Source organism: Oncorhynchus mykiss, chromosome 13 (assembly GCF_013265735.2).
Source record: "Oncorhynchus mykiss isolate Arlee chromosome 13, USDA_OmykA_1.1, whole genome shotgun sequence".
NCBI lineage: Eukaryota > Metazoa > Chordata > Actinopteri > Salmoniformes > Salmonidae > Oncorhynchus > Oncorhynchus mykiss.
This window is the reverse complement of record NC_048577.1, coordinates 44,695,337-44,838,056: the sequence shown is the minus strand read 5'-3', so window position 1 is coordinate 44,838,056 and position 142,720 is coordinate 44,695,337. Positions and strand designations below refer to the sequence as shown.

Below are 142,720 nucleotides of genomic sequence, written 5' to 3'. Positions count from 1 at the left end.
ACAGAAAACATGGTTAATGAATGCACACTTCCAGTTGTATATTCAATGTGCTGTACCACCCTCCCATGTAATAAAACCATTATAACAGAACAATGTGCTTCATCAGCCCCACCTCTGTTTACAATAGAGATTGGATTCAACAACCCTTTTTATAATGTGTCTTTCTGAAGATCTCTATTCTATTTTATCAGTGTTTGTACTTGCCTTGTGCCAATGTGTAATTGTGTTTTTCTGTAAACTCTCTGAGATAGGAGGGGCAGGCGTCTTGGGAAGAGACATGGTTGTGATCACATGGATGAAGGCCAACTCAATGTTACCTGCTGTTTCTCCTGGGTGAGTTTGGGAAAGGCAAGCCTTAAGGGGTGGGGTGTAAGTCATTTACGGTAAGAGTTCAAACTGTGTGTGTACAACAGTATGTGTTACAACAGATGCCCATGCAGCTGTGTGAACATCTGCAGGGAAAGAGGAGGATAACGTGATCATTATTTCCTTTCTGCATATATTGTTTTTCAGTATCGAAAATGACTCCTGCACATGATAACATCTGCTTGTTTTATTGTGTTGACATTTTCAAGAGCTTTATTACAAGGAGTGTAATTATCTATGATGAACTAAGCAACGAGGCTTTTGCTCACTGCACCATATGGAGAGACTGTGTGATGTTGTCCATGTTAGCATTCACCTCAAAAGTTATCTATACTTCAAACTATTACAATATGTGTTTTCTTCTTTACAATGGTTCTGAGAAAAACATGAACTAGGATCAGCCTAATAGTCGTTGACCCATATACCGTGATAATATCACGGTTGGCTATAACCTCTAGCCTACTAACCAGTAGGTAGACATGCATAACTCTATTCCTCAGTTTTTCCATTTGCCATGTCATGCAATATTACCTCCAGGGGAAGAAATTTGGGACTTTGGGACTTTTCCAAAGGCACCCCAGACAATGCAGGCTCTCACAATAAGACACTGAGCTGAGTCTTCAGCCCTCCACACCACCTCTTCACAACCATCCCATTGTCCCTCTCCACCTCCTCACAACCCTGCTATTGTCAGTCCCGGCTCACAACAGCCTCAGCCACTGTCCTGGGCTCTGATTGGCTGGAAGCTCCCGCTCTCTGACTCACCCTGGCTGGAGGAGTCTGTGCCAATCAGAGAGAGGGACGAGAGAGGGAAAGAAAGACATGCTTGGTTGGATGAGGGTTGTGAATGCCCTCTCGGCTGACTCTTGACTGAGTGGGTGATTCTCCCATTGGGACACAATGGGGCCTCTCATGCTGTTGTTGTCTTCTGTGGTCAGTGTTGTGAGGCTATAAATAGAACCATCCATCATCATTATCATCATCATCATCAACATCACATGATGGTTACAATGGTGTTTTTCTCAAGTCCAAGCTGTTGACCCAAACAGCTTGAACTCATGTCGATTGATTGGCATCTATTGATGTCATGGTAGGCCAATGGACGGCACAAAGAGAATCCTGGTTTCATCTGCTCACCTGCAGTTTACCGTGCTTACTAACTGATGGCTGGTTCCATGATTCTGTAATTCTCATGTTCAGCTACTGCAAAGTCAAGTCTTGTTTAAGTCAGGAAAGGACAAGACAGGCTTTACCCCTGGAGACTAGCAGCCTCTGCAGCCCATTCTAGGCCTGTCACAACCTTTTGCTCACATCTTTTTGATAAAAGGGGAAAAGCCTGTTGGGCAGAAAAGCAACCCCATGCTTTAGCACTGGCTAAAGCAGCTAATGGGGCAAAGCTAAATCTAGCAGCCTTCCTCCTTTGCATAGTACCACACTCGCCAAGCTCACTCAACCTAAAGGAGCCTGTAGGAGAAGTGAGTCAGGTAGTTGGCCAGGGTATCGGGGGCATGCCCCAGGGTAACCGTCCCTCTGTTCGGCCAACCAGGACGGAGAGGTCCTGTTAGTCAGCTATAGGTGGGGTCAGTGATGTCAGCGCCAGAGGTCAACACATTCTCTTTACCTCATGGCTCTGTCAACCCCCTCCTCCTCTGCTCTATCATGTAGCGCTCTCCCCGTTCATTATTCTGTTAGTGCAGTGGTGTATAATCATTATAATGAAGGCTGAATGTGCTCTTAATGAGCTTGGCCTATACAGAACTACAAGTTAAAAGGCAAAGAGCCTGTAGCGCAAGGGAACATTTACTGTAACACGGGAATGAGGGGGTGAGCGAGCATGGCATGATAAAACAATTGTCTCCTGATTTTTCTGTGTGTGTGCATGCATGTGAGCGAGATAGAGGAGTTTGTGAGTGAGAGAGTGAGTGAGCGAGGGAGAGAGAGAGAGCCAAGATTTTGTTCCCATGACTTAGAATAGACAAATCAAAGATAAGAGGATTTTTCTCTTCCCTCCAAATCCAATCGCATGTTTGATCTCTGTCTTCGTCTTCTGCTGACTCTTTCTGGGTTCTTTATGATTTCCTTTGAGTTTGTCCAGTTAGTTACGGTTTGGCCCGGCACGAATGTCATCTGTTTGTTTTAGCTAGTTCTCTATCTTCCACATGGCTGAAATGAGCCTTTGTTTTTTTATTAAAAGTGAATGCCACAAGGTTATTGCCATGTCAGGTCATACGGTGCTCATAAAGTGGGGTTTTATAATAACATAATTTATACAGCACTCTGGGAGTTATTTCTCCCTTAGGAGGTTCTGCCCGACCCAGGCACTTTTCAAAGCAGCAGTCTACTGATTTACGGCTTTCATTACAAACCAGATCTCATAAATTAAAAAAACTCAAAGAGCCCCTTAGACAAATCAAAAATGTATGTGTGACCTGACGATCAATCTGTGGCACGCTGTGGAGAGGCTTCGTTCTCAGTCAGCAGTTGATGTTTAGTGGAGTCACATCCACTCCCAGAGTCTGGTCTGTTTCCTGATATCTCACCTTGGCCGTCTGAACTGGCTGAGCTGCTGGGGAAAGTTGGCAGTGTTAACTCATCATCATAGCATTGACCTGCTGGCCAGGGAATCCCTTCATGGGTGATATAGATTTTGAGGTCATGACCTTCAAAGGGAAAACGTCATTGGCTGGGGAGAGGGAGCGATAAAGAGTGAGAGGGGATGACAGTGCAGTGAGTAAGTTACAAGTCACACACCCATTGTAACCGGAAACTCAAAACAAATGTAAACACATCATACATCTAAAGACAGGCATATTACTCAGTTTATTATTCCACAAACATAATGTGCAATGAAATGTCTCACAAAATGTCATAGTTTAGAAACAGTAGGTCTATAAAAGGAACCACAGTGCCAGCAGTTTCTGGGGGCTAAAGCACTCATGTTTTTTTTGCCAACACACAAAACCAAAAAGATCTGACTTTGGCCACGTCTGCAACTCCTGTAAAGCCCAAGGGAGCCGTGTGTGATTTTGTAACCGAGTGTCATTCCCAAGGCCTTGAATTGAGCATGTCTTAAACAAGCTCAGACATGGTTGTCCTCAAGTAAAGTAGTGCATGTAAAAATGATCAATTCCCCTCCCACACCCACACACGCATATACCCATACGTTGCTTTGCAAGAACAAACACACATCAAAACTAAAGCTCAGAATTATTGCTCTCATCTCCACTCTGTGCCATCACAATGGTCCAGTTTTTTCTTCTTCACGTCAGACGATAGTTCCGGGCCTTTGGTTCAGTGAGGTGATGTTGTGAAGGTTACCCTCCAAGGTTGGTGTTTACAGCGGTGGAGGTTCTGTAGGGTGGAGACGGACTGGGACTACCACATGCAGCTCAATTAGCAGTCTGCGGTCTGTGTGTGGCACGGTAATTACCTCACATTTGACTTTAAGTAGTGCATTTAGGAAGCTCCGCTCCAAATATAGACTCTCTCTGGCAATTTCATGGTCTCGTTTTGGCACAAATCACAATTGAATTGTTTGTGCGTTGTTTACGCAGTAATGCATAACATATATAATGTACAATCACATTTGTCAGGTAACTGCCAAAATAAAGGAAAATACGATTAAATGAGGGATACAAATATTAGTATATTGAAAGCAGGTGCTTCCACACAGGTGTGGTTCCTGAGTTAATTAAGCAATTAACGTCTCATGCTTAGGGTCATGTATAAAAATGCCCACTTACCCATCATTTTGGTTACCATGGCTAGAAGAAGAGATCTCAGTGACTTTAAAAGAGGGGTTTCAAAGGAGCATGGGGGTTTAAAATGTGTCTGTGTGTGTGTGTGTGTGTGTGTGTGTGTGCTTGTATTACTATCATTGTGGGGACCTGAAATCAAGTTCCCACAAGGATAATAAAACAAGGAAAATTCTCGCTCGTGGAGGCATTTCCCAGGTCCCCACAAGGACAAAGGCTATTTTAGGCATAGGGTTAAGTTTAGGGTTACAATTAGGGTTAGGAGGTAGGGTTAGGGTTTAAGGTTTAGGGATAGGATTTTAAATGGAAATACATTCTAGGTCTCCACAAGGATAGTAAACCCAAACGTGTGTGTGTCTTATTCACCAGATCTCAACCCAATTGAACACTTATAGGAGATTCTGAGAAGGTTTTTTCCAGCAAATTATGGAATTTCTCGTTGAAGAATGGCATTGCATTCCTCCAGACACTTCTAGAATCTATGTCAAGGCACATTGAAGCTTTTCTGGTGGCTTGTGGTGGCCCAACGTCCTATTAAGACACTTGTTGGTGTTTCCTTTATTTTGGCAGTTACCTGTAGCCTTCCTCTCCCAACTGTCCTCATAAATGTGATAAACTAACTCCTAAAAGTTGAAGGAGACCAGAGCAGACAGCAACATACAAACAACTATCACCACAGGAAAAACTCCCACCACAGGAAAAACTCCCACCACAGGAAAAACTCCCACCACAGGAAAAACTACCAGCATAGAAAAACTACCACACAGGAAAAGCTTGTTTAGGTCTCTGCGACATCAAAAGCCTCCTCAACTTGTTTTCCCTGAAGGAGAGACAGAACTTCCACTCATCCCTCAGTCTGAAAGTTAAGTTAGTCATCTTCTCAGTGCCTGTCAAACAGCTCGTCGCTTCGTCACTCCACATCAGAGTGATGGACTAGGCCAAGTTGGGTGTCTTCATGTGTTATCATGTGTATACTTAATGAAGGCACTTAATCATTAATGTGTTGCGAGTTTACAAGAATTAGGTTGTTTATGTGTCATCATGGGTAGTGAGCTGTCATTGGCAATTAATCATTCATTTATTTGTTGTGTGTCCCTCTACTGTATTCTGCATAAAGAGGTTTCCAAACATCTGAGGAACATGTAGAAAATAACATGCTAATTCATCCAAGCATTATTATTATTTCTTACCTCTGGACGTATTTGATGTATCTAAGGTTGTCATTATATTCAACCCAAATAAGATGTAAATCTGATTTGAATGATCCAAAATAGTTGACACTAAAAGCAAACCAGTTTTCTTTCAGTAATGTACAACACTGCCAGCTCACATTTTCCCTACAAGATGTACTGGTACAGTAATGCCATCTCTCTAGCTGTTCATTTTTATCCTCAGTTTTAATGGGGCTCTGGTGGATCTTTCAGTGTAAGGCGAGCGGACAGAAATAGCTAAACAATGCCTGGCGGCTAGAGGCTCACATCTATAATGACCCTTATGTTGTTTGAAGAGGCCCCTCTAAAAGGCTGAGCAGGTGGGAGTGTAGGTGGTCTCCAAACTCCCTCAGCATCCTCCTGCATACGTACACACAGCTGCCCCACGACACACACACACACCTGATACATGTTCTTGGTTTTCTCTCTCTAAAAGACACATAATACTGATTAGTTCTCTCTCACTCTCAGTCTCTCTCTCACACACACACACACACGTACAAAAATACAACTCTAAACCATCTCAGATTCCTTCTCTAAGATGTCTTCCTCCTCTCACTCTCTCTCTGCTGAAAGTGAATGTTTACCGCATATTTAAAGGTGACTGAAATTGTATTCCTGCTGTTCTCATATGGAAATAAATCAACCACTATCGTTCTCCCCTCCTTTTACCCAATAGCATTTGATGAGCTCTACTTTTGGGTCTCTCTATGGAACCGTGTGTATATTCATGTCTGTACTGTGTTTGTACTCTTCTGATTCCGGTTGGAGAAAACAGCCTACTTCAGGGACTGATGATAATAATTACAACTGTTACTTGCGTCACACATCCAGAGTTCTGCTTTCTGTAGAGCCGGATGCATGGACTCTACATTTAATCCCTTTGAAGATCGATAACTTTTCTTTATATACTGAACAAAAATATAAACGCAACATGTAAAGTGTTGGTCCTATGTTTCATGAGCTGAGAGAAAAGATCCCAGAAATGTTCCATACACACAAAAAGCATATTTTTCATAATTATTTTGCAGAAATTGGTTTACATCCCTGTTGGTGAGCATTTCTCCTTTGCCAAGATAATCCATCCAACTGGCAGGTGTGGCATATCAAGAAGCTGATTAAACTGCATTATCATTAAACAGGTGCACCTTGTGCTGAGGACAATAAAGGCCACTCTAAAATGTGCAGCTTTGTCACACAACACAATGCCACAGATGTCTCAAGTTGTGAGGGAGCGTGCAATTGTCATGCGATCTGCATGAAAATCCACCAAAACTGTTGCCAGAGAATTTAATGTTAAATAATCTGCCTCCAATGTCTTTTTAAAGAATTTGGCAGTACGTTCAACCGGCCTCATAACTGCAGCCCAGGTGTAACCACACCAGCCCAGGTGTAACCACGCCAGCCCAGGTGTAACCACGCCAGCCCAGGTGTAACCACGCCAGCCCAGGTGTAACCACGCCAGCCCAGGTGTAACCACGCCAGACCAGGTGTAACCACGCCAGCCCAGGTGTAACCATTCCAGACCAGGTGTAACCACGCCAGACCAGGTGTAACCACGCCAGACCAAGTGTAACCACGCCCGCCCAGGTGTAACCACGCCCGCCCAGGTGTAACCACGCCAGACCAGGTGTAACCACGCCAGACCAGGTGTAACCACACCACCTCCACATCTGGCTTCTTCACCTGTAGGAATAATCTGAGACCAGCCACCCGTACAGCTGATGAAACTGAGGAGTATTTTCGTCTGTAATAAAGCCCCTTTGTGTCGAAAAACTCATTCTGATTGGCTGTGCCTGGCTTCCCAATGGGTGGGATTTCAATTCATTGATTTCCCTATATGAACTGTGACTCAGTCAAATCGTTGAAATTGTTGCATGTTGCATTTATATTTCTTTCAGTATAGCAATACTTAAAAAAATATATATATGTGTGTAACTCTGTGTTGTTGTTTTTGTCGCACTGCTTTGCTTTATCTTGTCCAGGTTGCAGTTGTAAATGAGAACTTGTTCTCAACTGGCCTATCTGGTTAAATAAAGATGAAATAAAATAAATAAATAAAAATACCAGAAGTAGCACTGAATTATTTGCTAATAAATATTGTACTGTAGGCCTATTAATAAAAACACAATTAAAGTATTTTCAAAGCAGCACTAGTTTAATTGAGTCCTTGTACTTTCCCACTGTAATAATGACTAATAGTGAGAGTTGTACTCTCATCACATCGTCTTTGTGATGCACCAGTCCATTGACTGTCTATTAAATGGTGGTGTGTTTATGATAGGATTGTCAGTGAGAACCTCAATAACACCAACTGACATACAGCTACGCCCCGAAACAGTGACGGGAGGATAGAGAAAGTTTCAGACAAGGAGACCACATTCTGCTTAATTCCAACCAGCATTTAAACGGTTAAATAAATTTTCTTCCACCACCCAAAAATCTGACTGCTCACAATTGCAGTTACTCATGTAACAGACTGCCTTACAGATGCCCCGTGTGATGACAGTCCAAGTCTTAGTTTATTTGATGTTATCTGGTTACGGCTTCTGCCAAAACCATGGTATTCAGAACCTGTGACTCATTCCCATGTATGATACCTAATACTAAATCTATCGCTGTGATGTGAATATGCCTGGTATATCGGTATGGGGAAAGCTGTTTTCTCATTCAATTCTTTTCAGTAGATAATTAGATTAGTCTTTTTATGCTGACTCAGTTCCAAGCACAGATGTTGTAGATGATTGCATGCAGGTGGCTCCACACCAGTGAAGGCTGCTGAGGGGACAATGGCTAATAATAATGGCTGGAATGGAGTCAATGGAATGGACTCAGGCACGGTTTTTTTTGGGGGGGGGGGGTTCATGTGTTTGATACCGTTCCATTTATTCCATTCCAGCCATTATACTCAGCAGCCTCCATTGAGCCACACAGGTGTTCTTCAGATGACTCTCACGCTGCTGTTCACCCACTGCTGCACTTTATGCACTTATTTGAGAAAAGAACAAGCTTATGAGGCTATAAACTATACATTTATTTACATCTAAGTATTGGTCATAGCATAAGAGACAGACATTTCGGGAGAGATTTCAGACCTCAAACTAAATATCAAGAAGTGATCTTTACGAATTTATACATGCCATTTTAGAAATCTTCAAGTATTCAGGTGAGAGTGTTATTAAGCCACATGAGAGTATGAAGTGTTGATATGAGGGCATTTATTTCATTTAACTAGGCAAGTCAGTTAAGATCAAATTCTTATTTACAATGACGGCCTAGGAACAATGGGTTAACTGCCTTGTTCAGGGGCAGAACAACAGATTTTTACATTGCCAGCTCGGGGATTCAATCCACCAACTTTTTGGTTACTAGTCCAACGCTCTAACCACGAGGCTACCTGCCGCCCCCAATCAGCTCATCAAGCTCATAGGGGAGTTTTGTCCCTGTAGGACAGTGTGCTGTCGTGCCTGTCTTTCTGTGTTCCAGACGTGAGGCTCAGATTGCGTAGAGCATCTGTCCTGTCAGGCCACATCAGACGGCTCCCTCTTAACGAGCCCTAACGAGCACCTGAGTGTAATCGGCCCACTCAGAGTTCACTCTAATGACAGGACTCACTCTCTCCTCCCTCCCTCCCTTTCTTTCATTCTCTATCCCTCTCTGCCCCTTTCTTTCTTCTACTCTCTCTCCTTCTCCCTCCCTCTCGCCCTCTCTCTTTTACAACCTGCACCTGCACTTGGCCTCCTTATGAAGCTCCTTGAAACACTGATCTGGGTCCAGTTCGCCCTGCCATCCCAGCAACAGGTAAATGTGGCCAACAGCGACACACGGAAATGTATATTGTGTATCTGTGAATGTGTGGGTAATCTAGGAAACGTAATCAACAAAGTGCAAAGCAGATTTTCCTGGAAGGTATTTAACCAGGTTTTTACCCAGGGTCAATGGGAGGGCTTTAGCCTGCTTCTTTCTGGTTGTGATTCACGTGAGGTGATGCTGTGATAGCTTAGAAAGGAAGAGAGGCATCACAATACCCAGAAACCAGGAAGTCTGAAAAGCCCCAGGGGCAGACATATAGTCAGAGAGAGAGGGGTTCGGGGGGGGGGGGGGGGGCAATGGGCAGTCTGCCAGAGGGCAAGGAGACACCGAACCAGAAGGAAGGACAGCAGACACAGGGTCAGACAGGCTGACTGTGGGTTGGAATGGTATTCTATTCAGACCTGTTTCATTTGAATGGCCTTTTTTCATTGCCATTGTCACAGAACCAGACTGAGAACCCCATGCCTGAATCTCCCTGGTAGCCTTGGTGAATATAGGTCAGAAGTCAGGTTCTGTTCAACAATGGGTCTTTGTATTGCAGCTGATTCTATGGTATTGGCCATGGATGATATTAGTGGGTTTCCATGAAATGTCAAGATTGGCTGCGGTGGGTGAAAATCCAGCACTTGGAGAAAGAGGAAATTAGGAATATACTGTACTTATAATTATCTAACTACATGTGGGCTAAATAGCTGTAAGTAGCAGTAGAAAAAAGTGGGGGGAGGAGGAAAAAAAGTGTTGTTTTTACATAGTGTGTGTTTGATGTCAAGTGTGGTGTGAGGGGTGGTGTGTGTGTGTGGCGTGAGGGGTGGTGTGTGTGTCTGGTGTGAGGGGTGGTGTGTGTGTGTGTCTGGTGTGAGGAGTGGTGTGTGTGTGTCTGGTGTGAGGAGTGGTGTGAGGAGTGGTGTGTGTGTCTGGTGTGAGGAGTGGTGTGAGGAGTGGTGTGTGTGTGTGTCTGGTGTGAGGGGTGGTGTGTGTGTGTCTGGTGTGAGGAGTGGTGTGTGTGTGTGTGTGTCTGGTGTGAGGAGTGGTGTGTGAGGAGTGGTGTGTGTGTGTCTGGTGTGAGAGGTGGTGTGTTGGTGTGAGTGGTGGTGTGTTGGTGTGAGGGTTGGTGTGTGTGTGTTTGACGTGAGGGGTGGTGTGTGTGTGTGTGTGTGTGTGTTTGAGAGGGGTGGTGTGTGTTTGGTGTTAGGGTTGGTGTGTGTTTGTGGTGGTGTGTGTGTGTGTGTGTGTGTGTGTTTGATGTGAGGGGTGGTGTGTGTGTTTGGTGTGAGGGGTAGTGTGTTTGGTTTAAGGGGGGGGGGGGGGTTGTGTATGTGTTTGGTTTGAGGGGGGGTGTGTATGTGTGTACTTCAGTGGGACAGAGTGTGTGGGCGTGTACTGAACCCTTGGAATAGAATGTGTTGTAAATATCTGTGTGCAACGATCAATACCATCACTGTTGTAAACAAGATAAGAGAGCATTGGTTTGAAGTGTGTGTGTGCTGCTTGTGTGTGTGAGTGTGTGTACAATGGAGCCCTAATGGGGTAGGTGAGTGTGCGTGAGCGTGTGTGTGGGCTGCAAGGCCACCCTCTGATCGTCTCCTTGGCAGCCGCTGTGGTGAAGTGCACTCTGGGTGTTTGAGAGGCCTCCCAGAACAAGAAAGAAAAGACACACACTAAACGCTTTATCAGAATTGTCAAGCTCTTATTCGTCTGCTTGCCCGGCAGGGACTAGTGTAGCCTAGATGCAGCTCTGCAAGGTTGTGCAATGTTATGATGCCAGCCCCCTCACACACACTTTCCCTCCCCCCATTCGGTTTCCCTTGTTTGATGTGGTCTTTGGGGAACTCTGTTAAAAGGAAATCTTCTCCCACTTTGATGTCTCCCTCTTTTTAGCTCACTTTTTCTACTCTTTTTATCTTCTGGTAGTTTGAGGGAGAAAAAACAAACAGGGATGAAATTGGATACTTGTCCTACATACGCTGTTCCCCTCGTGTTATGAATGAGACATTTCTCAAGAAACTATTGTTTGGTCAAGGAATGGTTACACACCTCCTGTCACCAAACACTGGGATTTTAACTGACTGGCTTCTTTTGATACAAAAGCCTTGGGAGAAGTGTTTTGATGTCATTCCAAGCATTTATCAAACACTGTTAAGAGGGTTGAAGTCTTGAACTGCGCCTGGTATGCTTAATCAAATACAGCGGGTGTCATTTTAGGATTTTTCACTGCAGAGACAATTACTTCAAAGCTCTTTCATCTGCAGCTAAAGTACATTTATCTTTTTGACTTGACATCCTCCAATCACAAAGCATGGAATTTACTCTCAAGTGGTGACAAGACAGGTTTGACATTGTAGTGTGGAGAAAATCCTGCACGGAGCCTTCGCCATGTGCTGCCACTTTAAGAGCTCACCAGCTGTCAGGAAGATGCAAACCCATAGAAACTTGTCTTGTTCTAAAGCACAGTCTTGTCAGCAACACTGCTTTGATGGTAGTGCAACAATTTGCTGTAGTTAGTTCCTGTTGAAGTCTGTTTTAAATTGCAGAGACAAGAGGAGTTCAAGTACATTTCACTTCAGCTCCAGTCAATTCCTGAGTGAAAAAATCCCCATAATGCACCATAAGGATTTATTAGATGCATTCCCTTATCTTTTGATGATGGGAATTAATTCATATTAATTGGTTCGGATTTATATGGAATGGACTACGACCCTGACTGAAATACTGTCTCTTCAGTACAGCATAGTATAAGTACATCAAGCTTCATAAAGTATGGCTTTAGAATCAATCTTGTAGTGTTTTTAAACAACGTAAAGGGAACCAGTGGAGGCAATTAGATAAATTGCCTTTGCTCGTAGCTCTGAGGCCTCATTATGCATGGCTGGCTTGATTGACCTTCTTCACAGTAATCAGGCAAAGAGAGCAGCCGTGTTCACAGGTCAGTAGAACTCATATTAACCGTGTTTAGAGGTCAGGGATCACAGCCTTCATTAACTGGCTTGATCAGATGGCCCCAATAAAAAAAACAGCAGCTAATGCCCACTATGGTAATGAAATATGTGAGCCAGGGTAGTTTAAGGAATAACAGACTAAGTTTAAAACCCTAAAGGGAGATAGTGGACTTGTAACATTACAGGTTGGAGGAGTTAATGCTATACCCCATGGCCTATCTATGGTCATTAATTATCAATGTCCCCTCCCTCCCCTGTGGAAAGCCAGACAGACAAACAGGAAGCAGCTGTTGCCAGGGCAACAGCCCGAGGGTCTGTAGAGTGGCGTGGGAGAGATGTTAGGTAAGGAAGGAGGGGGAAAAAGACTGGTAAAAATGGAGGGAGGAAAAAAGACCACAGTGGTGGTGGAATCTAATTAGATTTTGACAGGGATATTTCCCCCATGCGCAGGTCTGTTTGTGTGTGTGTGTGTGTTCATGCTCATGTACCTGCGTGCATCTGTGCCTGAGAATAGCTTGACTGACGCAAGCCATTACAGACCGGCTTTAGAGCCCTGGCAACCCTGCTCTCTCTCCTCCTGCCTCCTCCTCTTACACCCCCAGTCCTCCTCTCACTCTCTCCCACCATCCCTTTCACTTCTCTCGCTCTCTTGGCATGAAATGATTGCATATGGAACGTCATATAATCAGATTCTGTCACTGTTTTAAATACTGGATTTTATCAGAAGTGTTATCTATGTGCATTGACAGATTGGACTGCATAAAGGCACAGTATATGTATATATACTGAACAAATTCATAAACACAACATGTAAAGTGTTGGTCCTATGTTTCATGGGCTGAAATAAAAGATCCCATAAATGTTCCATACACAAAAAGCTTATTTCTCTCAAATGCACAACTGAAGAATTTCTGCACAAACCGTTAGAAACCGTCTCAGGGATGCTCATCTGCGTACTCATCGTCCTCATAAGAGTCTTGACCTGACTGCAGTTTGGTGTTGTAACCAACCTCAGTGGGCAAAGGCTCACTGTCACAACTTCCGCCGAAGTTGGTGCCTCTCCTTGTTCACGCAATTTATTTTCCCATTTCTTTTGTCTGCATTGTACACACCGGGTTCCCATTAAGTTTGAATTATTTCCCTATTTAACCCTCTGGAGCCATCATGGTTGTGTGCGTATTTACAGTGCCTTGCGAAAGTATTCGGCCCCCTTGAACTTTGCGACCTTTTGCCACATTTCAGGCTTCAAACATAAAGATATAAAACTGTATTTTTTTGTGAAGAATCAACAACAAGTGGGACACAATCATGAAGTGGAATGACATTTATTGACATTTATTGGATATTTCAAACTTTTTTAACAAATCAAAAACTGAAATTGGGCGTGCAAAATTATTCAGCCCCCTTAAGTTAATACTTTGTAGCGCCACCTTTTGCTGCGATTACAGCTGTAAGTCGCTTGGGGCATGTCTCTATCAGTTTTGCACATCGAGAGACTGACATTTTTTCCCATTCCTCCTTGCAAAACAGCTCGAGCTCAGTGAGGTTGGATGGAGAGCATTTGTGAACAGCAGTTTTCAGTTCTTTCCACAGATTCTCGATTGGATTCTCGATTGGATTCAGGTCTGGACTTTGACTTGGCCATTCTAACACCTGGATATGTTTATTTTTGAACCATTCCATTGTAGATTTTGCTTTATGTTTTGGATCATTGACTTGTTGGAAGACAAATCTCCGTCCCAGTCTCAGGTCTTTTGCAGACTCCATCAGGTTCTTCCAGAATGGTCCTGTATTTGGCTCCATCCATCTTCCCATCAATTTTAACCATCTTCCCTGTCCCTGCTGAAGAAAAGCAGGCCCAAACCATGATGCTGCCACCACCATGTTTGACAGTGGAGATGGTGTGTTCAGGGTGATGAGCTGTGTTGCTTTTACGCCAAACATAACGTTTTGCATTGTTGCCAAAATGTTCAATTTTGGTTTCATCTGACCAGAGCACCTTCTTCCACATGTTTGGTGTGTCTCCCAGGTAGCTTGTGGCAAACTTTAAATGACACTTTTTATGGATATCTTTAAGAAATGGCTTTCTTCTTGCCACTCTTCCATAAAGGCCAGATTTGTGCAATATACGACTGATTGTTGTCCTATGGACAGAGTCTCCCACCTCAGCTGTAGATCTCTGCAGTTCATCCAGAGTGATCATGGGCCTCTTGGCTGCATCTCTGATCAGTCTTCTCCTTGTATGAGCTGAAAGTTTAGAGGGACGGCTAGGTCTTGGTAGATTTGCAGTGGTCTGATACTCCTTCCATTTCAATATTATCGCTTGCACAGTGCTCCTTGGGATGTTTAAAGCTTGGGAAATATTTTTGTATCCAAATCCGGCTTTAAACTTCTTCACAACAGTATCTCGGACCTGCCTGGTGTGTTCCTTGTTCTTCATGATGCTCTCTGAGCTTTTAACGGACCTCTGTGACTATCACAGTGCAGGTGCAGTTATACGGAGACTTGATTACACACAGGTGGATTGTATTTATCATCATTAGTCATTTAGGTCAACATTGGATCATTCAGAGATCCTCACTGAACTTCTGGAGAGAGTTTGCTGCACTGAAAGTAAAGGGGCTGAATAATTTTGCACGCCCAATTTTTCAGTTTTTGATTTGTTAAAAAAGTTTGAAATATCCAATAAATGTTGTTCCACTTCATGATTGTGTCCCACTTGTTGTTGATTCTTCACAAAAAAAGTTTTATATCTTTATGTTTGAAGCCTGAAATGTGGCAAAAGGTCGCAAAGTTCAAGGGGGCCGAATACTTTCGCAAGGCACTGTATTGTTGTCAGTTGTCTCGTTTGTGATTCTGGATTTTTGTTCTCCTTGTTGGAAGATTATTTTTGAGTAAAGTTACTATTATTACTCATCTCTGTGTCCTGCGCCTGACTCCGCCTTAACCACATCACAGAGACTCTGACACTCACCTTCGATGACCACTGGCATGCTGGAGAAGTGTGCTCTTTAGGGATGAATCCCAGTTTCAACTGTACCGGGCAGATGGCGTTGTGTGGGTGAGTGGTTTGCTGATGTCAAGGCATAAGCTACAAACACAATTGCTTTTTATCCATGGCAATTTTAATGCACAGAGATATCGTGATGAGATCCTGAGGTCCATCGTCGTGCAAAAACCTAATGTTTCAGCTTGATAATGCACAGCCCCATGTCGCAAGGATCTGTACACAATCCCTGGAAGCTGAAAATGTCCCAGTTCTTCCATGGCCTGCATACTCACCAGACATGTCAACCATTGAACATGTTTGGGATGCTCTGGGTGGACGTATATGACAGCGTGTTCCAGTTTCTGTCAATGTCCAGAAACTTCACACAGCCATTGAAGAGGAGTGGGAGAACATTCCACAGGCCACAATCAACAGCCTGATCAACTCTACGCAAGGGAGATGTGTTGCACTGCATGAGGCAAATGGTGGTCACGCATAACTGTATTCCCAGTCATGTGAAATCCATAGATTAGGGCCTAATGAATATATTTAAATTAAGTTATTTCCTGTAACTCAGTAAAATCTTTGAAATGCCTGCATCTTGCTTTTATATTTTTGTTGTGTGTGTACTGTATATAATTTGTAGTGTCCAGAAAAAGCCTGAGACTCTAGTTGACATGACTCGTTGCTAAAATGTTATTCATGAGTGTCCAGTCTGGCAACTGTTTTGTGGACCAACATGAAAGGGACCTGTGAGTTCCCCTGGTTCTTCTTTCCATGCTCTATTGGCTTAAAAAATGACATATAAACCCCCGAGCTAGCTAGAGTCAGGCCACCTGACTGACTTTGATCCTGTGCCTGGAAAAACATGTGTGAATCTATCCAACCCCACCCACACACTTAGTTTGAACACACAGAGAGAGCGAAAGAGAGAACAAGGAATGCTTGGAATCAGATAATACAATTAATTGATACATATAACAGTTAATCTAACGATCACACAACCATATCAGATATCACCTTCCGATCATTGCATTGAAATATAATAACTATGTATTAAAAAGTGTCAGATAAATTGCTAACACATGGGTGCATCTGTGTCTGATGAAATCAGAATGCAAAGCCTCCAATGAGAAATGTGGCCATTGGCCTACAGTGTGTGGACTTTCCCACACAATGTCATTGTATTTTCCTCTTCCTGTCATTGTATTTCTCCACCTGTCAAAGGGCATCCATCCAGACTCATTTTCTCTCAGCCTATCCTGGTCAGAGCCTCTTCCAGTCATAGTGAATTTACCAGACAGATTCTGGAAGCAGCAGCTGTGGCAGGATGCCCAGGAGGTTACATGCTTGCAGTGCTTTCAGCCCAAACCTGTTGCTGCGTCTTCTAAACTGTGTGAATTCATTTAAATCACAAATATATGCATCCTGTGATACTAGCAATTTGAATGTGCTTCTACAAGAGACTTACAGCCAGACACGTACACACAGGAGGCCAGGAGTTTTGAGCAAATCGAGTCATTAAGTACAAGTTGTACGTCAGTGAGAAACGTTGCACAATCGCCTCCCAAACCACAAGGCAAGGAAGCTGTGACCTCACCATTCAGATGTGTCTGAATTAGCAAGGGGAAATGGCTTAACGATACATAGGAGGCTAAAAACATTCCACTCAGACACAATATTTCCATAAAGGAGTTGAGAGGAAGGAAGAGTCAGATGGTGTTAGTCATGTGAAGTGGTCAGTATCTTTGCCAACCATGTCATTCCATTCATTCAATAATGAGCGTTATGGCTTCAAACCATATGTGTTTGTATTTAGATGTACTTGAGTGAATCCAGTAAGCTTATATTGTACTTTGTTTATGGTACAGTATGTGATATCTACAGGAAATACCAACGTTGCTTAACTTTAACATGGAAGCAAAGGTGTTATAACTTCCTGTTAACTTGGGTTATTTCCCTTTGTTCCTTGTTTCACTCAAAAAACAAACAGTCCTCACCTGCTAAGGTCTGTGACCAGACAACAATAAATCTCCTTTGAGAAAAAAAGCAAGTCTGTTGCAAATGACCAGGATCCGTTTAAAGTGTATGACATCTCTCTGACCTCAGGGTGACACCATATGAAGTTCATCTGTGATAAAAATTTAAAAAAAACAGTGGCGTGTGTATTATAGTGTTGAGCATCAGTATCTTGAACTCAAAAAGCCACCTCCAATCATCCCATCTTACACCTCAAAGCGTATCCTACACGGGTGGAACACTACACATTTCTGCTTACGTTCTATGACCAAGGGGCTAATGATAATACTTTGAAAGGAAGTGTTGTGTAAAACCTTTTCTTTTTTTATATTCCATGGTCACTCTCTAAGCCAGGCCATCATACATGCTTGATATCTCCCCCCCACCCACCCACCTCGTCCTTTTTGTCTTAACAAACAGCCAAGCTGGTGATTAATAACCACTAATGCCATTGTGACAGTTAGGAGGGCCTCACACAGAGGCAGACGGAAATGGGATCTTTCCACTAAGGCAGAAGAGTTACTCATCTCAAGGTGAAATCCCTCTGTGATGCCCATGTTCTCCTTATTGACCTCAGGTGTGTCAGACCACAGGGGACGAGGGAGAGAAGAGGCTGGGTCACATTAGAGCTCTTATCACTAACTGCTGTAGTCCAACACATATCTCTTTCACATGAGGAACCAGACCAACCAATCGGAAAATAAGCCCAGTATCCTGTGGGTGGTTGGAATCAGACCAGTATCATGTTATTGATTTACACTGCATCTAGACTGAGAGGCCACCACAGTGGCACAATGGAAATATTAGCAATCAGGTCGTAACAGTTTACAAGGTGTGCTGCATTAGTGTGGATGATAAACATTTATACAGATTCCGTATCTTAATTTGATCAACCTGTTGTTGCAGGACTTTTTCCTAACATCTAGTGTATTCCAGGTTTAAAAATACCAATACTTTAACATTTCAGACTTGATTTGCCCTAATGAAAAATGTGTCAAACCTTACAAAAAAAATATGAATTATAATACACATTTCCTGTTGCAGCAGGATTATTTTCCAAACTGGCTCAAATTAAAATCCGTAATCACCTCAAACTGTTATACAGAAAGTGTTGGTAGAACATTATTGATAAAGTAACTGATTCTCACTCACTTGTAGAGAGTATGGTTCTTCTCCTGAGAGTAAACCACCTGATAGAAAAAAAATAACCTGATTGGATGGGGTTGTCCCTATTTCTGTGTCTAGATCTCACATTCTCACCCAAAACTAGACTGCTCCTACAGTGCCTCTCTCTCTCTCTCTCTCTCTGTAGGTGTGTGGGCGGGAATAGGAGCAGAACATAACATTTCCCCATGGAGTCTGACACAGAGCAGCAGCGCGAGGGGAAGGAATACTGTCCTCCTTGCACGGCTGTCAATCACACCACAACTGGCATGGTTTCAAATGCTGCTGTCAATCACATCACACGGGGTGCATGTGTGTGTGTACATGTTTGTGTGTGTGTGTGTGTGTGTGTGTGTGTCAATATCTACAGTGGGGAGAACAAGTATTTGATACACTGCCGATTTTGCAAGTTTTCCTACTTACAAAGCATGTAGAGGTCTGTAATTTTTTTTATCATAGGTACACTTAAACTGTGAGAGACAGAATCTAAAACAAAAATCCAGAAAATCACATTGTATGATTTTTAAGTAATTAATTTGCATTTTATTGCATGACATAAGTATTTGATCACCTACCAACCAGTAAGAATTCTGGCTCTCACAGACCTGTTAGTTTTTCTTTAAGAAGCCCTCCTGTTCTCCACTCATTACCTGTATTAAATGCACCTGTTTGAACTCATTACCTGTAAAAGACACCTGTCCACACACTCAATCAAACAGACTCCAACCTCTCCACAATGGCCAAGATCAGAGAGTTGTGTAAGGACATCGGGGATAAAATTGCAGACCTGCACAAGGCTGGGATGGGCTACAGGACAATAGGCAAGCAGCTTGGTGAGAAGGCAACAACTGTTGGCGCAATTATTAGAAAATGGAAGAAGTTCAAGATGACGGTCAATCACCCTCGGTCTGGGGCTCCATGCAAGATCTCACCTCGTGGGGCATCAATGATCATGAGGAGGGTGAGGGATCAGCCCAGAACTACACGGCAGGACCTGGTCAATGACCTGAAGAGAGCTGGGGCCACAGTCTCAAAGAAAACCATTAGTAACACACTACGCCGTCATGGATTAAAATGCTGCCGTGCACGCAAGGCCCCCCTGCTCAAGCCAGCGCATGTCCAGGCCCGTCTGAAGTTTGCCAATGACCATCTGGATGATCCAGAGGAGGAATGGGAGAAGGTCAGGTGGTCTGATGAGACAAAAATAAAGCTTTTTGGTCTAAAATCCACTTGCGTGTTTGGAGGAAGAAGAAAGATGAGTACAACTCCAAGAACACCATGCCAACAGTGAAGCATGGAGGTAGAAACATCATTCTTTGGGGATGCTTTTCTGCAAAGGGGACAGGACAACTGCACCATATTGAGGGGAGGATGGATGGGGCCATGTATCGCGAGATCTTGGCATACAACCTCCTTCCCTCAGTAAGAGCATTGAAGATGGGTCGTGGCTGGGTCTTCCAGCATGACAACAACCCGAAACACACAGCCAGGGCAACTAAGGACTGGCTCCGTAAGAAGCATCTCAAGGTCCTGGAGTGGCCTAGCCAGTCTCCAGACCTGAACCCAAAATAACATCTTTGGAGGGAGCTGAAAGTCCGTATTGCCCAGCGACAGCCCCGAAACCTGAAGGATCTGGAGAAGGTCTGTATGGAGGATTGGGCCAAAATCCCCACTGCAGTGTGTGCAAACCTGGTCAAGAACTACAGGAAATGTATGATCTCTGTAATTGCAAACAAAGGTTTCTGTACCAAATATTAAGTTCTGTTTTTCTGATGTATGAAATACTTATGTCATGCAATAAAATGCTAATTAATTACTTAAAAATCATACAAATGTGATTTTCTGGATTTTTGTTTTAGATTCCATCTCTCACAGTTGAAGTGTACCTATGATAAAAATTACAGACCTCTACATGCTTTGTAAGTAGGAAAACCTGCAAAATAGGCAGGTTATCAAATAATTGTTCTCCCCACTGTATGTACGTGTGTGGATGTTTGTCTGTGGCTTCTGGTTCTTGGTGAGTCGGACACTGAGCATCCCTTGTGATTCGTGTGGCTGAGTCACGAGTAAAATCCCATCCCAATCTAGCCACCACCTCGTGTTGGGGGCCTCTTCATGGACATGACGGCTAGACCAGATCCACGATAGCAGAACTTTCTCCTGGGGAATCTGTCTGCGGCTGCCCAGTGTTAGATCCATTCACTCAGTCTAAACTTACTACAGAGCAAGCCCTAACAAAAAACTACAATTCAGTGTTGGACCTGTGCCCAAATGTGTCTCAAAGCAATTATGTTTCTCTTGAAGATTATTCTATCAGTGCCATCAGGGTATACTGGTGGCAGAGAGGGGGGCGGTAGTAACTGCACGCTTAGAGAGGAAGGAAGCATGAAAGAGAGAGATAACGGAACCGAGACAACAGATATGCAGACAGATAAAGGCTTTATTACTCGACAGTGGAAATGTGGGCAAGGCAGCGAGAGTTGAAAAAGAAAGGTGATTAGTCCCAGACAGTTAGATTATTCACCTCCCGTCCTTCCCCCCCTTGCTGCAAAATAACCAGTCTGCAAATAACGATCTAATGATCCACACACACACACACAAAGATATTAAAATCATAATGGCAATCATGTGCAGATCCCTCCCTCCATCTCTCGTTCTTTCTCTCTGTGATTCAGCTGCTAATGGCTTCCAGATCCAGCCAATCTCTTCCTCCCTCTGTTATGCTCCCTGTTTTTCTGCACTATTTCAGTGGAACAAAATGGATGTGGAAATGCTCTGCACTTCAGTCAGTGAGTCAGCCCGCTAGGCCGCATTTGAAGGAAAACCACACCAGGGGTTTGGAGAAGTAAAGCAGTTTGTTTTTCATAAATCACTGCAGAGGTTGTTTATTTTTTTCCTGTTTCAAACGGAAGGTCTGTGTATTTTTGTGCTTGACTGAAATACTGTATGTGTCCGCGTGTTTACACCGGGGACCACATTAACAGAAACGCTATTAAAAGGGATTTAGTCTCCCTGGAAACTGAAAGGGAGTTGTGTGTGTGTGTGTGTGTGTGTGTGTGTAATGCGGTTTAACAAAAATATATTGATGATGGTGTCTGTGTGTGTGTTTAATCTTAATCAGAAAAGGGTGAGTGTTATAACAAATAGCGCTGCAAGAGCAGCTCATGCATTAGTATGTGGAAGTGACTTTACGCCTGTCTTCCTAAGTGAAAGCAACAGAGTGGGAGGGAGGATTTGCATGGACATGACAGCTATTGTTTTGAACACAATGTGTGTTTGTGACTGATGACGAACAAATGGCCTGCGACAGCAACTGGCAACCCTCCGAATGGAGCCTGACAGGCAGGCGACACAGGGAGAGCATGGGCCCGCATCACAACAACACAACTGACAAACACAGGCCTTTACTCCCACCACTAATAAACAGCGCAGCCAGCCGAATGAAGACCATGCACTTAACATAGCCTAGAAGTATCTCTGTTTTATATCAACTACCTGATGACACTTTCATGGTAGCCTAACAACCGTGGCTGTGAAGTGGGGCTTTTTCTTTACAGTTATTATTGCTCAGTGTTGCTCATCAGTGGCAGCAGCAGTGTGGCCTCATGGGCCACATACCACAGCGGTTACAGTGGCACAAAGAGTCCAGTGAGACTGAAGCCGATCCATCATGTGAGGTCACTGTGGTGAAGCAGAAGGGAGAGTGGGACGGGGCCCTTTTGTTGTATGTTGGTGTGTTGCGGACGGTGACGTCATCCCTTGCGGACTCTGTCATTAAAGAGTGATAAATGTCCCATATATTGAAGAGGGGGGAGAGGTGCTTGGTTTGCAGGCTAAACGTTTTCTAATTGGGGGGTGAGGGTGTTGTGTGGTTGCAGGGGGCCAGGGGTCCTGGTGGGGGGAAAGAACTTAGAACCTAACCGCAGAATGATGTCAGACCATTTGTGAAATGAACCGCTTTGAGGGTGGATGAATGGTCAAACAGAAAGGCTGTCCAGAAATAGAGGAAATAATGGCAATAAAATGTGGTTCTCTCCATGAGATATACAGTGGGGAGAACAAGTATTTGATACACTGCTGATTTTGCAGGTTTTCCTACTTACAAAGCATGTAAAGGTCTGTAATTTTTATCATGGGTACACTTCAACTGTGAGAGACGGAATCTAAAACAAAAATCCAGAAAATCACATTGTATGATTTAAGTAATTAATTTGCATTTTATTGCATGACATAAGTATTTGATCACCTACCAACCAGTAAGAATTCCGGCTCTCACAGACCTGTTAGTTTTTCTTTAAGAAGCCCTCCTGTTCTCCACTCATTACCTGTATTAACTTCACCTGTTTGAACTCGTTACCTGTATAAAAGACACCTGCCCACACAGACTCCAACCTCTCCACAATGACCAAGACCAGAGGGCTGTGTAAGGACATCAGGGATAAAATTGTAGACCTGCACAAGGCTGGGATGGGCTACAGGACAATAGTCAAGCAGCTTGGTGAGAAGGCAACAACTGTTGGCGCAATTATTAGAAAATGGAAGAAGTTCAAGATGACGGTCAATCACCCTCGGTCTGGGGCTCCATGCAAGATCTTACCTCTTGGGGCATCAATGATCATGAGGAAGGTGAGGGATCAGCCCAGAACTACACGGCAGGACCTGGTCAATGACCTGAAGAGAGCTGGGACCACAGTCTCAAAGAAAACCATTAGTAACACACTACGCCGTCATGGATTAAAATCCTGCAGCTCACTTAAGGTCCCCCTGCTCAAGCCAGCGCATGTCCAGGCCGGTCTGAAGTTTGCCAATGACCATCTGGATGATCCAGAGGAGGAATGGGAGAAGGTCATGTGGTCTGATGTGACAAAAATATAGATTTTTGGTCTAAACTCCACTCACTGTGTTTGGAGGAAGAAGGATGAGTCCAACCCCAAGAACACCATCCTAACCGTGAATCATGGAGGTGGAAACATCATTCTTTGGGGATGCTTTTCTGCAAAGGGGACAGGACGACTGCACCGTATTGAGGGGAGGATGGATGGGGCCATGTATCGCGAGATCTTGGCCAACAACCTCCTTCCCTCAGTAAGAGCATTGAAGATGGGTCGTGGCTGGGTCTTTCAGCATGACAACGACCCAAAACACACAGCCAGGGCAACTGAGTGGCTCCGTAAGAAGCATCACAAGGTCCTGGAGTGGCCTAGCCAGTCTCCAGACCTGAACCCAATAGAACATCTTTGGAGGGAGCTGAAAGTCCGTATTGCCCAGCGACAGCCCCGAAACCTGAAGGATCTGTAGAAGGTCTGTATGGAGGAGTGGGCCAAAATCCCAGCTGCAGTGTGTGCAAACCTGGTCAAGAACTACAGGAAATGTATGATCTCTGTAATTGCAAACAAAGGTTTCTGTACCAAATATTAAGTTCTGCTTTTCTGATGTATCAAATACTTATGTCATGCAATAAAATGCTAATTAATTACTTAAAAATCATACAATGTGATTTTCTGGATGTTTGTTTTAGATTCCGTCTCTCACAGTTGAAGTGTACCTATGATAAAAATGACAGACCTCTACATGCTTTGTAAGTAGGAAAAGCTGTAAATTCGGCAGTGTATCAAATACTTGTTCTCCCCACTGTATAAATACTTACCATTCTGTGATTCTCCAATGTTTTACCTCTACCATGTTTTAGCTCTAACATGTTTTAAATATCCTCTTGACCACGTCTGGACAAGTACTTGGCACGCGCTTACCACATTCAATGACAGGTTGGAGTGACAAATTATAGTTCATTAGCAGTTAGGGGCTTTTTTAGGACCCTCTAGCTGTTGGAGGTCTTTCTTGTTATCGAACCAAGTTTCAGTGTTGACTGCTAGGCTACTTGCTCTGTTCTACACTTCAAAGAGCTCCTGCCAGCAGTCCCAGCCGGCCAGGCAGCTGCGAACGCAGGACGAGCACTGTGCGAGCCGCTTGTCAAAATTCGATACGGCCCGCTGCAAAGCATGACAGGGAAAACTGTAGTGGAGGTATTCAGAGTCTGTGGACCAACGCCGGGGGGAGCGCCGATAGAAAAGAAAGTGATGACTCACCGAACTTCCCAAAATCCCCCTCCCCCTTCACAATTTACGGGAACAGGAATGTTGTTTCCTTTTTTTCTCCCAGTCCCAGGCATTTATCTTTTTTTGACAGGCTGTGGGGTCAGGCTCTGGGTTAATGTTTGTCTGTGTGGCTGTTTAATCTTTCCTTCAGGCGAATGGGTAATTGTGGACGTGGCCATTTGAAAGTTTGTTAGCTGTGCGGGGGAAGGAAGGCTTGTTAGACCGATATCTTTGTTTTGGACCCAAAACCAGAGCATTGGCTGTTCTTTAGCTGGGCTCACCAACTGCCAAAACTTAATTTACCACCTTTTTAAAAAGGGGTTATGTTATTATACTGGTTCATATAATCACTTAATAAGAAGCTTTTGGTTAGTTGGATCCTGTCCAGTTGCCCTACATTATTTTTGGCTTAAAACAGGCATAATTTAACAGACATTTCCAGAGCTACTGGCAGTTTGGGGGACTTTTCCTCTCCATTGTTTAAGTATGTGATTTGTGTGAGTGGTGAGAGTCTGGATGGCATATGTCAATGGACGACAATGGGCATTTATAACACATTGTCACGCCCTGACCTTAGATTCTCTGTTTTTCTATATATTTTGGTTAGGTCAGGGTGTGACTAGGGTGGGTACTCTAGTTGTTGTATGTCTAGGGTTTTTGTATGTCTATGTTGGCCTGATATGGTTCCCAATCAGAGACAGCTGTTTATCGTTGTCTCTGATTGGGGATCATATTTAGGTAGCCATTTTACCCATTGTTAGTTGTGGGATCTTGTCTATGTTTAGTTGCCTGTCAGCACTAGTTTGTATAGCTTCACGTTTCGTTTGGTTGTTTGTTGTTCATTAATTAAAAAGAGAATGTACGCATACCACGCTGCGCCTTGGTCTGATCCTTATGACGAACGTGACACACTTATCACAAATGTATATGGATGTCTATGAGACACTAATACAGTACATAGGCTTGCTGACTCTAAGTCAATAGGCTGCAGTTTACACACCAATGTAATATTTATCAGTGAACACTGAAGGCCAGGGCCCACCCCACAGATAACAAAAGCAATGCATTGTGATAGGGAGTGGTGGAGTAGTGAGGTTGAGCTGCCTGAGATTAGGTCTGCTTTTCTCTGCCCTGCAGGATGTGAGTGGGTGGAACTGTAGCTGACCCTTCATTAAAGGTTGAAAGTTCACAGGGGTCATGCTTTCAACAAAGCTCTAATCCTAACACCTACCTTTCCAGACACCTCCAGAGTGTATCTGCTCACTCAGCTGTACTGTACTCTCCTATCCTTATCTTCATTGTCTACCACTTTGTAGTCTTTTCTGACTATATAGTCTTCTTTGACTACCCCTATGCCGTCTTCTTCTTCAGTGTTTATTTGAGGGCAGTAACCATGGCTTGAACATCTTCAAAGGATACGAGAACTGATGTGTTTAGAACATGACAGGAGTTTGTGCTGGAAGGAGAGACTCATCAGTCACTCAGTCTGTATGGTCACCAGTCAGTTAGTCTGTCACTTGGTTGGCATGTCAATCAATGGAGCAGTCCATCCGTCACTGTGTGGGTGAGCGGAGTGGACAGCAATTCACCTGGTTTTGGATCAGTCACTAGATGCTGTCTTAGTGGATCAGTGTCTGGAGGTACAGGACACCCTGCACCCCCAGACCTAGACAATGACTGGTCTGTTAACAGTGCTAAAGGCAGATAGATGGGAGAGCAACAGGTGGGCAGGCAGCCCCGGCCTCCCACTCTGCATCTGGGGAACAGCTGGAATGAAGGATGCCAAACAAGTCAGGCAAACAGAGAAGAGAGACTGGGATAGAGGAGGACAGAACATCAATGTTTTTATTTTAATTTCCTACAGCAAAGATGTTTTGTTAAGATGTGTTAATTATAAATACAGTATATACATATAAAGTGGATAAAACAGTATGTAAACATTAAGTGACTATGTACAGTACCAGTTAAAAGTTGGACACACCTAGTTTTTCTTTGTGTTAAACATCATGTATTAACATGTATTTTAGATTTTAGATTCTTCAAAGTAGACACTGTCTTGATGACAGCTTTGCACACTTTTGGCATTCTATCAACCAGCTTTACCTGGAATGCTTTTCCAACAGTCTTGAAGGAGTTCCCACATATGCTGAACACTTGTTGGCTGCTTTGCCTTCCCTCTGTGGTCCAAGCCATCACAATCCATCTCAATTGGGTTGATATTGGGTGATTGTGGAGGCCAGTTCATCTGATACAGCACTCCATCACTCCCATTCTTGGTCAAATAGCCCTTACAGAGTCTGGAGGTATGTTGGGTCTTTGTCTTGTTGAACAACAAATTATCGTCCCACTAAGTGCAAACCAGATGGGATGGCATATTACTGCAGAATGCTGTGGTAGCCATTCTGGTTAAGTGTGCCTTCAATTCTAAATAAATGACTGAAAGTGTCACCAGCAAAGTACCCTCAAACCATCACACCTCCTCCTCCTACATGCTTCACGGTGGGAACCACACATGCAGAGATCAGCTGTTCACCTACTCTGGATCTCACAAAGACATGGTGGTTGAGCTATGTCGCAGCCGGTCGCGACTGGGAGGCCCATGGGGCGGCGCACAATTGGCCCAGCGTCGTACGGGTTAGGGAGCGTTTGGCCGGCAGGGATATTCTTGCCTCATCGCGCACTAGCGACTCCTGTGGCAGGCTGGGCACAGTGCACGCTGACCAGGTCGCTAGGTGCGGCTGGCTTCCGGGTTGGATGTACGCTGTGTTAAGAAGCAGTGCGGCTTGGTTGGGTTGTTTCGGAGGACGCATGGCTCTCGACCTTCGCCTCTCCCGAGTCCGTATGGGAGTTGCAGTGATGAGACAAAGTAACTACTAACAATTGGACACCACGAAATTGGGGAGAAAAAGGGGGTAAAAAAAAGATTTAAAAAAAGACATGGCGGTTAGAACCAAAAATCCCAAATTTGGACTCATCAGACCAAAAGACAGATTACTCGTGTTTCTTGGATCAAGCAAGTCTATTCTTCTTATTGGTGTCCTTTTAGTAGTGGTTTCTTTGTAGCAATTCAACCATGAAAGCCTGATTCATGCAGTCTCCTCTGAACAGTTGATGTTGAGATGTGTCTGTTACTTGAACTCTGAAGCATTTAGTTAGGCTACAATTTCTGAGACTGGTAACTCTAATGAACTTATCCTCTGCAACAGAGGTAACTCTGGGTCTGTTTCCTGTGGCGGTCCTCATGAGAGACAGTTTCATCATAGCGCTCAAAGCTCGAATTAGCCATCCTGTGTGGTCCAAGAGTGTCCATCAGACCTGCCTGTGTGTGTGTGTGTCCATCCTTTGTGTGACAGCTCTGTGTGGACTCTGATGAGGATGAGGGGGGACAGAGGAGAGGGCACTTACAGGGTTAAAAGTGCTGTACTGCCCATGCCCCAGTGGAATTAAAGACAGGCTAGATGCAGGCATGTTGATTGCGGTGGACAGGGCCAGTAAACAGGGCCAGATTGCTGAGTCAGGTGGCTTGTCACTCTGGGTGAAGGGCTGTGGCTTCACTCTGAACCCACACTTGTTGACAAGTAGAGCTCAAGTCCTGCTGTATAATTAAGGTTGTTAGGGAAGGGCATCAATTGGCAGAGCTGCAGCCATCTGCAGCAGGGTAAACGGCTGAATATGGGTGTGTGTGTCTGTGGAGAATGTGGACAATAAAACAAATTGGGAAGTTGTGCAAGCTTGGAGGTGTGGCAGGCTCTTTTTGAAAAGATTCTTCAGAATTTGGTCTCACACCCTATAGAGATTGCATAAGTAACCACACACACATAGCTCTGTATTACTATACTTATGAGGACTTTTTATTCAAACCCCCCCCCCCCCCCCACACACACTCTCTCTCCACACTATTGATGCGTTTCATTTTACTGGTACAGTACTTCATTATGCCGGCAAGCACAGTCACGTAGCAACACAAACACACACATCCCCAGGTTCAACACGGCCCCAACCATGCCACCAGGCAATCTCAATGGTCTCAACAATTTGGTTAAAGGGCGTATGGAATGTGTCTGAAAGGGCAAGGGCCAGGGTGGTGCAGGGTGGTGCAGAGTGGTGCAGAGTGGTGCAGGGTGGGGCAGGGTGGTACAGGGTGTTTCATTCTTTAGGCTGTGTGGGCGACGTGTGTGTTTGTAGTACTTCACCACGTGCTGGGAGAAACAGGTTCAGGTGGAGTCTAGCCTATTATTAGTCTTACTCTGTAATTACTGAATGTATTACAATTGAAAAACAGTGTCCCCAAGCTCCTTTTAGCAAGATTCAAGCATTTGTTATTTGTAGCTGATGACATACTGTATAGACACTGTGTACAAAACATTAAGAATACCTTCTTAATATTGAGTTGCCCTCCCCCTTGTCCCTTGTAGGTGGTGGACCATTCTGGATACACACAGGAAACCGTTGAGTATGAAAAACCCAGCAGCGTTGCAGTTCTTGACACAAACCGGTGCACTTGGTACCTACTACCATACCCTGTTCAAAGGCCCTTAAATCTTTTGTCTTGCCCATTCACCCTCAATGGCACACATACACAATCCATGTCTCAATTGTCTCGCAGCTTAAAAATCCTTCTTTAAAAACTTATCCTCCCCTTAATCTACAATGATTGAAGTGGATTTAACAGGTGACATCAATAAGTGATCATAGCTTCATCTGCATTCACCCGATCAGTCTATATCATGAAAAGTGCAGGTGTTCCTAATGTTTTGTTCACTCTGTATGTTCTTCACAACAGATATGCAAAAAATATAAACAAACCAAACAATTACTGGTGATAAACATTTCACAAGATGAAAAGGGTTTAGCAGTGTATATCAATTTATAGCTGTTTTTGGCACCGTTCTCCTCCTTTTATAGTGTTGTGTTAAATAAACTGATGCATTCCTATTAAGCAACTGGGCCTAAATTCAACATGGGAAAAATGCCGAAGGGCCAGTTAAATGTAACAGTCTTGTCATAATGTAGCTTATAGATTGTTAAATACATTATACATGACACAGTGGTTGTATAATATAATCTCCATGTGTTGTGTGAAGCTAAGATGTTTTTTCCCCAGAGGAGGGAGGTCAACCATCCTGTGTCCATGGGGCCAGGGGCGGATTGGGACTAGAAATTGGCCCTGTTATTTCTAACACATCGGACCATTTTTTTTTTATTGTGGCCCCCACACTGGCCCATTTGCCAAAATGCCAGATGGCCAGTCTGCCCCTGCATGGGGCTCTGGTGAGGGGACAGCAGGCAGATCTCTTGTCAGCACCAGAACAAAGATGTTTCTGCATGCAGCGATGATTCATATAGGATTGCTATGCCTGATAGTATATGCTTCAAAATGAAAATGTTTTTAACCATACGATACTGGTGTCATATTAGACTACAACTGGAACACAACACTATAAAAGGAGGAGAACGGTGCCAAAAACAGCTATCAATTGATATAAACTGCTAGACCCTTTTCATCTTGCGAAATGATTTCTTGCGAAATCACCTTTCAAGTAAGCTCAGCATTGTGGACCTAACAATGGGTGGCGGTCTCACGTTGCTCAGAGAGAAGGCCCACCTGATGCCCTCAGGGGATTTGGCCATAATCACAGGGATGCATGTAAGGACTCTCCCAAGGGGAGGCACTCTCTGCCAGGTCACTGTGACTCACCCTACACTGGCCGTGTGCTGCCTCTGCATGGGTGTGTGTGTGTGTGTGTGTGTGTGTGTGTGTGTGTGTGAGGGAGAGAGATAATGAGTGAGAGAGGATTACACAAACTCTTACACTTAGCAATGCCAACCAAAATTGTCTTTCTGAATGCAAAACTAGGTGAGTGAAATGAGGCCCACCTAGTTAATGTCCAGATGCTATGGGAGTGATAGACTTGTTTACATCAATTAGTTGAATCCAGGGTATTACCCAGTGCTAATGCCCTTGGTTTGATGCTGTGGATCACCCTTTGTAATAGGAGGTTGGTATGTTGTGGCTGTTGCATAGAGTGAGATCTATTTCAATAACACTGAGGGTCATCTCATCTTTGTTACATAACATAAACTTTAACTTCAGTGGTTCAAACTACATTGACCTATCACTGAGTCACCAGACAGGGCTAAACTACACAATAATAAAGTATAGACTAGCTACTCCCGGAACAATGTTCTACAGGCATCACTACAGTCAGTGGCACAGCACCCAGTTAGGCCAGGTCACCTTGTGTTTGTATGCGTGCATTTCGTGATGAACACTTATCAAATACCTGATATTGCCAAAGCCATAAATCTCTGTTTAGAGAGCAGAGGAAGAGATGGCCGATAAGGAGGAGCAGTAAATCTCAGTCAGGTTTTCCCTCCCATTTTATGTCTTTTCAGTAGAACTATATAGGCTGGATGACTTCATGTCTAGAGAGCTTGGGTTCTAATTGGACTTCTGTGTATCTCTCACTAACCCTGCACTCCCACTTTCACCCACACTGCTCTATTCCCGCTTTTCAGTTTTGTTTTCCTGCATTTCCAACACCTGGCCTGGGAAAGAGCTGTGGGGAGATGAAACTTCTGCCAACATTCCAACCAATTCCAGCCCCAATGCCTGGGCACAGCAGTGGATTGTTCGCATTCCTTTATTTAAAGGCGCAGTGTGCTATTGTTTCTCACGACCATAAACTTCATTCATATGCAGGGATAGGCTAAATACATGAAGGAGAACATGAGAGCTAAGATGTTTGCTCTGTATTCTTCTTATACACCAGTGTCAGATCAGCATGACATTATGATAGCCTTCAACAGAAGAACTCCAAATCATGTGCTCTGTACATGTGTGTCTATGCCATGGATAAAGTTATTGAAACCTGTGTGGAAAAGGCAATGATGTGAAAACTGTGAAGTGTGTAGATCCGTGAAAAGTGAATAAGGAACCATCACCAAATAGTTTTCCAACCGAAGAAACCACAACATTTAAAAAAATTATAATTACCCAATCTTTTTCTGTTTGCCCTCCCCACCTCCACCCCTCCCCACTTCCCTGGAGGACGCATGTGCGTCAGACTGGGGTTGGAAAAGAGGAGAAGTACTGCTTTCTGACTTTCAGGAAGGAAACACATCTGGGGAATAATGTAAAGAAAGAACAAGCAAAAAGAGGAATTAGAGTGAAGGCGGGGGAGCTGGACAAAAATAGTCAACCTCCTCCCAGGCCTCGCCAATATCCCCAGCCCACCACATGGTGTTAGTCAGCAGACCCCTCCCTCAGTGGATGACTAAACCACCGAACCCCCAGCCATAAACCTTACTTCCTTCCAGGTCTCATATTCTTTCTCTGGGTTATTCAGGTTGCGACCCCCTCTCACTAACCAAACATGCACACACCCCTGAAGTGTCCCGCACAGAGGTCGGGTACTGGGGAGTGTGGGAAGGAGAGCAGGTAAATATGTGTCAAAACCATTTCCACAAAGGATCACGTAAACCCAGTACTATTGTGTTGTAGCCTACCTGTAGGGGAACATTTGAGTCATTATAACAAACTGGCAGGTACACATTCTTATAAAATATTGTTTTTTATTATTATCGTGAATATCCCTCAAATACCATAGGGTTATTGTATTATACTTCAATGATGTATACATTTATATAACATCTAAACTTTTTTTAGACTATATTGGTAGATGGTGGGTGGGCATGTAGTCTGTAACAGACAACGTGTGCAGTCATTTACACAGAACATTGGCTCTGGTGGTTTGACAAATATGGTGAAGCCGCATTTAAGACTGAGTTTACTATTCAGTAGAGACCAAACAAAGTTTACGGGCAGGTCTGGCTGGGAGACATACAGTGCCTTGCAAAAGTATTCATCCCCCTTGGCATTTTTCCTATTTTGTTGCATTACAACCTGTAATTTAAATTGATTTTTATTTGGATTTCATGTAATGCACATACATAAAATAGTCCAAATTGGTGAAGTGAAATATATATTTTTTTAAATTATCAAAAATAAAAAAAACTTAAGTGGTGCTTGCACATGTATTCACCCCTTTGATATGAAGCCCCTAAATAAGATCTGGTGCAACCAATGACCTTCAGAAGTCACATAATTAGTAAAATAAAGTCCACCTGTGTGCAATCTAAATGTCACATGATCTGTCACATGATCTATATATGTGTGTATATATACACACACACACACCTGTTCTGAAAGGCCCCAGAGTTTGCAACACCACCAAGCAAGTGGCACCATGAAGACCAAGGAGCTATCCAAACAGGTCAGCGACAAAGTTGTGGAGATTCCGGGTTGGGTTATAAAAAAATATCAAACTTTCAACATCCCACGAAGCACCATTAAATCCATTATTAAAAAATTGAAAGAATATGGCACCACAACAAACCTGCCAAGAGAGGGCCGCCCACCAAAACTCACGGACCAGGCAAGGAGGGCATTAATCAGAGAGGCAACAAAGAGACCAAATATAACCCTGAAGGAGCTGCAAAGCTCCACCACAGAGAATCAAGTATCTGTCCATAGGACCACTTTCAGCAGTACACTCCACAGAGCTGGGCTTTACGGAAGAGTGGCCAGAAAAAAGCCTTTGCTAAAATAAAAAAACAAGCAAACACATTTGGTGTTCGCCAACGGGCATGTGGGAGACTCCCCAAACATATGAAAGAAGGTACTCTGGTTAGATGAGACTAAAATTGAGCTTTTTGCCATCAAGGGAAACAATGTCTGGCGCAAACCCAACACCACATATCACCCCGAGAACACCATCCCCACAGTGAAGCATGGTGGTGGCAGCATCATGCTGTGGGGGTGCTTTTCATCTGCAGGGACTGGGAAACTGGTCAGAATTGAAGGAATGATGGATGGTGCTAAATACAGGGAAATTCTTGAGGAAACCTGTGTCAGTAGTCCAGAGATTTGAGACTGGGATGGGGGTTCACCTTCCAGCAGGACAATGACCCTACGCATACTGCTAAAACAACACTTGAGTGGTTTAAGGTGAAACATTTAAAAATCTTGGAATGGCCTAGTCAAAGCCCAGACCTCAATCCAATTGAGAATCTGTGGTATGATTTAAAGATTGCTGTACACCAACAGAACCCCTCCAACTTGAAGGAGCTGGAGCAGTTTTGCTTTGAAGAATGGGCAAAAATCCCAGTGGCTAGATGTGCCAAGCTTATAGAGATATACCCCAAGAGACTTGCAGCTGTAATTGCTGGGGGGGTCTTATTTCTTGTTTGTTTCACAATAAAACATATTTATCTTCAAAGTGGTAGGCATGTTGTGTAAATCAAAAGATACAAACCCCCAAATAAATTTTAATTCCAGGTTGTAAGGCAACAAAATAGAAAAATGCCAAGGGGGTGAGTAATTTCGCAAGCCACTGTAGGAAGTGAAACAGACATGTCACACAAGTAGGTGTTCTAGGAGAGCAGGTAGCCTACAGTGGGTGGGCCAGGGAGGAAACCTGACTTGTTGGGCTGGCCAGAGCAAACAGGAAGTTGGCAAATACATCAGGTTGAACTGTGAGTATTGGAGCAAGAAGGGAGAGGTGTAAACAGGGAGATAGAGTACTTAGGAAAATAAGCATGTGTCTGCATGTTATGACACGGTGAGGCCCTCACATTGAGCTGATAAAGCACATTTTCTCAGGAGACAGATCAATGTGAGAGCTATGCATATCAGCACTTAGGCACAGGGAATTAATAAGACACTGGAATAATTGAAACCATTGGGCTAATTGCTGTGATACATTGTGTCTTGCTTTACGGCCACTAGATAAACACCCTTTGACAAAGTGAGATGGTATTTTTTAAATATGTCAACTGGAGGGAATGGTGTTTTCTATTTTAACTGCTAAACATAATTGATTTATGTACTTGTTCTGCTAGGCTAGCTACATGATCAGTTTTGCTCGGACTCGAGACACCTTCACTCCTCAGTTCTGTGTCATTTTGTCAACTTGAGCCATCTACTGTTCTTTTGTGGAACTTTTTCGAACAAATTATTTTTTTAATTCCAAAAAGCATGCTAAAGGTTTTCGAAACACACAACATAACGCCCACAAATGATCTCTACAATACCGCTCGCTCTGTTTTGAGCAACATACAGGCGAGCAAACAACAAAGACCGTACAGTATGAAGATAGGCAGAAACTGCTTCTCCAATATAATTTACCTGATCACGCTTGTAGGCGATGTCATGGCGACGTTGGCTAGCTGGTGCCGCGTCCAAGTGCTTGTCGGGACTCGGAAACTCGGAAATGTCCAACCTCCTAACTGGTTGTAGTTATACACGTGCCGCGTTCAACGAATGTTGGAAATATCGGAGTTTCCTAGTTCCAACTAGCACGTGACCGCGGCAACTGCTCATGCGCAAAAACACGTCATCGGGTGTAACGGTTGTCTCGCGCCAAGCTGCGCATGTGCAATAACAAAAAAACGTGTCAGTTTGTCACTTTCACGAGGTTGGAGTAATAACATGTTCAAATACTTAGTACATTGTCTCGAATCTAGGTTGTGCCTTAAGATTTCGATAAAATTAACAACCAAGGAAGAATTTGTCACTTCTCAAACACCAAACCCCGGCCTAGTCTGCTTCGCAAGCGTTCCGGAAGTCTCGCGATGTTGCGTGCGTCTCTGGGTTTAGAAACTCTGTGACAACAACAAATGAAATACTGTCATCTGTTGCCATGACAATGTTCTTAATACGGAGGCTCACCCGGATGGTTTATGGAGCTAAAACGCGAAAGTCAAGCTAGCTAACAGGAGGCCAAGGTTTGTTGACGTGAGCTAAAAACTAAAATCTTAAGTTTGAAGGTGAAAGTCTCGATTGCTAGTGTGCTAACTGCAGAGTATCGGTTAGACAAACCAAAATGAGTCTGGATAAAGCAAAGCTATGCGATTCGTTACTAAATTGGGTAAGTTTTACAAAGTTAAATATGATTGCCAAGTTGGGTAACTGGGATATCTTGCTAGCCAGACTGAGTCGTCATCCAAAGCGACCCCTCGCTAGCAGTGAAATGTGGCGAAATGAAATTAGGTGTTTTTACAATTAAATGTAGCTAGGCATTTTATCGTTAATAGTGCCTTGAACCAGTTCAAATAAAAAATAACATCATTAACTAGCTGTCACTGTCAAATAAAGCTAACTAGCTAGCTAAATTATTTTGATGGTCTACTGTCGACATCAGAAATGTACTTGTTGGACAAGCTCAAGTTTCCAGCCAGCAACTGAGTTAGCCACCATCTTATGCAATCAGTACAAAAGTCTAGCCAAGCCCCAGTAAGCCAGTGTCACTCTCCTAGCTAGCCTCTGAGTACCATTGAGATGGCTGAGTTTTTCAACTATGTACCATGGAACAACAATATAGGTTGTTTAGGCTATATTAAAATTGGCTAGAAATGTGGAATGATCTCTTAACTTGCATTACAAACAACTTGCCAGCTAAGTAGCTAGCTGAGGTCTATCATTTAGTGGTTAGCAAACACTTTAGTTGTACAGTACATAAGTAGAATGGCTTTCCAGCACTTCTAGACGGTACAATCAATCAAATAAAAAAATTTAAAGACCGTTTTTTATCAACAGTTGTCACAAAGTGCTTAATAGATACCCATCCTAAAACAACAAACAATTTGCCCAACGTGTTGGCAGTAGCATTTGCATGGTTCCTCTTCTCGATCAGTTGATTTCTAATTGATTGTCATGTGAAGTAGAATAAATGATCACATTTTCATCTCATTTCTCATGTCCAACCCTTCCAGCTACAGACATTTCAGGTGCCCTCATGCACCAGTAAGCAGGACCTGACGAGCGGAGTGGCTATTGCACACGTTCTACACAGGATGTAAGGGCACAACATTTTTTTGTGTGTTTTGAGGTTGGTGGTGGGTTAACACAAGAGTAGACACCAGCTCAGCTTGGGAAAACTGGGAGATTTATGCCGCCTTCACATGCTAGTCGGAACTAGGAAACTCAGAAATGTCCGACTTGCTGATTCGATGAACGTGGCACGTGTATAACTGTAACCAGTTAGCACGTTGGACATTTCTGAATTTCCTAGTTCTGACTAGCATGTCAACGTGGCAAAAGGTCCTTACTTGCAGATCCCATTACCCTGTCACATTGGCAATTTGCAATAGTAAGAGATTTGTGGAGTCGTTCAATCCCAGTCATTTGCAATTCACAGACTGATTTGCTTATCAGTTGCACACTGACATTTTTGTTTTGGGCCTTTAACTACTTTGAATAGAGCCTGATTAGAGCAAATTCAATCATCTATTCAAAAGCCTTTTTGTAAAGTTAGAGGATGGGCTGTTAGTCTGTTTTTTATTTATATTCCTACGTTTGAAAAGGAATAGGTCTTTATTTCAGGGTCTGGCAGATTGTGCCCAGGTGGGATTTTGTGCAAGGGCCTGTCCATTTTAGGGTACTGTCTGTTCAAGCCAAATTACCTTCATACCTCATCTGCTGTAGTATTTGTGTGCCTTTCTGTCCACTCGCACACGCATAAATGTATCTGTTTTTGTGTCGAACTGGAAACATGCATTGCTTTTATCTAAAGGTTAGTTGAATTGGGTAATGGCAATTCTGTCTTTTTATATGATAACTCAAGCAAGTTTCCAATGATTGATTGCTTGTTGTGACATTCATTGAGTGTCACATATTAGAGTTTCCAGTTTAGAAATACTCTGCCCTGTGGCTTCCTGTGTATTGTATGTCCCTAGAATGTCTTGTTAAGTGTTTCATCTCATTAACAGAGACCCCTCCTGGTTTAATGAGGCATGGCTGAGCAGGATCAAGGAGGAGAGTGAGGCCAACTGGCGCCTCAAGGTGCAGTATGAGACAGAAGGATATGACACAGTGCCTCTAGGTTGTCACCTAGGCAACCTAGAGTGACCACTGGCCTCACTGTTTATAGATGGTGTATTTTCACCAAGGCAAAGATGCATGTATTCTCCAGCTCAGATTTATTTAATTTTCCTCCAGGTCAGCAACCTGAAGAAGATTCTTCAGAGCATGCTTGAGTATTACCATGATGTGAGTAAAGGCTTTTCTTCATTAAAGATCAGAAGGAAGGGATGGATGGTATATGCATGTTTCCTGCATTTCTTTTAAGAGCTCAATCTCCTCCAGTTGTTCCTCAGTGTTTGTACATGTCTTAGTCCATTTGAAATGTCATTGCTCAATGCATACAGTTGAAGTCGGAAGTTTACATACACTTAGGTTGGAGCCATTAACTTGTTTTTCAACCACTCCACACATTTCTTTTAAACAAACTATAGTTTTGGCAAGTCGGTTAGGACATCTACTTTGCATGACACAAGTCATTTTTCCAACAATTATTTACAGACAGATTATTTCACTTTTAATTCACTGTATCACAATTCCAGTGGGTCAGAAGTTTACATGCACTAAGTTGACTGTGCCTTTAAACAGCTTGGAAAATTCCAGAAAATGATGTCTTGGCTTTAGAAGCTTCTGATAGGATAATTGACGTAATTTGAGTCAATTGGAGGTGTACCCGTGGATGTATTTCAAGACCTGCCTTCAAACTCAGTGCCTCTTTCAAACATCATGGGAAAATAAAAAGAAATCAGCCACAATTGTAGACCTCCAAGTCTGGTTCATCCTTGGGAGCAATTTCCAAACGCCTGAAGGTACCACGTTCATCTGTACAAACAATACTACACAAGTATAAACACCATGGGACCACACAGCCGTCATACCCCTCAGGAAGGAGACAAGTTCTGTCTCCTAGAGATGAACGTACTTTGGTGCGAGAAGTGCAAATCAATCCCAGAACAACAGCAAAGGACCTTGTGAAAATGCTGGAGAAAACAGGTACAAAGTATCTATATCCAAAGTAAAACGAGTCCTATATCGACACAACCTGAAAGGCCACTCGGCAAGGAAGAAGCCACTGCTCCAAAACCGCCATTAAAAAAGCCAGACTACGGTTCGCAACTGCACATGGGGACAAAGAGTGTACTTTTTCGAGAAATTTCCTATGGTCTGATGAAACAAAAATATTCCTGTTTGGCCACAATGACCATCGTTATGTTTGGAGAAAAAAGGGGGAGGCTTGCAAGCTGAAGAACACCATCCCAACCGTGAAGCATGGGGGTGGCAGCATCATGTTGTGGGGGTGCTTTGCTGCAGGAGGGACTGGTGCACTTCACAAAATAGATGGCATCATGAGGCAGGAAAATTATGTGGATATATTGAAGCAACATCTCAAGACAGTCAGGAAGTTAAAGCTTGGTCGCAAATGGGTCTTCCAAATGGACAATGACCCCAAGCATGCTTCCAAAGTTGTGGCAAAATGGCTTAAGGACAACAAAGTCAAGGTATTTGAGTGGGCAACACAAAGCCCCGACCTCAATCTTATAGAACATTTGTGGGCAGAACTGAAAAAGTGTGTGCGCAAGGAGGCCTACAAACCTGACTCAGTTATACCAGCTCTGTCAAGAGGAGTAGGTCAAAATTCACCCAACTTATTGTGGAAGGCTACCCAAAACTTTGACCCATGTTAAACAATTTAAAGGCAATGCTACCAAATACTAATTGAGTGTATGTAAACTTCTGACCCACTGGGAATGTGATGAAAGGTATAAAAGCTGAAATAAACCATTCTCTCTACTATTATTCTGACATTTCACATTCTTAAAATAAAGTGATGATCCTAACTGATCCAAAACAGGGAATTTTTACTGGGATTAAATGTCAGGAATTGTGAAACTGAGTTTAAATTAACTTGGCTAAAAGTGTATGTAAACTTCTGACTTCAGCTGTGTATTTTCTCACAATCCCCCATTTTCGCCATCCCTCCATGAACAGGTGCTTGGCCACCAGGTAGCAGACGAGCACCTGCCAGACATCAATCTGATTGGGGAGTTTGGAGATGTGACTGAACTTGGAAAGCTGGTGCAGTTGGTGCTTGGCTGTGCTGTCAGCTGTGAGAAGAAGCAAGGTGAGCTAGCTGGGCTAGAGGAGGCCATGCTGGGTAACAGGAAGTCACCTATGGAGAAAATGCAGGATTAATGCAATGACCTGATTATCACGAGTTGATAAACTGCACATTCACTGGTTCATTCCTACAAAGCCTAAACCATGTACTGTATACAGATTATGATAAAACAGGGTTTTAAAAGACAATGTGATCTTCAGATGAACAAGCTAGTGGGTTTGATGTGAATGCAGGATAAACTGTTGCACTGTGTGTAAAGCAGTGTGCTTGAAGTGTTTGAGTGTCTGGCTGTCAGATGTGGATGTGATATTCAGTGGACGACGACTCCATGTTTTTGTTTTTTTCATAGAGCACATCCAGCAGATAATGACCCTGGAGGAGTCTGTCCAGCATGTTGTCATGACAGCCATACAGGAGGTGAGATCAGTATTTTGGATATTATCCTCTTTGTCCTCTTGTGAGATTGCACCTACAAGCACAATTCTTTGCTCCCTGAAACCTTTATCTATTTAACACCAATATACACTATAAAACAGGCAATAGCTCACTTGTCCTGATTACCTCTATATTGACAATGGGTTTCACCATGTGATCTGTCTTTCTGGAGTTTGAACCAGCAATTGAATCTGTTGTTGTGGTGTAGCTCCTGGCTAAAGAGACAACTGTTCCAGGAAGTCCTGAGACCTACGGGGACTTTGACTACCAGGTGGGACCTGCTCTCTTCTTACTCTGCTTCTCTGATTAGTTTTGAACTTTCACTCCCCTGCAAGTTGTTTTTATCGCTATTATTCCATTGCTGTCTCATTTACTTGTCTTTCATGGTATCTCTCTCGTTCTCTACCTCCCACTGTGCTGTCTATAACCTCCCTTGTGCCTCTTTCCGTGTCTGCAGTCCAGGAAGTATTATTTTCTCAGTGAGGAGGTGGACGCGAAGGAGGATCTGGGCCAGCGCTGTCGGGACCTGGAGCACCAGGTGGGCAGAGAGGACTGTTTGTTAGTTAGCATGTTGAGTGTGTATCTGCAGCTCTTTGCCATGAGTGAAGTGACCCTATTTATTCGCTTGGCTGAGGATTGTTGTCCAGTCTGACTGATTCCCCCTGATGGTTTGTTGTGTAAATGGTACATAGAGAGTGATAGAGGACTCTTCTTTGTATCTGTCCCATTATGGCTTCTGTGAGTGCACGGGCAACGCCATTGAGGCCATCTCCATCTTGATCAGTGTAGGCTGGTGGGAGGTGCTATAGGAGGACAGGCTCATTGTAATGACTGTTATGGAATTAAAGGAACGGCGTCAAACGTGGTTTCCATAAGTTTGATACCGTTCTATTTATTCCATTCCAGCCATTACAACGAGCCTGTCCTCCTATAGCACCTCCCACCAGCCTCCACTCATTTTGAAGTAGTACATTTTCTTCTATTACTTCTGAGTTGGTAAACAAACTAAAAGGGTGCATACTGCCACCTGGAGTGTGTTGTATACAGGTATAAAGCCAAGGTTGGCGATGCACCTGCAATTATGGAATGTTTGCTCACAAATAATTTATTGGCTGATCCTTCCTGATGTCCTGGATGGAATTTTGTGATCTTTCCTTAACCAATAGGAAGCCCCACCCAGTTGACTACTTCAAAATGGTGAACGTTTTCAATGGCGCTGCACATGCTAAAATTGGCTTTTGGGTACTAGAAATCCTCTATTATTCTCTATGAAACAGTGCTAACTGTGCTGCTAATGCTGCCTCTGATTAGGCAATGTCATTGGGTACAAAGACTTAGGTCATTGATCCCCAATAATTACATTGTATAGTATTTAGGATTAGAAGGCAATTACCACTGTTATGTATTCAGCATATTTCTTAGTATGTAAACATTCAACACATTAAGAAATTCTCAGTTTATGTAGTTCTTTACTTTCTCCCTGGTATGATGCTAAAGCAAGCCATTTGTCCTTAAAGTTCAGTGTAGAGTTTTGCTGTGCTCAAACTGGAAAGATGTCCAACAGGTAAGTAATAGACACCCCCTTTTAATATTGGCATGCCTGCTTGCCTAACCCACAAACATATTCAGGGTGGACGTACCCTAAACCACCAACCAACATTCTTGTCCATGATAACCCCAAGGATAGTTCATCTTTCATCAAGCCTCAAAAGCTTGAATCCTTAATCAACATCCCTTTCTGAGCTCACTCTCCAGTCTCCCCACTTTGTAACTGTTAGTCAGACTGACTCAGACACCTGTTTTTCTATTCACCTCCTTGAGGGGTAATGCTAACAACTGCTCCATTGAGAAAGTGGCCCACCCGACTGAGAACATAGCAGACCAGCTGACTAACTGCTTTGATGTTTGTGCATGTGAAGTTACCACCAACCCTCTTGTTTTGCAAGCATTGTACAGTGTATGTTGCTGGATATGTGAGTGTGGCTCTTTTTTTCTTTAGCACTTGTGGAGTGTCTTATTTGTGTTCAGCATTTTCATGAGTAAATTTGTTTTTTGGCGGTGTTCTGCGTTTTGAAGTGTGTGTCCTTTTTCTGTGCTCAGCACTTTCTATGACTCAATGTGTAACTGTTTGTTAATTTGTCTCTAGGTCTCCTCCCTCTCTAGCCTTTGTTACATGCCACTCTGTCTGGTTCTCTCTCTGCCTCTCCACCCCTGACTCTGTCTGTCTGTGTGTGTGTGTTTGGGCCTCAGTTGGCAGCCGTCCTGGAGGAGAAGTCGTCCCTGCAGGTGGAGACACAGTCCCTGAGGGAGAAGCTCAGCCTCAGTAACCCACAGGATGCTTCTACCACCATCACTGGCAAGAAGCTGCTGCTGCTGCAGAGCCAGATGGAGCAGCTACAGGAGGAGAACTACAGGTCAGAGTCATATCCTCAACACAGACTTCCAAACTAAATGCATTCTACTCTGTGTCTACTCTTTTGATACAATTAATTTATAATTTTCTGTTTGCCCCCTGTTTGTGACAGACTAGAGAACAGCCGAGATGACATGCGTGTGCGAGGGGAGATTCTGGAGCGTGACGTTTTGGACCTCACTCACCGTAACGATGAACTGACCAGCCTCGCCCAGGAGGCCCAGACTCTCAAAGATGAGATGGACATCCTCCGGTGAGAGCAGCCTCTGTAGTATGTGTCCTATCCTTCTCTCCTTTCTTTCCTGCCCCGTCCTCAAAACGCTTCCCCATCTCACCCTCTCCCCTCCCTCAGGCATTCGTCTGACCGGGTGAGCCGGCTGGAGGCACTGGTGGAGACATACAAGCGTAAGCTGGAGGACCTGGGGGACCTGCGCAGACAGGTGCGTCTGCTGGAGGAGCGCAACACTGTCTACATGCAGCGCACATGTGAGCTGGAGGAGGAGCTACGCAGGGCCAACTCAGTCCGCACGCAGCTGGACACCTACAAGAGACAGGTGGGCAGAGAGGGCTAGAGAATGGGGGAGGGTTAACAAAGGTGTGGAGATGGATGTGTGTATGACACATGATGGTATGAACTCTCTTCAGACCCTGAATGTGTTTGCCTCCCTGCTGTCAGGTCCATGAGCTTCACACCAAGCATTCGTCAGAGGCACTGAAGGCTGAGAAGTGGCAGTTTGAGTACAAGAACCTTCAGGATAAGTATGACGCCCTGCTTAAGGAGAAAGAGGTGAGAGAGGATGGCCGGGGACGACTCCTTTCCAGACTAAGATGTATTACTTAAAAGGGCATGATGTCAAAGTGGATATGGATTTAAAATCTCTGAAATTCTGAGGCAGTCACTTTGAACACTTCTAGTAGGATCAGATTGAGTGCAGTCTAACCCCCACGTTATCCCAATGTGTTTTCCAGCGTTTGATCTCAGAGCGAGACACACTGCGGGAAACCAATGATGAGCTCAGGTGTGCACAGGTCCAACAGAAGGGCCTCAGTCAACCAGGTGAGTCCAATGGACACAGCTAACATCCTGAACCTTCAGCCTCTGTTTTTCTAAATGACAAGATGGTAGAGTGGGGTTGTTTGACCTTTTGTGGCAGTTGATAAGATGACTGTTAAAACAAATGTGATATATTTTCCCCTGACATCTTGGCTCTCTCTCTCCCCTTCAGGTGGATTATGTGAGGACTCTGGCACAGTGGGAAACCTGGCCTCTGAGATGATGCCCACAGAGTTCAAGTATGTATGTGTGTGAAAGCTCAATCTGTTAGATAACACCTATCAATCAATATACATACAGTGGTGTCAGAATTCAATTGCTCATTTTCAACTGTAGGCTTGGGCGGTACCGGGGTATTTAGAAATGGGGTTTTTTCAACTACAATTCAGTTGAGCCAGTCACATGGTATATTTGTTTACTAAGAGCATGTGACTTCCACTGTCGAGCAGTGCTAGAGCTGATCAAGTTGCACTTGAAATTCACTACTAATGTTTGTCAGCTAAATATATCTCTATACGTTAACTATCTTAATGCCAAATACATTTTCTCCAGCTATGCATTTGGTTTGCTAACTTGCTAGCTATAGGTGGCTAGCTTGCAAGATCAAGCTTCTTGGTTACAGCAGAGACAATCAATCCCCTCCTATATTAAGTGTGAGTAGCCTTTTGAGTTGGTTCTAAAACTTTATGAGCTGGGTTCTGTCTTTGCTTTTCGTTTATGTTCGCTTGCGCTTGTTAGCATTTAGCTAACGTCCGCTATGGGAATTCGCTAGTACTTTGTTAGCATTTGTAAGTGTTTGAACATGAAATCATGCCCTTTGTGTGCACTGCCGTAAACCCGGTGTGGTTCAGGAATTATATGGAAATCTGGATCCGCCCAAACATAGTGTTCAGCTGTGATAAATGGCAAAGGTCTTATTCCTCAGCCACACTATTTTTAGAACCAGAATGTGCCATTGGCTCCATGAATAGAATGGCTCCCAGTCAGATGGCACCGCTGTTAAATTGGCTGAGGTGGCGTTGAATACTTCTGTTGGTGCATAGTGTACAGACCTGTGCCTCTCTGCCCCACTTCCCTGCCTTCTCTCTTTGACCTCATCCCTTCTGCTTCCTCCACAGGGAGACGGTGGTGCGTCTGCAGAGTGAGAACAAGATGCTGTGTGTCCAGGAGGAGAGCTACAGACAGAGACTGGTGGAGGTACAGGGTCAGCTGGAGGAGTCTCAACGCAGCCAGAACACCCTGGAGACACAAAACAGGTGTGTGTGTGTGTGTAGGCATGTGTAAAATAAAAGATATGTTCTATACAGTTTTAGTTATGCACATTGTGATTTGATTGTATGTATCAAGGTCAGTCAGTGACGATCTTAGTCACAGTATATATTGCCAGAGTTTCTGTTTTGAGTTTCACATTTGGCTAAACGGAGGAGCGATCTAGCTAAATGTCAGCTCACCCTCTGGTCTGTGTGTTGAGTTGTTGTGTGGGCCGGAGCGGAGGATGGACAGCAATGGGCCAGATTGTCCCCCGGCTGTCCGTACAGAGCATGTGTGTGTGTGCGTGTGTGTGTGTGTGTGTGTGTGGGGGCGGTTTTTCTGAGTGGATCGTGTGTGTGGCGTTGGGTCCAGAGTGTGGGAGGCAGGCAGCCATCTTTAGCAGCAGGAGGAGAGCATCCCGAGCTGTGGAGTATGGCTGAAGTGGCTCAGTCTTTCCCTAATGAACCACAACACACAGAGAGGGGAGTGGGTGGGCGGGACACCGCTAGAATGGACTAATGCAGCGGCTGATGTGACATTGTATGCATCGCCAGCCTCTCCCACTCATCAAAACCAGCTTAATCAAATTTCCTCATTCTTTCTTCCTTTCCCCTTCTCTCCCTCTTACTTTTCTTATTTGTTCTGTCTCTCTCCTCCTTCCAGGTTGAACCAGCAGCAGATCTCTGAGCTGCGGTCCCAGGTGGAGGATCTCCAGAAGGCTCTACAGGAGCAGGGCAGCAAGGCAGAGGATGTGAGTGGAGAGACCCTCCTCCTCTAACATCCTCTTACTCCTGTTACCTTGTCCATACCAATCACTGAGTGGACCCAGTCTTCTCCAATCAGAGACAGTATACTGAAAATGTATAGGAATCAGGAATGGAAAGGACCAATCTCTCTTAATCGGTTGACCATCTATGGGTCTTAGTTCAAATGTTTGTTTTTTGTTATTTGTTATTTTGTAGTCATTATAACTGGAAAGAGACCTAGACCTCAGTATAGTCCTTGAGGACTGTTGTAGATTGTATCCTTCTCTCCCCTCTGTTGACTGCCTGCTTGTGACTGCTCTCTGAGATTTTGAGTGCGAACTTTAACCCTTGTTTGCTGTGTTGATTCACCATTAACGCCTACCTCTGTCTCTCCGCCTGCCCCCACCGCCCGACATTCGGCCAATCAGGCCATCGTAAGTACGGCCCATCCCTGCCTGGGCTCTGATTTGACTTTGACTACTTCAGTTGTGTATTATGCTTATTATTTGTGTCTCTGTCTGACAGAAGTCTGTTTCTCAGTAGTTTGAGTGTTGACTGACTTTCTTCCTCCCTGTTCAGTCCTCCCTGCTGAAGAAGAAGCTTGAGGAGCACCTGTGAGTACTATTATCACTGATGCTTGCACACTGCACCTGTGAAGGGAGTATTATTACCGCTCTGTAGATTCTTGCACGTCCGGCTCCTCCATGCTTTTCCTCTGTCCTCGTCCCAGGGAGAAGCTCCATGAGGCCCACTCAGACCTGCAGAAGAAGAGAGAGGTCATTGATGACCTGGAGCCCAAAGCGGACGGCAACAGTAAGCAGCCTCTTATTTCCTGCCCTTGGGAGCAGTGCTATCAAATAGTATCAATCTAAGAGAACTTTCAAGCTCTGAAAATGCCGTTAATATTTCCTCTTCAACCTCCCTCCTGTCAGTGGCGAAGAAGATCGATGAGCTGCAGGAGATCCTGAAGAAGAAGGATGAGGACATGAAGCTGATGGAGGAACGCTACAAGCGCTATGTGGAGAAGGCCAGGACGGTCAGTCAACACTGCCTGACACTAAACTCATCCATACAGCGCCACGGTGCTTGGCCGCTGCCTTAAATCTGAGTTGCAGATATCGTCAAAGATTGTCATGCACATCGTGACATAGTTGAGAATTTCCGCAACAAGTATGTTTGTGTTCATTGTGCAGGTGATCAAGACTCTGGACCCCAAGCAGCCACCTCTGACTGTGTCTCCTGATGTTCAGGCCCTCAAGAACCAGTTGACTGAGAGAGACCGGAAGATCCAGCACCTGGAGGTAAGAGCCACTCTACATTGACTGACGAGATGCAGATGAGTGGTGCATTGTCTGACCCTCCATATGCATGAACAACTCCTCTGTGTGCAGCATGACTATGAGAAGAGCAGGTCCAGACATGAGCAGGAGGAGAAACTCATCATAAGTGCCTGGTACAATATGGTGAGTGAGCAAACCTCTCTGTATCTGTCTAATCTACATACAGTGCCTTGCGAAAGTATTCGGCCCCCTTGAACTTTGCGACCTTTTGCCACATTTCAGGCTTCAAACATAAAGATATAAAACTGTATTTTTTTGTAAAGAATCAACAACAAGTGGGACACAATCATGAAGTGGAACGACATTTATTGGATATTTCAAACTTTTTTAACAAATCAAAAACTGAAAAATTGGGTGTGCAAAATTATTCAGCCCCCTTAAGTTAACTTTGTAGCGCCACCTTTTGCTGCGATTACAGCTGTAAGTCGCTTGGGGTATGTCTCTATCAGTTTTGCACATCGAGAGACTGAAAATTTTTCCCATTCCTCCATGCAAAACAGCTTGAGATCAGTGAGGTTGGATGGAGAGCATTTGTGAACAGCAGTTTTCAGTTCTTTCCACAGATTCTCGATTGGATTCAGGTCTGGACTTTGACTTGGCCATTCTAACACCTGGATATGTTTATTTTTGAACCATTCCATTGTAGATTTTGCTTTATGTTTTGGATCATTGTCTTGTTGGAAGACAAATCTCCGTCCCAGTCTCAGGTCTTTTGCAGACTCCATCAGGTTTTCTTCCAGAATGGTCCTGTATTTGGCTCCATCCATCTTCCCATCAATTTTAACCATCTTCCCTGTCCCTGCTGAAGAAAAGCAGGCCCAACCATGATGCTGCCACCACCATGTTTGACAGTGGGGATGGTGTGTTCAGCTGTGTTGCTTTTACGCCAAACATAACGTTTTGCATTGTTGCCAAAAAGTTCAATTTTGGTTTCATCTGACCAGAGCACCTTCTTCCACATGTTTGGTGTGTCTCCCAGGTGGCTTGTGGCAAACTTTAAACAACACTTTTTATGGATATCTTTAAGAAATGGCTTTCTTCTTGCCACTCTTCCATAAAGGCCAGATTTGTGCAATATACGACTGATTGTTGTCCTATGCACAGAGTCTCCCACCTCAGCTGTAGATCTCTGCAGTTCATCCAGAGTGATCATGGGCCTCTTGGCTGCATCTCTGATCAGTCTTCTCCTTGTATGAGCTGAAAGTTGAGGGACGGCCAGGTCTTGGTAGATTTGCAGTGGTCTGATACTCTTTCCATTTCAATATTATCGCTTGCACAGTGCTCCTTGGGATGTTTAAATCTTGGGAAATCTTTTTGTATCCAAATCCCGCTTTAAACTTCTTCACAACAGTATCTCGGACCTGCCTGGTGTGTTCCTTGTTCTTCATGATGCTCTCTGCGCTTTTAACGGACCTCTGAGACTATCACAGTGCAGGTGCATTTATACGGAGACTTGATTACACACAGGTGGATTGTATTTATCATCATTAGTCATTTAGGTCAACATTGGATCATTCAGAGATCCTCACTGAACTTCTGGAGAGAGTTTGCTGCACTGAAAGTAAAGGGGCTGAATATTTTTGCACGCCCAATTTTTCAGTTTTTGATTTGTTAAAAAAGTTTGAAATATCCAATAAATGTCGTTCCACTTCATGATTGTGTACCACTTGTTGTTGATTCTTCACAAAAAAATACAGTTTTATTTCTTTATGTTTGAAGCCTGAAATGTGGCAAAAGGTCGCAAAGTTCAAGGGGGCCGAATACTTTCGCAAGGCACTGTAGTATTAGAGCAGTTGGCATGATAGGTACTGCAATGACTTGTATAATGGTCTTGTTTTTTTTGTTAGTAAGACATTTACCTGTCTTATGGCTCTATTTCCCTCTCTCCCTCCCCAGGGTATGGCCCTGCATCAGAAGGTGGTGGGAGAGCGGTCGGGTCCGTCCAACCAGGCCCAGTCCTTTTTGGCCCAGCAGAGGCAGTCCACCCACGCCAGGAGAGGCCTCGCAGCCCGCCACCAGCCCAGATAAGACACATCAACTCTGGGGGAGGATGTGGAGATTATCGATATCTTAGTGTTCACTACTTCCGTACCCCTACTCTCACTGCTCTGATGCCTTTACTTCTCCTCTTGGTGTTTTGTGAAGATTGCTGCTGCCCTCTGCTGGGCATCTCTGTTACAGGATTTTCTGGAGCGTCAGCGATGCAGAGCTACTTACTGCACCTTCAAGTGCATTCAATGCTGCCAAGACTCATTTGAACAAAGATGAGAGAAATGGGTCTAAATGAGAGCTGGAATGAAGGAACATGAAGTGGATAGAAATAAGCTGTGTGACTAATCCTTTGTCATGGAATTCTTAGACAATGTTTCTCATTCAGTCCCTCCATTTCTTTCAAGCCCTATTTTTAGCTATAATGTATTTTATGTTTTCTTAAGGTTTAGATTAGGACATTATGAGAATCAATGCTTTGGAAGGCCACAATGATGACCGAGATGGAAAGGGATGATTTCTGCTGTCAATAGGGCAGGGGTCTTTACCTTCCCCCTACTACTACTTCTATATATTTTCACCCTTTATTATCCAGCCCACTGCCAGGCTAAATAGATATTATCCTCTTACTCTGACATGGAAACACTAAGAGACACCTATGGGTTGAGATCATGGTGAATTTGTGTGATTTTTCTATTCATTTGTGCCCAAGTCATTTGGAGATTCTGGCTTGTGCTGTGTCTCTGACACTTAAATGTACACGGTGAGAGAAACTGGTGAAGCGCTAGAACGGGTGTCATCCGGATCCAGATATTTTGCAGGGGAGGGGGGGGGGGCTGGCTAACTCGATATACTTTTACAATGACGAAAATCAAGTTTGAAACTAGAAATGCGAATGGACCTACATTCATACAGTTTATTGACTGTGTCCAGCTCACTAATAATCATCTAAATGACAGTCGGGAGCATCACTTTTTGCCCATTTTGATGGCGAGGAAATGTTGTTGAAGACTGAATGTGGCCCCCGGGGCAAAATGAGTTTGGCACCCCTCATCTCGAAGAGCTCAATGTCTTTGATATGAGAGGAACACATTTTCTCTGCACACACAGTCATGACCTCTCTTGTTTCTGTGAATGTGTTTTTAGACTTTTCTTTCAAGCTGTATCATCTATTTGTTTTCTCCTTTTGTGATGAGTAGTTTTGTTATAGTTTGAAGAGCAGGAAGAATAGCTTTCTAACCTCAGTGTTTTATGTAGTTGTGTTAGTCTGTATAATAATGTTCAGCAAGGGTACACAGTGTAAAGAAAAGCACTTCCTCCCTTTTGATAATGGTTCATTTCCTTGTGAAAGACTAGAAAAATGTCCCGGACTCTGTTTAACCTATCTACTTTTGTATCAAATTCCTGTTAGGAGTATGGTGTTCACATGTAATGGCAGGCACTCTGAAAGACTAGCAGATATGGGTCCTCTTCTGTCAGGACCATTTGACTGGTAGTATTCACACAGACTATTGAACAAGCTTTTCTTTCAAGCTGTAATATGGGAATTTACTCTATGAATGATTGACTAGACTTCCTTATGGACTACATTTAGTTCTTTTCACTTGAATTTATCCCCTCTAAAGAGTGAAACAGGGTGTTTTAAGAGTTATGATTGGTTGCACACACCACTTTAGACTGATTTGAATGTAGGAAACGCTGGTGCTTGTGAGAACCAGAGTGTGGGGGTATTGATTCACATAGTTAATTGATGTGGGGGGGGTGACTGGACTGGCCACACTGGAGGTTGTTACTGTGTAATCCGGGAGGGAAGTAAGGTTTCAAGATGGCAATGGTATGTAGCTTTTCTCTCATTCTCAGCAGAAGCAATCAACTATAGATGCTTCATTTCGCTGACACTGGAACGTACCTAGCTAATGAACAATGTGTACTCTTTTTGTCATATTTACAACTGAATTTATGTACATTTTTACCTATCATTTTCTCAAGATGAACCTGTGAAGGACAACACTATTGTTGAACACTACATCTATCTGATTACTTTGACAGTATCTGCGTAAACATGGAACTTCTCTTTGGTAGCCAAACTGCTCTCTGTGACTTGTACCTAACCCTCTGTAAGTGTGTAACTATCTGTGCAATGTTATCTACCAGGCTATGAAACCACAACTGTGTGTACATTTAACTTCACTTAGTGTTTTACTCTTTAAGTAGATGTGTTTATTTGGTATTGAATCGGGAAGTCAGGCTTTTAATTTCAAAGTAGTAAATCAACATTCCAACTGAACTGCTATGTTCTAGCACAGATATGGCCTGTACAATTCAACCTGTCCTTTTTGTGACTGGAAATCCCTCAAATATATTGTCAATGTACTGTCCAATTGCAGTATAACTTGTTGACACTGTCCATTAGCAATATATTACAATTTACATTTACCATCACAAATTGAACATGCAGTTAAAGGACTTAAACTCTACTGAACAAAAATATAAACGCAACATGTGAAGTGTTGGTTTCATGAGCTGAAATAAAAGATCCCATAAATGGTCTATACACACACAAAGCATATCTCTCTCATGTTGTGCACAAATTTGTTTGTGTTTTTGTTAGTAAATATTTCTTCTTTGCCAAGACAATCCATCTACCTGACAGGTGTGGCATATCAAGAAGCAGATTAAAGTGCATGATCATTACAAAGGTGCACCTTGTCCTGGGGACAAGAAAAGGCAACTAAAATGTACAGTTTTGTGACAACACAATGCCATAGCTGTCTCAAGTTGAGGGAATGTGCAATTTGGCATGCTTACTGCAGGAATGTCCTACAGAGCTGTTGCCAGAGAATTGAATGTTCATTTTTCGACCAATGTTGTTTTAGAGAATTTGGCAGTATGTTCAACAGGCCTCACAACCGGTGTCATGTGGGTGAGCGGTTTACTGATGTCAATGTTGTGAACAGAGTTCCCTGTGGTGGGGATATGGTATGGGCAGGCATAAGCTATGGACCATGAACACAATTGCATTTTATCGATGGCAATTTGAATGCACAGAGATACCATGACGAGATCCTGAGGCCCATTGTCGTGCCATTCATCCACCGCCATCACCTCATGTTTCAGCATGATAATGCACAGCCCCACGTTGCAAGGATCTGTACACAATTCCTGGAAGCTGAACATGTCCCAGTTCTTCCATGGCCTGCATACTCACCAAACATGTAACCCATTGAGCATGTTTGGATGCTCTGGATCGATGTGTACGACAGCGTGTTCCAGTTCCCGCCAATATCCAGCGTTGTCATACATGTCCATTAGCAATATACAGTATGAGTCAAACAGTGTTACCTCTCCCTCACACTTAGGTGGACATTTCATTCCGTCCATTTCGTGATAGTAAATCCCTATTCAAATATATTTGCAATGGACACTGTCCAATTGCAGTATAACGTATTGAAACTGGCAATATACAGTGCCTTGCGAAAGTATTCGGCCCCCTTGAACTTTGCGACCTTTTGCCACATTTCAGGTTTCAAACATAAAGATATAAAACTGTATTTTTTTGTGAAGAATCAACAACAAGCGGGACACAATCATGAAGTGGAACGACATTTATTGGATATTTCAAACTTTTTTAACAAATCAAAAACTGAAAAATTGGGCGTGCAAAATTATTCAGCCCCTTTACTTTCAGTGCAGCAAACTCTCTCCAGAAGTTCAGTGAGGATCTCTGAATGATCCAATGTTGACCTAAATGACTAATGATGATAAATACAATCCACCTGTGTGTAATCAAGTCTCCGTATAAATGCGCCTGCACTGTGATGGTCTCAGAGGTCCGTTAAAAGCGCAGAGAGCATCATGAAGAACAAGGAACACACCAGGCAGGTCCGAGATACTGTTGTGAAGAAGTTTAAAGCCGGATTTGGATACAAAAAGATTTCCCAAGCTTTAAACATCCCATGGAGCACTGTGCAAGCGATAATATTGAAATGGAAGGAGTATCAGACCACTGCAAATCTACCAAGACCTGGCCGTCCCTCTAAACTTTCAGCTCATACAAGGAGAAGACTGATCAGAGATGCAGCCAAGAGGCCCATGATCACTCTGGATGAACTGCAGAGATCTACAGCTGAGGTGGGAGACTCTGTCCATAGGACAACAATCAGTCGTATATTGCACAAATCTGGCCTTTATGGAAGAGTGGCAAGAAGAAAGCCATTTCTTAAAGATATCCATAAAAAGTGTCGTTTAAAGTTTGCCACAAGCCACCTGGGAGACACACCAAACATGTGGAAGAAGGTGCTCTGGTCAGATGAAACCAAAATTGAACTTTTTGGCAACAATGCAAAACGTTATGTTTGGCGTAAAAGCAACACAGCTGAACACACCATCCCCACTGTCAAACATGGTGGTGGCAGCATCATGGTTTGGGCCTGCTTTTCTTCAGCAGGGACAGGGAAGATGGTTAAAATTGATGGGAAGATGGATGGAGCCAAATACAGAACCATTCTGGAATAAAACCTGATGGAGTCTGCAAAAGACCTGAGACTGGGACGGAGATTTGTCTTCCAACAAGACAATGATCCAAAACATAAAGCAAAATCTACAATGGAATGGTTCAAAAATAAACATATCCAGGTGTTAGAATGGCCAAGTCAAAGTCCAGACCTGAATCCAATCGAGAATCTGTGGAAAGAACTGAAAACTGCTGTTCACAAATGCTCTCCATCCAACCTCACTGAGCTCGAGCTGTTTTGCAAGGAGGAATGGGAAAAAATGTCAGTCTCTCGATGTGCAAAACTGATAGAGACATGCCCCAAGCGACTTACAGCTGTAATCGCAGCAAAAGGTGGCGCTACAAAGTATTAACTTAAGGGGGCTGAATAATTTTGCACGCCCAATTTTTCAGTTTTTGATTTGTTAAAAAAGTTTGAAATATCCAATAAATGTCGTTCCACTTCATGATTGTGTCCCACTTGTTGTTGATTCTTCACAAACAAATACAGTTTTATATCTTTATGTTTGAAGCCTGAAATGTGGCAAAAGGTCGCAAAGTTCAAGGGGGCCGAATACTTTCGCAAGGCACTGTATGTGTAATGGACATATCACAATGGGTATTTACCATCACTAATTGGACATGCTGTTACATTGTTGAAACGCCGACTCGTTGAACTCAGGACGGCCTAGCAGTGCTAGTGATTCCTCTCCCTCGCTTGTTGGTGTTGATTTTAGCCTGTCAATTTGGTGATGGTAAATCACTGCTTAAATATATTGGAAATTAACAGTGTCTGTTAGACATATATGCCAGTACCAACATTTGCAGTATGAAATGTTGGCACTGGCAATATACACTACATGACAAACTGTGGACACCTGCTCGTCAAACATCTCATTACAAAATCATGGGCATTAATATGGACTTGGTCCCCCTTTTGCTATAACAGCCTCCACTCTTCTAGGAAGGCTTTCCACTAGATATTGGAACATTTGCTGCATGGATTGGCTTCCATTTAGCCACGAGCATTAGTGAGGTTGGGCGATTCGACCTGGCTCGCAGTCTGCGTTCCAATTCATCCCAAAGGTGTTCGATGGGGTTGAGGTCAGACTGCAGGCAGGCCAGATTCTTCCACACTGATCTCAACAAACCATTTCTGTATGGACCTCACTTTGTGCACAGGGGCATTGTCATGCTGAAACGGGAAAGGGCCGTCCCCAAACTGTTGCCACAAAGTTGGAAGCACTGAATCATCTAGAATATCATTGTATGCTGTAGCGTTAAGATTTCCCTTCACTGGAACTCAGGGGCCCGAACCAGGAAAAAACAGCCCAAGACCATTATTCCTCTTCCACCAAACTGTACAGTTAGCACTATGTATTAGGGCAGGTAGCGTTATCCTGGTATCCGTGAAACCCAGATTTGGCCGCCTTAGACTTGTTGGAAAGGTAGCGTCCTATGACAGTGCCACGTTGAAAGTCCCTGAGCACTTCCGTTAGGCCATTCTACTGCCAATGTTTGTCTATGGAGATTTCATGGCTATGTGCTCAACTTAATAAACCTTTATAAACCTGAAATGGCTGAATCCACTAATTTGAAGGGGTGTCCACATACCTTTGTGCATATATAGCACAGGTGAAACACCTTCCTTCTAATGAAATGACCAACCAGCACAGGTGTAATACAGACTAACTAACAAGGTGACACCAATCGATGCGCCCCACTTGCTAACCTCAAACCTCTAAATATAAAATGGAAAAACCAATTCCTGTAACACTGGTGATTTTGTTACTCTCAAGCGTGTGTCAGTTATTTTTATGTAATGTGCAGTATTTATGTAGGCTGAATTTGTTAAATATTCTTATGTTTCATTTTTCTGCATAACATTCTACTCTTCCCAACAGCAGAAATATATGTTGGTAGGACGAGGCTATATATGTGTACATGGAAGTCAGTGATTTATGTTTACTTTTGGTTACTGAGGCAATACAAATGTGATGTGACTAAAATGAAAGGACATTTAGTTGACAAAAAGGGCCCACTATTTAAATAATTTTGAAAATAACTACACAAAATTATTATTCAACTGACAAAAATGTGACTGACTTAATGATATTTTAGTCATAATGACATGTGTGAGGAATTGGTATGCTGACTGCGAGCCAGGCCTAATCGCCCAACATCAGTGCCTGACCTCACTAAGGCTCTTGTGGCTGAATAGAAGCAAATCCCTACAGCAATGTTCCGACATCTAGTGGAAAGCTTTCCCAGAAGAGTGGATGCTGTTCTATCAAAGGAGGGACCAACTCCATATAAAGGCCTATAATTTTGATATGAGATATTCTATAGGTGTCCACGTACTTTTGGTCATGTAGTGTACATCTTGAACAACGTTAGTAGGTGGTGAAAGCATGAAAATTATATTTTATTTGTCAATAGTACCAGTTATCTGGCTTGACGGACCTACCTGGCTGGCTGGCAGGACCTACCATGCAACCCATCTCCATGCCTTGTACTAAGACACTGTAACCATTTCCAAGTGTCATGCAAAAGCAAAACACCCTCCTAAATGAAGGACTCTCCACTTTCTTTGTAACTCTAGCATGCATGGTGTGAAGGGCTTTGTGTTTTTATTTTTATATCTGTCTTTTTCTTTGTATAACTTTTTAATCAGTGCATAGAGGGTTATATAAAAAAATTAAGGTGAAGGACATATTCTAGTATTTTGCACTATAAATAAAATGGGGTAATTAAAAAAGCCAGTGACGAGGATATTGTTTTTGTAAATTGGCCTCCAGTACGGTAGATGACACATGCATTAATTTACTAGGCTAACTGACGATTGACGTGACTGAGGTGAAGAGCGACATGAATGCAGTAACCATTTGAACAGTTTGCTACTACGGCGTATGGAGGAGCGGAAAGATTGTGGAAATGTGGATATTGACAGCGAGGAAGAAGGAGAGGGCTTTAGGGAAGCGGTATGGTGAGGAAGATTGGCGTCAAGTACAAAAACGAAAAAATATCCTGGTTGCTCAGAAATTTAAAGTGACGAGCGTGAGGATGAATTACCTGCTGTGACCGGTGCGGTGAAGAACGCAGAGTTTGAGCCTCGCCCCAATGATTCTGGCCCAGTGCGAGTGAGATTTTCTTTTTGGCTGATCCATACGTGGTGTCAGGTTGGGTGGAGAATGGGTTGGGGACTGTCTGTGAAAGGAACTCGAAGTGGACTCGTGAAAAGACCTGTGACTTGCTTTGCTCTCTGGAGCAGGGCGTCATTGAAAGGAGCGCTAACTGGGGTGGTGTTAAGTTCTGACACCCACTGTTTGGTGCAACGCAAACCTGGTGGAGAGCGTTGTGAAAGAGAAGACTGTCTATCCTGCTGAGTTTTGACGCAGTCTTGACTCGATAAAGTCAAGTTAGGATGTGTCAGTTATTCCGTGAGCGCTTTTGTCCTAAAAACCATTGCGGTGTTTTAGATGCCAAGTTTATGGTCATGTTGCAGCAGTGTGTAGGAAGGAGACGTGAGAGGTGTGCAGAAGGGCATGAGACAAAGGAATATTTAGTATTGGTGGAAAAAGCTGTGTGTCTAAATTCGCCTGCAGGCTGCCAGTTGGGGAACCCTGCTGTAGGGGTATGTTGCTGAAGACAGAAGTGTCCGTTTCAGAGAAAGGCAGGTCAAGGTTGCCAGGATCAGAGTAGTACATAAGGTGTCGTATGCTGAGGCAGTGAAGAGAGTATTAGAGGAAGGTGGATCCATGGCAAGGGATCCTAAGATGCTCCCTGTGAGTAGGACGAGACCAATAGAGAGTAGAAGGACTAACGTGCTTCGGTATGATTGGCTTCTTAGTGTACATAGTGTCGTCGAAATTCTAGTCAAGTGAGAGAGACTTGTCATTTCTTCAAACAATCGATCTTTATTTGATATCGATTAATTATTGCAATAATTGAACCATTTTAAAGGGAGAGATAGGGACACCCCATCCTCTCCTAAAGGGGAAAATAAAAATTTTGTAAATCTTAATCTGTCCAAACAATTCAAAATTTGAATTCTTATTTTTCTTTCCAATTAACTTCCCATTTCCTTTTTTTCCCACTTTCTTTATTACTTTCACTAGTCTACATATCTGTTTACTTGAACTCGGAAGCCCTCTCAATCACCATCACCCAGTACATTTCTCTTCCACTCAAATACTTGTTCCCCTCTACAGTCTCTTCGTCTAACGTTACTTTACCAGGTGAACAAAAAGTGTTAAATTATAGACAAAACAAAACACGATAACTTACGGGAGGCCACTGTCATCCCTCCACTCTTTAATCATTTGTGTTTTTATCCACTCCAACATTTACTGTATATACTATACCCAATCTCTGTTGGATATTCACAATTCGCTTCAGACCCATTAAATGTCTATTATTTTAAGATTAACATGTAATGCGCCGAATTTATAAACTACATCGGCCAGTTTCAGAAGTGAAAATATAAACTTTGGAGGAGCTTACTTTCTAAAGTAGCTCTCGAGACTAGATTTCTTTCTGATTATAACTTTCACTATAACATTCCTGGCACTATCCACCAGTCTCCTGTAGATAGCGCTCTCTGTCCATAATAGGTCTGGCGCCTGAGATGGGTAAGATTTACATCTTACTATTATTACTTACCCATGGCATTACCTCTTTAAATACTTATGTTAATGTTAAAGGAATTTAATTCCTCTGTTTTAATTCCCAATCAAAATTAAACACTCTGTCAATTCATAAGGATTTGTAAGAACCCTTATTTTATAAGAATGGACAGAGCCCCAGTCTTACAAGTCAAGTAACAGCCTTTAATTCAAGAGAGTACTGAGTTCATACACATTTTACCACAGGTTATAAACTGAAAATGACGTCAGCGTTTTCTAAATGTTCCGTCTCTTCTTGACACTGGTAGAAAGGCTCTATAGATCTCAAGCCTTCCCTCCTCACCTAGAGCCAAGGTCAGTCAGTGTAGATAAGCATTCTAGACAGTCTGGAGATAGTCTGTCCCTGCCATCTGGAGATAGTTCATTCATTTGTACCAAGGAACAGACCATCATTGTTCTAAACTCTTGACTACATTATACTCAATACTGGGAGCAAGAGAGAAAATGCATACATGTACAGTAACATAATAGTATTCGGATTATTCAGTCCAGATTGAAATGTATACATAATTAGTCATCATTGATAAAAATTCCCTTAACAGTTACACACTACTGATTTCACTAGTGATGGACTTTTCCCCTTCGGGACCACATACCCAAGGCTTTTAATCAGTCACTAGGTTCACTAGTCATAGAGTTCTCATGGAACTTCCACACCCTAGTCTTTCACCTAGTCCGAATTTCGCTAGTCACAAATCTCTAAAAGAACATGTCCATCCTAGGCTTTTAGTTAGTTCCCACTAGTGTCACTGGTCATAACATTCCTTATTCAAAGGACATCACATCCCAGGCTTTTAACCAGTACCTACCAGTCCTAGTTGTTCTTTTTACAGAACCCCACCACCTAGTCTTTTGATCTGGTAGAGACCATGGGACTTACTTAATCATTGTTTCCAAGAAACTTCAGTCTCACCGTTTATTTACCTATGTTCGAGATCCCGTATTTACCCACCAACTCTCTCCTCTTGGATCTTAGGCAGGTCCCAGCTGACTGTGGGCTTCCCTGTCTCCTAATTTAGGTGACTCCTGTGCACAGTTTAACCCAGGTCCTCAGGAGCCAGTCAGCAGGTGAAGGTTGGGATCCCATCCTCATCGCCAAGAATGAGACGCAGATCTGAAAGAAAGACGAACGAGGTCAGTGGCGGTAATGCACCTAATTTAAAAAAAGTTGCCAATCGCTATATAAAGTCAAGAGAAGAAAAGGCCTGGAAGGAGGAGAGGTGACTAGAAACGATTCGGTTGACTGTTTTAAGTGTGGATTATTTGGCGGAGTAAAGGACCTTGTGCATTTCAGGTAAAATAACAACTCAATGTTTATATCCCAGGAAAAATTAGCTAGCAACATCAAGCTAGCTAAATATGACAAATTAGCTAGCAAGTGCAAGCTAGCTAGCTAAATTGCCATTAATGTTTAATGCTTTCAGAGTTTTTGATATTTTAACCTGCGTGTCGAGATCGCGTTTGCTGTGGTGGGGACAAAATACATTTTGGCACGATGGCAAAAAAAATTGCGCAAGTAGTGTGGGTGCAATAATTGAATAACAGGGATTTCTAAATTGTCCGGTCTGGTCAGCATGTTAGACAGTGCTACAGGGAGACAGGAAGGACAGCTGATCATCCTCGCAGTGGCAGACCACATGTAACAACACCTGCACAGGATCGGTACATCCGAACATCACACCTGTGGGACAGGTACAGGGTGGCAAGTTACACCAGGAATGCACAATCCCTCCATCAGTGCTCAGACACTCCACAATAGGCAGAGAGAGGCTGGACTGAGGGCTTATAGGCCTGTTGTAAGGCAGGTCCTCACCAAGCATCACCGGCAACAACGTCGCCTATGGGCACAAACCCATTGTCGCTGGACCAGACAGAACTCTCCCGCTCTTCCCTGACGTGTTGCGGTTTTGTCTCACCAGGGGTGATGGTTGGATTCACGCTTATTGTCGAAGGAATGAGCGTTATACCGAGGCCTGTACTCTGGAGCGGGATCGATTTGGAGGTGGAGGGTCCGTCATGGTCTGGGGCAGTGTGTCACAGCATCATCGGGCTGAGCTTTTTGTTATTGCAGGCAGTTCAACGCTGTGTGTTACAGGGAAGACATCCTCCTCCCTCATGTGGTACTCTTCCTGCAGGCTCATCCTGACATGACCCTCTAGCATGACAATGCCACCAGCCATACTGCTCGTTCTGTGCGTGATTTCCTGCAAGACAGGAATGCCAGTGTTCTGCCATGGCCAGTGAAGAGCCCAGATCTCAATCCCATTGAGCATGTCTGGGACCTGTTGGATTGGAGGGTGAGGGCTAGGGCCATTCCCCGCAGAAATATCAAGGAACTTGCAGGTGCCTTGGTGGAAGAGTGGGGTAACATCTCACAGCAAGTACTTGCAAATCTGGTGCAGTCCATAAGGAAGAGATGCACTGCAGTCCTTAATGCAGCTGGTGGCGGCACCAGATACTGACTGTTACGATTTCCCTATAAATAATCTTATTTACATGACACATCTGAAATCAGGCTACCTGATGTGATTTTGATAAATGCACAAAATCGCCAATTACAATAAATGCTCTACCACAGTGACCATATTATTTTGGGGAAGCCTATTTGATTTTGTGTTCAGACATTCACTCTGGAAATTCCTTTGGTCTCTACTGAGTTAGGTAAATCAGCATTCTTGTACTGTTCCACAAATAAATCTTAAAATGTTTCTTAAATTTGATGTTTTGGTATCTCTAGGGCAGGTATTCACACTTTTTTTCTTCCCTAACTGTTTTTTTCTTCACATTTTCAAACAGTACATTTATATTTTCCAACGGCTATACATTTGGGTGACTTTTTTTTCTTTTTTTTCACCTGAGTAGCCTCGTCTCACTACCAAAAATAAAATGAAACCTTCTAGTGTTCAGCGAAATAACAATACAATGTCAAGCCTCGTCAAATAATGAACATCCAATCACATTAACCGTTGCTCTCTCGCGGGAATTCCACTAACGGTCCGTATGTAGCCAAACGTAGCTGCTACTCATTCCATTTGCTCGAAAATTGATAAATGGTTAAAAAGAAAGCCCATAGAGACACATACCAGCCCTACTGGTAGTATTGCTACTACCAGCAGTACTCCACCTGCATCTGTCAACGAAACAAGTTGTTCTGCTTCCACGAGCCCATCCAATGCTAGCATCAGTAATTCTACATTTGTTGTTAGCCCAGCTAGCATGGACACTGACAGTTGTGAATCTGATGCAGCCGAAGAGCTACTGCCCCCTTACCCGGGAAAGCACTGCTCAACAGACAGGGACGTTGGACCATCGAAGAGGCGCAAATATGATGAAAGCTACATTGATTTGGGGTTCACTTATATTGGTTGTAGTGCCTTTCCTCAGCCACAGTGTATTATATGTGCAAAAGGACTATCTCCGAACTGGAAACCTTCACTCTTGCGCAGATATTTAGAAACAAAACATGCCAATTTGAAGAATAAGCCAAGAGTTTTTTGAGGGGGAATTAAGACGACTTTTGAGTTGTAAGACATATATATAAAAGCAACAGATACCATTAATAAGAAAGGGCTAAAAGTGTCTTATATGGTGAGCTACTGAGTGGCTAGGACAGGAAAGCCCCATACTATTGTGGAGTACTTCAATCTTCCTGCTACTGCGGATATGGCTGGGACAATGCTGGGGGGAAAGGCCCAAAAAACTATACAGACAATGTCTTCATCAAACAACACTGTTTCACAACGCGTCAGTGACATGGCAGGAGATGTTTTGAAACAATTACTGCTTTGCATACAAGCCAGTGAATTCTATGCCTTACAGCGGAATGAGTCAACAGACATGGCAGGCACAGCTCCTGGTATATGTCCGTTATGTTTATGGGGTGTCAATTAAGGAAGACATCCTCTTCTGAAACCACTGGAAACCAGGACAACAAATGTTTTAAGTACTGGACAGCTTTGTGACATCAAATGGACTTTGGTGGTCAAGATGTGTTGGTATCTGTACTGATGGCGCAAACGCCATGACAGGGAAACATAGTGGAGTGGTAACAAGCAGTTGCTCCCGACGCCACTTGTGTACACTGCAGCATCCACGAGAGGCTCTTGCTGCCAAGAGAATGCCTGACAGCTTGAAAGACGTTTTGGACACTAAAGTGAAAATGGTTAACTTTGTTAAAGCAAGGCCCCTGAACTCTCGTGTATTTTCTGCACTATGCAATGATATGGGCAGCGACCATGTAAGGCTTTTACAACATACAGAAAGAAGCTGGTTATCAAGGGGCAAAGTATTGACACATGTTTTTTGTTAATTGAGAGATGAGCTTAAAGTTTTCTTTACTGTCCATAATTTTTACTTGTCTAACTGCTTGCATGATGACGAGTTTCTCACACGACTGGCCTATCTGGGTGATGTTTTTTCTCGCCTGAATGATCTGAATCTAGGATTCAGCAACTATATTCAATGTGCGGGACAAAATTGAGGCTATGATTAAGAAGTTAGAGCTCTTTGTCTGCATTAACAAGGACAACACACAGGTCTTTACATCATTTTTGATGATTTGTGTGCAAATTAACTCAAGCTTACGGACAATGTCAAATGTGACATGTCGAAGCACCTGAGTGAGTTGGGTGTGCAATTATGCAGGTACTTTCCCGAAACGGATGACACAAACAACTGGATTCATTATCACTTTCATGCCCTGCCTCAAGTCCACTTTCCGATATCTGAACAAGAGAGCCTCATCGACATTGCAACAAGTGGTTCTGTGAAAATGTAATTTAATCAGAAGCCACTGCCAGATTTCTGGATTGGGCTGCGCTCAGAGTATCCTGCCTGGGGCTGTTAAGACACTGATGCCCTTTGCGACCACGTACCTATGTGAGAGTGGATTCTCGCCCGGCCCTCACTAGCATGAAAGCTAAATACAGGCACAGACTGTGTGTGGAAAATGATTTAAGAGTGAGACTCTCTCCAATACAACCCAACATTGCAGAGTTATGTGCATCCTTTCAAGCACACCATTCTCATTAACCTGTGGTGAGTTATTCACAATTTTCAATGAACAAATAAGGATTTATATGTAAGATGGTTAAACAAAGACCAAAATGATTGATTATTTGTGCTCTGGTCCTGGAAAAGCTCTTTGTCACTTCCCACAAGCCAGTTTGTGACAACAAAAAAATCACACTCATTCTTATGTTTAATAAATGTATCGTATAGTGTGTTTGTGGCAGGCTTACAATGATGGCAAAAAACAACATTTTAGAGTGCGCTGACCCTAGTGCTAGAGGGGGTAAGCTGCTGTAGGTTGAATGTTTGAATGGGTACGGGACTATAAAAAGTTTGGGAACCACTGCTCTAGGGCAGTTAGGAAAGCTGACTGAGGACCTTATTACTGATGAATGTGTTTGTTTTTTGCCCGTTTCTTTTTTTATGTTTGTATTTTGATGTCTGGTAGTTTCTGAAATAAAGGTTAAATAAAAAGATAGGGCCAAGTAGTGGAATAGTAGGGAGGTTTTAATGGGTGAAGGGTTAGTTCGTAGGGTATTTTTCTTCCATTTATCCTCCCGTTTTAATTTCACAAACTAATGAATTCACACTCCAGAACAGTAAGACACAGCCCACACGGTGGGTGGCGGCATGCACCGCAAACGAATGTTTGGGGACCGCCATAATACCATAGAATATTGACGTTCTGACGTAACTGATAAGCCGAAATTCAACATGGCCGATAACAAGTGAAAGAAAACCACATCTGGACAAATGTATCAGTAATATCCTTCACTTTGAGAGTCGTTTGAAAAAATATATTATATATAGCTAATGTGCAATAGTTTAGCTACTCGTGACACTATTGTTTGGTCATTAGCTAGTTGACATTTTTCGAATAGCTAGCAGCTACAACGCTGACGGGGCTAACGGTAGCTAGCCTCCAACAACAAGTCTGCGTTTTTTTTCCGCCGCGAGGACGTGCTGGCTCGCTGGGAGACGGACAAGTGTCGCTCCTATTAATTTATGGATTTCCGCGTTTTTAATTAGATGGCTTCGTATGCTAGCGCATTTGCTTCGAAGTTTTTTGCTTAGTTTGGGGGGTTCGGGTGGGATCTGTCACCGATAGCATTTTTTTGTCAAGTAGCTAGCCGCCTTTAGTTTGCGTTGACACAAAACGACCAGAGAGCACACCACTAGTTGCAGAAAGGACTAAAGGAACTGAGCCCTTCTACGTGAAAAAAGCTAACATGGATCCGAAGCGTGGATACAACAGAAGACATCAAAACAGCAGCGATTCGAGCAGTAACAGCCCGGGGTCGCCAGCCAGTCCTGCACCGGGAGTCAGCAAAGCAGCAGCGGCCAATACATTTGCTAATGATGGAAGCTTTATGGAGATGTTCAAGAAAAAAATGGAGGAAGAAAAAAGGAAAAAAGAAATGGACCAAGGATGCGGTGATAAAAGTACTGCTGACGAAGGACAGTCGACACAGGAAAAGAAGACTCCGAGTGTGACCAGCTTTGTAAGGGGTTTGGCAGTTGTTAGCTAGAGATTGTAGCCAATGGCAATGTCTCAATTAACAAATTACAAACATTTGTTTTCTTATCCACCACACAGCTCACGTTAGTGAATAGTTACATCACAATAGAGGGATACATTCACACGTGAAGAGGTGCACTGCAGTGTCACCAACAAGTAACCTGAGATCCACATCAGGTCTAGACATTGGAAAGCATTCATTAGCTATTCAAGACTTCAGGAATGTTTCCCGTGATAACATAGGCTTGTTCTGTGTTCTCTCGTCTTGTGTAGTCTCCATTGGCAGTCCACCCACAAGGGCTCGTATAACGGTTTCAGTCTTCTATCCCCTAACCCAGGTTGGGAAGCGCAGAGGTGGCTCTAAATTGGCCCTCAAGACTGGCATGGTTGCGAAGAAACAGAAAGTAGATCCTGAGGTTCAAGAAATATTTTTCCCTGATCGTTTTGTCATGACATCGTCTTCATGAAATACCACTTGTGTCCTCTAAGCCATTGTCTAATTATTTATTCTGTTTTCCAGATGGAGGGCAAGGGGGATGCCTGGACAAAATACATGGCAGAGGTGAAAAAGTATAAAGCCCACCAGTGTGGCGATGATGACAAAACCAGGCCCCTGGTCAAATAGACTCTGGAGGACCTTTAGAATGAAAAACCAACAGGGATTAGGACAGCCATCAAACCTTCTGCATACTGCCACTCTTTACAGCTGTAGAAGCAATCACCCATTTAATGTTTAATCTTGTTTTTCCTGTTTTCTTTTTGGGTTTAAATGAATGTCACTTGTGTGCTGTATGGGGCAATAGCATTTTGATGTGGAGTTAAAAAGGCTTTTGGAATTGTATTGGAGTACATTACTGGTTCTGCTTGATTATTTAAGGGTTATGCTGTCAGGATTGTAGCTCCTGGATTAAGTCATGAGTAATTTTCTGAATTTGCGACATGGCATTTGATGTCAGCTACATTATAAGCACCGCCCATTGACCTGTATGTTGTGCCTTGGGTGTGTTGGCTTTGTCTGGACCCAGAACCCTAAATAACCTCTGTGCTGTTTCAACCTCAGTCTGGTGGAGGCACAGAAAATTGTGCCGCCTTGTTGATTCATTTGAACTTTTGGGCTGCTTTGGATAAGCAACTGTCAGGTAGTGTCTCCGGTTTGTTACCCATCAAATAAACTTTTGACTAATCAGACTCCAGGTAGCATGGTAAAGTGTTTCTTTGCAATGCTGACCATTTGTGGATTTTAAGAGCCAATATTGAGACTGGAGGGGGGGGGGGGGGGGGGGGGGAGGGGGGGTTGTTCAACCCACTCTGATATACTATAACTTTTCACTATGTGGATGTTATTGGCTTGTTTTCCATTTTTATGGAGTGTAGTACTTTGACAGCGAGTGAAGGCACAAGACAGGAGGGAACAGAAGTACCCATGCTGATGACCATAAAGTCACCGATATACCATTTTGTTATAATCCTGCATAGTTCATGGCTTGTTTTATTGAATTTGGTGGAGTTATGTACAGCAAAAAAAAAATACAGCTCCGGTCCCTAAATTCAACAACATTCGCATTTAGTATCATTTCTTACAGGTCTAGATAATTACATCGAAAAAGCACCACCAAATAGACACACTAACTCAGGTATCAGAGAGGGAGGGTTACACATTTGCACACTGACACTAAATAGTGCATTCACACACACAAACCAACAAGCAGACATTCATTCATTCTCCCTCCCTGACCACAGTGATAAAGGTCTGTTCTGTAAACATGACAAAAACAAACTTGTCATTAAGCCTTACAATTTACAATATTAAAACAATTATCAAATTGCTGTTTAAAAAAAATAAGTAACAGCCGGAAGATTATCGAGAGGGTCCAATTCCCTATTTCAGGCCCATCCTGTGTTTGGGCAGCTTCTGTTAGTCATTCAAAGTCATCCTTGTTCCTGATTTATCCTGATAGCTGTCTCATCATAGTGGATGTCCTCAGTGTTCCAAACAGGCATGGTCAAAGAGACTTCCTCTTCACATCCCCTCCTTGGGTTTGATTGACATCTGGACAGGAAGAGTAGAGTTCTTGAAATATTGATAAGAAACAAAAACATATTTAAACATAACACAAATGACAACCACCGACATGACGAAAGCGACAGGCATGCACAGAGACTACGGAGGGTCAGGCAGGGAAGATGTTTTTTCTCTTCTTGGGGACATTTGAAGTGACAGCGGGCTGGGAGGAGAGAGCAGGGTCACAGGGAAGGGCAGATTTTACCTGAGAAAGCGAGCTGTAAGTGAGGAGGCAGAGCAACCTGAGACCCTGACTGGAGACTCTTTAACAGATCTGAGGAGAGACAGGAGGACATGGGAGGGAGGATACACACAGGGGTGTAGGTCAAGGGAATGGTGAGATAGGAAAGGCAGTGGAGACGAAACAAGAATGGGATGCAAAGACAAGAAACGGGTTTAAAGGAAAAGAGATGAGCCAAGTCAAATAGTAAATGGATGTAAAAGCACAGGAGATTAATGGAAGAATAACATTTTAAAGAAGAGGCAGAGTGAGAAGGGGAGAAATGAGGGATGAACCAAAGAAACAATATGGGAGAATGTCAGACAATGGAGAAAAACATTGCAGGCTTCCAGACACAGCATGGGGATTTAACACAATGGTCCAACAACATAAAATACACAAACAAACTATACACATACCCAGACATCAACATACACACAGACTAGGCAACCCCATCTCGATCAGCTGTTCTACATTCAACTTCTGCTACGTTACAGCCTTATTCTAAAATTGATTAAATCACCCCCCCCCCCCCCCCCCCCCTTATGATTAAGCAAATACAGGGTTTTAGAAATGTTTGCAAAAAAAACCTGAACCGTCACATATAAATAAGTATTCAGACCCGTTACTCAGTATTTTGTTGAAGCACCTTTACCAGCGATTACAGCTTAGTTTTCTTGGGTATGACGCTACAGTCGGAGGTCCTGAGCGCTCTGGAGTAGGTTTTTATCAAGGATCTCTCTGTCCTTTGCTCTGTTCATCTTTCCCTCGATCCTGACTAGTCTCCCAGTCCCTGCCGCTGAAAAACATCCCCACAGCACGATGCTGCCACGACCATGATTCCCCATAGGGATGGTATTGACCAGGTGATGAGTGGTGCCTGGTTTTCTCCAGATGTGATGCTTGACATTCTGGCCAAAGAGTTCTTTAGGTGCATTTTGGCATACTCCCAAGTGGGCTGTCGTGTTTTTTACTGAGGAGTGGCTTCCGTCTGGGCATTCTACCATAAAGACCTGATTGGTGGAGTGCTGCAGAGATGGTTGTCCTTCTGGAAGGTTCTCCCATATCCACAAAGCAACTCTGGAGCTCTATCAGTGACCATCGGGTTCTTGGTCACCTCCCCGACCAAGGCCCTTCTCCCCCGATTGCTCAGTTTGGCCGGGCGGCTGGCTCTAGGAAGGGTCTTGGTGGTTCCAAACTTCTTACGTTTAAGAATGATGGAGGTCACTGTGTTCTTGGGGACCTTCAATGCTGCAGACTTTTGGTAGCCTTCCCCAGATCTGTGCCTCAAAACAATTCCTTTGACCTCATGGCTTGGTTTTGGCTCTGACATGCACTGTCAACTGTGGGACCTTATACAGACAGGTTGGTGCCTTTCCAAATCATTTCCAATCAATTGAATTTACCACAGGTGGGCTCCAATCAAGTTGTATAAACATCTCAAGGCTAATTACAGGGAAACAGGATGCACCTGAGATCAATTGAGTCTCATAGCAAAGGGCCTGAATACTTAAGTTAGTTTTTTATTTTTAATACATTTGAAAACATTTCTAAAAACCTGTTTTCATTATGGGATATTATGTGTAGATTAAGGCTGTAATGTAACAAAATGTGGAAAAATGGGGGAGTCAATACTTCCCGAAAGCACTGTACATTTTTCATTTTTTTCTTGTTTCTGTGGACTGGCTGTGTCACTCACTCTGGGTCAGGGAGAATGCTGAGCTGTTGCTGGTTGAGGAGCCGCTGGCCCCGGTGCTGGAGCCAGCTGTGCCCCCTAATGGGGGCAGGTTTAAGAGTGAAGGAAACTGGAAGGGCAGGGAGACGGGAACCAGCCCCCCCAACATCCCAAAGCCCAGTGGGAGAGATGGAGCAGAGCCAAGAAGACTGCTGCTGGCTGAGGACACCTGGAGAACAAAGGCATATAATTAAGCAATAAGGCCCGAGGTGGTGTGGTATATGGCCAATATACCACGGCTACGGGCTGTTCTTATGCGCAACGCGGAGTGCCTGGATACAGCCCTTAGCCGTGGTATATTGGCGATACAGCATAACCCCCTGGAGGTGACTTACAGCTATTATATACTGGTTACCAACGTAATTAGAGCAGTAAAAATAAATGAATAAATTATTCTCGTGGTATAGTCTGATACACCACGGCTTTCAGCATTCAGAGCTCAAACCACTCAATTTTTAATTAGAAATATAGACCCAGACCAACAGACAACATATACAAAACATAAGAGATAAAATACACAGACAACACAACCACACAGTAGACAAACTAATTTTGAACATTTGCTGCACCATGACCTTGTCCCACCCAGCTACCATCTCTTACTTACCTGTGGCAACTGAGAAGAGACAGACTGTGTGGAGACAGATTTAATAGGCTTAGCCCCCTGAATGGTTCCACCGGCCAGCCTTTGTCGCTGATTGGCCGAGGTTGTGGTAGGGGAGGGACTGGATCCCAAATGCTTGCTGATGGATGAGGTGTTGGTAAGGCTGGTGTTGGCGCTGCTGCTGATGATCTGAGAGGGGGTCTTCTGCCCTCCTTGAGGGGTGTAGCTGCCCTGGACCAGTTTGGCTGGCCCTCCCGGAGCACCTGAGAAAGGTGGGCGGAACCCTGCTGGGCTTTTGGAGGAGTACTGGTGCATACTGGAAGCTGCCTGAGGCCTGGGATTGGGGGAGGGTGAGAAGGTGGTGGGCATTAAGGGGTTGGGGAGGCGAGGGGTGAGTTTGATGATGGGCGAGGTGCTGCTGTGGGAGGACTTGGTGAGAGTGGCCTGCATGGGGGTGATGAAGTTGGACTGCTGCTGAGCTTGGGCTCCTGAGAGAGAGTGGGAGGAGGAGGGGGAGGGGAGAGAGGTGTCACCGCTGTTGGCTTTAGTATTATTGCTGCCAAAGCCCTTCTGATTGGGGGGCAGCCGCGGCTTAAGCTGGGAGTGAGAGCCGGGAGCGTTGGCTTTACTCAGGGCCGTCCCAGCAAGCCTCTGAGTGCTCAGCACTGATTGTCTGTGAGCCTGAGCACCTCCACCCTTCATCGACCCCAACCCCTCGCTCCTCGCTGAGGACAGAGAAGGGGAGATGTTGGGAGGCCGAGAGAGAGAGGAGGGGGAGGAGGAGGTAGAGACGTAGAGAGGTGTGTTGGAGCTGGGTGTGTTGATGGTGCTCTTCTTGTGCTTCTGGAGGAGAGGTGAGGCGTGGAGGGAGGACGGGGCAGTCTTGGGCCTATCAGGGGAGGGGGGACTGTCCCCTTGGACCAGGCCCTTGGCTGCATTGCTGAGGAGGGCCAGAGCCTGGGAGATGGAGTCCAGGGCGGGGGCGGTCAGCTCTTCATCCAGGGAGTCCAGCAGACAGATGGTCTCAGCAGGGGACTGGGAGGGCCGGTAGGCCACTGGGGCAGCAGGGGAGGGGGTCGCACCAACTGAGGGGGTGGATCTCTGGACCCAACTACCCTCCTGGATCACCAAACAACATAGGAGATAGAAAGAGCAAACAATTAGTGTGATCTAAATCTATTCAAACAACAATGGTATTGAAATGACAAGCATGCACGTAATGCATCAGACTGCAAAACAACAACCTTGGGTTTAGACTTGGGAGTAGGAACCATCTTTTTCTTGGCTCTGGATAACAGTGAAATCAAAAGGAAAAATAGTGCATAATTAAGAACACCAGTGTTAAATATAGTGATTTTTAAAATAAGTTAAGTAAAGTATATCAAACTCACGGATTGCCAGTAAGGTGACAATGAACCATGAGGCTCTCTTTGAATAGTATCCTGAGGAGGAGAGAAACGTGGAGAGATTTACATTTATTTACCTTTATTTAACTAGGCAAGTCAGTCAAATTCTTATTTACAATGACGGCCTACCAGGGAACAGTGGGTTAACTGCCTCGTTCAGGGGCAGAACGACATATTTTTACCTGGTCAGCTCATGGATTTAATCCAGCAACCTTTTGGTTACTGGCCCAAAGATCTAACCACTAGGCTACCTGCCGCCCCATGTGGTGTGGGAAATGGAAACTAGGTTAAATGGTCAAATTGTATACTTTTATGCAAACGCACACACTGACCTGCCCTGCATCCAGCCCTTGGGCCACAGCGGTTTCACATCAGTCTCCATGAAGGCCTTGAGATAGTCCTCTGGAGACTGGGAGCTCTGGCCCTCCAGCTCATAGCAGCCCAGCTTCACCCTCACCAGGTTACACAGCAACATCCTACAGACCAACATGTTCCACCAACTATGCATTACAATTTCAGCTCCACTGTTGGCGAATGATTAGTTATTTTTGGACAACTCTTTTTACTGACTCGAGAGTCATGATTCGCTTTTCTGGGTGACTAGTTAATTTTAGTCATTCGTTTGACTTGCTGGCTGCATTTAATTCTAAAGCAGGATTAATACACACTCCTTCTGTCACTCCGACCAACAACTGTTCGTCATGAGTGCAGGTAAAATAGATTATGCTGCAGGCAGCATAGAAAAGAAAAAAGACATGTTTAGAACTAATAAACGATTGCATGGTGCAAGAATGAACGCTTTGATGGACACAGCTTTGTAGATTCAAAAGATACACAGCTTCTGCTCAACAAACTTGAATCATTGTGAACTGCAAACGATATTGTGCTTATCACCCTCACACCACTCAAGCAATGCATTCCGCCAAGAGTCGTTCACAATCGTGTCCGGTTGCGGCCACAACTAGACTGTTTCAAATGTACCAAGAAATAATAGTATTTGTATGCCTAGCAATCAACAAATATACATTGTTTAAAGCACCATTTTACAAGTCTGTCACAAACAACATCTCCAATAAGCCCCTTATAGTGAACGACCTATGAACGAGAGGCTTGTAGAATTATGACTATTTCTAGTTTTTAGTTATCGTTCACCGGGGTCCTGCATGCTCTGGGCATTACTGACTCAAATGAACAAAACGAGTCAAAAGATTAATTCATTTGACTGAATGAGTCGAAAAGATCGGAGTCAGTAAAAAGAGCCGAACGTCCCATCACTACACTAAACCAAAACACCTGTATAACATAATTGTATGACGTTAAATTCACAAATGAGAGCTCACCTGAGCTTCTCATCCCAGACAAACTTCTTGCGAGGTCCCATCACTCTCTTCCCAGGCTTCTCCTCATCCTCCTCTTCTGATCCGTTCTTTTCCCCCTCTTCTGAATGCTGTCTGTAAATACACAACCCAGAGAGAATATTGGACAAGGAGTGGAAAAATAGACAGCAAGGGACAAAGGAGAGGTATGAGAGGAAATAAGAGGTGAACAGAAGAAAGGAGAAGGCCTTACTTGGCCACTTTGGCAATGCAGTCCATGTTGTATCTGGCAATCTGCTCTGGCATCACGCTGCACACAGCCAGCTTCAGCTTCAGTAGCGGGGCACGCAAACGGTCATCCTGGATGACAGAAGATGGAAAAGGTTACAGTCACGCACACCAGATGACAATCACGCCACACACTCCGTTAACAAACAATCTACAATTAGATAGAAGACAACAGGCATATTATGTGCACACACAAAATGTCAATCATTTTAGTGCATACATACACACCTGGATATTGAGGCTGAGTTTCTTTAGGCGTTTGAGCAGAGCCTCCTTGTTGCAGGGCACAAAGGCCTCGAGATGGGAGTAGACTGAAGAGCGCACTGCTGCCGGCTGCTCCTGGACCTGCAACTCAATACTGACCAACACACAGAGGAAGAGGGTTAGACATTAAGATAAACACTGACTAACACATGCAGAGAGATGGTCAGGGAAGGAAAGAGGGTTTGTCCTGTTGTAAAGAGCTCAGAGCAGAGACTCACTCCAGTAGGATGTTGTTCATGTCCAGCGTGAAGAACTTTTTCCTGCCCTCTTGATCAAACTGATGAGAAGCCTGTTCGTTGGAGAATAATTCAATTTCAGAAATTCTCTAAAACAAACTATATTATGCTCAAATGGACACTGAAATATAATGCAAATCAATCAATCACCTGACGTTTCACTCCTCTAAGCCTCACATTGTCGTCTAAGCCTTTCTTTTTGACTCCCTTTGTTACAGTACCTCTCGCTCTTGGCCTCCTCTCCCTTTCTCTCCTCTTCCTGATATTCCCCTCTTGCCCTTTCCCCTCACCGTTCTGTCAGAGAGAGTTGGCACTTGTTTTCCCCTCATCATCTCCTTCAAAGAACATCACTGCTCTCTCTCGTTGCCACAGCAACCTCTACTTCTCACTCCTACTTGTGCCCCTGAGAGAATGCATGTGTTACTCTGGTCTCTTTATGGAAGGAAATATCAAAATGGTGACAATCATCACTTTTCATTTTAAAGGGGGGGAAATCAATGCACTCCATGTAATGTGCTTGAACGTTTTCAACGAGCAGTGAGGGCCTTTAGACCCTAAATATCAAATAAAGAAACTGACTTAAGACCTAAAATATCTCTAAATATAAAATATATCTGCAGCTGGATTTGATGGAAGATGTCAGTCACTTACCACTCTGAGGTCCTCAATGCGCTTACTGAGAGGGGCAGGCAGTCCATTAGGCAGAGGAGGAGGGGGCAGGAGACCTCCTTGTGCCCCCTGGACCCTACCCTGGACCCTACCCAGAGCACCGTTCTCCCCCTGCGCAGGGCTGGAGGGCTGAGGAGAGTCCAGCAGCCCAAAGTCCAAGTCGCCCATCATGTCCTGCAGCATGTCGTTGCTATTGGCTGAGCCCAGCAGTGACATCATGGCAGGGTCGTTGGCCAGGTCAGCCATACTGATGTCGTTGGGTTTAGGGTGGGCGTTGAGCAGGGCACGGTTGGCATTGTGCTGGCTACGGGGCAGGCCGGGGTTCTTCTTGCGGTTCTCCTCCTTCTCCCGCGTGAAGCGGCGGAGCATGGCGGCCAGATTCAGAGAGTCCTTCATCAACTTCTTCCGCTTCTTCTTCTCTGGTCGGTGGACATTCAGGCCAGATGCTCTGGAAGATAACATAGGACCGTTGCGTTGCTACATGGAGCTTGTTACAAGCCATAGACATATAGCATAACTACGAAGCACACGGCTCAAGTCAAAGTCAGGCAATAAGTTCATACATCATATGAGCTTATACATCAGTTAACTTCAGAAGTGGCACAACAGATGTAGAACATTGCTCACCCTTGCTTTGGCATCCTGATCTTCCTGGGCTTTTTCTCATCCATGTTACTGCCATCTTGCTTTTTCATTCGCTTCTTTATCACACGCTCCTCACCATCTTTCAACTTCTACAGACAGGAGGAACAAAAACTAAGCTTGTCACGTGATATAGACATAGCGTTTAACACTGAATAACATTTGTTCATATATTGAAAAGGTGTGTGTGTAACCCACCTTGAAGTCCTCTCCCTCTGACTCGGAGGCTGCTCTGAACTGCAGGGTGCCAGTGTTGATGTAGAACCCTCCCAGCTTAGTGTTGAGGGAGGCTGGCACCAGCTCATCATACTGAAGGGAAGAAAGTAGCTAAGGGATAATCAACAAGGGGCTATGTATTCTATGGAATATAATAAACAACATGGAAGGTGTGTTCGACGACACGCTAGTGGAGTGGAACTAACCTTCCATGGAGTTGCATTATTTTCCGAGTTGATTTTCCCTTTTATACCATGGCTATAATTTAACAAATTTACAGTTAGAAATTCATTCAACATCCACTGAAGTAGCTAGCAAGTTTACTAGATATAGTAGCTACAGTAGTTGCCTTGGTAACCAAACAAACAACTTGCTATTATGAAAATGAAATTCAACAATGCCAATAATGTTCTCAACTCAACTTATGCTTTCAAATGCAGCTCAGTACATAGAACATGTAAGAATGAACTGTAGCTATTGAATTCTACCGTGCTGATATACCATGCATTATAGGGAAATAATGCCCGTCAAGCCAATCAGGAAAGACTATTCAACAATGCCATGGTATAACAAGTTACAAACAGCAGAGAAACTAATAAGCAAGTATGGGGGAGAGGAATGCAATGTGTTAATGAAAAAGGATCTATGATAAAAATGCAAATATGTTAAAGCATATGTGAATGCTTGTTTACATGAGTCTGTTCACAAAGGAAGGATTCTGGAGTATATGAGCAGACAGAGGGTACATACAGCCTCAGAGTTATCAATGAATGGGTCAGTCTCATCGTAGCCAAAACCAATGTCGATGAGATCCTGCACCCTGTCCTTCCTCTTCTTTTTCCCTGTATTGGCCTGTGACTAGAGGAAACAAACAATTACAGTTGACTGGGAGAAAATATACAATGCAAATTAAACTATTTCAATCTATTTGATCTACAGTGGGGCAAAAAAAGTATTTAGTCAGCCACCAATTGTGCAAGTTCTCCCACTTAAAAAGATGAGAGAGGCCTGTAATTTTCATCATAGGTACACTTCAACTGTGACAGACAAAATGAGAAAAGAAAATCCAGAAAATCACATTGTAGGATTTTCTATGAATTTATTTGCAAATTATGGTGGAAAATAAGTATTTGGTCAATAGTTTATCTCAATACTTTGTTATATACCCTTTGTTGGCAATGACAGAGGTCAAACGTTTTCTGGAAGTCTTCACAAGGTTTTCACACACTGTTGGTGGTATTTTGGCCCATTCCTCCATGCAGATCTCCTCTAGAGCAGTGATGTTTTGGGGCTGTTGTTGGGCAACACAGACTTTCAACTCCCGCCAAAGATTTTCTATGGGGTTGAGATCTGGAGATTGGCTAGGCCACTCCAGGACCTTGAAATGCTTCTTACGAAGCCACTCCTTTGTTGCCCCGGGCGGTGTGTTTGGGATCATTGTCATGCTGAAAGACCCAGCCACGTTTCATCTTCAATGCCCTTGTTTTCACTCAAAATCTCACGATACATGGCCCCATTCATTCTTTCCTTTACACGGATCAGTCGTCCTGGTCCCTTTGCAGAAAAACAGCCCCAAAGTATGATGTTTCCACCCCCATGCTTCACAGTAGGTATGGTGTTCTTTGGATGCAACTCAGCAATCTTTGTCCTCCAAACACGACGAGTTGAGTTTTTACCAAAAAGTTACATTTTGGTTTCATCTGACCATATGACATTTTCCCAATCTTCTTCTGGATCATCCAAATGCTCTCTAGCAAACTTCAGACGGGCCTGGACATGTACTGGCTTAAGCAGGGGGACACATCTGGCACTGCAGGATTTGAGTCCCTGGCGGCGTAGTGTGTTACTGATGGTAGGCTTTGTTACTTTGGTCCCAGCTTTCTGCAGGTCATTCACTAGGTCCCCCCCGTGTGGTTCTGGGATTTTTGCTCACCGTTCTTGTGATCATTTTGACCCCACGGGGTGAGATCTTGCGTGGAGCCCCAGATCGAGGGAGATTATCAGTGGTCTTGTATGTCTTCCATTTCCTAATAATTGCTCCCACAGTTGATTTCTTCAAACCAAGCTGCTTACCTATTGCAGATTCAGTCTTCCCAGCCTGGTGCAGGTCTACAATTTTGTTTCTGGTGTCCTTTGACAGCTCTTTGGTCTTGGCCATAGTGGAGTTTGGAGTGTGACTGTTTGAGGTTGTGGACAGGTGTCTTTTATACTGATAACAAGTTCAAACAGGTGCCATTAATACAGGTAACGAGTGGAGGACAGAGGAGCCTCTTAAAGAAGAAGTTACAGGTCTGTGAGAGCCAGAAATCTTGCTTGTTTGTAGGTGACCAAATACTTATTTTCCACCATAACTTGCAAATAAATTCATAAAAAAATCATACAATGTGATTTTCTGGATTTGTTTTCTCATTTTGTCTGTCATAGTTGAAGTGTACCTATGATGAAAATTACAGGCCTCTCATCTTTTTAAGTGAGAGAACTTGCACAATTGGTGGCTGACTAAATACTTTTTTCCCCACTGTATGTGTAGACCTATTTGTTTCCACCACAGAGTAAAGGGACCTACATATTTGCTCTCAAATTTCTTGGCAAGTGCCTCTATTTCTCTTCTCTCCTTCTCGTCATCTGCAAAGGGGTCGTTGGGGTCCAGGGCTGGCGTCAGGCCTTTGGGAGGTCCTGGAGCAGGAAACTTCTTCACCTTCAAGAGACAATCAGGCATGTCAGGAAATGAGAGTCGGTAAAATGGGTTCAACTGTGGATTCTTAGTAGCTTAAAATGTAATCTTAAAAATTGTATCTCCAGCAAGATGGGAAATAGATGTCATTACCATATTATTTGATTCATATAACGGTAATATAAACATTCATATGAAAATTAGAAAAACGTTATAGCCTACATGAAGATGGCATGCTTACATCATATCTAAGAATACTGTAGCTACAGTTGGCCAACATCGCTCTTGTTGACAACAGCACCATAGCCTCGAGAGCTTACACTTCAAGCTGCCTACGCGTTCACCGGCCCAGCCTGCTGTGTTATCACTTGTAGCCTTGACTGATTTCACGTCTTTACCTGAGTAGATTGAACAAGTTCACTGTAGTTGAATTCAGCAGATCCCCGTTCGCTGGGTTCGGGCAAGGAGAGGTTCAAGCGCACTGTTACACGTTTAGTTTCCGCTGAATCCCCGTCACCGGATTTCACGACACCGAATGGACTAGCACCAGTACCACCTCCTGGCCTGGTTGCTGCACTTCCACCCCCTCCATCTTCCCCCAAACTGATTTCGGCCTCATCTTCCCGGCGGCGTTTCTTGGATTCCGAAAGCGGTGCATTGTTGTTAAAAGAAGAGATTGTGACAAACGGTACTTTTCTCGGTTCGGCCATTGGATGCTGACAGTCACAGAGTGCCTCGGTACGAACACACAAGGGAGGACGAGACTTCACTGAACTAACGTTACTGTAGCTTGCTATCTAAAATTGGGAATGTTCGACAACTAACGTTAGTTTACCATCTAGCTATATCAGGTAATAAAATGCCTTAAACCACACCGTGGTATGTTCTGCACCTCCCAGGTTAGCTCCGGGGCCTTTGAATCACGAGGAAGAGTAGTTTTAGTTGTTTCCATTAAATTGTTCGGTAGTTACCGCAAGGAGGCATCTGAAGTAGCCATCTTGACCATTATTATCATTATTCAGTGAGAGTAGTAACTGGGCGTGCGTATGAAAAGCGGAAACAGAACAGTCAGGGAGCAGTCTTTGACCAATCATAGGGCGAGAACGCCCCTCAAGAACCGCCCATTTTGCATACTAGCGCGAATATGGAGAATCGATTGTTCCCCGACTCTGGCACGCGGGATGTTTAGACGAGGTTCCTTGAACACTTTTATCTGGACTGAACGCACCGAAACACAGGACTACCGTTCATTAGAAAATATGCCTTGAAACCAACCAATTCTAATGTTTTATATTTCTGTATGCATGATAAGGACTGGTCTTTTTTTCTTCATAAAACATGTCAAGGCCAGAGATAGTAAAAGCACAGGTGTGGTATAAGATTTAAATATTTATTCACATAGGAAAGTATGTACAGAATAAATGTGCATAAAAACGACACCAATACAATGTACTAGCAAAATAACAAACAGGAAAGAGATGAATGAATAATGAACAAACTGCCACTTATGGTGAATTTTTGCATTTGACTGTCAGTTTGCCCAAAGGACCCTTTTCTTCATATAGGCTATGCATTCTTACGTAAGGAATCATAATATCACAGAGAAACCCTGTTGTCCTTGGCCCATTTCTTCAGAATCCTGATGATGTATTCCACCTGAGGATTCCCAGTGTTCCTCAGCAAGGGCAGCACTTCCCTCAAAGCCTCCCTGAAAAATACACACAATTGAGCACATTATGGTAACATAAAAACTCACACTGTTAGACTTCAACAATGCAACATACAGCCCATCAGGTCAAAATAAATGTGTTAGGTCACTGAGTGGAGGACAGATTATTTCAACGCTATACAAAGTGGTGACATTCATGATCCTACATCAATTCAATAGATTGTTAAGGTAGACACGGTACCTACCTGGGTTCTCTGCTGGCCAAAATTAGCTGAAAGATACCCACACAGGCTCCCCTTTTGCCCTCCCAGTACTCAGGGTTGGGGTCCAATCTCTCCAAGATATCAAATGCCTTTGCTGAGTAGTAGAACTGGCCCATCTGTAGATGAGAGAGAGAAGAGTTACACATGGTGCAAATCAGTGGTGTAAAGTACTTAAGTAAAATTACTACTTAAGTAGTTTTTTGGGGTATCTGTACTTTACTATTTATATTTAACTACTTTTACTTTACTACATTCCTAAAGAAAAGTATGTACTTTTTACTCCATACATTTTCTCTGACACCTAAAAGTACTCGTTACATTGAATGAATTTACTTATCAAGAGAACATCCCTGGTCATGCCTACTGCCTCTGATCTGGTGGACTCAATAAACACATACTTCGTTTGTAAATGATGTCTGAATGTTGGAGTGTGCCCCTGGCTATCTGTAAATAAAAAAAATCTTGAAAAAGTGTCCGTCTGCTTTGCTTAATATAAGGAATTTGAAATTCTTTGTACTTTTACTTTTGATATGCAAGTCTTTTTTTGTTTGTTGAAATTACAAGTATATTTAAAACCAAATACTTCTAGACTTTTACTCAAGTAGTATTTTACTGGGTGACTTTCACTTTTACTTGAGTCATTTTCTATTAAGGCATCTTTACTTTTACTCAAGCATGACAATTGTGTACTTTTTCCACCACTGGCGCAAGTGCTCTCAGAATGAAATAACTTCTGTCCTGATGGGGAAATTAAACATTTAGGAAGTTGAGTGATTTTGGAATTAATAAAGGAGAGTAACCTTGTAGCAATCATTGGCAATGAGCTGCAGGAGGCTGAAGGACTCTGCTGAGGTCTCCATCTTCATGTAGAGCTCCCAGGCCAGACGGGCCTTCTGGTTCATAATGTCTAAATAGGACAACAGGGTTCATTGACAACAATAGAACAACCACACAGTGTTATACCAGCAAATGTTTACATCGTTTAATGAGAAGGAGAACATACAGCAGCGTGCCAGCCAGCTCAGGTACACATAGTCACTCTTGTTCTTGTCATTTTGAATCAACAGGAAGATCTGGGAGACAAAGTAAAGCACACACTTTTAACAGACAATAAAACATACATTTGTATCAGTGAAAAGGTTTTAAAAAATGACATCATAATAACCCCAAAAGTACATGTCAAGGTTTTACCTCTTCAGCCTCCCTGTAGTTGCCAACAGCAGCTTTGGCCTGTGCATAGTTGAAGTTGAAGGCGTCATCGTTGTAGAAGTAACTCTGTGAGCAATGAGAGTTCAGAGTATTTAGAATCCATTGAAGAATGATAATTATAGAACATCAATATTCTATGTGAACACAAATATGTGTCATGGTATTACGCTGTGCTTACCTTGACAGAATTGAGGTAGATGAGCACATCCTCAAACTGCCTGAGCAGAAAGAAACAAGAAGCCATGCACTGTCTGCCAGGGATGGTGTCTAAGACACAGGGAAAGGAATTGTTAAAGTAAGCACCAGTGTAAAAACGTACCATTGAATTAGTGCAGTACAAAAATGTTACTCTAGTCAGTATTTTAAATATCTGGAGGAGCACTCACCACATTCGCTAGCTGAGCCACCAACCAGCTGGAAAAACTGCTGAGCAATCTTCAGATGATCTCTCTGTAATGGAAAAATAACATAATTTCACACAAACAAAATCAGGCGGGTATCAAGGCAGAACTATAGATATACTGTACATGAATCTATAGTTGTATATACACTGAACAAAAATATAAAACACAACAATTTCAAAGATTTTACTGTGTTACAGTTCATATAAGGAAATCAGTCAATTGCAATAAATACAGATATGCATCTGTGTCACAGGTACCTTCAAAAAAGGTTGGGGCATGGATCAGAAAACCAGTCATTTCCTGGTGTGACCACTATTTGCCTCATGCAGCTCAACATATCTCGTTCGCATAGAGTTGATCAGGCTGTTGATTGTGGCCTGTGGAATGTTATCTCACTCATCTTCTATGGCTGTGTGAAGTTGCTGGATATTGGTGGGAACTGGAACATGCTGTCGTACACATCAACCCAGAGCATCCCAAACATGCTCAATGGGTGACATGTCTGGTGACTATGCAGGCCATGGAAGAACTGGGACATTTTCAGCTTCTAGGGATTGTGCACAGATACTTGCGACATGGGGCCGAGCATTATCATGCTGAAGTGATGGCGGCTGATGAATGGTACAACAATGGGCCTCAGGATCTCGTCACGTTATCTCTGTGCATTCAAATTACCATCAATAATATGCAATTGTGTTCGACGTCCGTAGCTTATGCCTGTCCTTACCTTAACCCCATCGCCACAATGGGGCACTCTGTTCACAACGTTGACATCAGCAAACCATTCGCCCTCATAACACCGTACACGTGGTGTGCAGATTTGAGGTCAGTTGGACATACTGGCAAATTCTCTAAAAAAAGGTTGGCGGCGGATTATGATAGAGAAATAAACATTCAATTCTCTGGCAATAACTGCAGTCAACATGCCAATTTCACGCTCCCTCAAAACTTGAGAAATCTGTGGCATTGTGTTGTGTAACAAAACTGCACATTTTAGAGTGGCCTTTTATTGTCCCCAGCCCAAAGTGCACCTGTGTCATTGAGCATGCTGTTTAAATTAATCAGCGTCTTGATATGCAACACCTGTCAGGTAGATGGATTATCTTGGCAAAGGAGAAATGTTCACTAAGATGTAAACACATTTGTGCACAGAAAGCTCATGAAACAAGGGAACAACACTTTACATGTTGCGCTTATATTTTTGTTCAGTGTAGTATCTAAATGTATCTCTGGTACACACCGACCCCATCTCCTGTCCGAGTGCAGCATTCACAACCCCCTTCAAGATGTACTCCTGAAAAAAAGGCAGGGAGAGGTTACAGCACATATGCACTTACCATACACCACAATCCATTGAGTTTATGGCTGCACTAACCCTGGCAAAGAGAGGAGGAGGATAGGGAAAGAGGGGGAGATGGCGAGAGAGAGCTGGCTGCACACACACACTTACTGTACACCTATGTACATTAAGACTAACACTGCCCTGAACCTGAGAGAGAGAGAGAAAGGGGAGGTTAATACACAAACGCCTACCACAAATGTCTACCCTGCAAATGCAGAACTACACCGCAAACTACACTATCCTTGTAGAAGGAGGAAGAGGAAAAGGGAGAACAGGGAAGCGAGGGTAAGATTACTGGACCCTAAAATAGCTGAGGGACAGGAGACGAATGATAGGCGGGATGAAAAAATAAGGGAGGGAGTGAAATCTGGAAATGGTGAATGGAAATAGAGGAATGAACCTGTGGTGTGGTGGGTTCTAAGTCTTTGATGAGCTGGTAGGACTCCTGGACATCATCTGAGAGAGATAGAAAAATACAATTACTATCCATATATTGACAGTAAAAAAAAACACACTTAGTTATCAATCAGTTATCATTACATTGGCTAGTCAGCAATAAAAGTGGCAGCCCACCTTGTCTGAGGTAGTAGATGACCAGATTGAGACGAGCCTCAGTAATGACATCAATCAGTGCAGGCAGCACTTGCAGGGCCCCCTCCCCGCTACGAAACACCACCTGAACACCAGAGAAAGAATCAAAAAGGGTAATTTGCTTGCATGCTGCTACACACGTGAGTTGCAAAACTGCTATGTTCCCTAGGCTGATAAATCATGACTCTCACCAGGTTGTGTCGGATTAACTCCTTGGCAAACTCAAAGGAGCTGGAGGAGATATCTATCAGGTTTTTCAGCTCTGTCTGAGAGAAGGAAAATGTGATTTTAGTTGTTTAATACTACAATGTTGTACACTTCGGAGTCACTGACTGAAGCCGTAGAAACATTAACAAAGCAACATTCAGACAAACAAGGTTTAATTTTGAGAATGATTTGCTCAGGACTCTCTTGTCAAGTTGCGTTACCTCTGCTGCTTTTCCGTTGTAGAGCCTGAAGTGGTTGCAGGCCTTGAGGTTGAGAGCGATGGTGGAGTCTGGGACGCTCTGCAGGTAAACAGCCAGCACCTCCTGGGACACATCGTAGTAGTCCAGCTTGTAGTAGCACAGAGCCACATACACATTCAGGGCCAGGAAGTCTCTGCAGCAGACACAGTATGAACAGAGCATGAGCTCCGCCGACTCACAGTAGGTACAATGAATCGCTCTTTCCCACCCTCTGACCTGCATAAGCAGTCACTAGCCTCCTCTCCAGTCTCCGTTATCTTCTCTCTGTCTCAACACAGGGAAACTATCACTCTCCCGCCCTCTCTAACTCCCCCTCTCCTCATCTCATAGTCTGTGCCGCTACTCCCATGTGTCTGGATTACATTTGGAGTGTTTCCCGGTGTCTCTGTCACTCTGTGGTGCATTCTGCTGCCTGTCACCTGTTCTGCAGCAGGATGCGTTTGTAGATGTCGATGGCCTCCTGGTAGTGGGAGCGCATGTAGTGGATGGAGGCCAGGCTGAGCTGGTCCTCTGTCACATCCTCCAACTCCTGGTGGAAACCCATCAGCTGCTTCTCATCATTGAACTGGGGGAAAGAAAGAAATAGACCAGAAATAAGGGCATAATATAACTAATTCTGTTATATAAGTTGTTTGGTACCATAGCACTGAATGAATGAGCTAGAGATAAGGGTGAAAGCTGACCTTGTGAGCCAAATGGAACAGTACTCGATTCTGCAGCTGGCATTTAGGGGCTGAAAGAGGAAGCACGTAAGGTCACCTTTTGTAATAAAGCAACAAAATGTGAGAATGGGGAACAAGGTGGATGAGGTACCCTTGTGTGATGCCTCCTCTGCTTCTTTGTAAAGCCCCAGGAAGAAGAGAGTACAGGCCAGGTAGACCCACACATCCGGGCAGCAGTCTGGTTTGTCTGTCAGGGCCTTGTATTCCTGAAGAAGGAATCGACACATAAGTTTTAGTTCATGTCTCACAAATAAAAAACAGGAAAATTCTTTCACACATCCAAACCAACGTTACTGAATTCAATAAAGGTTTTCAAACCTCCATGGCTCTCTTGTAGTCACCAAGGTGGAAAGCACAGTAGGCCAACCACAGGTCTGCATCCTCCCCTCGCTCGCCAACATTGCGCTGAAACTGAGCAAATTGAACCATATTGATAGGATGAGCATCATATTTCACAGACAGTAATGTAAGCACTGCATTGTTCAAAGATATAGCAGCGCTATAAACCTATATGTCACACTTCAGAAGGCATGCAGCCAGAATGGCATTTACCTCCAACAATGTAATGGCCCCCAGATAGTCTCTTTGAATTAGGAAGTCATCCACAAGCGGTGACTTTTTTTCTTTTATCTTCTTATTTACTGGGATCTCCCCACCAACAGCTGCTGGCTTTACTCTGGACAGAATCTGAGAGAATGAATATGAAAATTATATAGAACTCCACAGCCGGTGCTGTCCACAACAGAGCCAGCCATAATTACTAAGGGCCCATCCAACTAGTTACTTGTCTCAAACCTGTGGCTGGGCTGCAACCTGGTCTCAACGCATTTCGTATTATTCTCTATGTAAATCCCTGACACTCCCATTTAGAATTATATGTTATGTTTCGTATGAAATGTATTAATTTAAGGTTGCCCATCTCCCATTTCGTATGATATGTTACGAATTTGCTAAACATACACTATGTAACCATACAACCGAAGTAACCATACCAAACATATTATACTAATTTCAGTATCCCGATGTAAGTGTACTGTTACGTATGCTACGGTTTAGTCTATGAGACCAGGCTGGCGTGCTAGGTAACGTTAGATTTCTGCAACAACAACAAAAAATATAATCATCCAGCACGGAAATGTTTACAGACTTCTTCGTGTGGTAGCTAACCTAACGTCAATGCTAAATTGCATAGACTACTAAGCAAAGGTTCAATAGCTAGCTAACAGTACGTTCATGTTAGCGAACGTTACGTTAGCGTAGCTGCATTCAGTAAAGCAAATACCACAACCCCACTTACCATGGCCAGTGGAGTTAGTCGTCACGAAAGCGCAGTAACAGCGCTCAGATAATCAGACAAGATACCTGTTTTTCTAATCAAGAAATATGTGCTAACCCAGCTAGCTAGTGTAACAGATAGCCGTTGCTTGGCGACAAACTCTTGTCGCCAAGCAACGTCCCCACCAGTCTTCCCCTCCCTAGCATACTGGTTCATCACTGTGTTAAGAGCTGGAGTTGTAGAAAGTGAATTATAGACGCATGGCGAGTATGCCAAAAAACATTAAGGTTTTATACTGCTAACGCTATTACACACGCTTGTCTTATAAATGGACATAAAGTCTCACATCCATTCACCATCACAGCAGATTCCTCAGTGGTTGAAAATTGTACCACTTCTCCCAATATGATGTACCAGGGTAATTCTGCAGCTACGGGCACTATGTCCTCGGGGTAATTTTGGGGGATTTTATTAATACACGTGTTTAAAAAATCTGGGGTGATTGTAGTGTGAATTTAACATATAAAGAATAAAAACAACTAGATCAAGTATTTTAGCTACTTTTCAGATGCATTTTATACCTACATTCCATTATTTTACCCTTGTCCCCGACCCATACTTTTGTGCTTCAACTATGTTTTTCTATGAGAAAACAAGAATAATTACATATTATAAACTGGGTGGGTCAAGCCCTGAATGCTGATTGGCTGACAGCAGTGGTATATAAGACCCTATACCACAGGTATGACAAAACCTTAATTTTTACTGCTCTAATTACGTTGGTAATGAGTTTATAATAGCAATAAGGTAGCTCGGGGGTTTGTGGTACATGGCCAATATACCAAAGCTAAGGGCTGTGTCCAGGCACTCCAAGATGCGATGTCCTAAGAACAGCCCTTAGTCATGGTATATTGGCCATATACCACAACCCCATGCCTTATTGCTTAATTATATAATGTTATCTTGTAGAAAGAGTCAATTAAATCAATTCTATATCAATATTTATTGTGAGTATGCCCTTTATATTTACACAAAGTCAGTGGTTTAAAGTACTTGAGTAAAAATACTTCCAAGTACTACTTAAGTAATTTTTGGGGGTATCTGTACTTTACTATTTATATTTTTGACAACTTTTAATTTTACTTCACTAAAGAAAACAATGTACAGTTGTTCCAGGTGTGCTGTCCAGAAGTTGAAGGAAACTCAAGGTAAATATTGCTGGTGTAGAGAATATTTTTTATTATCAGTCATTTCCAAACAGGCCATAATTTATTTAATTTGTGGTAGAATTTTGATTTTTTGTATTTATTTTGTGCTTAGTGTAAACGATATGCTAGATAATGCTAGCCAAAGCATGCTAAGCAGTCTGTCATTTTTCTCCAAAAACTTTAGAAGTGTCATTTCCATCCCAGTCATTTCCATCACAAACTTACAATGGCTTGCAAAAGTATTCACCCACCTTGGCATTTTTCCTATTTTGTTGCCTTACAACCTGGAATTAAAAATACTTTTTCGGGGGTTTGTATCATTTGATTTACACAACATGCCTACCACTTTGAAGATGCAAAATATTTTTGGGAAAACAAACAAGAAATAAGACAAAAACAGAAAACTTGGGCATGCATCACTATTCACCCTCCCCCCAAAGTCAATACTTTGTAGAGCCACCTTTTGCAGAAATTACAGCTGCAAGTCACTTGGGGTGTCTCAATAAGCTTGGCACATCTAGCCACTGGGATTGATGCCCATTCTTCAAGGCAAAACAGGTCCAGCTTCTTCAAGTTGGATGGGTTCCGCTGGTGTACAGCTGTCTTTAAATCATACCACAGATTCTCAATTGGATTGAGGTCTGGGCTTTGACTTGGCCATTCCAAGACATTTCAGTGTTTCACCTTAAGTCACTTGAGTGTTGCTTTAGCAGTATGCTTAGGGTCATTGTTCTGCTGGAAGGTGAACCTCTGAAACAGGTTTCTCAAGAATTTCCCTGTATTTAGCGCCATCCATCAAGCCTTCAATTCTGACCAGTTTCCCAGTCCCTTCCGATGAAAAACATCCCCACAGCATGATACTATCCCCATGCTTCACTGTGGCGATGGTGTTCTCGGGGTGATGAGGTGTTGGGTTTGCGCCAGACATAGCGTTTCCTTGATTGCCAAAAAGCTCAATTTTAGTATCTCCCATACGTTTGTGGAGTTTCCCACATGCCTTTTGGCGAACACCAAACATGTTTGCTTATTTTTTTTCTTAAGCAATGTCTTTTTTCTGGCCACTCTTCTGTAAATCCCAGTTCTGTGGAGCGTACGGCTTAAAGTTGTCCTATGGCCAGATACTCCAATCTCCGCTGTGGAGCTTCGCAGCTCCTTCAGGGTTATCTTTAGTCTCTTTGTTGCCTCTAATACCCTTATTGCCTTGTCTGTGAGTTTTGGTGGTCTCTTGGCAGGTTTGTGGTGCCATATTCTTTCCATTTAAAAAAAAAAATGGATTTAATGGTGCTCCATGGGATGTTGAAAGTTCTGGATATTTTTTTAACCCAACCATGATCTGTACTTCTCCACAACTTTGTCTCTTAGCTGTTTGCAGAGCTCCTTGGTCTTCATGGTGGCCATTGCTTAGTGGTTTTGCAGACTCTGGGGCATAGATTGCACACAGGTGGACTTTGTAACTTCTGAAAGTAATTGGTTGCACCAGATCTTATTTAGGGGCCTCGTAGCAAAGGGGGTGAATACATATGCACGCACAAATTCTCTATTTTTTTAAAATAAACTTTCATTTCACAAATGGACTATTTGGTGTATGTCCATTACATGAAATCCAAATAAAAATCAATTTAAAATACAGGTTATAATGTAACCATTTAGGAAAAACCACCAAGAGGGATGAATACTTTGCAAGGCACTGTAACTGGTGGAAATGACCAAACAAGTTAGTTTTATTTACTTTAGGCTTTTTAAAATCATGTTTCAAATTCATTTAATCTAGAAAATGCTCCACGGTGTGCAAAATTTGAAAACGTGTATTCCTTGTTTTTAGGAAGATGCCACATGAAACAGACAGCCATAGAAACAAAATTAAAAGATCCTATACAATACCAGGAACATCTGCAAAAATACAGGGAGATGCTGAAAGAAAAGGGAAATCTGAGTTTACAAAAACAAAGCGGCAAGAGAACGCAATGGAAATGCAACCAACAGAACAGCAGATGTTCAAGACAAGTTGCAATGGAGACCTACCTAGAAGGCAACACCTTAGTCACCAGATGACTTGCAGCTAGAGGGCAATATACATGCCCCATACTTACCTGATGCACACCCTGATACCCCTTCCTCATCGTCTGCAACAGGAATGAGAAGTCAAATACTTGCTAGAAGAGGTCACTCAGATTTTTGAATGACAAATGTCAAACTTGATAAAATACCTTTTTTTTTGTATGATCAACTGATCAAGAAAATAGAGACAAGACAAAACTGCAAATATGGGAACTGAAGAACTTGAAGGATTTTGTTTCAAAAGTTAAAGCAAGTAACAAAACATGCCTAGTGCCAAGGACAAACAAGTGGCTTCAAAAATGCTCAGAGGCAACATCCTGAAAAAGTATGGCCTGGTCAAAGCTGCAGAGAATTTGGATTTTCAGCAAAAGCAACGAGGGCAAATGAACAGGCCAACAAGTCTTCAATACTCCAAGAAAAAGCAATGTAACATAATTAGAACAGCCACAGAAGAGGAAATCACTGGATTCTATGAACGGGACAACAGTAGAGCAACATGGAAAGAGGAAGGCAAACCAGCAGAAGTGCTTCTTGAACAGCACAATTCAGAACCTTAATCATTATTTTAAGAGGGAATATTCAGAGATTAAGATGTCCTATGAATTCTGCAAAATACTTCCTTTTGGGTTGTCACGTCAACAGTCCATGATAGGGACACATGCCTCTGGAAATACCCACACCGACCTCCAGTTCATGGTGGAAAAACTACAATTAAGTGATCAGCTGCAGCTTGTTTTTGTGCTGTGAGAACCTGAAGAGTGCACGTACAGAGTGCTCCCTTTGCCAACCAAAAGAGCTTAAAACATATGCATTTGATGCTGGTGAGAAGACATGGTGGTTCGAGTGGAAAAACAAAGCTGGAGAGAGAAAAAAAAAGGAGAAAAGACAAAGGGAAACATGGAGGTCCCTGTACATTTGACAGTAAAATAAAAGGTGGCACACTAGACTACTGGAGGACTTCTCCAAACGATTGAAAAGAGAAGTTGGGGTAACACGTATACAACATTTGACACCAATACTCCAGAGAATGTAAAGACAAAACTGCAGAAAGAGTTGGTGCATATTGACTTTGCGGAGAACTCCGTGTAATTTCAATGAAACCCAGGCAATTCACAGTGATTCTGCGGCACCCTCTGCAATCTGGGCCCATCTTTCAAAAACACTGGCCTACTTCCTTGAGCACGGCCCTTCAGCTACTTTTGGAGTTTAACTTTTGTCTTATGTTTAACGGTTGATTTTTAAAAATGGTATATACACATCATCCCCACCTCACCCATATGATGTACATGAGTACGATTTGTTTTAGATCGGGAAATCAATGTTCAAATGTTTGGCGGAAATATCTTATTTTTCATTTATGTTTTCAGCTATCACAAGGTCATACATTCAGGCATCATGTGGAGTTATGAAAACCTTAACCACTTAACACAGACAAGTTCATGTACAAATGTATAAGTAGTGTTTTCAATTATATTATTTGCAACTAAAATTGATGTATAATGACATGATGGAAGTTACATTTGTCTACAGCCGTCTGAGAAAAAGATACATTCCTGAATAGTACAGTCACAGCTATTATGAGATATTATTTCTAGACAAATCATAGACAACTGGTAAAATGGTATTTCAGTAAGTTTTAATTTCTGAAAGCTTGCAGGGCAGAATAACCCAACAGTTTAATTAAAGAGATGTACCCCTTTTGTCAGCATTAAGAGGGCTCAACATAAGGCAACAGTCTAATTAAATGTTAGTAAGTTCTTTCAATGTGAAATGTAAGCATAACAGTTGTGTTAATATTCATGTAGAATTGCCGTTAAGGTCACTTGCCTACTACACTGTAGTGTTTAAATTGTCAGGGGTCAGTTGGTACAACAAAAAAGCAACTTATTGTACTGTCAAACATCAGGCCACTATTACTTAGGACCAAGCAGCAGTCTCCCCACCCCATTCAGAGGCCTGGGCAGTAGGGGCAGCTGACCAATCCTCGATGGCTGGCTGGGCACTCCAGTCCTCTGCAAGAGAGAAGACATTGAAGAGGTGCAAATACATGACCAACAATCATACATTTCAGTGTATTTGAGTAGGTTAAACAATCAACCCGACTGATGACAATTATGGTGCATCAATTAGAGGGAGGCTGATGTTACTCACAACACTCACCAGTGAACCCCTCAGCAGTTGGCTTGGCAGGAGCAGCAGCTGAAAGTCAAGCAGAAACTCAATTAGGATTACAATTAAACATGAGACCTTTCAGACAAACACATTTGATAGGTCCTGAAGTACCAAGAGTCATTTATATCCAACTCAAAATGAGATTTAGAAAATGCTACCAAGTGCATCAGTCAAGAAACTAAAACCAAGTCTTAGCATAGTGGAACCAGAAACCACATCTTCACTTCTTACCTGCAGAGAACTGCTGGATGGGGACTGAGGGCATAGCCATTCCCTCAGCTGCTGGAGCAGTCCACTCTCTCTGGAACTCCTTTCCAACAGCTTTCTCAGACTCAGCCTGTTCCTCCTTCTCAATCTGACAGGTAAAACAATGAGCGGCAGGCTAACAAGGCGAACAGAACATGCAAGATCCATTACTGTTGAAGGTAAGCTTGTCCTACCAGTAAATTTAGTGTATAATGGTTTAAGTAGGTGTCTAAAAGGCCTTCTTCTTACCTCCTCAGGGTCCCTGTAGAAATAGAGATCAGGCATGACCTCCCAGGGGTGCTCCCTGGAGATGGTGCCCCGCATCCTCAGCACCTCCCTGGACAGCATCCACCACATCAGACCCAGAGTGGTGACCCTGGAGCACAAATCAGACCATGACCAACTACACCGATGAGACTAGAACACCTGTCTTTTACAGAAACATGTAGCAAGGCCTACACCAAATTCCCCTCCCTCTTACACACAGATGGAGCAAGGGGAGAAAAGAGGCACTGCGTTTCTGTAGCACACATCCTACACCCAGCACCGCACTGACAGGACTGCGCCGGGCTCTAACGGTGTGCAAGACAAACACGTAGGTGTTAAGTGTATGAGGGCAAAGCAGTCTAACCTTGTTGTTGCAGGGGATGGCGATGTCGACATATGAGTGGGGAGTTAGTGTTGCACAGGGCAATGGTGGGGATGTTGACGTAAGAGGCTTCAGAGGCTGGTGGTCGGCACGAGGGTCCGTTACGATTAGGAGGCGGGGCTCCCTGAAGGCAGCCTGGATTTGATTAGTGAAGGTTCCGGGGGTGAAACGACCATGGCACCAGTGGCCGAGGCAAACTTCAGCACAGCTCTCTACAAAAATATATATGAAAGGCTATTAGCGACCTAGCTGCAGACAGCATGTGTAACACCCATCACTGCCCTTGGAATCTAAAAGCAAGTTGCACTAGACTGCATGAAGAATTGAATCAAACGAAAATCATTGTGCGGAAGCCCTACCGATGTTACATCGAGAGCATCACTGGTTGCATCACTTCCTGGTACAGTAACTGCTCGGCCTCCGACCACAAGGCACAACAGAGTGTAGTGCGTAAGGCCCAGTACATCATTGGGGCCAAGCTTCCTGCCATCCAGGACCTCTATACCAGGTGGTGTCAGAGGAAGACCCTAAAGCTTGTCAAAGACCCCACCCACCCCAGTCAGACTGCTCTCTACTACTGCATGGCAAGCGGTACCGGAGCGCCAAGTCTAGAACAAAAAGGCTTTTCAACAGCTTTTCACCCCCAAGCCATAAGACCCCTGAACAGGTGATCCAGGTTACTTGCCCCCCCCCCCCCCCCTCTTTACACTGCTGCTACTCTGTTTATCATATATGCAGTCACTTTAACCATACCTACATGTACAAACTATCTCAATTACCCCGACTAACCGGTGCCCCTGCACATTGGCTACCCGGACTATCTGCATTATGTCCCGCCACCCAACAACTCCACTTTTACACTACTGTTTGTCATAAACTCAAAAAAATAAAAAAAAACTTCCCCTTTTCAGGACCCTGTCTTTAAAAGAACATTCATAAAAACACAAATAACTTCACACTTCATTGTAAAGAGTTTAAAGGCAGTTTCCCATGCTTGTTCAATGAACCATTAACAATTATGAACATGCACCTGTGAAACGGTCATTAAGACACTAACAGCTTACAGACGGTAGACAATTAAGGTCGCAGTTATGGAAACTTAGGACACTAGAGAGGCGTTTCTACTGACTCTGGAGAAACACCAAAAGAAAGATGCCCAGGGTCCCCGCTCATCTGCGTGAACATGCTTCAAGGAGGCATGAGGACTGCAGACGTGGCCAGAGAAATAAATTGTAATGTCCGTACTGTGAGACACCCAAGACAGCACGGACAGCTGATTGTCCTTGCATTAGCAGACCACGTGTAACAAAAACCTGCACAGGATCAGTACATCTGAACACACTTACGGGACAGGTACAGGATGGCAACAACTGCCCAAGTTAAACGAGGAACGCACAATCCCTACATACGTGCTCAGACAGTCCGCAATAGGCTGAGATGCTGGACTGATGGCTTGTAGACCTGTTGTAAAGGCAGGTTCTCACCAGACGTCACCGGCAACAACGTCACCTATTGGCACAAATCCACCGTTGCTGGACCAGACAGGACAGGCAAAAAGTGCTCTTCACTGTCGAGTCAGTCATCTCACCAGGGATGATAGTCGGAGTCACGTTTATCGTCGAAGGAATGAGCGTTACACTGAGGCCTGTACTTTGGAGCAGGATCGATTTTGAGGTGGAGGGTCCGTCATGGTCTGGGGCGGTGTCACAGCATCAGACTGAGCTTGTTGTCATTGCAGGCAACCTCAATGCTCATGTAGTACCCTTCCTGCAGGCTCATCCTGACTAGAGGTCGACCGATTAATCGGAATAGCCGATTAACGGTGGGTTAACTGCCTTGTTCAGGGGCAGAACGACAGATTTCCACCTTGTCAGCTCAGGGGATCAAATCTTGCAACCTTTCGGTTAAATAGTCCAACGCTCTAACCACCTACCTCTCATTGCACTCCACGAGGAGCCTGCCTGTTACGCGACTGCAGTAGAAACCAAGGTAAGTTGCTAGCTAGCATTAAACGTCTTATAAAAACAAATCAATTATAATCACTAGTTACACATGGTTGATGATATTACTAGTTTATCTAGCGTGTCCCTTGCATATAATTGATGCAACGCAGGGGGATGATTTAACAAAAGCGCATTTGCGAAAAAAGCACAATTGTTGGACGACTGAACCTAACCATAAACACCAATGCCTTCCTTAAAATCAATACACAGACGTATACTTTTTTAAACCTGCATATTTAGCTAAAATAAATCCAGGTTAGCAGGCAATATTAACCAGGTGAAATTGTGTAATTTCTCTTGCGTTCATTGCACGCAGTCAGGGTATATGCAACAGTTCGGCTGCCTGGCTCATTCCGAACTAATTTGCCAGAATTTTACATAATTATGACATGACATTGAAGGTTGTGCAACAGGAATATTTAGACTTATGGATGCCACCCCTTAGATAAAATACGTAACGCTTCCATATTTCACCAAAAAAGGTTTTGTTTTCGAAATGATCGTTTCCGGATTCGACCATATTAATGACCAAAGGCTCGTATTTCTGTGTGTTATGTTATAATTAAGTCTATGATTTGATAGAGCACTCTGACTGAGCGATGGTAGGCAGCAGCAGACTCGTAAGCATTCATTCAAACAGCACTTTCGTGCGTTTTGCCAGCAGCTCTTCGCAAGCACAGCGCTGTTTATCACTTCAAGCCTATCACCCTAATGGCTGGTTTAACCGATGTGAAATGGCTAGCTTGTTAGCTGGGTGTGCGCTAATAGTATTTCAAACGTCACTCGCTCTGAGACTTGGAGTAGTTATTCCCCTTGCTCTGCAATGTCCGCAGCTTTTGTGGGTCGATGGGTAGCACTGCTTCGAGTATGGCTGTTGTCGATATGTTCCTGGTTCGAGCCCAGGTAGGGGCGAGGAGGGGGACGGAAGCTATACTGTTACACTGGCAATACTATAGTGCCTATAAGAACATCCAATAGTCAAAGGTATATGAAATACAAATGGTAGAGAGAAATAGTCCTATAAATACTATATTAAATACAACTTAAAACCTCTTACCTTGGAATATTGAAGTCTCATGTTACAAGGAACCACCAACCAATATGTTCTCATGTTCTGAGCAAGGAACTCAAACGTTAGCTTTTTTTACATGGGACATAGTCAACTTTTACTTCTCCAACACTTTGTTTTTGGATTACTTAAACATGTTATATTATATTAAGTTAAAAGTTCTCATTCTGTATTGTTGTAATTGTCATTATTACAAACAAAAAAATATTTTTTTTATTCTTTATTTTAATTCGGTTGATTATCAGTATCGGCTTTTTTTGGTCCTCCAATAATCGGTAACGGCGTTGAAAAATCATAATCGGTCGACCTCTAATCCTGACATGACCCTCCAGCACGACAATGCCACCAGCCATATTGCTCGTTCTGTGTGTGATTTCCTGCAAGACAGGAATGTCAGTGTTCTGCCAGCGAAGAGCCCGGATCTCAATCCCATTGAGCACATCTGGGACCTGTTGGATCTGAGGTCGAGGGCTCAGAAATGTCCGGGAACTTGCAGGTGCCTTGGTGAAGACTGGGGTAACATCTCACAGCAAGAACTGGCAAATCTGGTGCAGTCCATGAGGAGATGCACTGCAGTACTTAATGTAGCTGGTGGCCACACCAGATACTGACTGTTAGTTTTGATTTTGACCCCTCCCCCCTTGTTCAGGGACACATTATTCAATTTCTGTGGAACTTGTTCAGTTTATATCTGAGTTGTTGAATCTAGTTATGTTCATACAAATATTTACACATTAAGTTTGCTGAAAATAAACACAGGTGACAGAGGACATTTATTTTTTTGCTGAGTTAATATGCTGTCACTTTAACCATACCTACATGTACATACTACCTCAATTACCCTGACTAACCTGTGTCTGTATATAGCCTCGCTACTGTTATTATTCACAGTTTTTTTTATTTCCTATGCATTGTTCACCTATTTTTTTTACTTAAATTGCACGGTTGGTTTGGGCCTCTAAGTAAGCATTTCACTGTAAGGTACACCGGTTGAATTCGGCACACATGACAAACTTATTTGATTTGTTAACAAAGACCTGGGCCCAATCCCTCTAGCAAACTTTCGACACCTGCACACCGACATCGGTGCAAGGCTTTGTGTGCACACATGCAGTCACATCTATACAGAAACATGTCTAATTGATGGGTAAACACACACGGCAAGTATCCAGTTACACTCATTATTCACCGTGTCCACTACGCTGCCAGCTGAAGCTGTACCTGTCCAGTGTTCCTGGAGGAGATGACCCAGACGTCAGCTGGGTTCTCCACGGCAACAATGGCACAGGCTGCCAGCAGTAGCTTCTCCCAGGTATTCCTCATGTTGATGATGTACACACCTGAGGACAAGGGGCAGTCAGTAAACCCAGATCTGTGTCCAGTTTACCCTGCCCAAATGTGCTCCATCTAGTGAGAGAAAGAATCAATAATCAACTCTAGTTCTGTGAGCTGAAGGGGACTGAAGCATTTTTTTGTTACAGCCCAGCATTGAAACAGACATCCATTTCAACTATTAATCAAGACCTTGAATATCAATCAAATGTATTTATAAAGCCCTTTATACATCAGCCAATGTCACAAAGTGCTATACAGAAACCCAGAACAAAGAAATCAAATCAGGCATGCTTGTGCCAGACCAGCAGCCTGCATTAACAGTATCCCTCCTCAACCTGGGTGGGTTGACCACTGGCTTATAACACTACAAGTAGTTTTGTTCCACTGAGTGTTTTGGGCGTTAAGGACTGCCAAACACTCACCATCACTCTCCCTCTTGTAGGTGTAGTGCTCCATCTGAAAGTCCATGTTAGTTCCTCCCAGATGGGTTCCTGCAGCCAGGAACTTCAGCACATCCTCCTCCTTCATTTGAAGGACATCTAGATTTCCGGACATCTTAACCACTTTCCCTGCATTGAGTGCGAAAAAAAAAGAAAAATGACTAAGAGTCAAAAGTGCATATAATTGTTTTGTTTTTTTAAGTATTCAACAATTATTCCAGGCCCAGACATTGTAGTTGATAGGGCCATCTACGCGTTGCGCTTAAGCCCGAGGGGCCTATTGCCTAGAATTAAATGGCCTGGATAGTGTACTCGGCAGGACACAGTGCGTTAAACAGCATGTCAGGCATGTCTACTCGACATGTTAGTGTTAGCTTTCAAGTCATATAAAGCCTTCAAATTCAAACGTCTAGATAGACTAATGTGAGATATTCTGCACATAGTCACTGATTACTTCGTCTATTTAAGTGACGCTTGACATTAAAAAGCGTGAAATGTAACTTACAACGCACCACGAAACAACGCGAAACCTGTAACACGCGGCGTCAAAGAGGAAGACAAGAGGAAATTACGCCACTTATATACTCAAGTTTCAAAGCACATGATTGGTTGTTTCGCTGACTGGAACTATAACTGTCTACTTGGATATTTTATTCCCTAGATGGCGCAAACACTCCATCAGCACAGAGTAGTAGCGTATGTTTTGGGTGAAACCGGTAAGTAGAGGTCGGACGAGGAGCCCATATTAAGACAATGCGATGGAAAGACCATATTAAGACAATGGGGAGACGTTGACTTCTCGGTTAGAGTGGCCTGTGTTGCAACTTTATTTGCTAGAGATACGGAGTTCCTGGTGAAGGTATCACAATATGTACATAGTGATTTTGCAAAATGTTTTAAAATTCTTTTTTTTTCATAAGAGAAGATACATTGCAAAAATGCCAACTTGTCTCAGATACAAAGATAGAATGGGTGCTAGACAAGATGGCTTGGACCTCTTGGGTTGGGTGCTGGAAAAAAAACATTGCAATGTTTTGACCAATGTCAAGGTCATGGGGTAATTACAGGTATGACATGTTATTGCGGGAAGTGGGGTTATGTGACTGAGTGCATAAAAATAACAAACTTTTATGACTTGTTGAATAGGCCACTTAAAAAAATTATCATTAAGTTAATATGTAGACTGGGGTGTTCTCAAAGTCCTTCCAGTGGCTCAATCTTAATATATTTGCATGCATCTATTTATTTATTTAACCTGTATTTAACCAGGAAAGCCCACTGAGACCCAGAGTCTTTTTTTCAATGAAAACCTGGCCAAGAAGGCAGCAACAATCAATACATTACATAATTAAAACATACAACAATACAATACAACGTGATCCAGATAAAAAAAATTAAAAAGCATTTACACTCCTCTGTAACAGAGTCTCCCATCAATATTTTAAATTCATTCAGTGGCACTAACATATCTAGGTGAAGCATGGACTTTAGACTATTCCATGCGTCTGGGGCACAAGAAAAGGCAGTCTTACCTAATACTGTTTATTCCCCACAGAAAGTTTACACACATACATCATCTACGACCTCAATAAACTCCTAATCTGTGTCAAACTCACTTCATATGTCAGTGTTCCCTATCTAATTTTGAAAGCAAAGGCCACTGTGACACATGCCATCACTGCAGTCCTTGAGGTTTCCAATGAGAATAGCTGATTGGGTTGGAACTGAATGTCATGTCATTAAGATAAAAAAAATAACCACAAAGTTGCACAGGTTTCCAATAGGTCAACAGTGTTTGTTTTACATAATGTGTTAGACATGTAATGCACAAACAATTAAATATGACTCATACTTAACTAATAACATGGTTTAATTGTACAACAAGGTTTCTAGATTAAAAAAGAATCAAATACAGACATAGCCAAGAAGCAAACTGGTTTAGATCAGTATAGCCTAATGCCTTACACTCTCCTTATCATTAACTATCCCTTTGATGTCACAACCCTGCCCCTTCTCCCAGTCTTATGTCTGACAGCTCTGTGATAAGCATATTATCATCATGCACTGCTATTACTGTTGGTAGGTATAATGGCTGTGTATAAGGTGAAATGAAAATAAAACCGTACTGCCGTACTAATGCTGGAACTGAGAATGACCCATGTGCCAGAAACACACATGGGTCATATTACCTCTTTGAATAACGAGGGCAATGTTGGGTTGTAGGTGTAGTTATTAATGCTCTGAGACCAACAGTCATGTGATTTATGGGCCGTATAAGTAGGGCAATGCTGGAACATGTGTCTGGACTAAGCCGAGCTGCCTGGGTGTCAGCCTGTCTCTCTCCCCCTACCCACCGCCTCAGCATGTCATGTGTCATTTAATTTCCTTCCGAGGACGCATGGGTTGCAGTGGTGGAAAGGTTCCCCAAGGCACTAATGTCATGTCACTTTCTGTTGTTTCACAGTGTGGAGAGAGAGAAAGGGAAGAGAAAAGGGAGAAGAGGTGTAAAGGGATGCATGACAGACACAAAGCAAATGCCTTATATAATGAATATTAGCAGACTCATGTTGTATTCTTATATCATTTTATACATTTTCTTTTAAAAAAACATGTAAAATGTTCAACACAACAGCATAATTATTCACCATTACAATAAACAGTAATAAATTATATCAAATATGAAAACATTAACAATTATAATATCCTTTAAAGGCAAATCAACTGTACAGCTCAAATGGACAGCAAGCAAATCTTATTATATGTTACAACATCTCTACCAGAATAATAACTTAGAACAGTGGCATTAGTTTGGCACAAAGGGAGGCAGGCAGACTCACTGCAGCATGAGACACTCCAGGGTTTTAGATTACGGAAGTGGTTAAAGTGCATTTCCAGCTAAGGATCAGCATGTTAAGCAATTCGTGTTCTTTACCTTCAATTTAAAGACAAGCAGATACAAGTTGTGCTAAAGTCCAGGGAAAACAGGTACAGTTGAAGTCGGATGTTTACATACACTTTAGCCAAATACATTCAAACTCAGTTTTTCACTATTCCTGACATTTAATCCCAGTAAAAATTCCCTGTCTTTGGTCAGTTAGGATCACCACTTTATTTTAATAATGTGAAATGTCAGAATTAGTAGAGAATTATTTCTTTCAGCTTTTATACCTTTCATCACATTCCTAGTGGGTCAGAAGTTTACATACACTCAATTACTATTTGGTAGCATTTCCTTAAAATTTTTTAACTTGGGTCAAATGTTTGGGTAGCTTGCTTCCCACAATAAGTTGGGTGAATTTTGGCCCATTCATCCTGACAGAGCTGGTGTAACCGAGTCAGGTTTGTAGGCCTCCTTGCTCACACATGCTTTTTCAGTTCTACCCACAAATGTTCTATAGGATTTAGGTCAGGGCTTTGTGATGGCCACTCCAATACCTTGACTTTGTCCTTAAGCCATTTTGCCACAACTTTGGAAGTATGTTTGGGGTCATTGTCCATTTGGAAGACCCATTTGCGACAAAGCTTTAACTTCCTGACTGATGTCTTGAGATGCTGCTTCAATATATCCACATCATTTTCCTGCCTCATAATGCCATCTATTTTGTGAAGTGAACCAGTCCCTCCTGCAGCAAAGCACCCCCACAACATGATGCTACCACCCCCGTGCTTCACGGTTGGGATGTTGTTCTTCGGCTTGCAAGCCTCCCCCTTTTTCCTCCAAACATGACGATGGTCATTATGGCCAAACAGTTCTATTTTTGTTTCATGAAACCAGAGGACATTTCTCCAAAAAGTACAATCTTTGTCCCCATGTGCAGATGCAAACCATAGTCAGGCTTTTTATGGCGGTTTTGGAGCAGTGGCTTCTTCCTTGCTGAGAGCCTTTCAGGTTATGTCGATATAGGACTCGTTTTACTGTGGATATAGTTACTTTTATACCCGTTTCCTCCAGTATCGTCACAAGGTTCTTTGCTGTTGTTCTGAGATTGATTTGCACTTTTCGCACCAAAGTACGTTCATCTCTAGGAGACAGAACGTGTCTCCTTCCTGAGCGGTATGACGGCTGTGTGGTCCCATGGTGTTTATACTTGCATACTATTGTTTGTACAGATGAAAGTGGTACCTTCAGGCGTTTGAAAATTACTCCCAATGATGAACCAGACTTTTTGAACCAGAATTTTTTTCAGAGGTCTTGGCTGATTTCTTTTGATTTTCCCATGATGTCAAGCAAAGAGGCACCGAGTTTGAAGGTAGGCCTTGAAATACATCCACAGGTACACCTCCAATTGACTCAAATTATGTCAATTAGCCTATCAGAAGCTTCTAAAGCCATTACATAATTTTCTGGAATTTTCCAAGCTGTTTAAAGGCACAGTCAAGTTAGTGTATGAAAACTTTGGCCAACTGGAATTGTGATACAGTGATTTATAAGTGAAATAATCTGTCTGTAAACAATTGTTGGAAAAAGTACTTGTGTCATGCACAAAGTAGATGCCCTAACCGACTTGCCAAAACTATAGTTTGATAACAAGAAATGTGTGGAGTGGTTGAAAAACTAGTTTTAATGACTCCAACCTAAGTATGTAAACTTCCGACTTCAACTGTATCTGACATTGTAGAATTCTACAGCGGGATATATATCTAAAGCCTGGAGTAGCTTAAACAGTCAAGTTTGGCTGGGAGTCCAGTGGCTAGTTAGGGACCAACAATATTATATGACTTATAGTGCAATATAGAATTGTGAAAGTAGCCCAGTAGAATAAATACATTAAAGTATAGTTTGGTGTAGCCTCACATACAATGAAGACAGACAATATTGTGCAATGCAAAACTATTGCAATCCATTCAAATATACAGACATTTTAATAAAACTACTAGTCCTCATCTTTCTGTCAAAGTATGGATACCAGTGCTTGAGGTATCATATCTTTGCAATGGGTTAATAATGTTATGGCAGAATACTGTATGTCAGTGAAGAAGTCCATTGGCACACTCACAACTAGGCAGCCTTAAGACACAAACACAGCAGTGCCTTCCAGGGCACTCCTTACTGTACTGGTTTGTCCTCAGTGACTTGACTTTCACTTTCTTCCTCGGTCCACATTTCATTCCCTCTCTTCAGGACTTGTCATCCCTTCTTGTCATCCCTCCTCAGGACTTGAGCCCCATGCGGGCCATCAGCTGTTCATACACTGTCCATGCCATGGCAGCAATCATGGTCCTCCTCAGAGAACGTGGCACCCCACCCCGGAAGAACCCTTGAAACCCGTGCTCCTGAGAGACAGAGAGAAAGAATGGCACATGTCAACTACTATTAATCAACCCGTATGTTTTATTACATAGTGTGACACTGTGTGCAGGCTAGAGGTCAGTATATAAACACATACAGACAACAGTTTAGCCTGACCCACATACGAACAACGTCAGTATATTATAACAGTGCTATTGCCCTAAGCATAGTAACAACGCTGTATTCAATAAAACACCCAGAGAGATAGTTACATTGTAAATGTATCGCACAGCGTCTGCAGTCCTCCTGTACAGATGTGGGCTGACTTGGACGTGGGTTTTGACCACGTCAGCTGGCTGGGTGACTAGGGAAGCCAGGACCCCGGCCAGAATCCCACAGCTGAAGTTAGCCAGGGCCGCGTAGGGAGACGTGCTTATCTCTGGGAGGAAGAAACAGAGAGACACTATAAATTCCACTCCACACCAAACAATTCACATTGAGACAGATATGTCAAAGTTATCAAATGTGGCTTCTAGTGTAACCAATACTACTGCTCCATGTTTATGTCATCGGCGTCCCCATACTGACACTTCAAAGTGATCGCACACTAGTGAAACAAATACCAGTGTTGAGCATTAGTGTGGTTTTCTGATACTGACCCTGTGGCAGAGTGTTCTTGCCCTGGCTGTAGAACATGACATAGAGGCCTGAGAAGGGAGCATCTCTGAGGAGGGTGGCGGTCAGCCCTGAGAACAGAGCTCTGGGTCCCTCTGTTTGACACACACTGCGCAAAGCCCCTGCCACGCTCCCGTAGTTATACCTGCCACTCTGAAACAACAGACACTACAGTAAACACCCACACATTAAACAGTACTCATGTAGTTACTGTAATCATACAGTATATAGAAAAGCATTTATCTTTTCCTTCCTGCCCCTCCCTACGTCTCTCTACCTGAACATACCTCAAAGCGAGTTTTAATGACAGTGACAGGCAGCATGCAGACCCCTGCCACAGTCCTGGCCCCAGCTCCCAGCAGCACAGACTCCATGGCCCCGGGGCCCTGCTCCAGGAAGTAGTGCTGCTTTAGAGAGTAGTAGGTGCTGAAGTAGATCCCTACGCCGGGGATGGTCCTCACAAACGACTGGAGGAGGAAGCAGAGCAGACATGCTGTCAGAGTCATATCCTCAACACACAGATTCAACACAATTGATGTGTTTCTGTTTATATTACTGATCATAAAGAGAGGCCAACTTACTGGTGAGACCCCCTTCCAAAGTCCTATGAGCTTCTCTGTCCGTACAACACTTAAGAACACAGTCACCATCCCCACTCTTGCTGAACTGAAAGAGCGTAAGAGAGAGAGAAAGCCGTATTAACACACTGTCCTATGAAACGACCCAAAAGTTACTTTGCAACTGCGCTTCATTTCAAAATAGCTGACGTGACATTGAGTTGGTACTAGCATGCAGGCCATGTGGAACCAGCATGAGTTTTATGACTCTTTGGAATCTCAATGTTCAGATCTACAATCTACAATATTGCTTAGTCAATGAGGCGAGTCAATAGAGTAATGCAATGCTAGTTGGTCTCATGGTCTAGGACAAGACTGTAATCTAGAGCCAGAAAACTTACTACAAACGTAACCTCACCTGATTACTATGTGGAAGTGTGGACTATGCTGTAGAGGTGTTGACTGAGCCAGCTGAAGGCTACTCACCCAGGCTGCATGTTGCTGTGAAGGGTCTGCAGGCGGGTCTTGACCAGGTCCAGAGGCTGGAAGAGCAGGGTGGAGCATGTTCCACTGAGAGAGCCACACACAAAGGCTTTGAGAGCCGGGTGACCCTGAAGGGAGAGACAAGCAGAGAGGGGAGGAAGGGAGAGTGATAACATCGAACACACACCAGTCACGGTAGAGTGCACTTCAGCGAGAGCCCAAAGCATGATGGGATTTATGATTGTTTACGATGGAAAGCCTGGGAAATAGGACAAATGCACATACACTCCCTACAGTAATTCACATTACATAAGTACCCACACAAGCAGTAAAAACAAACATTCTGACTCAAGAATTGTGTGTAAATCAACATGGGACCACGAAGAGAACAGGCAAAAGGGCAAAGGACTCTCCATTGAAAAACTAAGATGCACCAACCCATAAACACGCACACTATTCCCCACCCTGCAAGTGTCACCCTACATCAGGTATGTGTTATAATGCATTATAATTGGCATGCTTAGTTCTCTAAACAATCTGCCAACACAAAAATCAACAAAGAACTGGATGGCTGCAGAAAAAGCATCACATACACCATACCCAGTCCCTCCAATTTTCACATGCTGTCATTACAGACAAAAAAATACGACGCCACACACACAATATACAAAACAACACACACATCTCTCCTACAGTCCACATCCCTACCTTCCCCGGGCTACTTTTCAGTGGCTTATCCTGTTTTTCCTGCATTTGTCAGTTTTCTTCCCCTCTCCGGCTAAGCTGTTATGAACTGTGGTGGGTTGTCAGGGCAAAAGCCTCCATCCCTCTCTTCACTTCTCTATAAGCTTTCCTCGGTTTCCCTTCACAAAGCAGCTTAATCCACTGGCGTATGTTTTCACTCTCTCTCACACACAACCTCTCAATGCTGCTTCTCCTACTCTACCCCTCATCTTTCTGCTTCCAGCGAATGCACATCTGTGCAAAATGCCATGCGTCATACATTGTAAATGTCAGTGTGTGTGTGTGTGTGTGTGAGCGCATGCGCATGTTTTTGTATGTTCTGGCTTCCATAAAACAACTTATCACGGTTTACATTCTAGAGAGTATGTGATGCTCTAGAACTAGTAATTGTGTATTTATTTCCTTATCACTGGGCATGAATTCTAGTACATTTCAATGTCTACAGCTCTGGTAAATTACTTGGTAGTTCCTGTACTGTGATGTGACATTGACAATCTGTACTCCTTCACTGGGACTTGAACCCCACACTTTCTAAACATGTCCCTGCTCCTCCCTTAATGAGGGTGCTATGGCAACAGCCCACCAACAGTGCTTGTTGACCAATGGCAGTGTTGGCACAGTGGAGGCTTGGCAAAGCCTTGCTCACTTGTTTGGCATGTCTATGAAGATTTAAGGTGGCACCCGGGAGTTTGACCTACTTCAGGGCTGAGGACAATAGAGAACTTGTAAACACAGAAAACATTGAATATTCTAGAACAGCCTGAGAAAGTGCAGAGTATGAAAGTGGCCTGAAACTTCCAGCAGGTTAAAGGAGGGGTAAGGACAACTGGGTTAATCAACGATGTCACAGGATGGTACTGTGATTAACATAGGGGCTGGATTGAGAACGTAGGCCTGGGTACCCTGATCCAAAATCACAGCCTGACATAAAATGCATGTGAAATGTTAACTGAGATATTAAATATTATAACCCAAGCCATTAGACCACTGAAACCACATCAATAAAACATACTCAGCTATTCACAGTACATGTACAACAGTCACTGAAGTTACTCTAGAATTATTGTCCTTCAGACTTTCACCATGGATCAAATACTAAATGATCTATAAAAAAATCCCACTCACCAGAGACAGTTCCATGGTTATTTTGAAAGTTGAGAATAAATTCCAATCCAATAATGTTGTCCTTGTATGATCAAAATCCTCTTTTGTCTTTTCCTCTTTTTGAATCACTTTCTCAGTCCTTACTCTGCCCCTGTCCATTCAACTTTTCCAAACGCTCCTGCACAAGAGATTACAGAGAAGATGACGATTTCATGATTGGGCATTTCAGCTGCGCAACCCACTACATAACACAGACAGAATAACCTTTCAAAACAGATACAGAATGTTACAGGCTGTAACTTACAGCACTGGTGTTTTGCAATGTTGATACAGTGTGTCCCTTAAAGCAGATACTGGAGAGCTGCACTGCCTCTGACTGATCCACTGAGGGGTTGGGGCACTCACCACAGCACAGACCCAATGTAGGAATCATCTGACTCACACTATGGTTCCCATTTAAGACACACAGTTACTTATTAACTAATCAAAGATCACCACCCAGCACATTAGCATTACATACACCCTGATCACGTTGCACATGTTTCTCATGCGTTTGTGTGTGCACATCTGTGTGTGTGTGTGTGTGTGTGTATGTATATGTCTCTGTGTGTGGGGGGCCCTGAAGCACCATGCTCTCAATACTTTTTGAGGAGGCACAGGTGGCCAAAATAAGTTTAAGTGCTTTTAAGTCCAGGACTGTTTTTAATAATGTGTCCAGACTCCAGACTCTTAAATCCTGATATACATGTTTTATGGAATATATTGTCATTTCAAGACATTACTTTAAAATGGCATCTATGTGACTGATTCTGTGAGAGAGTCAAGTGACTCAGCACACATATACATTGAAACAGATTAATACATTAACAATAGTCATTAATTGTAACACAGACATCACTAAATGACTAGTTGTACACTCATTCAGACAAATTTTAGCACGGGACTGGACAGAAGTGATTATGATCCGGGGTTATAGAACTGTTGCAGAATCAGGACAGTACAGGAAAGACCGACAGGAATGAATTTACACTCCCATGTCAACCTCGAATGTACATATCGACAAATATTCAAGGTAGTTAAACATATTTATGTTAATTTTAACAAATATGATTAACATTTATCACAGGTCTCACACCAGATCCTTTTCATTCATGATAAACAGAGGCCCATAGTGATCTTCTTTGGAACCATCTGCATCTCAGGATTTCCACGCAAGAATTTAGGAGTTAATGCCTCGTTCTCGTGCTAGTCGGGAACTAGGCAACTCTGACTTGGAAACATGAGCTCTGAGTTCCCAATTTGAAAGTAGCAGAATCAACAAGGAAGCTCTAATACAAAACCCTAACAATCATGAACCAGACAGCTTTCAGAAGCGTTTCCCAGTCCAACAAAACATTTATACCGAAAATCGTACGTCTAATACGATTTCAATGAATTAGAATGAGAACACAACCCGAAGACAAGTTAGTTATAAAACGTGCACAATGAGAATAGAAACTCACATTTATAAATGCATAGGGCAAAGCATTGAACTGGAGAATGGACAAAAGACGTAATCAATAGAAACAGGCATTTGTAATTTGATTAAAGTGATTAACAAGCCAAGGCCATTCGCTGAAATATTGTAGTTTACAATAGGCCGTTGTATTAATACAATATAAAAACGACATTCAGTTCTCACCCAAATCTGTCCATCCTTGTGTCCAATTTTCTGTTTAAACCGGTTTAGACTTGCTTCATTTTTATGCCGTTTGTCCTGGGAAACCATTTCAATTGGGATTTGTTCTGATTCAAGACTGTCCTCTTGTGGTCATGTCTGAGAGCACGATGCTAAAAAATAAAGACTACAGGACAATATTAGATCAGAGTCTAGAGTATTTCCAGTTTAAAGCCGCAATCAGCAGTAGAACAATTTACGCGAAATCCCAGCCCGTGTCAGTGAACAGCTGAGGGATGGGGCTGGAGGAATGTAACCACTCAAATTCATAGACAAAGCTACGAATGCAAGGACTAACCATCCATGATAACCTTTTTTTTAGTTTTAAACATGTTTCGAGGCCAATTGTTTTTTTACATTTACTTTGAACTTAAGTTATTCTTTAAGAATCAATAGGTAAAATAAATGTAGCAAAGTAAAAAAATATATATATTTAATAGACAAAAATTCTCAGGAGTCAACGTTTGCAGTTTAGAAAGCCATCTTTATTGCAATAATACCAACAATTCACAACTCATCAAGATGTCATTTTTTTCAGAGCTGCAGAGAAAATAAACAGTACAAAATTGAGATTTCTTTTTTGCTTCCAAGTGCGAGAGAGTGATCCTTTGTCTGTTATCCATCATTAATAATAACAAATTCCTCTCACTTCCCAGCAGTGTGAGCAAAAAAGGCAACCCTGAGCACAGCCTGCAGGGGTCAGTTCACCCAGACCTAAAGCACCTTCACTCATCTACCTCACCCCATCCCTTAAATACATGGGATTAACACCTGGCCAGGCATATCAACAGGGAGTCATCTTCCTGTCAGAGAAAGTAAAAAGATGCCATCAGGATATCATGTGATGTGTTCGGCCACGGCGCTGCAAAATGTAACAACGTCCCACTTATCCCAACATGCTTTATTCTGTTCAACCACCCCTATACCCCACCAAGCAGTGCTCTGAGAATACAGCGTGTCGTGAGTAATAAACTACCCCACCACCCCGTAACCGTCGCCCTGCGCATCAATAAAAACATTGATAGTAGTAAAGAAATATGTGGATCCAGGTAATAACAACCTTGAACAGTAGAATTTGACTGTAAGGCTTTAGTGTGTGTTGGCATGAATACATAGGAGCCTGCAGTTCCTCTGAATGTATTTTCTTGTTTGAGGTGCATCTGCCATCTATCAATGTCTTCAATTTAATGCACCAGTGGTCTATCATTTCTAATCCAGAGTCACACATCTCAGTGCAAAAATAAGACAATTCAGCACAAATCAAATGTTTGTACATTAATGCATTTCTCTAATTCTGTGTGTGCTTTTTTGTGCTGTCTATAGATGTATTGTTTTCTTAAAGCCCAAAAGCATATTCATGTTCTAAGTACTATCCGCAGCTAAATTAATACGGTACAATTGAGCACATAAACCTCCATTATAAACTGAGGTGAGAGCGAGCGAGAGCCAGAATAGATGTGTAGTACTTTCATACTTAACCATTATAAAAACTACAGCATAAAATACAAATCTATAGATTGCGATATTACTTTGGTCCCCTTCGAGAAATCCTTCTTCATTTATTTATATTCATTTCGTTCGTTCTTGCTTCAGTTAGAAAAAGAGCCCAAAAAGACTATTTCTAATGGAATGTTTCCTTACAAAAATATCATTCATTATTATTTTTTTTCCCAGAGAATGAAGCAGGAGAAAATCAATTTGGCCCACAAATTTGTATGAGTTATGACAGTATGGTGATTGTCTGAAGTACTGTTGTATTGGCTTGTATGGAATATAAGTGTACATAGATTGTCAAGTCTCCCATTAAAGAGAGACTGAGGTTTGGCTGTGAAGTATATTTACTGCCTCTAAATCATACAGTATCATGTTTGTGTCCACCTGTAAGTGCATGCGTTACTTTAAGTGGTATGTGTGGGTTTGTGTGTGTTGTACGACTGTTGCAGTTCAATCCTATGGACAGAAGGGAACACTGTGGCTGTTCATTCAGGCTTGGGCTCGGGGGTCTCGCTCTTGGGCTCGCTCTCCTCGTCGCTCTCAATGCCTGCGCGGCTGACAATGCGGCGCATGGTGAAGGGGAGGTCCCCACGCCTGGAACAGAGACGGTAGAGATCAGTGATTAGGGCAGAGAGATCGTGACAGGGGCACAGCACATACCATGGAAGAGTCATGGAGGGCCCCCCCCCCAAAAAAGTCCCTCTGTGGATATATGATCAGTAATGTCCATGTGATTAAAACATGCATTGTAAATGCAAGTATGCTGTGTAGGGTGCTAGTACAGACGGCTTAATTTACAACCGAGTTCAGTGCGTCAGCATTTAGTCCGGTTGGGTGATGGAGGTGTACGTACCTGAGCTTGCTCTTGAGGGTGCTGACCTCACGGTTCATGGCATCGGCTGACTCGGAGGCGTCCTCCAGCTCCCTTTGCAGTTTCCTGCGGTTGGCGTTGGCTCTCTGGGCCTCCTCCTCAGACTCCTCAAGCTGCCTCTTCAGCTGCTTCATACGAGAGTTCAGCTTGTCCGACTGCGTACACACACACAAGCATTAGCGTCATGTACCAAGGTGGAGGCTACATATGGTGGATAGAGTGAGTTCCAAGACAATGTAAAGTACAAAGATGGTGTGAAAGCTTTATATAAAATGTACTCCATTAAATAATTCACATACTTTCAAAATAGAGTCACAGGGGAAAATAGAGACTAAGTTTGCTGGTGTAAAGCTGTTGGGATTGTGTTAAGCTTGTTTTCCGAGCCCTGACCTGGTCTTTGTACTGCTCTGTGTTGCGTCTCTCATCGTCCACCGCGAGGACGACCTCCTTTAGCTTCTTCTCTGTGCGGCGCACCAGCTTGGACGCCTGCTGCCTCTCCCTGTGGAAAGAAACACCTGGGTCACATGGACAGGCTGAAACGTCTACTTAGCTTGGGGGATTTTCACCATCTGATCTCACCCATGCTGCAATTTCAGTTATTTTTTGCATTATGGAGAGCACAGTAGATGCGGGATATCTGAGGGAGGATGCAGGTGGTCTAAGGTCAGGCTCAGACCCCCTCACCTGGTCTCGATGTCCACCTGCTCCTCCAGCTGGGCGATCTTGGCCTCCAGGGCGGCAATAGTGGCCTTGTACTTGGACTTGACAGTTCCTTCCAGCTCCTGCAGCTTCAGCTTCAGCTCCTTGTTCTGGCGCTCCAGCTGGGAGCGGGCCCCCTCCAGGCGCTGGGAGGTACTACGCTCTGCCGTCAGCTCCACAGTCATCTGGTCAGTCTGACAGAGACAGGGGGTTAAACTGCCTGACCCACCTTATCATTAGAAGTACACTATCCCAGTCTGTACACATGGGGCATGAATGTCAATTGCCGTCCTTGGCTGTCCTACCTGCAGCAGAGCTCTCTTCAGCCTATCGTTGACCAGCTCAGTGTTACACTGCTCCTCCTCCAGCTCCTCCTCTAGCTGTGCAATACGAGCCTCCAGTCTCCTTTTCTCCTCTGCAATCAGAGCACTGAGGGGGAAGAGGAAAGGTGGGAAAGAAAGGAGATAAGAGAGCAAGGGAGAGACATTTGGGTCATTAGAAGCAGAGATAAACAGCAGGTTATGAAAGAAAATAAATGGTTCCTACTTCTTGGCGGCCTGGTTGTTGATCTCATCCTGCAGCTCGTCTCTCTCTTGCTGGGCCTGTCTCTTTACACGCTCTGCAGAAGCCAGCTCCTGGGGGGTGGGGTGTCAGTGTATGTGAGAACCAAAGCGTGTATGTGGGAGTAGGCCAAATCCTAACTTGAGAAGCTCTCATAACTAACTACCTTTCCACATTAATCACGATTCCAGTGGAGGATTTGTGCAAATACAGTTTCACAGTAGGATTTATAAAGAGTTACAGAAGTAGGTTTTGTATTGTTTGGGAGGGCGAGGTGTCAGGTGAGAATAAAACGAGAGACTAGTGTGAGATGGTCAGGTGAGGGGCAGCAGCAGCGCCGACTGACCTCTGTCATCTGGATCATGTCGGCCTCCATGCTCTTGAGCTTCTTCTCGTTCTCCTTGGCCTGGGCCATGATCTCATCTCTGGACATACGAGTGTCCTCCAGCTCCCTCAGCAGCTCCTTCATCTGGGCCTGGTGGAGAGGGAGAGGTTCAAAGCATATTTCAAGCAAACTATTCACCATCTGCATACATCTTGATTAGAATAGAATGTGGTCATGGTATAAAAACATACTAGTCAGAAGCTGGTGATAATGTAATTGGTTGTTACCTGGAGCTTCTTAAGCTGTTTGAGGGCCTCATCACGGTTCTTGTTGGCCATGTCGATGGCTGCCTCCAGCTCCTTCAGGTCCAGCTCCAGCTTCTTACGGGCTGCCACGGCAACAGATCGCTGCTTCCTCTCATCCTCCAACTCCAACTCCATCTCCCGCACCTGAGGACCAGAGAGATTCAAGCTTTCAATCACTGGACTACATGTCCCATCATGCAGTGGACAAATGACACCTTAAGGAACCACTACCTACAAAGTCAAACCTGTAGCTACTAGTGTACCTGTTTGACCAGTTGTCTCTTCTTCTCCTCGCCCATCTCATCTCGTCCTGCCAGGTCTCTCTCGTACTGGGCCTTCATGGCCTGCATGTTGACCTCCAGACGCAGCTTGGCGTCCTCCGTGGCCTGCAGCTCGTCCTCCAGCTCCTCCAGCTGAGTTCTCATCTCCTCCAGCTGCTGATCCATGCCACGCTTGGACTTCTCCAGCTCGTGTACCTGAAGGAGAATAGTAGAGATTGTGATGAGAAATAGGAATTTGGGACCAGTATGAAAAGAGGATTTGAATTGATTTCTACCTAGAACAATTCAACCACCCCCTAGGCTGTCTTACACTCTTGCCAACGTCGTCCTTGGAGGAGACCAGGTCCTCCATCTCAGCACGGAGCAGCTTGTTGGCGCGGTCCATCTCATCCTTCATGTCACGGAGGGATTCCAGCTCGCGGGTCAGAGCCAGGGCCCGGGTCTCCTTTTCCCTGGCCTCAGCCTCAGCCTTGTCCCTCTCCTCAGCATAGCGGCATGAGATGGTCTTCTCCTCGGCCAGCATCTAGAAGTAAAATGGAGGAATGTCATACTACACTTCAAGACACAGATTTTTCCCTGATAGTTACAGATCTTCAGAATCTTCATGCGAGTAAAGTACATCTCTGGTTTAAATTTTATTTAATTTTTTTTTTAAACACAGGCCTGATGGAAACGGCAAATCTGTCAACTCAAAATACACTAGACAAGATGTGATCTTTTTGTGTCTAAAATTAAATTCTGCGAGAAATGGTGAAACACCTTTATGCACAAATATTGATATAGTAACCATCATATCGAAGTAAACTTGGAGTAATGCGATGACATGTGTGGTCCTCCCACTACGACTCAGGAAAGCATACAGTTTACTCGGTTAGATTAAATAAACTAAGATGAATTACACAGGGTGGTGAAAGTGCACAGTAATGAGCTTGATGCTCCTTTCCAATAAATATTGAGGGTCTTACTCTTATTCTGACATGGTCAATGCAAGGCTGCCATTTAACAAATAAAAACCTTAACTTTTATGTCCATAACCTTTTGTAGGTAGCTTACACACACTGCATCTGCGAGCTGTAGGCTAAAGCGCCCATATCAAGGCCAGAGCAGGCACATTCGTTATAGAACACCCCCCCAAAAAATGAGGACAAAACCATTAGTTGAAATGCCAAGGAAACCCATTTAAAGGAACTTTCTTGGTTTCCCTCGGTACATGGGCATTTACCCACAAAAGGTATTTTTACGTGCACTACGTCATCACCTATAGCCTTTTATTCACAATTCTCACATTCTCAATTTGGTGGAAACATCTCTGCTGGTAAAATGCATATATTGTTTTTATGCAGATTTTTGAATATTTGCATGAAAATCTGTCACCAATTGGATGGAAACCTAGCTAGTGTTACTACTAACCTGGTCAAACTTCTTCTGCTTCTTCTCCAGGTTGGTTACGATCTGTCTGAGGTGGTCCTGGTCCACCACCATGTCGTCCAGCTCCTGCTGCAGACGAGTCTTGGTCTTGTCCAGTTTCTCAAAGGCACTGCACTTCTCCTCCATCCGCTGGCCGAGCCCCTCCAGGTCCCTCTGCAGCCTCTTCTTCCCCTCCTCCGCGTTTTCCAGACATCCTGCTTCCTGCTCAGACTTCTTCTTAATCTCTGCCAGCTATAGGGGGACACCGCTTGTCACTCAAACATTCTGTGGTGCGGTTTATGGTTCTAGTGATGTGTTGAACAAAAACATTCTAATAGCACATTTGTATCAATCCAATTTTAAGGTGTATGTTGCTGCAAGTGTCTACCTGAGCCTGCACGGTGAGCAGCTGCTTCTCCACGTTCCTCTTGCCCTCCTCCTCCTCCTCCAGCTGTTCTCTCAGAGTGTTCTGTTCATCCTCCAGCTGACGCAGACGAGTGCCCATGGACAGCTTCTGACGAGTCTCCTCCTGGAGCAGCTCCTGTAGGTAGAAGAGAAAGACCGGCACAGTTATAGCAGCTTAATGACTGAGCTTTTACAACCATTACAAAACTAGTGCAATATTGAATACTTGGATCTGTTGTAGTCTATGGAGTACTATACCTGCACATCCTGCAGCTGAGACTCCACAGAAGAGCAGTCCTTGGACGCTTTGATGGACTTACCCTCCACCTCACTGAGCAAGCCATTGACAGTCTCCAACTCAGCCTGGGGAGGAACACAAGAACCAAAATAGTCATCAACATGGGCCTTCCAGCTAGTGTACAGGCCACATGCTCCAAATCGTACCTGAAAGGAGATTAATAGTACTGTACCTGCATCTTGGCCACTCTCTCTGCCAGCTCAATCCTCTGGCGCTCGCTCTCTCCGTGTTTGACCTGTAGCTCTTGGACCTGGGCCTCAGCCTTCTTCCTGCGGTGCTCAGAGTCTCCCTTCCCCTGCATCAGGGTCTGCAGCTCAATGGCCAGCTCGTTACGCTCACTCTCCAGGGCCTGCTTAGTCTTGTCCACCGACACCTTGTTCTGTTAGGGGAGGGCAGAACACCAGGGGTCAGTGCATGTAGAGATACTGTAATACACAGGAATTCGAGGGTATATCTATATCTCTCACTCACTCTCTTGGCCTGCTCCAGTTGCTCGTTGAGCTCGTCGAAGGCCTGGCTATGTTTCAGTCTCATCTCCACCACCTGCTGCTCGTGGACCTTGCTTTCATCCTCTAGAACCTTCTTCAGCTGGTTTACCTCAGTTTCACGCTTTGTCCTGACAGACAGAAGTAGAGAAACGAAGGAAAGAGGGAATTGGAAATTGTCAGATTGTGAGCTAAGCTAAATACTGGGAAACAAGGAACATAACGGAATTTGAGTCTGAGAATTGTCATCAACTCATGAAATCATTTTTCTAGAAGGTCAACATGAAGGCATCTAAATAGCATCCACTATGCGTCATCTTATTTCACAATAAACCAGTTTCATTGAAACACAGTAGCCGACTACGTAACTGATCTCCTCCGGGTGTCAGTACCTGAGCTCTTGCTGGGCAGCGGTGGAGTCCAGTGTGTCCTCAAGCTCAGTCTTGAGGGCCTCCAGCTCCTCACCCAGGTCCCTGCGGTTCTTCTCAGCCTTGGTGCGTGCGGCCCTCTCTAGCTCCAGGTCCTCCTGCAGCTCAGATAGCTGGGCTTCCATTTCCCGGATCTTCTTTTGGGCCAAGTTCTTCTGGGCTGCCTCCTCCTCAATCCTGAGGGGACGAGAGGGAAAATGGAGGGTGTAATAACATTCATTATGCCATGAAAATACAATTTACAGAGTGATCACACTAAAGTCATTGTATGTATGCATGTGATTGCAGAGATCTTGTAGAGATCCCACCTGGCCAGGGCTGCCTGCAGCTCCTCCTCCTTCTTTGCCAGCTGGGCGCGGAGCTCAGCGATCTGGGCCTGCAGCTCAGCTATCTGGTCAAGGAGATCAGTAGAATCTCCCTCCAGCTTACGCCGGTTCTTCTCCAGCTCCTGACGGCCCTTCTCCTCCCTGCGCAGGCGGTCTAATAGAGAAGGAGAACATGTTAAGTAGGATATAAGAGCAACTTGGTCAACACGGTGTGTGCTCCACCTACCCTCTAGGTCAGTGATCATGGCCTCGTGTTTGTTCTTGAGTTTCTGAAGGCTCTTGGACTTCTCCTCCTCCTCAGTCAGGTTAGAGGTGAACTCAGAGATACGCTCCTCCATTAGCTTTTTCTCCTGTGGGACACACAGACAAACAGGAGTTCACAACATAATTCTATCCATCCATACAACCGTCTGCCCATTGGTTGTATACGGACCTTCATGAGTTTGTTGTTCTGGTCTTCAAGAACCATGACGTCCTCCTCAATCTTCTTCAGCTTGGAGTCTGTGGTCACCTTTTCCAGCTGCAGCCTCTGCCTGGCAGCCTCCTCCTCATCCAACTGCTGCTCCAGGTCCTACACACACACACACACACAAGGGGAAAGAGTTATTACAGTGTGTACCTGCCATGCTGCACACAAAGTGTGTGTTGGTTTGTGTGTGTGTCCTCACTGTGATGTTCTGCTGCATCTTCTTCTTCTCGGTCTGCAGATGTGTGGCTCTCTCCTCCTCTTCCTCCACTCTGGCCTCCAGGTCATGAAGGATCTCCTCCAGCTCCTGCTTCTTAGCGGCCAGACGGGCTCTCATCTCCTCAGCCTCGGCACACAACTCTGTCTCAGCCTGCAGCTGCTCCTGCAGGGCCTGCTTCTCCGCACTCAACTGGGGGAGACAGAGACAATATGGTGTTACGGGTTCATGAATGCATTTTCAAGTAAGCTTGAGCAATTATTGTTTCATTATAAAATGATCAACATGTCACTTCAGGGCTGTTTCAGTGATGAGGGCCTCCATCTTACCTGGTGCTGTTTGACCTCCATCTCCTGCAGCTGAATCTCAGCATACTCCTGCCTCTCCTTCACCTTGCTCAACTCATCATCCTTGGCCTGCATCTCCTCCTCCTGCCTGCTCACCTGCAGCAGGGGCTTCACCTGGGGAGGGGGACAGTTCAGAGGAGAAGAAAAAAGGCAGTTGTACGGCAGTATTCCCCGGGGGTTTGGCTGAGTCGAGTAGCATTGTATAGGAACAACATTAGCATAAGTATAATGTGTACCTTGGTGAAGAGTCTCCACCACTGCCAGTTCCTGAGTTTGAGGTAGGCAGAACAGTTCCTCTGGATCACCTTCATGGCAGTCAGCTGCTGCTGTCTCCTGGCAAAGGCCCTGCAGAGCAAGCAGAGAGAGAGCAAGAAACACTTTGGTATCGTCCAAATACAGTTATAAGACATCAGAACATTTCCACTGCAGCCATATGATAGACAGTTGGAGTCAGGGGGTCTCCTTACTTGCGGGCCACGTAGCCTCTGCACCAGGCCTGGAAGCTGATGATGACGTCAGTGATCTTCATGTCTCTCTCCTCCTCCAGGTGAGCCAGCACTCCAGCCCTGAAGAACACCTTACTCTGACCAATCCTGAACAGGTTGGGATCCAGCTCCAGGCTTTTGATCTGACAGAAGGAGGGTGAGGTATACAATCAGCTAAACTGACAACATTCATCTCTTCATTCTGAATGAGTGACAATGTTGTAGAACAAGATAATAATGCCCCTCTCTTACCATGAGCACACAGGCCTGTTTGCCATCCATGAAGCCCTTGGGGATAGAGTTGGGTGTGAGGATCTCATACCTTATAGAGAGACAAAAGGTATATGCATGGGATCATCAGTTGGACTCAACTCACTAAAAGCAACATACACAGCATGATGCAACAACAATATGAGGTTAAGTTGGGGAACTGGTGAAAATAGACATTTGTATACAGCCACAATGGGAGTGTTCACAGTACCTCTGTCTGAACTCCTGGAAGACGATACGGTTGGGGAAGCCCTGTCTGCAGATACGGATGCCCTCCAGAACACCATTACACCTCAGCTGGTCCAGAACCAGGTGGGGGTCTAGCTTACCAGCCTGTAGGGGAGGGAAGAAAGGGAACATGTTTAGATGTGTAAATAAAAAAAGCTCCCAAGATACCACTAAGATAAGCTGTGGGTGCCTCTGTTGCGTACAATGGCATCTTGAGAGAAACTATTGTTTGGATGTTTTCACTGGTGGAGTTGATCTACTGGTACCTTCTTCTCGTGGTTGGGGATGATGCAGCGGACGAAGTTGGGGTTGGTGTTCCTCAGAGTGGCCATGAGCTTGGACAGCTGCTCCTTGTAAAGCTGGCCCACCGTGCGGAACATGCCCTTACGGGTCTTAAAGGCACCAGGCATCTCAGACATCCCTGCAACCTTATCCAGGCCCACGATACGATCCACTGAGAGGGGGAAGACAGAAGAAAAAGAGGAGAAAGGGTGACGTGAGATAAGAGGCTTTCACATTCTTTATATCTAAACCAGGCAAACTCCACACAGTGAAAACAAACCACAACATAAAACACATGAAGTAGAGTATAATGGTGATGGGGGTGATCCCATCTCTACATGGGGGATGGTGAGAGATGGCGACAGGTTCAAAACCAGTGACACCACAATACTGGGTCAATGCAGAGAGGACAAATACAGTAGGAAGGGGGATTTGGGGAATGAGAGGGGTCAAAATGCCAGTGAAGCGTGGGGTAGGAGGGAATCACACTAGAATGAGACGCAACTCGATGCAGTGAGTGAAGTGTGTGTGTGTGTGTGTGTGTGTGTGTGTATACACACACGTAACTGCTTACACTATGCCACCATCTTAATATGTCAAATGTGTGGTGCGAACTGACATACTATGTGGAAATCAATGTTTTGTGACAAACTGTGCATTTGTGGGCATGTTTGTATTGGTGACGACGGAACCAAACCCATGCAGTATATACCCATTGCTGCAGTACCCATGAGCAACACCAGGGGTCCCAAACCACACTATTACACAGAGGGAGAGAAGGAGAGTCCAATGAAAGAGCAACAAGTAGTAGATCTCACTGCACACAGAGCTGGGGGGGAGGGGGGGGCAGTCATTACAACCCCTTGTAAATATATATGGTAAATCAACATTGAGCCACAGGGAAAACAGGGTATGAAGACAGGATAAAAACATAGGCAGTTGATGCTGAGAAGATGGAAAGGTTCATATTAGTGTGAACAGAAGGATGAGCAGAATTGGAGTAAATAAAGGAGACAAAAGAAAGAGTCACCTGAATCTGAGTGGAGAAAAGGAAAACGCTGATAAAAATAGGCTCTCTGAGACCTCTGTACCTCTGAGACCCAGTAACAGGGAGAATAACAGACGAAAACGGGTCGTACAGAGGAGCAGATGGATAGAAACCAAAACAGAGTGATTGGTAAGAACAAAGGTCCAGACACCAGACATTGGATACGAGACGAGAGAGAAAAGTGGATATGAGACAGGAAGAGACCCTTCACTGAAAACATAGCAGCAATTCCCAGCATGAAGGTTAATCCACTTAAGTCTGTTCTTCTTACTGGTTGCTAACTCTCATCATTGGCTTCACTCACCATCCTTCCACAGTTCAGACACAAACTTGTCAGTGGACTGGTTGAGCAGCGTGGCCACGTTGTCGTTCAGAGGGTCCATGTTCTTCATCAGCCACTCGTCAGCCTTGTAGTCCACCTGAGGAGACGGCACAACATATAGACAATAGTATTACACAAGGTTTGCCTGGGACATGATGTCCAAGGGCGCACAGTTTAAGCAGAGTCTAAGCTTTGCCTTCATTACTGGTCTGTTTACCTTCCCGGCGTAGTGAATGATGCAGAAGTCAGCCTCATCTTTCAGTTTCTTGGGCTTGTGGAACTTGGAGTGGGTGCCCTGCTCCTGCAGGACCTTCTCCACAAAGCTCTTGTCAGTGGCTTTGGGGAACCAGCACTCCTCATCCAAAAGGGCCAGGATACCAGGGGGGCTAGCCTGAGGGAGAGCAGAGAACAAGGCTTACAGAGAGACCAGGGAGCCTGGAGGTGCAGCATAGCATGGGACCTAACTGAAAGAGATGGAGGGGGAAGAGAAAGGGAGGTGGCGAGATATGGGAGAGGATTGGGAGAAAGGGATGAGACTGTAGGAAGTGAGAGGTTAACAGGGAGTTACATACAGGGAAGGGTGGAGTGAGAAAGGGAGTATACAGTACATGATTAAAGGTAGGGAGATACGAAGGTTCAGAGGGGTAGACTCACAGGCTTCTCAATCAGGTCGATGCAGGGCTGCAGGTCCAGGCCGAAGTCGATGAAGCTCCACTCGATGCCCTCCCTCTGGTACTCCTCCTGCTCCAGGATGAACATGGTGTGGTTGAACAGCTGCTGCAGCTTCTCGTTGGTGTAGTTGATGCACAGCTGCTCAAATGAGTTCAGCTAGAGGAGAAAGAAAATCAGAAAGTGCATTCACCATCATGAACAAAAACTAAGAGGCTCAAGTGTATTTGTCCCCTTTTCCTAGTCTGCAGTGATGTGAAAGAACTAGACAGGTGAAAACAGATTCCCTGTAGGCATCCACCTGAATTTCACCCCCATTCTGTCTTACTAGATAAGTGGAGATGGCGAGAGAAGAGGAAATCGCTTTTAACAAATATACCCTCTGGGTCTTACTCAAAACATTGTAATCGCATTGGTCTTTCCCCCACTCCAGTTTACCTCAAAGATCTCAAAGCCAGCGATGTCCAGGATGCCGATGAAGGAGGCTCCCTGTCTCTTGGTCTTGTCCAGGGCCTTGTTGATCCTCATCACCAGCCAGCGGAACATCCTCTCGTAGGTGGCCTTGGCCAGGGCCTCCACTGCAAACTCAGCCTGTTCCTGGGTCTGGGCCTTCTGCACGTAGTCCCTGCCCACCTTGATACGAGGGGACAGGATGGCACGGGTGAAGTCTGTCACGCTCATGCCCATCAGGTGGCACACCTTCTGAGCAGCTATGACAGGGCGGGATGGGGGACAGAGAGATGAGAGTTAGTGTTGAGAGGGAGGGACCCCGGGAGGGACCCCCCCAGGGAATAACAGTTTGATGCCTACAGCAGTGCATGGAACTAGACTTTGAAACAAAAAATAATTCTGGTGGACTGAAAAGTGTATAATCTGCTGGTCAGTAGAGTGTAATTGACAGATACTAGGATCTCCTTGTCATGATCAAACCAGCCCACATAAAGGTTTGCTGTACCCGTGTCGTCAGGCATGGAGGCCTGGTCTGAATGGCGCTCCTTCTTAAAGCTCATGTTGCCCAGCTGGAGCACGGAAGACACCACCTTCAGCAGACCTGCATGAGGAGTCCAGAGGTTAGAGTCACACCCCCCCAAAGTAAACCAGTGAGAGGGTAGTGTGTCCCATCCTCCCCCTCACCAATCTGCTCATCCTCTGGAATGCCCATGATCCTAAAGGCCTCCAGGGTCTCGGTGAACAGGTCCTTATCCTGCTGGCCAGGGATGGTCACGTTTCCATTGACCAGGAAGCGGTAGTTGTTGTATCCCTCCAGACACAGCTCGGCTGAGGGGAGCACAGAGTTATTACATCTGATATGCACAGTTAGCTGTACTTGATAAAGTTGATAACGAAGGAGGCTTACAGCGCAGTTTGTCTCCAGCACCAGTGAGCATGTAATAGAAGACATGGAAGGTCCTCTCGTCTTTGGCCTGGCGGATGGCACGGGACTTCTCCAGCAGGTCTGGTGGTTAGACTGTCAAGGAGCCACTCATTCAGACTGGATTGTGAGCTTCTACTGGCCGGGGCAAGTGTGTGTGACTTACTAGTTTATTGGAAAGACTAACAGATGTCTGGAGTTAAACTACACTTCAAATCTATAGACTAAGGCATTTTTATTTAACTAGGCAAGTCAGTTAAGAACAAATTCTTATTTACAACGAAGGCCTACACCGGCCAAACCCTAGCCTGGATGACGTTGGGCCAATTGTGAGCCGCCCTATGGGACTTCCAAACACGGCTGGTTATGATACAGCCTGGATTCGAACCAGGGTGTCTGTAGTGACGCCTCTAGGACTGAGATGCAGTGCCTTACACCGCTGCACCACTCAGGACCCCAAATTATTGTATATTTCAAATGAGGGAGTGAATTTCATTGTGGTTAACATAGTATGAAGGATACAGGTTTCAATGTTGGCCCCCACGATGTATCCGTTGACATCGAAGTTAATCCTGATGAATTTTCCCTGGGAGAGAGAGAACATAGTGAATGACTAAGGAAGCAGGAAATACTTGTCCAAAAAAAAAAAAAAAAAAAAATTGAAGTCAAACCACAAGCATCACTAAGAGATTTAAAAAAAGGTCTTACGAATCGAGATGAGTTGTCGTTCTTGACAGTCTTTCCGTTTCCAAAGGCCTCCAGGATGGGGTTAGCTTGCAGCAGCTGCTTCTCCAGCTCACCCTAGAGGACAAACACAGAACCGCTCTATCAACCAATGACTTTATCCCATTGGATTCTTTAAACCACCACCTCCTTATAAGGACACATCTAGATTAGTGCAAATTCTATAGTGACACTAACAGGACATGCCATTTGTCCTTTCTCAGCAGTGGGCTCAAACTGTGAATACCTTTGGTGATTCCAATGGATGATTCGTAGTCATGCACTGTGAGAACTACAGTCATCTGCTTTAAATTTACTTTAGTTTCACTTAATTATGAGGATTTCAGTTGCTTAAACATTTGATGTGTTTGGATGTTACCTTTTCACACCCATCATTTAATCATAAGTCATACGATTATTCACACAACTGCATTACCTTACTTATGGAGAAAATAAAAAACTGCATGCAGACCATTGAAAATCACAACACACGGGAACATACACAAGTCCACAATACCCCACACACAGCGCAGTGTTAGTGCCCACACCTTGAGACCCAATGGACAACCCTGTGGCCCTCATCAGTAACCCTTCACCCAGAGTAACCCCCAGACCCCATGCAGAGAACTGACTGTCAAGATTCACTACACCGACATGAAGTATACACAACCCCTACAGCCAGAAATCTGTACATAGTTCACACTGAGCTCTACTTCAGACTGTTGTACAGGTGGATCCATGCACATGACTCCATCTAAAATGCCATTAGTAATACTACAGTGAACTTCAATTTTAAAAGGATCTAATGCATGGACAGGAAAGCCTACTGATAACCTTCAAGAGTCTGTTACAGCTGAGGCGGTGTCAACATGTGAGGAGCTTGGCACATATTGGGTGGAAATCACTTCAATCCACCCAATAAAAATACAGACTTGCACTAATATTCTTACATAGCATAGCAGTTAAGAGGTTGCTGGTTCGCATCCCCGAGCCGACTAGGTGTAACATTTGTCAGTGTCCCCTTGAGCAAGGCACTAACACTAATTGCTCCTGTAACTCTTCCTGGATAAGAGTGTCTGCTAAAATGACTCAAAATGTTAAAAATGAAGCTGCTATAGTAGTGGCTTTGTCAATGTTATCAATCTGAGGAGCTCACTGAACCTTTTACCCTGAATCTTCAAGGACAATGTTAGTGTAAAACCAATCCCTAACTAATCCTATACATTACACCACTATCAGGCTTTAAACGGTAGTAAGGAGCAGGGAATAATGGATCTGTTGACTGGTATGAAGCATCCCCAGTGAACGAACACACACTTATACAACTAGTCCACTGGCGTCACAATGCACACAGCAACTCAGTGAGTTTGTCCAGAGATCTTTAAAATGGTGTGGACAAAGAGTGAGAAATGGAGAGGGAGCTGAGAGAACGTTGACCAGATCTCTGAACAGACACACTGGAACACACACACAGCAAGCAGACATGATGGAGTCTCACACACAGGTGAACACATCAATCACACTTCTGGAACCACCAGGGGGAAAACAAAGGATCAACAGCGTTACGCAAAATTCAGCCAGACTTGTCAAACTGCAGAGCTGTTTACTCATTAAACATCTTTAAACTTAGTATTTAGAAGATCAAATCAACAATACAAAAAGGGATGCGCTCTCAGTTTTGTCTGGCTGAATTCTAATGGCAATTTCCCCTTTAATAAAGAACATTCCTTCCTCTGGACTGACACTGGTCATGTGACCTACACTTCCAAGTGACCCACTAGCCCACCAAAGAGCACGCTCCAGCAGCACGGGGGAGGAGGGAGCGACAGTGCAAGAGCCAAGGAGAGGGAGGAAGGGTGTGGAGGAGGAGATCCAGAGATGTGTGATGGGAGAGGAAGGAAGGGGGGTGATGGGGGGGGGGGGGGGTAACTCACATGTGACAGGAACGAGCTGGTCTGTTGATGGGAAAAGAGAAACACACAACCTCAAAGGAATGATAGATACAGATACTGGTCTGCTTTCAGAAAAGACTGGGCCTCTCTTGAACCCTGTAGTCACAGCTGCATCCATCACAGGGATGGCCAACTACAGCACTGCAGGGTTACATTTTGTCTCATGGCTTTATAGAGTTGACCGGAGGTCACTTTGATTCAGCTCAGCCGCTGGAGGAGGAATGTCAACAAAAGGAATAATATAGTCATTCCACTGTGGTTTTGATATCACACTATGAACCAGCTACCAAGGGAGTTTAATCTACCTCCTGCAGTGCTACGGTCAGTCTTAAAGAACCAAGACTGGCCAACCCTTATTTAGAGGTCCTCTATGGCACCATAGAGCAGTGTGACTGATGTAGAAGCAGCACCTATCCAAGACCTGGAACAATATGGCGATGGCTTGACAATGATGTAATGTTAAGTACCACTGGCAACACTATTTCTCAAACGCACATACAATCACAGTACAAGTAGTTGAACATTGAGGACTCGGAAAAGCCTGGTTCCGAGCTGATAAAGGACCATAGGAAACCAGGCCCACGCAGAGTGTGAGAGCATGGTGAAGAGAAAGAAAAAAAGGAATAGGAAAGAGAGTAGAGAGAGAAATGAAGAGGAGAGGGAATTATGAGAGAGAATAGTAGAGTAGATGACTGACCTGGTCTTTCTTGGTCTTGTGGGAAGAGGCCACATGGGCCAGATACTGAATGACCTTCTTGGTGTTCTCCGTCTTCCCAGCACCAGACTCTCCTCTGTGGAAGAGAAAAGGAAGGAGGACAGAATCAAAAAAGTGACTTCCTTAAATCGGTTATCAGCATTATCACACCAAACATTGATATTTCAAGGTCATGTTGAGAGACCAAGATTTGCTGTTCATAGAGTTGTGCTCAAGACTCACGTGCAAAGAATGGACTGGTCTTCACGGTCTGTGAAAAGAGGTGGGGCCAAGATTTTTAAAAAAAGGTCCATATTACATGCATTAAGTTGGATTGAATAACATGAGGGGACAGTTGAATTCAATAGTGACAGAATAGTTTCTGCTATTACTTGCAGCCCTTCATGGGTGCTTGTGGTGCAGAGGAACTTCAGTTCCATTGTCAGAACAACTAAAGTATGTTGTTGCCAGCTGGCTTCATATAAAATGTGAATTCTACAGTGTGTATTTGCTATCTCAGGAGCACATGCACCACATTTTTGTCTCTGAAACAGGAAGCGCATTGGTCACACAGGAAATCAATACCCGGCTTCCTGCGAATGGAAAGGGTGATGCCTTTTAACCAACAAGCCACTTAACCATCCCCATACTGCACGGTAACTCCCTCCCTCTCCTCTAGAGTTAAATGACTCCCTTTACTTAAATGGGGGCCAACCATGGACTAACAAGACAAGAGGGAGTGAATGGACAGCCTGACAACACCAAACAGTACATCAAGGTAATGGGTCTGAGAAAGAGAGTACTGAGAATGTACTGCATGTAGACTACATTCCCTTACAGACTAACTAATGGCCTTTCCTTGGTTATGGAAGGCAGGAACCCTCAGAAATCAAGGCTAACGCTTCACTACTTAAATGCAGACTTTCAGATCCAAGTGTGCCTGGGAGGAGTCTGAACCGATTCTTATCTTCTAGACAAATGATCTTACTAAACATGGATGTTAAAATACTACCAATAATACTACCGTTTTACTCATTAGCCTTATCTGAATACATTTGCTAGGTTACTTACTACGATGTTGTAGTATAATAAGGACCTTGGCTTACCCTGCATCATGCTCCTGTAGGCCGTGTCAGTGATGGCATAAATATGGGGGGGCATTTCATGCCTCTTCTTGCCCTTGTACATATCCACAATCTCTTCTGAGTAGATGGGCAGATTCTTATAGGGGTTTATAACCACACAGAAGAGCCCAGAGTATGTCTGTGATACAAAGAGAAACACTTATTAATATTGGCTACTGAACATACATGCTCTCCTCTATCCATGTCCTGAACCAAGAACACTAGAGTCGGACTTGACTGGCCTTCTTACATTGGATTTTGGCTAGTCTTGAGATCGACAGAATTTTAATTGAAGTGACATCAGTGAGAGACTGCAGTAGAAATCACTCCGACCTGCCAATGTAATAGTTTAAACTGACTGTATATTTTATAATTGATGGTCTACAGTCAAGAACAAGACTGGACAGATGTATATGGGGAGATCATGGTGAACATTATTTTCTGAATCTAACCCTCTCCAAGTCTGTCGTCAACACCAGCTCCATACTTTATTTCCCAATCTCCCTCCCTGACTACAGCCAGAGGCTGGGCTTGATCAGTCATGTTTCACAATCACCAAGACCTTCTACCAAACAGTGACATCATCCGAGGTAATTTCACCCCACCCCCTCTGTCCCTTTCATTATACCTATCTAAAGCCTCCCCTCATCTTGGTATGGGCATCTGGAGCAGCTCTCCTCCCCACTTCACTTTTGTTCATCAGCCCTCCATATTTCTATTTCCTTCCCTCTCAGCTACATTCCTGTCCTCCACTCCCCATTGCCCTTGCTTCTGGTAGCTGTCTCAGTTGCCTCTCCCAAGGGGGGAGGTTTCAGAAGGGTACCCGGTTCAGTGGCGCACAACACGGCAGGACCCAAACCCCAAGAGGGCCAGGGTGTGTTGACTTGACCGGGTCAAAGCCCAATGTAGCAGGCACCAATTCACTCCGTCGTGGACAGAGGGATAAATGGCATTATGGGGGAACAATAATTAGAGCACGATTTACATTCCATCTCCATTTAAAACTCAACTCTGAACAGCTTTACCCCCCCCCAGGAGAGTATTGTTCCCTGCAGATTCCTGTTTACAGCAGTACTCCAAACACAGAAGGAGCGAGTAAGAGAGGGAAGGGAGCCAGAAAGGGAGGACTGAACATACTCGTATGTTTGGTAAACATTACAGCCTTTCATTTGGGATGGCAACCTGCACATAATGGGTCATCTGACACAATTGGCTTAATGGGGCAGGAAAGGAGGACAAACTGGTTTGGAACCAGGCCAAGTCGTGACATGAGCAGACAGTACTTTCGTAACCAGCATTAAGCAAGACCTTGGATAACAGCTAAAAATCAGCTCTCGTATGGGGGGGCAAGAGTGAGTCAGGAGTGTTCACATGAACACAGAGTAATGACTGACACATGTATTATACAATGAGGTGAGGTCCTTCAATGTGCTGTAGTATCAGAATTTCTTTTTCAGGTTCTACAGGCTGGGACTGTGTCCTTCAGTTCAGTGTGTGCCTTGTATATAATACTCACGTAAATGAGGCCAGAGTAATATCTCTCCTTGAGGTTGTGCAGCACCGAGGCCTCGTTCAGGCAGGTGAGCTCAGCCATGTCTTCCACCTTGCTGAACTTGGGCGGGTTCATCTTCTGGATGTCATCCTTGTTGACTTTCACCTTCTTGCCAGAGTCTGCCAGCTCCACCAGGCACTCTTCACCTCGCTCCTCCTTCACAGATCCTGCCTCGAAGCCCAGCCGCTCCGACGGCACCCACACCAGCTTCTTGGTGGCCCAGTCTGCCTGGGCCAGAGGGTTGTTGACCATGTTGCGGTCCACGTACAGGAACTTGTCTGCGTCCGTCGCCATGGTTGCTGTGGAAAGAGACCCAGAAGTTGGTTAGGGCTAGGAAATCGAGCATTTAGTTGTAGTACAAATTCTATTTAGTTAGACCGCAACCAACAAACAAACCTGACGTAAATGAGCAACAGTCCTGACATATACTGAGCCAAGTAAACAAAGACTTCCCTTAAACTACAAAGCTATATCTATCCCCAAAACAAGAATGTGGGGATAATTTTATTTCACCCTTGCGGCAATCTATATCCACAATACCCATGGGTTGTTCTGATCTAAAGCTAGCCACTGCCCAGAAAGTTTGTTGGGTTGTGAGTTGTCTGTCAGAGAGGTCTGGTCCCTGGCCGTTTGCCTTGATGTAATGTCTGAGGAATGTCGGGGTCACCAATGTTTCCTCTACAACATGGAGCGCTCAGGTTAGGTCAGGTCAACATAAAACACACTTATCTCAACAAGGCCCCACTATTCAGGCAACAGCTACGGATGCTAAATCAAATTAAAGGCCGCGCTCCTTCTCCAGCCAAGAAGGTCTCTAAAAAATCGTAACTTACAGTGCTGTGAAACTTAGTTGAAGTCGGAGGTTTACATACTTAGAACAGTCATTAAAATTTGTTTTTCAACCACTCCACAAATGTCTTGTTAAACAAACTATACTTTTGTCAAGCCGGTTAGGACATCTACTTTGTGCATGACAAGTAATTTTTCCAACAATTGTTAACAGACAGATTATTTCACTTATAATTCACTGTATCACAATTCCAGTGGGTCAGAAGTTTACATACACTAAGTTGACTGTGCCTTTAAACAGCTCGGAAAATTCCAGAAAATGATGTAATGGCTTTAGAAGCTTCTAATAGGCTAATTGACATCATTTGAGTCAATTGGAGGTGTACCTGTGGATGCATTTCAAGGCCTACCTTCAAATGCAGTGCCTCTCTGCTTGACATCCTGGGAAAATCCAAATAAATCAGTCAAGACCTCAGAAAAACAATTCTAGACCTCCACAAGTCTGGTTCATCCTTCGGAGCAATTTACAAACATTTACCACATTCAACTGTACAAACAATAGTACGCAAGTAACACCATGGGACCACGCAGTCGTCATCCCGCTCAGGATGGAGACGCGTTCTGTCTCCAAGAGATGAACGTACTTCGGTGTGAAAAGTTCAAATCAATCCCAGAACAGCAGCAAAGGACCTTGTGAAGATGCTGGATGAAACAAGTACAAAAGTACCTATATCCACAGTCAAACGAGTCCTATGAAACCGACAACCTTAAGGCAAGGAAGCCACTGCTCCAAAACCACCATAAAAATGCCAGACGACGGTTTGCAACTGCACACGGGGACAAATATCGTACTTTTTGGAGAAATGTCCTCTGGTCTGATGAAACAAAAATAGAACTGTTTGGCCATAATGACCATCGTTATGCTTGGAGGAAAAAGGGGACGGCTTGTAAGCCGAAGAACTACATCCCAACCGTGAAGCACGGGGGTGGTAGCATCATGTTGTGGGGGTGCTTTGCTGCAGGAGGGACTGGTGCACTTCACAAAATACATGGCATTATGAGGAAGGAAATTTATGTGGATATATTGAAGCGACATCTCAAAGCATCAGTGAGGAAGTCAAAGCCTGGTCGCAGATGGGTCTTCCAAATGGACAATGACCCCAAGCATACTTCCAAAGTTATGGCAAAATGGCCTTATGGACAAAGTCAAGTTATTGGAGTGGCCATCACAAAGCCCTGACCTCAATCCTATAGAAAATTTGTGGGCAGAACTGAAAAAGCATGTGTGAGCAAGGAGGCCAACAAACCTGACTGTTACACCAGCTATGTCAGGAGGAATGGGCCAAAATTCACCCAACTTATTGTGGGAGGCTACCCAAAACATTTGACCCAAGTTAAACAATTTAAAGGCAATGCAACCAAATACTAATCGAGTGAATGTAAACTTCTGACCCACTGGGAATGTGATGAAAGAAATAAAAGCTGAAATCGTTCTCTACTATTCTGACATTACACATTCTTAAAATAAAGTGGTGATCCTAACTGACCTAAGACAGGGAATTTTTACTAGGATTAAATGTCAGGAATTGTCAAAAACTGGGTTTGAATGTATTTGGCTAAGGTGTATGTAAACTTCTGACTTCAACTGTATATTCATGGTAATGTGCAACATGTGCTGACCATCTCATTTAAATATGTGGTTTTGGGACAGACTTCATTGATTACATACTTGGAGGAAAATCTTCAAAAACAATGCGTTTCGCAACGTTCGGTTTCTAGGGACGAGGAGCACGTCAGAGTGGGAGGCTAATAGACATACATAATGAGGCTTGAGGAACCTCCAACATTCAAAAATGTTGGAGAACATTCAAGGGACTAAAAGTTAAAATACTTTGGGGTTAAAGGCCTAAACACAATGTTCAGTCTTGAATCTTGTTTACAACGCTTGTGTAAAATAACCACAATGCCAGACGTGAGCGACATGGCTTGCAGGCCCAAACAGGACCGGTTCACAGCTCATGAACAACATCTTTAAGTCATTGAAGTCAGTTCCATGGTGTAACCCACATGGAGAGACAAGACAAGTATTACCAGAATCCAGTGGGGGTGAGGGACGGGTGTTTCATAACGTTTAGCTATACACAGAGGTAGAGAAAAGGGAAGGCCATTATCTGAACATTCCAACAACGGGAGAGTTGTGCTTTCCCACCACCGCCAGGGTCGTTAGCCTAAAACTTTCCTTTACTCCCTAGGGTAGAAATAAAATTTAACATTTTACAACAAATGGCAATGTTTTGTTTTACATACTCAACTTTGCAAGACAGCACACACTCAAAAAGGTTACAAGTTTTTTTTCCACTTTACCATACTTATGAGCTTTGTTTGTTGGCAGAGTTTCTGTTTGGATAATTTGGAAATGCAGTTTGTGAAATCTTGGGGGGGGGGGGGTTTACAGGTGGCAAGTTCTCTTACAGTGCCTGCCATCATAAAGCTATTCTTACGAAATAGCAGCATTATTGAATGTGAGGTTTACCTGATGTAGAATGGGGAAAAGTTATTTTATAGGCATGTTAACCTACACTGGGGGCAATGCAGTCTACTGCACACAAAGGCTAGGGCAAGTAGATGTTTGAGAATGTATTGAGAAAGGCTGTACTGCACTGCTGACAGAGGGTTATGAGAAATACTAAAAACGGCACATTAACCCTGATATAAGTTAGGGAACTAGGACTGTAGCACCATTCTTCTCCCTCCTCAGAGCTCTACAGCTGACTTCCATCACTACACCCTCCCCTTTCCCAACCCTTACTTCACCGTTTCCTACTTTAGAGTGAGGTACATCACAAATTAGTCCCCCCAGACTCCTCTCGGTCAGCTCCAGTCTCCCTCTCCCCACCCCCCCTCTGTTTATCCAGTCTTCCAGGGTCACATTCCTCCCATACTGACCCTTTATCAAAGACAGAGAGCAAAGGAATGCTGCACATTTCTTTCCTCTGATCACCAGTCTCCTGGTCTTTCCTTCCAGTCTCTCTGCCTCTACTCCCATCACCACATCAGTCGAGGATCGCACACGTTGAAACGGATGTGGATCTCCCATTCGTCAACCAATTTTTCAGCACGCTGTTGATGTCTGAGGACATTTTTGCGAGATTTGACATATTTTTTTATATTTTAAAAAATTGGTTGCAAAGTGCTCTAAGCAGGCAAACGCTATTGGTGTGTTCGAGCCCTTAAAAACACTCACGATACATCAATATCACCTAGCCCTGGTAATGCACCCACAGGCTGTACAGTATAACAGTTGACTGTGGCAGGGCCTAACCATCTGCAACGTTAGGCAAACATAACCAGCAACCACACCAAGGGGCAGTCTAGTCAGTTCCATGCAGTCCTAACACAGCTAATGCCTGACTGCAATAGTTAACCATTGTTTTCCTGCTTGGCAAAAACAAGCAGTAGGGAGTACAGCCTCAACACACCAACGCTCTGGGATTGATTCTTATCAGCGTCAGCTAGGCTAACGTGGGCGTGTAGCATGAAGAGAGAAGAAAAAAAACGTGTGGCCTACATGAAAACAAAGTCAAACAAGCAGCTCAAACATATACAGGCCATCTGTTGAGTGGAGGCAGGATGGGGGCCAGAGAGTTGAGCTTGTATTGTCTACCAGCAAGACATGGATAAGCCAGCAGGATAGGAATATAACAATGATATTGAACAGAAATAACAATGATAAAATGAGACTTCAAAAAGGAGAGCATGCAGCCGTTTTGGACGGCCCTGGGGAGGGAGAAGAGGCCTGTGCTGCGTCCTATACACGTCGTCTTGACACAGATTAGTCAGTGACGCATCTCCTCCATCCATCTCCTGAGAGCAGCACAGGGCTACATTTATAACCACATCTATTCTTTTCATAGTCATTCTATGGAAGGTGCTCTACATTGAAAAGTGAAGGCAAACCTGAAGTGTGATGGTCAGCCGTTGTCAATGATGTACAGGCTAGGCAATGTCTATGGCATTAAGAGAACACTGGGTAGACCGACGTATTTTATTATGACTCAGAGTCCACAGCCTTCTGTCTGGCCACCAACGTCCACAGCCTTCTGTCTGGCCACCAACGTCCACAGCCTTCTGTCTGGCCACCAACGTCCACAGCCTTCTGTCTGGCCACCAACGTCCACAGCCTTCTGTCTGGCCACCAAAGTCCACAGCCTTCTGTCTGGCCACCAAAGTCCACAGCCTTCTGTCTGGCCACCAAAGTCCACAGCCTTCTGTCTGGCCACCAAAGTCCACAGCCTTCTGTCTGGCCACGTCCTCACTCAACCTGGGACGCCACTAAGCCTGAAGCCAAGTACTGCGCAGTTGCAAGGCCCCCCCATGTCTTGTCACGTTAAACTCTGTTCAGCTGTACAAACAGACTGATCTATTGAAGGTTGGCTACATTGAGATTAGCCGTTCTGGTAGTTACTCATGCAGAGTTACAGATTAATGAAGGCGACACGTGGAATACAAGGAAACCAATCCCTCCAACAGTCCCTAAATGTGACCGAACCCATCTGACAATCAATGACTAGCTAACATGTCATTCAAGGCTAAGAAAAAGACTCCGACATCTTGGAAGGGTGGTGCTTAGTCAGAGAAGTGGCCTACGATAGGAGCGGAACCACGGGCTGAATAACAAGGGGGGGGGGTTTAGAACCAACTTCAGAGACAAGAATGAAGGCACAAAGGGAGGAAGTAAGGAGTGTCCTTGTCAACTCCTGGCCCTCTCGTTAAAAAGGCACACTAAGGGCTGCTTGCTCAGAGCCATCCTTCCCTCCCTCCTTTCTCCACTCAATTCATTCCAGCTCAGTGCCTTCCCCTGCTCCTCCTCACACAGAGCTATGCTGAGTAGCTGGAAAAACCAAGGTCTTGATCCTCCATCTCACCAGTCAGAGACCAAAGGCTACATTTAAAACCTGACCATGTACAATAAGCCTTGTATCCCACCAGCCACATTATAAAGCTGTTAAACAGCTGTGGCCAACTGGCCATGGTATAGGTCTCCATTGACTGGAATATTAATGGAGCCATAAATACATCCTCCTCATATCACATCCTACCCTGTCCGTCCCTACTCTAGTCATCAGATGGTCTCTTGTTGGGTCCAGTCTAGCATGCATGTTAAGCTTCAACGGCCTTTCGCTCCATCTCCTGCCCCCTGGCCTTACCTCTTCTAGTCCTCACCACTGTCTGATGCCCTGAGGGAGAGAGTGTGACTGCCAGACGAGGCCAGAGGGCAGGAGAGGTGGAGTGTGTCTAAGTTCATTATGGACTCAGACACCGTCTCCCTGCCTAAAAGAGGGGAGGGAGGGGGAGCCGAGGAGAGAGAGAGGGGAAGAGGAAATGACAAAGCGGGAAAACTATTTTGCCATTTGTGGAACTTTGTTGTGTGAATTCTTGCAGAGTGCGCCAGGAGACACCGTTGAAACGAGAAGTTCTCAGCCCTCTGCAGACTGCAGTAAATTAAGTCCTGGAAACGAACCACACTCCATGACAAACCCTTATCCACTATTTTTCCACATTCCTCACTAGAGATGCACATAAAAAACAAACTCTAAGCAACCGGTTAGTCTTGCAGCACCATTTCCTTTAGAATTATTATATTAACTGTACTGGTTGACAGCCAGTAGGTGTCAGTCTGACACATACGCCTACACACGTATAATGATTTGGGGTCAAAGGGCTTATGAAACGGCTCATATTTCTGTTGTCATTCTGACAGCCATATTGAACAAGCGAAAGCGCATTGATATTAGATAATGTTACATAAGCCTTTTAACTGTTGTGAAAGAATGCTGGAGGGAGTCATACATACCTGCTTCCTCAGTCATTTAAATAAACATGTCTTTCTAAACCCTACTCAGGACATAAAACATCTTTCACCTGACCGTGAACACTGAAGATGTCTTCATCTCATTTTTACCCTCACTTAGACTAAACCATCCCCTCCCTTTTGGTCTGCTAACTCCTATATCTCCTTACCTCTGACTAGAAGTCTTATCTACAATATAAGAGCACTCCCTTTGAATCACTATGTAGTCTAGGCTACATGAAGACAACAAATGGCGTCTAGCGTTTATGGAGGCTATTCACCAGTCAAACAAAAAGCACTCACGGCCAGTTGAACATGTGCTGTATTGAAACTAGTTGGGCATATGGAACCTGACCTGCATTTGTGTTGACAGAGGAATAAAATATGGAGTGGCAGTCAGAGGGACGTCCCCGTGCAGAGAGCGTTTCAAAGTTCAGTGTGAAACTGTGTTCGAGTGCTCAAGTTGACTGTTGGGCAATAGCCAGTCTGACACATACATGTATACACGCCTACAAAACCAAACACATCAGGTGCGCAGATCACACCCAACATGGAACAAAGTCTCTTTTCTGACATGCAAGGTAGCTTTTCACCACCCACATGGTGTAAAAGACCTCTACCTAACTAGTAATCTGCTTCTCTCCATTAGTTACATTGAATAAAAATATAACCGCAATAAAGTGTTAGTCATATGTTTCATGAGCTGAAATAAACATTTGCAGAAGTGTTCCATACGCACAAAAAGCTTCTCAAATTTGGCTACATCCCTCTTAGTGAGCATTTCTTCTTTGGCAAGACAATTCATCTGACAGGTGTGGCATATCAAGAAGCTAGTTAAACGGCATGATCATTACACAGGTGCAGCTTGTGTCGGGGACAGTAAAAATACACTAATGTTTAATTGTCAGACGACACAATGCCACAGATGTGTCAAGTTGAGGGAGTGTGCAATTGGCATGCTGACTCGAGGAATGTCCACCCGAAATGTTGCCAGAGAATTAAACGTTCATTTCTCTTCCATAAGCCGCCTCCAACGTCGTTTTAGAGAATTTTTGCAGTATGTCCAACTGACATCCCAACTGCAGACCATGTATGGCATGGTGTAGGTGAGCGGTTTGCTGATGTCAACAGAGCACCCCATGGTGGTGGTGGGGTTATGGTATGGGCAGGCATAAGCTACGAACAATGAACACAATAGATTTTATCAATGGCAATTTGAATGCACAGACACACCGTGAAAAGATCCTGAGGCCCCTTGTTGTGCCATTCATCTGCCGCTGTCATCTAATGTTTCAGCATGATAATGCACGGTCCCATGTCGCAAGGATCTGTACACAATTCCTGGAAGCAGTTCTTCCATGGCCTGCATACTTATACATGTCACCCATTGAGCATGTTTGGGATGCTCTGGATTGATGTATATGACAGCATGTTCCAGTTCTACCAATATCCAGCAACTTCACACAGCCATTGAAGAGGAGCGGGACGACATTCCACAATCAACAGCCTGATCAATCCTATGTGAAGGAGATGTGTCACGCTGCACGAGGCAAATTGTGGTCACACCAGATACTAACTGGTTCTCTGATCCATGCCCCTACCTTTTTTTGAAGGCATCTGTGACCAACCAATGCATATCAGTCTTCCCAGTCATATGAAATCCATAGATTAGGGCCCAATTCATTTATTTCAGTTGACTGATTTCCTTACATGAACTGTAACTCAAAATGTTGGAAATTGTTCCATTGTTGCTTTATTTTTGTTCACTATAAATTAATAAAGGACAACTATCCCCCCACCCAGCATAGGCCTGGCATGCATCATAAACCAAGCAGCAATCAGTGTTTCCACGGTTAAGTCCAGAGAAGTGAGAACAAGCCTTGTTTGTTTGGAACCCCAGACATAGATTAGTCATTTCCTGCTATTGTTGCAGTCAGTGGAACCCTACAGGTGTGTGCTGTGAGAGGGAGGATGGGAAGGGGGCCCCAAATAGGAGGTATGAGAAATTGACAGAATGGAGTAGGAGGAAGGAAAGAAACAAGTAAGCAAACAGTAGAATAGACCTAGTAGTGGGATTTGCACTAGGCCTTTTTAGCTGATACATTGGGTGTCCCTGCCAAGTCGACCAATCCGATTGACCCAATTCAAATCATATTGTTCAAGCCAGACTGAACAATAGAATGAATTTATTACATATAAATAGATAGCGAGAGTAATGGCAGTAAAATAAATGTTTAAAAGAATTTGACTGGCAAGCCAGCTGCAGTAAAATATGACTCAAGCCTGAATCAGAGAGCACAGATGTATGCACGCACGTAATATCCTGTGTTTGATGTCTGTAATACTAAGAATCCATGATATCCAACCTGTTATTTAAAATAGTGATTGCAAAGAAATGTACTTGAATTTTATTTTAAAAATCCAGTATTTTTCCTTCATAGCTTGTTTGTTTGTTTATAGGACACTTCCATGATGTATTTCTCATGCTCTCACTTGTATCTCAGCAGCATACATATGGTGAGCAATATGTTTGGAACGGCAAATTCCAAGAAAAAAAAATACGTATATTTTTTTAATATCAGTACCAAATCGTAATACATATACAATTGTGAGAAACGCAATGCATATCGTATCGACACCCAATTATCATGGAAATATTGTGAGGTCCCTGGCAATTCCCAACCCTAGTTAAAGATGGAATCCGTATTAGGGGAAACAGCTCCACTGTCCTCCACAGCACCGTCGTTATCGTTTTATGGATGTAACAGAGGTGAGGTGCGTCGAGCAGTGTAGTTAAAAAAAGGTTGCAGTACATATTCTGTTGTTGTATCACACAATGACGTCTGATGAAGAAACTTGTTTACAGTAACTTTGTTGTAATATCCCAATCTGACATGACAGTTTCACCATTAAGGATTCCAGCTTTAAGAAGAGAATGTGACCCATGTTTATATGCTGATCAGTGGCTATGAGCAGGTCTGTATACATTACTCAAATGATTTTGACTCTCATGTGGATGATTGATCTTTGTGTTCTACTTGCCCCTTTGACTGGTGATGTAGTGTACATTATATGACATGGCTCATAAATAGCAATGAAGCATAAACTGTAGTCCTGTCTAGATAATGACCTTTCATCTGGTCTGCTGTAGCTAGCTGGTATATAGGGCCTAAAATGAATATAAAATTAGGATTGTTTACTTGGGGAAATGACCTAATTTTGATGGCATGTTCAAAAATGTAGTGCTCTTTATTTTTTGCTTCCATTGTCTGGATTATCATCAAGCATTTGCCCATGTTACTGTCTCTCATCCCTGCAAGGGCAACTATAGTCCTGTAAATCTACAGTTAGTTTAGAGGACCTCACCTGACAGAAACCAGGTCAGAAACGTCTTGGGACTAACTGATAGCATCAACTCAAGAATCACAGCTACCACTGAACCCTGGATAACTGTGGGACACTTTTGTGCCACGGTGCCCTTGACCCAAATTGAAACAAAAGCAAGTTGGTTCCTAACAGTAATCTACCTTAGCCAGGATGTCTGCATTCTAGTTGTCCTTCAACACATTAACAGGCATTTGAATGTGTCCTGTATGATTTTAAGCAGATTTTTAGGCTAGACTACATACTGACCAAATGTGGTCGACCCACTGGTCATGAACTGGATACAGTCTAGTAGGGACATCATTGAAACAGTCAGTAAAATGTAAGATCACGACAAGTTAGACTAATCAGTTTATATCTAAAAGGTCATTATAACTAATAATAATGGTGAATGCCTTTCCAATGAGTAATGTTGAAATCCAGAGGATTCGTTTCAGATGCTGCCAGGGGTTTGATTCACAGTTCAGTGCAGTGAAAGCACAAACAGGAAATTATGTTATTCTGACAGGAACCAACACCCTGCTTTAGTGAAATAGAAAGACACCAGAGAGACCAAGGATGTATGCAAGAAAGTCATGAACTTGACTTTGCATACTGTTACCTTCAAAAGACAGAAACTCTGTTCTAAGACATAGGCCTGTGATTCCCTTGAAATAACAAGTTTGAATTAATGGGCATGATATTAAAATGTGGCTATATCTGTAGGGCAGACATTCACTCAGTGCAGTGGGAACAGACTTTCGCACAGGCCTAGACTGAGCCATGTTCCTATATCAGGAGAATTGCCCAAGCTCACTGGAGAACCATGCGTAATTTGAGAGTCCCAGATTGCCTGACGACTCACACTGAATTCTTCCTCTGCTCTATATTTCGCTACAATTCAGCTTGAGACTGCCAAAGTTGAAGTTGTTTGTGGTGAGGTCAAAATTAAGGTCACCAGTGATTGGATCATCTCAAACCAATCAGACTATCAAAGCCAATGAATGTTACAAAATGCTGCTTTACCGACTTGTGTTCGTTCTGGTTCTGGTCCAAATCAGAATGGTTAGAATGGGTTTGTGTTCTAACAACCTAACTGGCAGGCGTAAAAGAAACTCCTGAAACTAGATCCCCTACATACTGGTCTTGACGAGAAGATAAAAGACAACTTGGGGTGAGGTTCTCTTCTGTAATGTTCAACCAATCCGATAAATGTGGAGGAGTTAAGATGGAGTCACATTGTTAACATCCAAAAGTGGAAGTGGCATCAGACGCTTTCCATTTGCCCTGAAATCCAGAACATCCCCTTGTTAGGGACTCTGATTTCTAGAATGCTAGCCTCTGCGTTGGGGAGGTACTCCATTCCAGACTCATTGTGGAGAAGAAACTAATATCAGTGGGCGTGGCATAGCGTTTGGCCGGAGCAACGAGTTTGGGTAGCCAGGCAAAGTCCCTGAGGTCGAAATAATCAGAATCAAAGTACTGCATCAATCTATAATTTCACAAAACAAAAACACTGACCAAACCCAAATTACTGACAAAGAATTTAGACTGGTGTCATTGCATATATAATGTCTGGTCGTGTAACAAGGTTCACTAGGCCTACCGAGTAAAGTGAATATAGTCTAATTTAGTTCAATTACTTAAGCCAAGAAAGATAATTTATCATAACTCAGAAAATGTAAAGTAATACTGTACACGACTGGATACATTGTCATTTCACGCATAATGATTTCATTGGAGTGTAGGCTGAAATACATTAAACAAATTCAATGACGTAGACCTAAAGCGTCAATCGAACAGGAAGCGTGGACGTACACAGCGAATCAATTATAGAGTGACGTAATGGTGCGCAACAACACTCCCGGGGTACGTTAGCCTACAAACTTGTTTGCTTGCAAAGCGGCTGATCACACAGCGAAACCTAAACTATACAACATGTTAATCCGCGATGAAATAGACACGTCAAAATGGTTGTAAACAGGACCGTGCTTATAGTTGATGCGTTCCATTATTTGGAGTTACTTTTCATTCCCTCCCTTTCTACATCTCATTCATGCGAATCACTTCCTGTAGTTAGCAAGTTAGCTTACGTTACTTGCAACATTTTCTCGCCATTGCTTCTTTAGTCGCTGATACCATCTTTCTTTGACACCGTGCCTGTTAAAATTAAACTACTTTCCACCTGAAATTGAATCAACTATGTAAGCAAAAGTTAATACAGTTGGATGTTGAAAAGTGAACAATTCATACATCTGGGTTATGAGTTCCCACCCAGTGAGGTGATGAAGTTGCAGTTCCCGTCCTTCCTGGTTAGGTACACTTGTTCACCGCTAGACACAAGCATGTGAAGAGCCAAGGCTGAAGGAAATGAGAATGTAGCTAGAATAGATATCTAGCTAGCGGGATTATTACCTGCTGTTGAGATGCAGAGTCTTTTGGGGTTGGCTAGCTACAACCGGTGGCTGAGTCTGTCTCCGTGTCGCCGCGAAACAAACTCCTTTTCAGTCGACAGCAGCCTCGCAAATAACTCGGATCAAACTATAGTGTTCTCTTCTTCCCTCTCCCTCACTCTTTTTTTCTCTTTCCTCCTCTCTTCCACTAGCTAGTTAAATTCGCTCTTTGCGTTGTCAGTCGGGGTGCGGTCCAGAGGGGGAGGGGCCTATATGTTATGTCTCCGCCCTCCCAGCTTCTCCCAGCCAATGTTATAATAATCCTTACCGTCTGGGCCAATAATGCTATTGAAGGGGCGTTTCCAAGTGGAGAAACTAGTGCCACTGGGCAAAATAAAATCTTGAACATGAAATAGTTGAGGGGAGGAGAAGGGGGGCACAGATAAGGTGGTGTTTAATGAAGGAGGTATGTGCACTGTAAGGATTTTTCTGACCATATAAGTACCAGTCCATTCAGGATGGGCTACATCATAAAGGTTATCCCCGTGTGTCATTAGACTGGGGCTAGACTGTCTGCTTTGAAGCTCACCGACACTGCTTAGAGAGAACCTACCAAGGTTCATGTCAAAGAATCTACCACTACACAAACTGGGCTACAACTGTAGCCTACTGTTTTACTCTTTATCCATTTACCTTTATTTTGACAGGTAAGTTAACTGAGAAAACATTTTCAGTTAGTGATAGTATTACCATCACCACACTAATAATAGTGATATTTAGGGACACAGAAACACTATTGTCTGGAGAAACATACTGAAACTAAAATCACACTGAGGCATAATACATGTAGGTGTATGTGCATATAAAAATACACACCAAATAGACAAACAACAATTCAGATTATTTTTCCACCCTAAGAATTTTTTAAAAATTGCATTCAATTGGTCAATAGCAATCCACGTGACAGAAACTTGACCTGTGCAAATATAACAGTATAGCTTCCGTCCCTCGCCCCGAACCAGGGACCCTCTGCAAAAATCAACAACTGCCTCCCACGAAGCATCGTTACCCATCGCTCCACAAAAGCCGCGGCCCTCGCAGAGCAAGGTGAACAACTACTTCAAGGTTCCCCTCAGAACAGCCTCAATTCGTCAGGGCATGGACTCTACAAGGTGTCAAAATGGTTCCACATGGATACTGGCCCATGTTGACTCCAATGCTTCCCACAGTTGTGTCAAGTTGGCTAGACATCCTTTGGGTGGTGGACCATTCTTGATAAATACAAGAAACTGTTGAGCGTAAAAAAAAACAGCAGCGTTGCAGTACTTAACACAAACCGGTGCACCTGGCACCTACTACCATACCATGTTCAAAGGCACTTAAATATTTTGTCTTTCCCATTCACCCTCTGAATGGCGCACACACACCATCCATGTCTTAATTGTCTCAAGGCTTAAAAAGTATTCTTTAACCTGTCTCCTTCCCTTCATCTACACTGATTGAAGTGGATCTGACAAGTGACATCAATAAGGTATCTTAGCTTTCACCTAGATTCACCTTGTCAGTCTGTGTCATATACACTCAGTGTATATTTGGTTCATAGTCCTTTGATTTCAACGTCCACAGACGTCCGTACAGGTCTTGATTTGGGCCAAACATAGACGTCTATGTTTGGTTCAGATTTGACCTAGGCCGGCCTTCATTTGAACGTCCACGGACGTCCAGGCCCGACCGGCCTATATTTAGCCCAAACATAGATGTTCAGATTTTCTAACTTGGTTCAGATTTGGTCCGTCCCGTACCTGACCGAATCTGAACCAATCATCAGCATCTCTGTTTCACAAGTTTGGACAGCACAGTACAGTAGAGCACAGCAGTGTAAAGTATAATACAGTACACAATACAGTAAAGCCAAGTAAAGTATAGTGTACTGTATTTTACCCTTCTTTACTCTAATGTACTCTACTCTACTGAACGAAACAGTACTGTACTCTACTGAATTAAACTATACTGTACTCTACTCTATTGAATTAAACTCTACTGTATTGTACTGTACTCTACTGAATTAAACTATACTGTATAGTACTGTACTCTACTGAATTAAACTATACTGTACTGTAGTTTATGCTACTGTACTATACTCTACTGTACTAAATTAAACTCTACTGTACTCTACTGAATTAAACTATACTGTCCTGTACCATACAGTACTGTATTGTACTTTACTGTACTGTACTGTACTACTACTGTGTTCTACTGTACTAAACTTTGCCATACAGTACTGTGATGTTCAAACCTGTGAAACATAACCTAGACGTCTGTGATTCGTTCAGATTTGGAACTGATCCACACCGACCACATTTGTACTTGATTGGGGGCGGGCTTATTACAATAATACCCAGCATGCTTTGCACGTGTGTTGCAACATTTATATTGACTTAAAGTCAGTGCATTCAACTAAGGTAGATAAACAACAACATATCACAGTCATAGCAAGAAAATAAAATCTGTAACCTTTACACAGAATATTATTGTAGTTGAACAAACTGCGTGCGTGTTGATTTTGTTAACCCACACCCGAAGCGATCAGAACTTGCAGGTTGAAAGTGAGGTGAGGCACATGCTCTGGGAGTGCAGAGCCGCCAGGGACCTGTGGAAGGAAGCAGGCCCCCTGATCACCTCGTGTCTGCCAGCAGGGGAGGACCTAACACCTCAGCTCGTGCTGTATGGGGTGGGCCGAAGGCCCATTCCATCGAAGGCCTTCACCAAGCTCTGGCCCACCCTCACGTGCCTGAAGGAAGCACTGTGGTCCTCCCGTAACCTGCTGGTAGCGAAAAACGTAGAGACCACCCCCCAGGCAGTGGCCATGGTAGCCACGGAAGCCCTGGGGTGGTACGGAAGGAAGGGGGCCTCGACCCCAGGCGAAGGGTCCCCCACAACACCCTAGGTCCCGGCGGCCACGGCCTGACAGCGCTGCGGTGCCTAGGGCGATGCGCCTAGGGGAGGGATCTCCTCTGGGCCCCGAAGGACGGGACGATGATCTATTCAGAAGAGCAGGATGAGGTGAGCTTGATAAAGACTCACCCCCCTCCTGTACAAGGGACTGAAGACAGCCTTTTAACAAAGTGACTTTTTAACATGGTTTTTCATGTCTTAAAAATGTTTTACCTTTGTTAGATCATTAGTACACATTTTAAATGGCTTTTACAGATTTGATGTTTTTACAAGGAAAGTACTTTTATCCATGGTTGTTTTCATTGGTTTTAACAACATGTACTTTTTAACAAATTTAAATGTAACTTTCAAATGCTGTGTTTTATGCTTTGTTGCCGTTTTTATGTGTATCAATGATGTAAAAAATGTATGAGCTGTTTTTAAAGGAAATGTATCAATAAAACTTTTCCAAAAGAAAAAAATCAAAACAAACTCTGAACCATTTATATTAATTTGTGGACAGGTCAAAAAGCATTAGGTTTTGTTGTGGAATTGTTAGATATTACCTGTTAGATGCTGCTGCACTGTTGGATCTAAAAGCATAAGCATTTTGCAACGCTCGCAATAACATCTGCCATCCATGTGTATGTGACCAATAACATTTGATTTGATTAAACATTTATGGCAATTTAGCTAGCTAGCTAGCTTGCTGTTGCTAGCTAATTTATCATGGGATATAAACATTGGGTTGTTATTTTACCTGAAATGCACAAGATCCACTACTCCAACAATTAATCCACAGATAAAACGGTAAACCGAATTTGTATCTCATCATCTCTCCTCCTTCCTTCAGGCTTATTTTTCTTCTTTGGACTTTATATGACGGTTGGCAACCAAATTTACAGTGCATTACTACAGCTGACTGGACTGCAGACCTCAGTTAATCTTTCAATCACCCACGTGGGTATGTGCTTCTAAAAAACAACAAGGAGATGGCACATGGGTATATGCTCCTAAAAACCAATGTGGAGATGGGAGAGGCCGGACTTGCAGCACATGGAGCGTCACAAATAGAACCAATTTATATTTTAGTGCCTGGCTACGCAGACGCTCCGCGAGCAGTGTGGGTGAAATGATTGAATAACATGTATGTGTACATTTATTTTGCAACGCTCGCGCACGTGACGTGAGCGGTGTGGTCAGTATGTCATGGTGTCAGTTTTAAAGCTTTTGAAAACGCTAACATAAGTGCATGCGATAGATGAGAGCAAAAAAAGTATATTTAGTTGCAATCTTCACTTTGCTCTTCTTTCCCATTAAGAGGTGTGAAATATTAATGTGTTTTATTGCTTACCTAATTGAGAATCGATAGCAGTTTAAATCTGGCCATAGAATCAATGATAAAAAAATAAGTATTTTCAATGTCTGTAAATTACATGTTTTCACATTTTGGAAAACAAAATGTTTATTTTTGACATCTGGAACATATGTCTTCTAACCTTCCATTCAGCACCTGAAATGAATGT

The 142,720-nt window shown here is 43.7% G+C and overlaps 6 protein-coding genes and 1 pseudogene across 21 annotated transcripts; 2 read left to right on the top strand and 5 right to left on the bottom strand.

The window, feature by feature from the left end:
- Nucleotides 1–34,829: 34,829 nt before the first annotated feature.
- On the top strand, nt 34,830–51,122 carry hook2 (hook microtubule-tethering protein 2). Of its 3 annotated transcripts, none has more exons than XM_021558183.2 (23): nt 34,831–35,279; nt 36,124–36,206; nt 37,120–37,192; nt 37,349–37,399; nt 39,200–39,332; nt 39,679–39,746; nt 39,973–40,035; nt 40,222–40,302; nt 42,015–42,178; nt 42,290–42,430; nt 42,530–42,731; nt 42,854–42,964; nt 43,147–43,234; nt 43,404–43,470; nt 44,350–44,487; nt 45,146–45,233; nt 45,657–45,662; nt 45,808–45,842; nt 45,959–46,041; nt 46,161–46,264; nt 46,422–46,529; nt 46,620–46,691; nt 48,465–51,122. In XM_021558183.2, the coding sequence occupies exons 1-23, from the start codon at nt 35,235–35,237 to the stop codon at nt 48,594–48,596; spliced, it is 2,136 nt and encodes a 711-aa protein (XP_021413858.2). In that variant the 5' UTR covers nt 34,831–35,234; the 3' UTR covers nt 48,597–51,122. The 3 variants fall into 3 exon arrangements, with proteins under 3 accessions (XP_021413859.2, XP_021413858.2, XP_021413860.2); XM_021558185.2 differs by having other exon boundaries at nt 34,834–35,136; XM_021558184.2 differs by lacking the exon at nt 45,657–45,662 and having other exon boundaries at nt 34,830–35,279.
- A 12,300-nt stretch (nt 51,123–63,422) lies between these two features.
- On the top strand, nt 63,423–65,455 carry LOC110486518 (telomerase RNA component interacting RNase). Its single transcript, XM_021558181.2, has 3 exons — nt 63,423–64,246; nt 64,602–64,679; nt 64,784–65,455. Exons 1-3 carry the CDS (start codon nt 63,974–63,976, stop codon nt 64,886–64,888), a joined length of 456 nt encoding a protein of 151 aa, XP_021413856.1. The 5' UTR covers nt 63,423–63,973; the 3' UTR covers nt 64,889–65,455.
- Nucleotides 65,456–65,732: 277 nt separating this feature from the next.
- On the bottom strand, nt 65,733–77,627 carry LOC110486516 (ubinuclein-2). Of its 10 annotated transcripts, XM_036941239.1 has the most exons (18): nt 76,837–76,985; nt 76,488–76,619; nt 74,672–74,779; nt 74,128–74,179; nt 73,904–74,014; nt 73,691–73,797; nt 73,046–73,511; nt 72,377–72,447; nt 72,123–72,252; nt 71,860–71,966; nt 71,631–71,741; nt 70,623–70,766; nt 70,276–70,326; nt 70,126–70,171; nt 68,888–70,003; nt 68,245–68,449; nt 66,531–66,599; nt 65,733–66,334 (listed from the first exon to the last, which is right to left on the bottom strand). In XM_036941239.1, the coding sequence occupies exons 3-18, from the start codon at nt 74,704–74,706 to the stop codon at nt 66,267–66,269; spliced, it is 2,889 nt and encodes a 962-aa protein (XP_036797134.1). In that variant the 5' UTR covers nt 74,707–74,779; nt 76,488–76,619; nt 76,837–76,985; the 3' UTR covers nt 65,733–66,266. The 10 variants fall into 10 exon arrangements, with proteins under 10 accessions (XP_036797134.1, XP_036797127.1, XP_036797129.1 ...); XM_036941232.1 differs by lacking the exons at nt 74,128–74,179; nt 76,837–76,985 and adding an exon at nt 76,994–77,627 and having other exon boundaries at nt 73,904–74,032; XM_036941234.1 differs by lacking the exons at nt 74,128–74,179; nt 76,837–76,985 and adding an exon at nt 76,994–77,627 and having other exon boundaries at nt 65,733–66,313; nt 73,904–74,032.
- A 337-nt stretch (nt 77,628–77,964) lies between these two features.
- On the bottom strand, nt 77,965–85,050 carry LOC110486517 (intraflagellar transport protein 56). 3 transcript variants are annotated; one of them, XM_021558179.2, is made up of 18 exons: nt 84,885–85,050; nt 83,815–83,949; nt 83,581–83,673; nt 83,354–83,468; nt 83,224–83,273; nt 82,960–83,105; nt 82,502–82,673; nt 82,265–82,339; nt 82,056–82,158; nt 81,883–81,938; nt 81,381–81,434; nt 80,123–80,186; nt 79,915–80,003; nt 79,719–79,802; nt 79,531–79,600; nt 79,328–79,434; nt 78,510–78,643; nt 77,965–78,303 (listed from the first exon to the last, which is right to left on the bottom strand). In XM_021558179.2, the coding sequence occupies exons 1-18, from the start codon at nt 84,888–84,890 to the stop codon at nt 78,192–78,194; spliced, it is 1,665 nt and encodes a 554-aa protein (XP_021413854.2). In that variant the 5' UTR covers nt 84,891–85,050; the 3' UTR covers nt 77,965–78,191. The 3 variants fall into 3 exon arrangements, with proteins under 3 accessions (XP_021413854.2, XP_036797135.1, XP_021413855.2); XM_036941240.1 differs by having other exon boundaries at nt 84,895–85,050; XM_021558180.2 differs by lacking the exon at nt 84,885–85,050 and adding an exon at nt 84,560–84,858.
- A 4,373-nt stretch (nt 85,051–89,423) lies between these two features.
- Nucleotides 89,424–96,288, bottom strand: LOC110486515 (annotated as a pseudogene).
- Nucleotides 96,289–100,204: 3,916 nt separating this feature from the next.
- Nucleotides 100,205–106,359, bottom strand: LOC110486514 (mitochondrial glycine transporter B). Of its 2 annotated transcripts, none has more exons than XM_036941230.1 (8): nt 106,193–106,359; nt 104,533–104,689; nt 102,667–102,791; nt 102,205–102,289; nt 101,911–102,090; nt 101,608–101,776; nt 101,221–101,387; nt 100,205–100,992 (listed from the first exon to the last, which is right to left on the bottom strand). In XM_036941230.1, the coding sequence occupies exons 2-8, from the start codon at nt 104,668–104,670 to the stop codon at nt 100,870–100,872; spliced, it is 987 nt and encodes a 328-aa protein (XP_036797125.1). In that variant the 5' UTR covers nt 104,671–104,689; nt 106,193–106,359; the 3' UTR covers nt 100,205–100,869. The 2 variants fall into 2 exon arrangements, with proteins under 2 accessions (XP_036797125.1, XP_021413845.2); XM_021558170.2 differs by lacking the exon at nt 106,193–106,359 and adding an exon at nt 104,816–104,947.
- A 332-nt stretch (nt 106,360–106,691) lies between these two features.
- LOC110486511 (myosin-9) lies at nt 106,692–138,522 on the bottom strand. Of its 2 annotated transcripts, XM_021558159.2 has the most exons (41): nt 138,283–138,522; nt 125,829–126,163; nt 124,295–124,451; nt 123,432–123,459; nt 123,192–123,285; nt 122,477–122,497; nt 120,528–120,620; nt 120,342–120,405; nt 119,805–119,903; nt 119,582–119,725; nt 119,403–119,498; nt 118,886–119,157; nt 118,433–118,606; nt 117,996–118,169; nt 117,761–117,875; nt 116,393–116,580; nt 116,110–116,231; nt 115,881–115,950; nt 115,611–115,771; nt 115,380–115,488; nt 115,126–115,257; nt 114,782–114,988; nt 114,547–114,684; nt 114,340–114,463; nt 114,096–114,267; nt 113,752–113,964; nt 113,346–113,490; nt 113,047–113,253; nt 112,835–112,939; nt 112,560–112,712; nt 112,175–112,423; nt 111,075–111,287; nt 110,747–110,959; nt 110,466–110,627; nt 110,200–110,328; nt 109,839–109,927; nt 109,598–109,721; nt 109,278–109,486; nt 108,984–109,092; nt 108,576–108,748; nt 106,692–108,316 (listed from the first exon to the last, which is right to left on the bottom strand). In XM_021558159.2, the coding sequence occupies exons 2-41, from the start codon at nt 126,156–126,158 to the stop codon at nt 108,208–108,210; spliced, it is 5,886 nt and encodes a 1,961-aa protein (XP_021413834.1). In that variant the 5' UTR covers nt 126,159–126,163; nt 138,283–138,522; the 3' UTR covers nt 106,692–108,207. The 2 variants fall into 2 exon arrangements, with proteins under 2 accessions (XP_021413834.1, XP_036797124.1); XM_036941229.1 differs by lacking the exon at nt 122,477–122,497.
- Between the last annotated feature and the right edge of the window lie 4,198 nt (nt 138,523–142,720).

Bases quoted from the DNA above. Each gene is read 5' to 3' on its own strand.
- hook2 (XM_021558183.2), top strand. From the start codon at position 35,235: ATGAGTCTGGATAAAGCAAAGCTATGCGATTCGTTACTAAATTGG. The intron at 43,471-44,349 runs GTATGTATGTGT...CTTCCTCCACAG, and splicing joins ATGATGCCCACAGAGTTCAA to GGAGACGGTGGTGCGTCTGC. The intron at 44,488-45,145 runs GTGTGTGTGTGT...TCCTCCTTCCAG, and splicing joins ACCCTGGAGACACAAAACAG to GTTGAACCAGCAGCAGATCT.
- LOC110486518 (XM_021558181.2), top strand. From the start codon at position 63,974: ATGGATCCGAAGCGTGGATACAACAGAAGACATCAAAACAGCAGCGAT. The intron at 64,247-64,601 runs GTAAGGGGTTTG...CCCCTAACCCAG, and splicing joins CTCCGAGTGTGACCAGCTTT to GTTGGGAAGCGCAGAGGTGG. The intron at 64,680-64,783 runs GTTCAAGAAATA...TCTGTTTTCCAG, and splicing joins AACAGAAAGTAGATCCTGAG to ATGGAGGGCAAGGGGGATGC.
- LOC110486516 (XM_036941232.1), bottom strand. From the start codon at position 77,305: ATGGCCGAACCGAGAAAAGTACCGTTTGTCACAATCTCTTCTTTTAAC. The intron at 73,798-73,903 runs GTGGGTTACACA...TCCTGTCTGTAG, and splicing joins CAGAGGGAGAGGACTTCAAG to AAGTTGAAAGATGGTGAGGA. The intron at 66,600-68,244 runs GTGAGTGACACA...GTCTCTCCTCAG, and splicing joins AGCATTCTCCCTGACCCAGA to ATCTGTTAAAGAGTCTCCAG.
- LOC110486517 (XM_021558179.2), bottom strand. The intron at 83,674-83,814 runs GTAAATGCCATT...CAATTTGCTCAG, and splicing joins GGGCCATTACATTGTTGGAG to TTTCAGCGCAATGTTGGCGA. The intron at 82,340-82,501 runs GTAACGCAACTT...TCCTTCTCTCAG, and splicing joins ACAACGGAAAAGCAGCAGAG to ACAGAGCTGAAAAACCTGAT.
- LOC110486514 (XM_036941230.1), bottom strand. From the start codon at position 104,670: ATGGACAGGGGCAGAGTAAGGACTGAGAAAGTGATTCAAAAAGAGGAA. The intron at 102,290-102,666 runs GTGAGTAGCCTT...ACGCTCTTTCAG, and splicing joins CACAGCAACATGCAGCCTGG to TTCAGCAAGAGTGGGGATGG. The intron at 102,091-102,204 runs GTAAGTTGGCCT...TTCCTCCTCCAG, and splicing joins TTTGGAAGGGGGTCTCACCA to TCGTTTGTGAGGACCATCCC.
- LOC110486511 (XM_021558159.2), bottom strand. From the start codon at position 126,158: ATGGCGACGGACGCAGACAAGTTCCTGTACGTGGACCGCAACATGGTC. The intron at 123,286-123,431 runs GTGAGTCTTGAG...TCTCTTCCACAG, and splicing joins GACCAGTCCATTCTTTGCAC to AGGAGAGTCTGGTGCTGGGA. The intron at 118,607-118,885 runs GTAAACTGGAGT...TTTCTCCTCTAG, and splicing joins CTGGCTTTGAGATCTTTGAG to CTGAACTCATTTGAGCAGCT.